General features: G+C 37.4%; 2 protein-coding genes across 2 annotated transcripts; one reads left to right on the plus strand and one right to left on the minus strand.

The window, feature by feature from the left end:
* The first annotated feature begins 24,922 nt into the window (after positions 1 to 24,922).
* On the plus strand, positions 24,923 to 87,441 carry LOC149833045 (COP9 signalosome complex subunit 1-like). Its single transcript, XM_090014864.1, has 6 exons — positions 24,923 to 25,413; positions 28,027 to 28,347; positions 43,726 to 43,842; positions 44,010 to 44,095; positions 85,897 to 86,131; positions 86,835 to 87,441. Exons 1-6 carry the CDS (start codon positions 25,021 to 25,023, stop codon positions 87,009 to 87,011), a joined length of 1,329 nt encoding a protein of 442 aa, XP_089870990.1. The 5' UTR covers positions 24,923 to 25,020; the 3' UTR covers positions 87,012 to 87,441.
* A 16,562-nt stretch (positions 87,442 to 104,003) lies between these two features.
* On the minus strand, positions 104,004 to 106,357 carry LOC149833046 (protein IQ-DOMAIN 22-like). Its single transcript, XM_090013360.1, has 4 exons — positions 105,974 to 106,357; positions 105,182 to 105,388; positions 105,011 to 105,088; positions 104,004 to 104,921 (listed from the first exon to the last, which is right to left on the minus strand). The coding sequence occupies exons 1-4, from the start codon at positions 106,355 to 106,357 to the stop codon at positions 104,130 to 104,132; spliced, it is 1,461 nt and encodes a 486-aa protein (XP_089869486.1). The 3' UTR covers positions 104,004 to 104,129.
* Between the last annotated feature and the right edge of the window lie 37,822 nt (positions 106,358 to 144,179).

Here is a 144,179-nt window from a genome sequence, read left to right on the forward strand (position 1 = left end):
AAATCAAACTTTAAAATATTGTATATGTGTGTGTGAAGCAAGCTTGTAAGATAACTATTTTGAATATTATAATTAATTTATCCTATCTATGTGAAGCATATTTTTGGGATAACTATTTTGAATATAGGCATGTATTCATTAAATTATCATATATGTATGTGTACAAAGCGTGTTTGTAAGACAAGTAGTTTGATTTTTGTAATTTAATTTTTAATTTGTTATATATATATATATATATGAATTAAATTTGAGTATTATATTCAAGAATTAAATTATGATATTTGACTGATTTCATAAAAATTTTATTATAAAATACAGGATCCACAACCTAAAAAGGCAGATGGTTTAACAAGCCTTATGCATCGATTCTACTGATTTCAAGCACATGACTGGTTCTTAACACTATTAGAGAAAGCGAAGGATTGTTTGGATCGAATGCATTTTAAAAAATTCTTAAAACTCACACCATGAAAAAATTAGTCATAGTCACCTAGATTCTATAATGCAATTATGGAATTTAGCAACCAACATGCTTAAGTTCGTTGATTTTGAGAATACCATCACCTTAGAGGACATCACACGTATCACTAGGCTGAAGTGTCATCGAGAGCTAGTGAATGCACCTCAGTTTTGATGGTTCAAATGCCTATGTCAAATTTATTTGAGAGAAACTAAGGCTTTATTCGAATGTAAAAGGTTGAAGTTATCATGGTTAAGGAACAATTATGACAGTAGCAAGACAAGAAGAATGAAGGAAAAGTTAGCTTGTTTTTAGAGGGAAGGCCAGTCATAGGGTAGATAAGGAGTTTAAAGCATTCTTGCTCTACTTTTTTTACATATGTGTATTCATCAACACTGATAAGAAGTCGATCCATGTATCATATGTGCAACTTGAACAAGACCTGGATCACGTCGATGAATATGAATAGGGAGTAACTTAATTTGCATATTTTTATTCAAGTTTGAGTCAAGTGAGGTATAGAAACTGGCATGGTGTTGTTGTTAGAGGTACGAATATTGATTTTATTTTATTGATATAAAAATATGATTTTGTTATATTTATTTATTAATTTATGATTAATTTATGTATTGATCATTGTAGGTTTAGATATGAGAACATATATCCATTGAAAGGCTCCTTGGACATGTTCTAGTCTCTCAATTTTCATGTATTGATACATGGAATTGGTTATATGCTAAAAAAAACCTAGACGTAGAGGAAAATAAGGTGGAGAATGATGGAAGAAGGATGGATCCTCAATTGGGAAGGGCACTTTGCACTGCAAAGTTTGTGTGACCAAAGCACATGTAAGTATATATGAAAGAAGTATTTTTAAAAATAACACAATATATGACTCTAACCATGAATGAAACTTCATTTTATAGGTAACGTGGTGCCCCTAAAAAGAATATGTAGTGGAGGAGAATGTGGTTGTTCAAACTATAGTCCTTGTGAGGAGGAATATTTGGTTGTATGAATGAAGTTGAATGCCAAATGGTAAATTGAGTGGCCCAACAGTTTGGGTATACTCAACAACAGCCTCTTATAGTTAGCAGAAGCATGTTAGTTTGTATAAAGGATCAGTTGAATTATTACCCCCCATTGTTTTCCTCCAAACTTAAAAATTGGCACGACGATGATAACATCATCTTGGATTCCATGGCACGCCATCGCCAAGAGAACTACAAGAAAATCATCTTTTGTTGGTGCAAAAATAAACTGCGCCACCGAAAATGTTTTCTCTGACGTGGAAATTAAAAGGCCAGTGAAGACTTTTTTTTTGCTGGCGCAATATAACACTGTGCCAGCAAAAACGTGGAAAACCCTTTTTAGATTGCTCCAACAAAAACCCTCCTTTTTTTTTTGCGCAAAACATTTTCCCTCCCTTCTTTCTTTTTTATTCCCTCCCTTTTCAAGAACCTTCTTTCTCCTTCTCTCTCTGTCAGCTGGAAATCTACAAACGCAAAAGAAGAGGGCCCCTCGGCGTCTCTCTGATAACTAAGAGAAGCACAAGGAGAAGAGGGTGTCTCGGCCTCTCTCTCTGATAACCGGAAGAAAAAGCAGCACAAGGAGAAGAGGGTGCCCCGGACTCTCACTCTCTGATAACCGAAAGAAGAAGAAGAAGAGGGCATCTCAGCCTCTCTCTTATAACTGAAAGAAGAAGCACAAGGAGAAGAGGGTGATCGTGAATCTAAACACACACAAAGAAGTAGAGGGTGTCTTGGTGGATCAAATCTCTCTCTCTCTCTCTCTCATATTCTATTAGGGTTTCATTTTCTTTGTTTTTCTTTTTAAATCTTTCGTTGTTGTTCGGCTAATCTTATGTCTTTGGTGCTACAGATTCACAAAAAATTAGGGTAAATGAGAAGAGGGAAGAACAATCGCATGTTGTGTAATACCACAGTTATGGTGGTGGCACTTCTGGATTGAAGGTATTTCTCCTCTTTTTCTTTTATTCCAATTTTTTTGTTTTCTTTCTTTTTGAATTTTTGTATTGAAACTTTTTCATGAAAAATGTTTTTCCTTTTTTTTTTGTTGGGGAAGAGGGTGGGTTTTAAAGGAAGCCGAAGAGTTGTATACACTTCTGCTTTGGTTCTAATATTGGTCTGTTATGTAATCTCTTGATCTGCAGGCAAATGCTGCCGAGCTATGGACCCAAAGTGTGGTCCGCTATATAATCTCGACATAGAGTGTATTCATTGCTTAATTTTCCATGTTTATTTTAGTTGGTATTTTTGGGATCAGAATTACGTGTCTGTCATGTTTTTAGTAGATTTTTTTTTTAAATCAATGTCTTCTTCAGTGAATTAGTCTTGAATCCACGAAGGAGGAAAAAAGGAAGGATGAGGATAATGAAAGAATTTGAAAGTTTTATTCAATCACTAGCAGCTTCAGTTGGTAGAATGTGGTAGCTGATCTATAAAATCACCATCTTAATTGAGAAGTCTTAGGTTCCAATCTTACCTGGGAACATACATTTATGAACTAATTAGAAACGGCAAAGCTTATAATTTTCAACGCTCTCTTAATCAATGAGAAAATGGATACTTTTGATTTTAAATGGCATTATCCATGGATTTTATGGCACGATTCATTGACTATCAATTAGTGAATCAAATTTATGTTAACTAGTTAGAAAAACATTTTATTAATTAACCATGGGTACTGATTTTATAGGGAAAATATTATGGACTCTCTAATGGACAAAAAATGAAGCCCCTGGTGTATTCTGCTCATTAGATGGTGAGTGCTATGCTAACAACCCAAGGTTGGAATCAATGGATTTTTTTTGCTGATATGAAGGAATTGATGGAGATGTAAATCATAGGATAAAGGTTGGGTGGATGAAATGGAAAAGTGCAACTGGAGTGCTGTGCGATCGTAGAATGCCATTGCGTTTGAAGGAAAAGTTTTATAGGACGACTATTAGACCCACTTTACTATATGGTACGAAATGTTGGGCTGCCAAGAGACATCATATTCAAAAAATGAGTGTAGCTGAGATGCGGATGCTTAGATGGATGTGTGGAAATACAATAAAAGATAAGATTCAGAACGAGGAGATACGTAAGAAGGTAGGTGTTGCACCCATTGAAAATAAGATGCGAGAGAATCGTTTACGGTAGTTTGGACATATTCGGCGAAGGCCTAATGATGCTCCAGTTAGAAGGTTGGAGAAATGGGAAAATATATTAGTTAAAAGAGGTCGGGGTAGGCCTAGGAAGACTTGGATGGAGATGATAGGAAAGGATATGAATGCTTTGAACCTCACCGAGGACATGGCATTGGATAGAAATGATTGGAGGAAAAGGATTCATGTGGAAGACCCAAAATGAATTTCTTTTTTGGTTCATATCGCTGACCCCAATTGTTTTGGGATGAAGGCGTAGTTGTTGTTGTTGTTGTATGAAGGAATTTATAGAACTTAAAATCTTGTGAGCAGGGCCAGAAGGAACAAAGTGAACAGACCAAAACAATGTGAACAAAGCAAGGCTTCAGTGTTGTTGTTTTTTGTGGACTTCTCGACTGAACATTGATCATTTCATCGTAGCTTTCTACTCATGCAATTCCATTTTTCTGATATGCTGTCTTAACTTTCACCTTAAGCTAGTATCTATGATTGAGCAATTTTACATGTGATATTTCACTATGTTTTGTTTTTGTTCATTTTTACCTTATTAGATATGCTTACTCAGAGATGATGTTGATGCCAGCTTTATTTGTGAAGTTAGACTATGATCGTCATGGTAGTTACTTAAGTAGGAGCTAATTTCTTCATATTTTAATTATATTATATTTATATATATACATTATGACGACCAAAACATAGAGCCATTTTTTTTAAACACACAACAGAAGAAAACTATTTTTAAATTCTTACGAAAACCATACGTAGAAAATTTCAATCGGCAAGCAGTACCATACTCAGTGATACAAAACAATTATATCTATTGAATTACAAGTTCAATTTACAAAATTGGGTGAATTGCAAATTTTTTTTTATAAAATTTCTAATTTAAATAATATTTATGATAGTCCCAAAACACACAGTATAACACTCCAAATTTTGTATCTCGAAAATTATAGAATTTTTTTTTTTGAAACAATTTTATAAAATTGCAGAAAAAAATTCAAACAAGACAAAAACTTGGTGTGTTACTTAACGATCGCATTCATTTTACCATACATGCATTAAATTTAAAAATTAAACATCCATAATTTAATAATTATCCATTACATCTCAAAAAATAATACTAATAATTCATTTAAAATTTAAATGAATAATCAAAGTCTCGAGCATTTATAAATGCTTGCTGACACCCTCTCTTTGAAGATCACGTATCCCAAAAACATGACCTGCTCCAACTAGAATTCGCACTTAGAGAACTTCACATACAACTAATGTTGTCTAAGTGTTTCGAAGACAATCTTTAAGTACTCTCTATGATCTTCCTCGCTTTCTAAATATATAAATATATCATTGATAAATACTATCACGAACAAATCTAGATAGGACCGAAAGATCCGGTTCACTTGATCCATGAATGTTGTCGGAGCATTGGTTAGCCCAAAAGGCATCACCAAGAACTCGTAGTGACCGTATCGCATCCTAAAAGTTGTCTTCTGCACATATGAGTCCTTGACCCTCAATTGGTGATAACCAAATCGAAGATCTATTTTTGATAAGACCTTAGCATCTCGAAGTTGGTCAAACAAGTCATCGATTCATGAAAGAGGATACTTATTTTTTATATTCACTTGGTTCAACATGTGATAGTCAATGCACAAGAGCATTGACCTATCCTTCTTCTTGACGAACAATACTAAAATACCTCACGGTAAAATGTTCGGCCAAATAAATCCCTTGTTCATCAGTTTTTGCAGCTGCTTTTTTAATTCTTCCAATTCTGCAGGGGCTATGCAATAAGGAGCTCTAAAGATTGGGGTCGTGTCAAGCACCAACTCTATAGTGAAATCAACCTCTCTTATAGCTGGTATGCCTGGAAAGTCATCTGGAAAGATATTCATGAACTCACGAAACATGTTCAGGTCTTTCATAGGGGTCATGTTGGGTTCTATAAGAGAAACACTGACCAAAAAAGACCTCACAACCCTTATCCATGCATCGTTGTGCCTTTATCACTGAGATTATCCTTTGCTTTCCTTCTTGTTCACCTTATACTCAAGTGCAGGCTTATCAGGGCGAATAAACTATATACGTCATGATATATCATACAAGCATAGTGCTCATACATCCAGTCTATGCCAAAGATCACATTGTAACCCACCATGTCCAGTAAGATTAGATTGGTAGAGAGGTTCAATCACTTCTACATCAGATAAATAAGTATGAGTGATAGATCTACCACTCGATGGTGTGATAATCTCCAGAATATATCCCAAGGTGATCGGAGTTATATCAACTAATATTGCAAACTGTGTAGATACAAAAAGTGTGTACCTGTATCAAATAGAACTTTAGCATTAAATCTTGCGATGGAGATAGTACCTTTGATGACGTTCGTATCCTCTAGCAACTCCTCTATAGAAGTCGCACAATCTCGATCGATCGCTCTCCTTTGTCCCTGAGCATGGGACTGCTGTTGGGGTTGCTACTGCTGGCTCAAGGTGCGGTGTTTGCTCCTTCATCTGCTAGTCGCTTGGGACAGTTTCAAACAATGCGTCATATCTCCACAACGCAGACAAGCTCCAGTGAGCCTGTAGCAGACTTCTGCATGTGTCTTCTTGCAGGCAGGGCACACCGTAGTAGGCTGTTGTGGTCGACTGATACCACCCTGTTGTACCTTAGCCTTCTTCACAAGCGTTGCTCTGCTCGACTCAGTTACGGGTCTAGGGGCTTTGTTTTCATTACCCTTTGACTTGTTGAACCTCTTAGATTGAGTCTTCCTAGAAGACTCTCAATCATCTTGTGACACGAGAATCGTTGTTACTATTTGTTTGGGTTTATCTTTTGATCATAAAAATAATTAAATTTTGCTTTTCCCACCCGAAGCACAATGGCCATCTCGATGGCTTGATTGAGGTTATGGGGTTGACTAGTCAATACTCGGGACCTCAACCCATCTCGCAGCCCATGAATATATTTTTCACCCTCGCCTCATCAGTCATGTAGGTATTTAGATAGTACTTCTCAAGGTGTCGGAATCGAGTAGCATACTTTGTCACCTTCATGCTACCCTGTTGGAGATCCAAGAACTCCTGCATCTTGCGATCTCTAACATACTATAAAAAGTAGGTGTCGAGAAATACCTACAAAAATTTCACCCACGTAAGAGCATGTCTCTCCTTTGGTGTGAAGTGCACCTCTCATACAGTCTCCCACCAACTCTTGGTGTTGTTCTGGAGTCGGTAGGTGGCGAAGCGGGAACTTTGAGGATGTCAAAGATTTTGTCGATGACGCGAACCCACTCTTCGGTTGTGTCTAGGTCCTCCTTTCCAGTGAAGGTTGGGAGACTCAGTTTCATAAAGCGTTTGTAGGATGATCCATGGTTCGCAGCAGTCGGTGCCTCATTGCCATTAGGATGATGACTATTCTCGTTGTCACTAACCCCGTTATTATCAAGGTTCTGGCAAGTGGCAGTCAAGGTCACAAGGGCTTCCAGGAGGAAGTCCCTCTGGGCAGTCCATCTAGTGGGCTATTGTGCGGCCATCTACAATAAATTTGATTCGAATTAAACCTCTAAGTTTTGCATAAATAAATATATTTGTTCTTATGTCCCTACTAGGTATCTATGTTTTGAATTTGCAATAATTCATGAAATATAAACAATTAAGAACATTATCTTCATAGCAGTGCATAAAAATATATTAAAATAGAACATACTCACAACGATGTCGGTTAGTTGGACAAGATTTGAGCAAGTCTTTCCCTACTGCTCTAATACCAAGTTATAACACCCCAATTTTTTTATCTCAAAAATTATTATTATTTTTTAAATAGTTTTATAAAATTGCAGCAAAAAATTTAAATAAGACAAAAACTTAGCGTGTTACTTAACAATCACATTCATTTACCATACATACATTAAATTTAAAAAATAATCATCTATAATTTAATAATTGTCCATTATATCTCAAAATTTAATAATAACAGTCCATTTAAAAATTAAATGATTAATCAAAGTCTCGAGCATTTATAAATGCTTGTAATCCAAAACACTCGAAGGGGTTGAAAAATGCTTGGCTCTGTCCCTGTCACAACCTCCCACCATCGCATGTGAGTTCATTCGCTATCTGAAAATAATTTAAATCAATAGGGTGAGACAATTATGTCTTAGTAGGGTAGAGCTATTCAAAACACCTAAATTAAAACAAGCAGGAATTACTTTAATCTTTCATACATTCAAATAAAACTAACTACATCAAAATTTACATGTAGGCATATCTAACAAGTCATTTAAGCATACATTCATGAAATTATTCTCAACCAGTCATTCACTTAAATACGAACAATTAAAGATACATGAACAGTTAAAAATGCATGCTCTTACCATTATAGAAGTAAACTTTATGCATAAGTCATTTATTCTTTTTAATTAGTTTTTTTTTCTTATATGATACATGCCATGCTTATCTAAATATGTAATCAGATTAGGTTACAATTATTATCTTTGTAGGTACAAACATTGTCAATAGTCTTGGGTCAGGGCCATGGTACAGGCGGTGTTTTCAAACAAAGGTATCTTTGGCCTGTCCAAGTATCATTCGTCAGTGTCGGGTTAGGGACGCCAAGAGCAAGAGAAGCTTCCACACTACCATCCTGATGCATCAGACTTTACTCATGAGATTTTGTACCTCCACAATACAGTATAATGTACAGGGTACCCCTATCTTTGTAGTTGGGGAGGAGCAACCTTCTATGCTCAATTTTGTTACCATAAAGCAATACTAGAACCACTTACCTTCTCTTTGTAGGTATCAATGCTTTTAGTGTTACATGTTTAAACTTTTAAGTTGTTTATTTTACATGCAACACTCACCTAACAGTCCCACTTGAGGGATTCAACTACTTCGGGTCTATAGATGCACATTTTAAAACATTGAATTAGGTAACATTGCACACACTCCGTTCATCTCAAATTTAAGCCCATATGCACCAATGAAGCACTGGATTTCTTTTGCAGCTAAATGCATCCAAACATTCACATCTTTATCAGCAAGTACATGTTAGCCTTATATAAAAAAATAGCATGCACAGTCCCTTATTATTCGCATTAATTCGCAAGACGGACACTTTGGTCCATTCAATAGCGGGAGGCCGTGAAGTCATACTTGTGCAATAGCACATCACTGAGTACAATACCTCATAAATGGGCACTTAGTTCCTGCAACAGATTGATTGTTTATAGTCCATATGCAGTCTGATATTCATTCGCAAAGGCACACATGAAAATGCATAAAATTCATAGGTATTCGATAGTCAGGTCTTAAACTGGTTCCAAACTTGCGAAAACTCAATTTTGTTTGACTCTTATAGAGGTTACAATCAATTTTATATTCGTTCAACAGAGCTGAAATTTTCACAGTTTGTATAGAATTTCATTAGCTTTCTGATGCCATAAGCCTTTCATAAAAATTTCTCTAGATGAGTGAGATATGAACAATTTAGTGCATACCTATACTTTTCTGTTTCGACTATCATAGTTCAATGCTCACTCCGTGAATAAAGCTCATTTCTATGAAATTTTGTTAGATTTTTAATATAATAAATTGATAATAAAATACGTTTCTGGATGAGAGAGATACGATCGATTTACTGGTCAGGTGTCAGGTCAAAAATACGTATTAACGAGAAATATGCATTCAGGTAGGCCAAAATAGGCTACCCGAATTCATATTTTCAATTTTTTTATTTCACATGAATATCTTAAATAAATCTTCAAAAACATCACTATATTAACTTTAGCTATTTTAGCATGGACAAATCTCATTTTCGTAGCTGTTAGGCCAGAAAATTGAACTGTCTTTCCTAACCCTATTTCCTTATAAATAGTTTTGGTATTTTTGCAATAAGGTACATCAAAAATTTGTATTTTTCTATGACAAAAATAAAGAAAAGCATGTTAATCACTACAATGCATACACATGAATATTAACTACAATTTTTAACTAAAATTTGCAAGAAAACAAATAACTATTATATGTATTTTCTTAAATTTATAATTTTTATTTCTGACAAAATCAATAGCATGCATCCACAATATATCTTTTTTTTAATTAAGTTTTCTAGCTACTTTAAGGGGTGAATCAGTTTCTTCTAGGGGGAATCGAAATCAACCCCTTATTATTGAGTCCAACATGAATTCTTACATAAATCTTCTTTTTAATAATAGTTCAAATCGTATTCTAAAACCTGCTTTAGGAAAAAAAAGTCAATTTTGAGAGGGGGTTTTCTTTCAAAAACCCACTCTATCATGCATTTTGTTAAACTCTACGCCAAATCCGCATATGGAGGGCATGGTATAGGGTTAGTTGCTATGAAGAATTGGAGAAATTCATGCCTACGAGTTTTGATTTATGTGTAGAGAATAGAACCCCTTAGCTCTTTTATAAAAATGTCTCCTAAGCTTGCAAAATTGAACTTCATACACGAACCAACCGCCCAATACGTATGGTGATTGCACCAACAAACTCCTTACGCTCTACACATACACGTGGAAGCCCTCCTTGTTGGGTCAAGAGGAGAAGCACAAGGGAAACATAGAGAATAGAGAGGAGAAAAAGGAGGAAACAAAGAAGCAAAGGAAGAAAAGGGTGAGCAAAAGGGAAAAAAACTCAAAGGAGCAAATAGAAGGGTGTTAGCCCCTCCCATGGTTTCATAGGCATTAGGAGGGGAGGTCAAAGAGCTAGGTTAATCTCAACCCTTGATCTCTCTTAAGCTCTCTTTCCTTTTCTCAATTTTTTTTCTACTTCCTTTCCTCTCTTTTCTTTCCTTTTCCTTTTTTTGTATTAATATTTTACTTAGATTAGGTTATATGTATATACTATGGGTCATATAATATATGGTATACCATTTGAATTAAAGGGGAACATGGGCCGGTCGATGTAAACACCCCAAATTTTTACTCACCTTCTTGACATCTCCACCAATTATCACATTTCAGTTCTTCGGAAGCAATGAAGGGCAAAATGGTCATTTTCTGAGATTGAACCTTGCAGAAAGTCTTCAATTTTATTCTTGAGCCTCAAAATTTCTATATTTAGGTTCGAAGACATCTTTAAACTGCAAATCTTCAAAATTCTATTCTGGACAAAAAGCTAGAATTTCCAAGTCCTGGCTCAGAGTAGCATTTCTTGAAACATGTCTTTGCATAGCATTGCATGAACATTTCATATCATTTCACTGCATAGCATGTCATTTCGAGGTCCAAAAACTCTCAATTTCAAAATTTTTCAATCCAGATTCGAGTTTAACTCTTTTCAAAATTGATTTCAAAACCCTGGGTTTTCAAAATTGCCAATCTTTTCCATTTTACCCCCAGGACTTTTTAATTACAAAAGTTTTTCTCAAGAAAACAATCTGGATATTTGGATATTGATTTTAAAGATTTTATCTCAAAACTTTTTGCAAAAAGATTTTAAATCTTTTTACAAAATTTTGTATTTTCTTTATCCATATTTTTGCCCTGAAAAAACCAAATTTTTCCAAATTCTTGAAAACAAACAAAATTTTATCTCGTATTACAAAAATTCCAAAAAAAAGAAGTTATTTCTTCTATTTTTATTTTCAAATAAATGGAGCAGGACCCGCCTTTGAACTAGCATCATACTCAGATTCTCGGGTAAGTTTCTTATTTTCAAGCGGGACCCACCCGGAGATCACACCAATTTGCAAATTCTTCTTATTAATGTTATTTATTTATTTATTTTTTAGTTAGTGGGCCCACACACATGTGGCACCCCAATTGAAAATAAAAGATTTGCAAAAACAAAATAAAACTTTTTAAAAGTGGATTGAGGTAGCATTTCCATAAAAGCCTCTCATATTTCACTATTCATTTTATTTCTTTTCATTTATTTGCTTGAATAAAATTTCTTTTTAAAAGAAAGCAACCTTAAATGGCACAACCGAACTTCCCTAAAAAAATAAATTTCATTTTACCTAAAACTTAGGTAAATGAAACAAAATTTTAAAAAAACATAGAATGCACCCTTTTGAAAACGGCAGCATTGAAGTTTCAATTTGAAAAAATTTTCAAAAACCATAACGGAACCTCATGGAAGGGGGCTGCGTTTTTTCTTCAAGGGGCTGAAAGTTTTTTAAAAGGGGAAAAAAGGCTGGCCGATGGGGGGGGGGGGGGGTTCGTTCTTATCGCAGGAGTTTCTCTGCCGTGGAGGAGGGGGACTACATTTCTTCTTTGGTTCTGATTACAGGCAATTTCCTGAAGGGGTGGAGCTTTTCCCTTGTGGGCAGTTGTTTCCTCCATCCAACATTTTCAAAGGTTGTTGCCCCTTCTTTTGCAGCCTACAGATCATTTGATGCAGTAGATCCAGCCATCAGCTCATTCATATTCCTTCCCAGCCACCTTCAGCCCAACTGCAGGAGAGCTAGTTGCTCCCCATCCACCTTCAGCCCAGCCACAGAGGATCCAGCAGTTGCTTCTCATCATCTTCAGCCCACCTGCAGAAAACTCCATCCAGCAAGGCTCGTTCCCCATCTTCCTTCAGCCCTGCAGCAAAGGATCGACTATCATTTGTTGTCTACAGGCCCATTTGGTGCAGGAACTTCCCAAAACAACTGTTGCAAGTGTACCATACAGAAGGAGTGTTCTTCTCCTTTCAGCCTCCACCAAACCAAGGTGTTGATAACAGGAAACATTGAATTTACCAATGATACAATCTCTGTAAAAGTCAATAAATGAGACCCCATTTGAATTTTTATTATTCACGTATGACATTTCTGGTGTCATAACTTTTCTTTGAGCTTATCGTTTTCATGCCTTTTCACCTGTTTTCTACATGATTTCTGTTTGATATCATCATAATTCAACCCTCTTGCATATTTAATATCTGCAATTTACCTACAGCATATCCATCGTTGTTAGTTTATTAATTTTCTGTAGGCCTGGGTATGTTAATCTATATCTTCTTTAGCATATGTATAAATGTATTCTATATCCTGCTACCTATGTATCAAATGGCATGTTTTCCTGTAAATCCTGTTATTTACTATTGATATTTCTCTTTAGCCTTCTTAAAACCAAGGTACTATGCTATCTGTTCAGCATTACAGACATGGAAACCTACGGATCATATTTGTAAACATCATTGTTTATGGGTTGTTATGCCATAATATTCATTGTGGATATGGGTCTGCTGAAGTCAATTACTGCAACATCCACCCTAGCTCTTTTAGTAAGCCAACCACAGCTCGTAAGGAAAGCATTGACAGAGCATATCACGAATCTTACCAATGCCACTTTCATAATGCAGCAAATTTTTTTTTATTACAGCAATAATATCTTTGTAGATAGCGGCAAGGGCAATGCCGATATCAATCGCAGCAGCTTGATTAAGAAATGTAATAACAGACTGCATTTGATTGTTTTCCTACATTTGCAAAACCCATAGTAGGAGCTGTATGTCTTAGATTCTGCATATTATCACCTCATTCTGCATTATCATTTGATTATTTTCATGATAAATTCCACTGATCTACCCACTGTGTGCATCCCATCTTCATCTTTTCATGTACCTTCCAACCCTGCATAACATATTTGTTATTTGAATTCACATTGCATAAAGCATTTTTCAAGTATCCACTATACATGTCATGCACATTTTGTATATCATGCATTTACCCATCTCTTCTTCTGCAGGTATCCAGTCTTGATAATTAGCCATATTCATGAACGGATATATCCATATCCGTTCATGATCTCTATACCATCTTCTGCACGCTTTGTTATTGATATATAGGGAAGCTCTATACCTAATTTTACTGAGAAATATGTTATAATTTAGGAATTACGGCTTTGTGAAATCACCTACAGAAACTGTATATACCCTGTATTTTCTTATTTTACCCATTATATATAGAATTCTAATTACTATATATATTTTCTCATTATATGTATATATATCTATATATATATATCTATGTATGTCTACATATATATATATACACATGTATATACATATATATATGTGTATATATATATGTACTTATATATATATAGTGATATCTTCATGTGCATTTGTTTTCACATACAAATATTTATGTAGATATTTTTCTTTTTCTTTTTTTTTCTTTTTGTAAATACATCTTCATCATTACATGTCATTTAGCACAAATTTTTGCAATTTTGATATATATATATATATCTCTTCGTTGTACATGTTCTATATATATGCCCATTTCCTTCAATATCTTGTATATCCATTTCTTGTACTAATGCTTATTTTGTAGGAAAATCTGGAGGATGCTGATTCTTTTACACTATGTACCTTTTTTTTATTTATTTTGACTTATGTCAGAGATGTAACAATCAAACTTGGAATAATATTTACTTTTACTGCTTAGATTAGGATGCATCTCATGTAGTTTGATTTCTGCAATATCCTGATTCTATGATTCATGTATCTCAATTTTCAAAATTCACTGTGGATGAACACAAATGGCATGTGCACCAACTCTTAGAGAGTTGATGAACTCGGTGAAGTCCATATTTACGGCCCTAGTCGAAATATGAACGAGACCCAGATCCATCATCTTTCTACTAGTCACACTGAGCCTACACTCTTAGGCTATCTAAAAAATGCACATCATATTTCTAATTTTTCAAAATATTGTGAATTAACTCAAATAAACTCTGAACATATTCATGGCCACAGTCAGAATATGTGAAGGATTTACTTTGGCTTAATACACATTTTTCCAACAAATTTCTTAAAAAAATCTTTTCAAAGTGCATTCATTTATTCAAATCATTTGCATCATGGCATCATCTGCTTTTCTCATGATTTTCTCAATAAAATTTCATTCTTTAAAAAAAATTGATTCCTCAAGAAACTATAAAGATTCTCGAAGATTGGATTTCCCAAGTCAAAGTTTTCCCGTGATTTTCCCTGAAAATATTATTTTCTTAAGATTCATTTTCAAAAAGGAATTTTTCATCTTTCTCAAGAATCAAAATTGATTTTCAGATATTTTCAAGACAATATTCTCAAGATTTCAATTTCCTAAGTTTGGAATTTCCATTTCCAAAGAATTTTCCAATGAATTCTAATCATTTTCCTAAGAAAATTTTCAAAGTCAGAGTTTTCCTGATAAATATTTTCTTTTTCAAATATTCATCTTTTCTCAAGAACCTTCTCTATTTTCCCAGGACTTTCATCCATTCACGATTTTCCCAAAACTTCATAAACTTTCTGGTGATTTCCCAATTCTTTCATTTGAGTTTCCTAAGAGATCGATTTCTATTTTTTTTCTGAGAAATGCTTTTCAACTCCAAATGTTTTCTAAGCATACATCATCTTTTTCCAACTTACACTTTACAAAATTTCATGGCACATGCCTGAATTCTCTGTGCATTTAGGATAGAATACAATTTCGATAATTTACCTAAGTCAAGCATATTTTGGTCCTTGGTTCGATTACCCCTATTAAAGGCGACAGGAACGGTCGAACCTCATACCGACAGGTCGAGCCCCCATCCCATGGATTTTCCCACGATTTTAAAAAACGGAGGCGAGTATTTCAAAACAATTTCCAAAATCCGGTCAAGTTTGAATCGCGAAAGCATTTCCCTCTCTCTTCCGCAAGGAAGGGAAGACGGGAAAATTTTTGCGACGATAATAGTCGACCCCTATTGTCCAACCTTTCCATTTGCCACTTTCAAACTTGCTTGCTTGGCAAGCAAGTTTGAATAGTCAAGGAGTTTTTTTCTTTTCTTTCTTTCCTTTTTTCATGCCCCTTCTATTTCTTTTTCTTGTTCCAGCCATCCCCATCCTAGAACCATCTAGGAGGGGATGCCACTCTCCCCTTAGGATGCTTCTATTTGAAAAGGTAAGTTTTGACTTTTTATGCATTGTTTTGGTTTTTGGTAAGTTTCAAAATATCATTGATTTTAAAGCTAAATTTTTATTTTAACTTTTTATATTTGAAAAGGACTGCTACATAGGATGTGATGGTCCCACCTATGGACTCCTACACTTTTATTAAATTTAATTGAATCAAAATTTTTATTTCACTTGGTTATTTAATTAATTAATTAATTTAGTAATTTAGATTTCATATCTCACCAAACTAGAATTTAGAATTAAGTGAAATAACATTAAATTATATTTAAATTATTTTCAAATGTGTGTATGTGTCTCTAAAAAAAATATTTCAACTAATTCAAAAAATTTTTTACACCTTGATTTCTTTCTAACCTAATTTGGATTCTTCAAAAATATTTTTTGAAACACAAGAGTTTCACTAAGGTCGATAGCACCCTTAGACGTGTGAGTGTATTTCATACATTATTTTTTTTTAAAGTCTTACATGCCCTAAAGAATAACACTCAGTACAAATTATCATTTTTAATTTGTAACACATAAAGAAAATTATAAAAAATTTATAAAAAATCCTTAAAAAATTATGAGCATTACACAAAGCCTCAAGACTAGAATAAGTCCACTATATTGCTCCATAGATACTTGAGTCCAATACATCCACTTCCGCCAAAGCACGCCTATCCATGGGTACCTAAAAAAGAAAAAGTAAGAAGGGTTAAAACCAAACACATATCTCAACAGAAAAACTCGGCTATCCATCTCACGATAGCAAACATGGATAGGACGATGAGCCAAACTAGACTCCCACTAAGTTCATAACTCAACACGAGTCCAACACTCAACTCTCTGCGGTATATGACTCGACTCAACCTCTAACTCAAGAGGAAAACAATACATGCACAACCTAGATGCATGCACATATTTTAATTTATTTATCTATTGAAGTTACTTTTTTACTTTCTACATGATGAACATATAATTGTTAATGACATGCATTGTGATGAGATTGTATTTAGACTTGAGTCCTAATTTATTCTATTCATATTGTATGAATGGATATATTGATATTAACATACATGACCCCTTGAATCCTAGAAGTGGTGACTTGTGATAAGGGCTACCTGGTTCGCGGTAGCAACCATCATGGAGAGTAGGCCACCGGTGATTCAATGATATAAAGACCTTACATCGTTGCATGCTTATTATGAGATAAGTGTGAGTCCTGATGTCATCCTAAGATTAAAGAATGAGATCTGACGTGATCATTTCATAATATCACTCATGAGAGAATGAGTGAAAAATGAGTTTGAGAATGTGAAACTATGTATTGAACTTAGCCTATGACTTAAGGTTACATTCACACAGTGGTTGGGGACTCTAGATGACCATAGATGGTTTAGAACGATCATAGTTAGGATGTATCATGAACCATACTGAGATTGAGATTGATCCTAACCTCCCAGCTAGCTATCAATGGGGTTCCTTTTTTGTTTTACTACAGTGCTTAGTGGTCTGGGGACCGCTAAGAGTGTATAGTTCATTGTCTGACCAACATATAGAATTGAGGTATTTTACATGGGTTGCTACGCTCATAGACGGCTATGACCGGTATAGCCGACCTAGGAGTACTGTAGGGTGATAGAGTGTTTAAGAGTGTATTAGGGATAATTAAAAAATACAAACATGTGTGGTGTGTCGAAAACTAAACTCAGACTAGGGGCTTAGAGCCCACTGCAGTTGTAAGTTTAAGTGTTATTTGTTTACAATTATTTTTTATTGGGTTGTAGACTTACTCTAAGTTTAATTATAAATGTAGGTTCCAGGCACACTAGCACAGACAGAACTTGATCGACTACTTCTTTGGCAGAGCACGTGATAGTTTTTACTTTCTTGTCATTGAACATTTATGTAATTGTTATCTTCTTTTGTTATAAATGATGAACAAATATAAGAAAGTGAGTTATTGGAAGATAATGAAAAAAAAAATTTAGCCATATTTTTTTTGGTGTGAACTCTATACACTTTCCTTATGGTAAGTAATACCAACCAAACTTGAACTTCCGAGGTCCTAGATTAGGGTGTTACAAAATGATATCAGAGTCAGGTTTACACAGAGAAGTCCATCATTCGTAACAAGTTTAATGACATAGAATATGATATAAGTTTTCGCTCAATAAAAATATGTCAATAACTAGGTTGTTTTATGATTAGAAAATGTTTAGCGAGCGCAACAATCACGAAGACCCTAGAGCACAAGACCCTTCCGAGCCACCCATGGTAGGAAAAGAGGAGTTTGTCGCTGCAATGATGATGACGACAGGAGTTATGGCAAACATGGCTCAGATTGTTAGAGAGTTGACACCACAACCCCCACTAATTTATATTATAGCTAGGAAAAGAGATGCGTACATACATGACTACCTCGACACTACCTATGAACGACAATTATAGCCCTACAGGCGAGGGACACACCAGTCCCATCATTAGAAAGCTCAATCAGTATGCGAGCGAACGACGAGGGATTGGATGGCGGCTCAAGGAAGAGTTATAAGGAATGCATCCCCTAGTGCAAACTTTGCATTTTAGGGAGGGTCTCGTATAATCAATGCAAGGGGACATCATATGTCCCGAGCCATCTAGGCGGCTACCATCAGGCAGCCAATCGAAGAGTTTTAAATCTGATTGAGGAGTTTCTTACTGAAGAACTAGGAGAGTAGTAATTTAGGCCGTAAAGGTAGTATGACTCGCTGCATAAGCGAATGAAAGCAACCCAGGACTAGTTCAGGGATAAGCAACATCAAAAAATTCATGGGAGAGAGGCAAGGATGAAGATCTCACTATTGATTCTGCCTCACCTACCTACACTCTCACTTCACTCTCATACAATATGAGTATCTTTCCTATGCCTGAGGATCCCACGGTTGATCCTACTTTACCCCTATAAGACTTGAATGCTCCTCTTATGACTCGTCTTTAATAGATGCGAAGAAATTAAGGTAGAGATCGAAGCTTTGGATGGATCAAAAAGTAATATAACATCACATTTAAGAATACTAAACTATTTAGTCTAGTTTGATTATCTTTTTTTTTGCATTGTTTTCTTCTTGCTTGTCGAGTGATATTTTATTTACATATAATAAAATGATTAATGAAATAAATAACTTTTTTACTATATGAGTGTCATAATTGTTTGCAAGTGATGAAATCTCGTGAAGGTATAAATGATACAAATACGGATAAGCCATTTACGTGATAATTTCAATATAGCACATGGGTTGTTTGACTCTGGAGCTATACATAGTTTCACTACCTCAACTTTTGAGAAGCGGTTGCCAGTTGCACCTTCACGATTGAATATTTCTTACTTGATAGAAACACCTATAGGTGAGTCCACCGTAGTAAACACTATGTATAACAATTGTATAGTGAAAAGAGAAAATTATGAGTTGTTTGTGAACTTATTGCAACTCTATTTCATAGATATATATGTTGTTCTTGGCATGGATTGGTTGTCAGACTATCATACCATTATTGATTGCAGCAAGAAGTGTGTCAGTTTTCAAACTCTGCAGAGTCTAACTTTCACATATCAGGGTGTTAGAAAACTATCGAAACTAACAATCACATCTTATCTAAAGGCCAATAAATGCATTCAAGAAGGATGTATGGGATTTCTGGCCTACATGAAGACCGAAGAGAAAAGACCTCACATTATCTGATGTGGACATAGTTCGTAAATATACTGATGTTTTTCTAGAGAAACATTCAGGTTTTCCTCCCGATCGAGAAATTAAATTCCAGATTGACCTTATCTCAAGAACAACTCCTATTTTGAAGGTTCCTTATCAGATGGGACATGCAGAACTTAAGGAACTCAAGGATCAACTGCAAGAATTGTTGGAGAAAGGTTTTTTTCGACCGTCAGTATCTCCTTGGGGTGTTCCAATTATGTTCGTCAAGAAGAAGGATAGATCATTGTGAATGTGTATAGATTATCGACAACTGAATGAGTGACCATCAAGAATAAATATTCATTGTTGCAGATTGATGATTTATTCAACCAACTTCAAGGAGTTGCATGTTTCTCGAAGTTAGATCTGAGATCAAGTTATCATCAACTGAAGATTAAGAAAGAAGATATGGCTAAGACGACATTCAGATCATGATATGACCATTATGAATTCTTGGTCATATCTTTTGGTCTGATTAATGCACCAACAATCTTCATGTATATGATGAATAGGGTTTTGAAACTATATTTAGATAAGTTCATTGTGATATTTGTTGATGACATCTTCATTTATTTCACCACGAGGGAGCAACATGAAAAACACCGGAGGATAGTTCTGCAGATACTCAGAGAACATCAGCTCTACGCCAAATTCTCTAAGTGCGCCTTTTGGTTGGAACAAGTATCATTTCTTGAACATATTTTTTCTAAAGATGAAATTATAGTAGACGCTGAGAAGATTGAAGCAGTCACCAATTGGGCTAGACCCAATAATCCTACCGAGATTCATAGTTTTTGGGGATTGGCTAGGTACTACCGGCGATTTGTGGAAGGGTTTTCTCTATTGGTAACTCTAATGACAAAGCTCACTAAGAAAAACGTAAAGTTTAAGTGGAATGACAAGTGTGAGCAAAGTTTTTAGGAGATAAAGAAGTGTTTTACCACTGCTCCAATGTTGGTCTTATCTTCTCGATCTGAAGGTTTCACTATTTATAGCTATGTCTCTCATAAGAGATTGAGTTACATTCTGATACAGCATGGTAAGGTGATAGCTTATGCATCTCGCCAACTCAAAACACATGAAGTCAACTATCTGATGCATGACTTGAAGCTTACAACTATTGTTTTCGCTTTTAAGATACGGAGACACTACTTATATGGTGAGCAATTTAAAGTTTTTATCGACCATCAAAACTTCAAATATTTGTTTTCGCAAAGAGACTTGAACTTGAGGTAGAGAAGATGGCTAAATTTTTTAAAAGATTATGACTGTGAGTTAAAATATCATATGGGAAAAGCGAATGTAGTCGTTGATGCTCTTAGCAGAAAGTCAGGACCATTAGCTAGACTCGCAGATTGAGATTTATTTTTTTTGGTTGCGCATAAGAAATTATAGGCTCAATGCTTAACAGATCGCTTATTATTTGTGCAAACCACATTGAGGTCAGAATTGTGAGAGCAAATTAAGGAAAAGCAACCCTTAGATTTAGAGTTGGCCCAAGTGAGGCAAAATATTTCAGAAAGTGAAGAGTCAGACTTTAAAGTTGATGATCAAGGACTTCTCAAATTTCGTAATAGAGTGTGCATTCCTAAGGATAACCAGCTCAAGCTTCAGTTACTGGGCGAGGCACACCACTCTAGATATGCCATTCACCTTGGCAGCAATAAAATGTTTTGAGATTTAAAAGATTCATTTTGGTGGAGCGATATGAAGATGGTCATTACTGAGTTTGTAAGAAAATGTTTAATGTGCCAGCAAGTGAAGATTGAATATTAATGACTCGGTGGATTACTACAACCACTCCCCATACCTGAATAAAAATGTACAAATGTCACTATGAATTTTGTCTCAGGTCCCCCAAGGACTAAGAATGAGATGTATTCAGTATAGATGATTGTTGATAGGCTAACTAAGTCAGCTCACTTTTTGGCATGTAAGATAACTCACTTGTGACCATTTGACTCAATTGTTCATTAAAGAGATTTTCAGACTCTATGGAGTACCTGATTCGATTATTTCGGACAGATACATCGCGATTCTGATAAAGTTTTCAAGAAGTTATGAGAACACAATTAAAAATGAGTACGATATTTTATCCTCAGTCAGACAGACAGTCAGAGCAAACCATTCAGACCCTAGAAGACATGTTGCGAGCATATACTTTAGAGTATAGTGACTCGTGAAATGACATCCTACCTCTGATGAAATTTGCATACAATAATAGTTTTCAAGCAAGTATAGGCATAGCTCTGTTTGAGACACTGTACGGTCGACGATGCCAAACACTCTTGTGTTGGGATCAGGTTAGAGAAAGAAGATTGCTAAGGCCTGATTTGGTGCAACGGATGACAACCCAAGTGAGATTTATTCGAGAGCATCTTCTTGCAGCGCAAAATTCATAAAAAGTTATGCAGACCAAAGACATCTTGAATTAGAATTGGAGCAATGTGATCATGTATTTTTGAAGATATCTTATTTTAAGAAAGTGATGTATTTTAGTCGAAGAGAAAAATTAAATCCAAGATATATTGGACATTTCGAGATACTCACGAGAGTTGGTCAGACGACATACAGACTGACTTTGCCACCTTCTTTGTCTCGAATTCACAACGTGTTTCACATATCTATGTTGCGAAAGTATGTGCCTGATCCCTCCCACATATTGGCTACAATTGAGTTAGTGCTGAAAATACAAGATGACTTAAGCATGAATGAGAAACCTATAAAAAGCTTGGATGCGAAACTACATAAACTGAATAACAAGAAAATATCTTTGGTATTAGTTAGATGGAGTCATCACAACAAACATGAGGCTACATGGGGGCGTGAATCAGACATCCATGAATAATTTTCACCATTGTTTTCAAGTAAGATTCAGGATAAATCTTCTTTTAAGGGGGGTAGAATTGTAACCCTCTTCAATGATTTCATTGAAGGGGATGAGTTCGAAAAAAGAATTAAAAGGGAAAAGATGATTCCCTATTTGGGAGAATTGCCTCTCCCATAAAAGAGGGGGGATGAGGATAAACCTCACCCCCCCCCCCTCACGATTGCCGAGGGGTGAGGGTTATCCTCACCCATAGCCCTCACGGTGCGCCGCTTCTCTAAGTCAAGCAAGAGGGAGACTGGCACATAGTGAGGGAGAGAGACACAAAAGAAGGAAAAAAAATTAGAGGGCTTACTGGAATCCGACCGGTGATAATGAGGTAACCTTTTTCTCTATCTCCATCTTTTTCTTTTTCTTCGTTTTCTCCTTTCTATTCCGAGCAAAGGGGGCTGATAGCCATGGCTACCGACGAAGTTGCAGAAAAACAAACAAACAAAGGATTACGAGAGAGAGAGAGAGAGAGAGAGAGAGGAGGAGGAGGAGGAGGAGGGGGCTGGTCGGCCGACACCGGTGGCCGGTCCCTCTGCCACAGAGAAAGACAGAGAGAGCCGACCTTGACGGCCGACTCCTTTGTATTTGAGAAGAAGGAAAAGACGGAAGGGCACCCCCCTTTTGCCTACCCCTTAGGGCTTTTTAAAAAAAAAGAGGGTCAGTCTGGGTCACACCTAGACTGAGCCAGCAATATATATATATATATATTCGGCCTGGGTGCGACCCAGGCCAACCGCACCCAAACCAACTCGGTTTGGTCTGGGTCGCACCTAGACCGAACCACATGGTTCTTATAAAAACAAAAAAAATGTTGGTCGAACTGGTTCAGACCAAACTGGTTCTAGCCGAACCGCTTTTGGTTGAGTTGGTTCAGACCGAACCAGGTTAGAACAAACCGGTTTACTCTGACAGGGTCTCAGATCCATTTTGATTTGATCTAGACTAGACCAAATCTAGATCTAGTCTGATCTAGTCAATCTGGATAGATCCAAATAAAATTGGATCAAAAAAGATATGGGTCTGGATCCTGACTAACTGTTCTAGATTCAGAACAGAACTGGATATGGTTTATATCATTTTTGGATATGAATCTGAACTAGATTTGATTGGATTAGTGTTGGATTCAGATCAGAACTGGGTCTGAATCTAATCAAACAGTTCTGGATCCAGTTAGACAGTTCTAGATTCAAATCAGAAATAGATCTGAATCTGGTTGTGAGTTATTTTTTAATTATAAAAATATTTTTGAAATGACAAAAATGCTAGTATTATTTGCTTATAATTATTTTCTAGTGGGTTGTAGGCTCACTCCCTGTTTAATTAAACTGTAGGTTTCAGGCACACTAGCACATATAAGACTTTATCGATTACTTCTTCGATAGAGCATTTAGTAGTTTTTTTACTTTCTTTTTATTGAACATTTATGTAATTGTTATTTTTTTTATTATGAATGATGAACAAATGTAAGAAAATGAGTTATTGAAAAAAAAAATAATAGCCATGTTTTCTTTGTGTGAACTCTGTACACTTTCACTTTGAAAAGTAATACCAATCGAACTCGGACTCCCGAGGTCCTAGATCGGGGTGTTACAGAAGTTGATCTCGCGCCTCGCCACGGTGGTCTCCAACTGGATGCCCATTGATTAGGGCAAGGGTGCAACAACCAAGCCCTAATGGCGGCCCTCGATTGGCGATGAATCAATCTAAGGTAAAAGAGAGACTTCCTCTCTCATCTTTTTCAAGATTTTACCACTTTATTTTTCTTATGCTACACAATCAAGCAAAAAGTTTTCTTTTGAAAAACTTCTCATATCAACACTTTTCTGTTCTTATAAAAAAAATTCTCACTTTCAAACTTGCCGCAAATAAAAATCGCAGAACACAGAAAATGCCAACTACGGCTGTTAAACTTGGGTTTGCGCTCTTCATCTTCCCTCCGAGCTTGGTTGAGCACAAAAGACGCCAAAAACTCCAGTTTGGATCAGTGAACACTTCTCTTCCAGCCCCCGACCAGAAGATGCATCAAAAGTGCAGAAGACAGCAAAAACTGCTGCTTGGATCCGTGGATACCTCTCGTCTTGCCCAATGCAGAAGACGCCAAAAAAGGCGTCCCATGCAGGGTTGGGTGCGTCCAGCCTTAGTAGTATTGTAGAATATCATACTCAAGAATATTTCTTAGTAAGAGAATATCTTTGGGTTTTTTCAAAAATCTTATTTGTTATTAAAAAAAAAATTCTAAAAATCTTTGCATGTTAAGAAATTATTATTTGTCCAAGGGGGTAGGGGTAGCGCCGTAGGGCCTTGGCTGTTAGAGTAAGGTTAGATTTTCATAGGCATCACCTCTCTGTGCAAGCCAATGCATCCCATAGTTCCTTGGGGCAGGGGTCTTAGCTTTAGAGTTTTACAGTCTGGCTGAGCCAACGCGATCAGATCTTAGATCTTAGTGTTGGGTGCGATTTCTTCAGGTTATAAATTAAAAAATAGTAAGAAATTATTGTATGCTAAAGCTGTACAACGTTTGATTAGGGGTCCAAGATCGGGTTGGCCAGATATTTGATGAAAATCATAGCTCGAACCCGATCCACATATGAATCGGACTAGGTACAGGTCTACCCGAATATTATCCGTGTTGTGTGCTTATGTGATGTTTGGGTTCGGGTCAAATCAGTTACTTGACACAAACCCGACCCATTAATCTCCCTCCTCGGGGGTCCTCATTCACCGACTCAAGCACTGCCTGTATATGTATTTCTCAATTCAAGGGAGCGAGGGAGGGGAAAAGCGGGAACGCAGAGAAATCACCCTCTCTCACCGTTTCAATCCAACCAACCAACCAACCAACAGAGAGAGTGAGAGAGAGAGAGGAAGAGGACGGGCGAGGAGCGGCGATGGTGGAGAAGGAGTCGGTGATGGTGGAGAAGGAGTCGGTGATGGTGGAGAACGGCGACGAGGGGAGCGGGAGCAAGAGCAAGGCGATCGTGAGCAGCGAGCAGATCGACGTGGAGGCGTACGCCGCCCTCTACAGCGGCCGCACGAAGGTGTCTCGCCTCCTCTTTATCGCCGACCGCTGCGGCAACGAGGCCGTGCAGATCGAGGGCCTCAGGATGGCCTACGACGAGATCAAGAAGGGCGAGGACACGCAGCTCCACAGAGAGGTCGCCCGCAGGATCGGCGGCCTCCTCGGCCCGGCCTACGCCCTCGACCATCCCTGGGTCGACGCCATCGAGCACCGCTTCCAGCTCAAGAAAGAGAAGCTCGAGAACGAGCTCACCGGTTACAAGGCATCCCCCCTCACTTTTCTCTCTCTCTCTCTCTCGCACTCACTTTCTCTTCTTCCCTCAATTTTCGTTCGTTTGATTCTTTCGTTGCGAATTCAGAGTCATGAGCGTTTGATTCTTTTAATATCGTTTTGTAATCTCTCTCAGAGTTGTAATTTAGGGGTTTCTAGGTATTTGGGTGGCTCGTTTTTTATGGCATTGTTGTTAGGGTTGGAAATTGGAATCACCGATCTCAAACTCTTCATTAAGGGAATGCTCCAGGAATCACATTCTGATCGTGTGTCTCCGAGTTCGATAGTAGATGATTATTGAGAATTTCGTAGGATTTTCCATTGCCGCAGCATTGCTATCATAACTTGTCGACTCACTGTTTCTCATCTGCAATGCTGTGAATTATACAAGTATATCATTCTGCAGTTTGATTATCTCGTGATTGGTGTGGGCCATGTGTTTGTAGATTGGACGTGCCCTCGTCACGATTACCGTAACTTGTGCTGTCTGATGAAACGCGAGGGATGCTATTTTGGAATACCAAACCTCAGTTCTTAATTGTATCGATGTATATGTATGTATACAGTTGTCTCTTGTATTTTGAGTTTGCTTACAATTGTTTTGAAAAAAAACTTATGAATCTTAATTTCCAAAATCAATTAATCAACATTAAAAGGACCGACACTTGAGTTGTTGTAGCATCATTTCTGCACAACATATCCTGCCAGAATCTGGGTTGCATACAGCGGAGCCAGGATTCTAACTTTGGGTGGGCACAAATGCAAAGTATAAAAATAAAATAAAGTAATTACTAATAAATTATACTAATTCACGATATTTAAAAAAAAACAAATCAAAACTCCAATCCTAAAAGCTTCATAAATTAAAACCATGACCAAATATTTCATTCAAAAAGACCAAATCAAAACCTCAATTCCAATAAACGTAAAAAGTTATGATTTATGTTAATAAAAAAACCTAATATTCTAACCAAAATCAAATCACACAGTATTCATCGATTCTTGCCAAATGGTAATTAAAAAAATGCACGAAAACCCTAGAACCATAAAATATCTGTTTATGTCAATATAAAAACACCAAATCTGAACCCTAAATCCTAACAAACATCATTCATAAATATGCCAATTAAAGAAGCAAAACTCCAAATTAAATATTTATGTCATTTGACAAACCAAAATAAAAAATTTAAATTCTTCAAAAAAAATCAAAGATTTAGGGATTTGATAACAAATTAAGCCTTCATTAATGGAATCATGCTTAATGATAATTGAAAATAAAATTGCACAGAACTACCCTAAAACCCTAATTACATACATATTCAAGTCATTTGGAAAAACCCTAATCAATTACCAAAGTCCAAAAAAAATCATAGATTTAAGCTAATTGCCCCCCCCCCCCTAATATTCTAACCAAAATCAAGCGTTCATTACTCATACCTAATGCTAATTGAAAAATAAAACACAAGAAACCTTAACTAAACATTTATAGTATTTATAAAAAAAAACTACATAAAAAATCTAAACCCTAACAATACATTAGACTAATTGAAAAAAAAAACTTGAAATCAAAACTCTATCAAGCCTTTTGAAAAAAAAATTGGAAAGAAGAAGAAAGAGACAATGTCTCAACCATCAGGGCTATGGTTGTGCACCAGAAAGGCTACCCGATGGCGGACAACCGAACCTAATCCGGAAAAGTTGAGGGAGAGAACCTCAAACGGGAGTTTCAGGTTTCACTGCTGCCGGTGCAGGCGAACGGACGATGGGATGCTGGAGTGGAAGACAAAGCATGAGAGAGAGAGAGAGAGAGTTGGGGATATGGGAGGGGGAGGGCATGGGTTGGATCTAGGTGTGCCCACCCTGACCCGACCATACATAGAGTCAGGGTGGGCACTGTAGCCACCCACCCAAACGAGTCACGGTGGGCACTGCCCACCCTGATCCAAACCCCCTATTGGGGAAAATTTGGGGTGGGCATGTGCCCACCCTGGCCCCAATATGGTTCCGCCCCTGGTTGCATATGGTCTGATAGAATTTCATCCTGTCATTATTTTGATTTTCTATTCTATCTTAAATCAATAGTTCTTGGTTTTCTTTTTGCTCCCAAAGAATGTATCATTCTCCTGATGCTTTCTATTGTGATTGCATATTTCCTATAAACAGTCTTGTACTAGACGTGATGGTGATAAGGATTCTTTTTCTCCAAAATTAGAAAGCTTTATATTCTCTAAATCGCACCCCACAAGCATGCTATAAATGCACCATGGAGAACTGTCTAGTGACATGAAAAACTGTTTGCTTTATAAATTCAATTTATGTTAACATAACTTTTTGAACTTCTCAAACCACTACCATGGTGTGCCTTTCTTCTTTTGTTTCTGTTTGCGAACAAGTGCTGCCTTGAACTTAATTCGGTTTATGTTTTCTTCAGGTAGAACCGTAGAAGTGATGGAAAACTCTGTTTTCCCAATTTTTTTATGGAATTCAAAATTGGATGCATCATCTGTTTTGTTGCCTGTCATCCTTTGTTGACTGCAGCTACTGATCCAAATAACAGAAAATTCCCCTTCTAATCCATCCATCCTTATGTTCATATTTGTTGCAGACAAATTTGATCAAAGAAAGCATAAGGATGGGACTTCATGACTTGGGGGATTTCTACTTTGCTCATGGGAACCTTGGAGAGGCATTTAGGAATTATGTCCGTACACGTGATTATTGTACTTCATCGAAGCATATAATTCAGATGTGTTTGAATGTGATTTTGGTTGGCATCGAGATGGGCCAGTTTATGCACGTCTCAAACTATGTGTGCAAAGCAGAGCAGACTCCAGAAGTGAAGGATCCTGTGACAGTAGCAAAACTTCGGTGTGCCCTAGCATTGGCTCATTTGGAAGCTAAGCATTACAAGCTTGCTGCCCGCAAGGTCTGTCCTGTTGCCTCTTTTTGGTTATCAATTAAATTTTATGATGCACGAAAATATATTCCATGTGTGCTTTTTTTTTCTTACCTCAAAGCTATTAATATTTTATGTGTTCATGTGGTCTGCATCTGGTGCATGCTATGTCACACAGACTCGTCTTAGAGGTCGCCGCACCCGCATCAACGCGGTGCATTCAAACAATTCTGGTTGTGGTCAACTATGTTTGTCCAAAATGATTTCGATAAATTTTGACTGAGTCCATTTTAGTCCAAAATAAAATATAAAATAAAAAGTGTGTGTGGTGGTGGTGGTGGTGGTGGTGGGGGTATTAAGGCACGACTGCACCCCCTGACTTCTCCTCCTCTCCTTCCCCGATCGATTGCTCCTCCTCTTCCCTTCCTCTTCTGACGACGACGACGAAGGCCACCACCACCACGTGTACCTCTCTCTCTCTCTCTCTTCCTTCTCTCTTTTTTCTTCTTCCTCCCCTTGTTGGCGTAAGGCCTGAACCCAGGTCTGCTGGTGGGTTCAACTATGGTGAATCCAGGCCTCGGTTGAGCAGAGCCGAACCCAAGCATGTTGGGTTCGACTTTGGTGAACCCAAAACTAGGTTCACCAGAGGTCCAGAGTGTTAAAATGTAAAACTGTACATATATGTATATATAATAATATTATATTATTATATATATATATAAATACATTTTTCATTTCTTTCTTTTCTGTAATTTTTTTCCTTTATTTTTATTTTTTGTCTTTATGTCATCTAGTTCAGTTTGAACTAGAATGACTGTTGCTAGTCAAGTCCTGTCCAGACTTGACTAGCAATAGAGCTGTTGGACTGACACATTCCAACAGCTTTAAATAGAGCTGTTGGACTGTGCCCAACAGCTCTATTGAGTCCTCTTTCAGCTGTGTATATAAAGGGGTGCAGCCCCTCTTGTATTTTACTCCAATGCTTCTTAAGCAATTGGTTTTTCATATCAATAAAGAATACATTTTTATTTTTATTTTGTTTTCAGTTATACCCTTTTTAAGGGTTATGCTTTAGTGTCATTCTTGACACTTGCTCTTGTTAATCTAAGCTCGTGTTTCGAAGATCCCCATTTCATTTCATGGTATCAAAGCCGTGGAAGTACTAAATCTTGAGGAAAAGCTGCCTCAGTTTCCGTGCCCGTTTGCAAAAGTGTTCGCCACTTGAAGAGAAGTGTTTTATCACTTCATTGAAGAAGATTTCACATCTTGTTGTATTGTTTTTTTTTCTTTCTTTTTCATTTTACTTCTTGTTTCTCTTCTATCCCTATTCTTTCTCTCCTTGTAATCGATGGATGACAATGATAAAGTCACCATCATGCCTATGAAACTAAGCGATACGAACTATGTAACATGGGCTTCAATCATGAAGCACCATATATGGGGAAAATGCTTATGGGGGATTGTGGATGGTTCCGATTCGGAACCTAAGCTATCTCTTACTAAAAAGGAGGGAGATAAAGAGGTCCCTCTATCGGAAGAAGAGAAAATCAAGGCTATTGCCTCATACGAGAAGAAATGGAAAGAATGGAGAATATCTCATGCGAAAATAATGTCATGGCTTATCAATAGCGTTGACATTAAAAAATGCTCAAGTCTTGCCAAATTTGATCATGCCGATAAGGCATGGGAATACCTTAAGAATATGTATTCCCTAAAAGATATTGCACACGTGTGCAACCTCCAAGAAAAAGTTCGAATGATGACACAAGGAGACAAAACTATTCGTGAATATTACAATGGGTTGTCCGAACTTTGGGAAGAACTTTCCCTTTTAGAACCAAAGTGGCATTGTGCCGAAGACATCGAGCTTCGTCAGAAACAACTCGATGCCGAACATTTTTACCAGTTTATCACTGGATTAAGGCCGGAATTTGAAACCACTAAATCGGCCCTACTTCACCGGGGAAAAATTCCTTCTATTGTTGAAACTATTGAAGAGTTAACAATGGAAGAAAATCGTCTCCGGAAAGGTTCTTTAAAAATTGAAGATGATTCTGTTTTAGCCGTGTCTAGACCAGGGAATCATGTTCGATCATATAGGCCTCCTCACTTTAACCGACAAAATGGTGACTATGATAAGAAGAAAGTTATTTGTCATCACTGTCATGAACCGGGACACTATAGGCCACAATGTCCCAAACTTAAGGAGCTGAGAGAAAAAAGAGCTGCAATTGCTGGATCGGAGCCTAAAGATCAGGATGCACCAGTTTCCCTGGCCCAACTAATGGAGATTCTTCAGCCTCTCATCAAAGGTGCCTCTTCCTCATCTGAAGCTTCAACCGGCGCAGCAGCCTCATCTTTTTCTGATCTAGGTAAAATTTCTTGGCTTCTTGACTCTGGTGCATCTTTTCATATGACCCCAAATAATCAAAGTCTATCCAAATGTGTTAAAAATAAAACAAGTGTGTCAAAGGTCTTTACTGCTGATTGGACTTCTCTTGAAATAGAAGGAATAGGAAATTTTGAAAAAATTTATAAAACAATTTTTTTTTTATTCCAGAAATTAGACATGTTCCCAAATTAAATTTAAATCTTTTATCTGTATCTCAAATTTCTGATTATGGGTGTAATATTTTTTTTTCTTCTCATGGTTGTTGGATACAGGATCGCCAGTCAGGCAAGCTGATTGGGGAAGGCCATAGAGAAGGAGGACTCTATTACATGGATTTTTTGGAAATGCCGAAGAAAGCTTTTTGTTATAATATTCAAAAAATAGAGTTGGAACTGTGGCATAAGAGACTTGGTCACCCACATATAGCCAAAATCCAACATTTTCCAAATCTAGGGAAATTTTGTAACTCTGAATCATTTGATTGTAAAGATTGTATTCTCGGCAAAATGAAAAGATTACCATTTCAGAACAAAACCTTTTTCTCTTCAAGACCACTTGAATTAATACACTCGGATGTTTGGGGTCCTGCACCAGTAATTTCTAAAGGAGGATTTGTTTACTATGTTATTTTTGTCGATGATTTCTCCCGACATACGTGGATGTACTTTCTCAAACATAAGTCTGAAGTATTTTCATACTTTCAAACTTTTCATAATATGGTTAAAAACAAGTTTCAAAATGATATTACTATTTTTCGCACAGATTCAGGGGGAGAGTTCTTATCCACAGATTTTCAAAATTATATTAAATTGCATGGCATCACACATCAAAGATCTTGTCCTTATACACCTCAACAAAATGGACTGGCAGAACGAAAAATCACCATATTATAGAAACCACTAGGACTTTATTAATAGCAAATCAAGTCCCGAAAGACTTTTGGGCAGAAGCTGCCTTAACTGCCACATATCTCATTAATAGGATGCCATCTTCTTCGTTACAAAATATCACTCCCATTGAAAAACTTATGAACATTTCTCCAGACTACTCTAGACTAAGAATATTTGGGTGCAAATGTTTCATATTTACTGACAAAAATGATAAACTTTCCCCTCGTGCGATTCCCTGTGCCTTTTTAGGATATGCTGAAAACCAGAAAGGTTATAGATGTTTTGACTTCAAAAATAATAAACTATATGTGTCTAGAAATGTTTCCTTTCTTGAAAAGGAGAGCTTCTTTGATTTTAGAAAATTAAAAGACGTCACTGAGTACTCCTTTTTGCTAGATCTAACATCAACATCTAATGAATATGACCTTGACTGTAACTTTGATGATGATCAAAGAATTATTGATCTTAATGTTGAAAATGAAGAAGTTCATAGAGATACTAGTATTCAATATTCCAGGCGACAAGAGTCTAATCCTCCATGTGCACTTGAGAAATATTCTAACATTCCAACTAGACAATCAACCCGAATCTCGAGGCCTCCTGGAAAGTTTGTATCATACGAGTCTTTCTCACCCACATATAGGGCAGTTATTGCATTAATTCACTCATATGAAGAACCATCCACATATTTTCAAGCAAAAAATGATATCAAATGGATAAAAGCCATGAAAGCTGAATTAGATGCACTTGAAAAGGCTTCTACATGGAATATTCAAGATCTTCCTCCAGGGAAGAAAACTATAGGATGTCGATGGGTTTATAAAATTAAAACCAAGAGTGATGGTACTCTTGAAAGATATAAAGCCCATTTAGTAGCCAAAGGTTATGCCCAAGAATATGGGATTGATTATGAAGAAACCTTTGCTCTGGTGGCTCGTATGACTACTGTCCGAACCTTAATTGCCTTAGCTTCTATCAAAAAATGGTCTATTTTTCAAATGGATGTCAAAAATGCTTTTTTAAATGGAAAGCTAGTTGAAGAAGTATATATGGAACCCCCTCCTGGTCTAAGTATTCCTAAGGGTAAAGTCCTTCGCTTAGAAAAAGCTCTTTATGGACTTAAACAAGCACCAAAAGCTTTGTATGATAGGTTTAGTCGTGTTATGATTGATATTGGTTTTCAATTCTGTTTAACTGACACTGCTTTGTTTATTAAGAATTCTGATGCAGGAATCATTGTGCTTCTTCTCTATGTGGATGATATGATCGTCACCGGAAGCGATAAACAGGGAGTTGAAACAATCAAAACACTTCTTAAATCTCATTTTGAAATGACTGATTTGGTCTTGTTGAGATATTTTTTAGGCATTAAAGTTGCTTATTCTCCTAGAGGATATTTATTATCTCAGACTAAATTTGCTTTTGATATTGTTTTCAGGTCTGGTATTACTGATGATAAGAAAGTCGACACTCCAGAAGTTGTTAATGTTAAAATGAAGATTGATGATGGAGAACTTCTTGCAGACCCTACTCCTTACAGACAGCTTGTCGGGGCACTTTCCTATCTATCCATTACCAGACCAGATATAGCACATGCTGTTCATACAGCAAGTCAATTTCAACATGCTCCTACTTCTGTTCATATGGGAGCAGTCATGCGTATTATCAGATACATCAAGTCCTCTCTTTCACGAGGACTTTTCTTATCTTCCTCCTCTTCTCTTGATTTAATTGCATATACTGATGCTGATTGGGGAGGTGATCCCAATAACAGACACTCAACCACTGGCTTTTGTGTCTTTTTAAGGGAATCATTAATCTCGTGGAGGTGTAAAAAGCAGCATAAGGTATCTCTCTCATCCACCGAAGCTGAATACAGAGCCATGACAACCACGATCATGGAAGTAGTTTGGCTCCGACGACTGCTTGCTGACATGGGAGTTGAAGCAACAAAGGCTTCACAAATGTGTTGTGACAACAAAAGTGCGATCTACATTGCCAGTAACAGAACATTCCACGAACGCACCAAACACATCGAAATGGATTGTCACTACGTCAGAGAGGAATATCTACACGGGATAATTGATCTGCCATATGTCACTTCAGAATATCAGTTAGCAGACTTCTTTACAAAGCCTCTCGCTGCTCCCCGATTTCACTTTCTCTTAGACAAACTTTCGCTCATTGTACCGTAAGTTTGAGGGGGAGTGTTAAAATGTAAAACTGTACATATATGTATATATAATAATATTATATTATTATATATATATATATATATATATACATTTTTCATTTCTTTCTTTTCTGTAATTTTTTTCCTTTATTTTTATTTTTTGTCTTTATGTCATCTAGTTCAGTTTGAACTAGAATGACTGTTGCTAGTCAAGTCCTGTCCAGACTTGACTAGCAATAGAGCTGTTGGACGGACACAGTTCAACAGCTCTTAATAGAGCTGTTGGACTGACACATTCCAACAGCTCTAAATAGAGCTGTTGGACTGTGCCCAACAACTCTATTGAGTCCTCTTTCAACTGTGTATATAAAGGGGTGCAGCCCCTCTTGTATTTTACTCCAATGCTTCTTAAGCAATTGGTTTTTCATATCAATAAAGAATACATTTTTATTTTGTTTCCAGTTATACCCTTTTTAAGGGTTATGCTTTAGTGTCATTCTTGACACTTGCTCTTGTTAATCTAAGCTCGTGTTTCGAAGATCCCAAATTCATTTCACAGAGTTGAACCCATGCTTGGGTTCACCAAAACTAAACACATGCGTATTGGGTTCAACTCTAGTGAACCCAGACTTGGGTTCACCATAATCGAACCCAGGCCTGAGTTCACCAGAACGCTTCCTTCTTATGATGAACTTGATAATAAAGCAGAAAATTATTAGGATCATTACCTTATTGTCATATACGTTGTGTATGATATACTTTTGGTATGCAATTATTGCTTGTTTCTTTTATTAGTACAATTTATTTTTTTTTGCTTGACTTGTTTGATTGTTTGATGTTTTCTTAATTCACTTAGTGTAGCGATAATGTATTTAGGTTGATTTAATCGTGGTGTTATTTTTTTATTGATGAGGAATAACAATTGTAAATTGTTAATTTGATTTATTTCATGAATTGATGATATATGATAATTGCTTTTATTTCATTAGTGTTAACTTAAAACCGTTAAAAATTATAAATATATAGGGTTAATATTGGCTATTAATGAAGGTACAAAACTAATGAGTAAAAATCACTTTTTTTTTTAAATTTTCAATTTTTGTAGATTAAATATTAGGGATGTGATCTACATGGTTAGTTGAGTAGGAAACTTGTTTTGAATCACGTGATTATGACAAGTAATTAGGTTTTTAAAGGGGTTAAAACATTAATGGCCCACAATGTGCCAAAATTTTATAACTCAAAAGATCACATTTTTACATCGGAACATCATGATCCAAGGGCTTGATCCTTAACAAACAAACTATGCTGAACACATCTATGTGGTTAGATTGAGTCATTTCAACTTGCATCTATGATTTCTACCTCATTAGTAGCAAATATATATATATATATATATATATATATATATACACACACACACACACACTCCCCGTACCCCTACACCCAAGTTTTTTTTAAAGTGTCGCTTCTCCGCATCCGCATAGGTTGCTTGTTATTAGCTTGAATTGTGGAAATAATGAATCTATTTTCTGTTTGCAAATTAGAAATAAAAAATTTGAGATGGTGCCATTAAAAAGCCTCTACAAATTTCTCAGTTTATTTGGTCCTTAAAATGCTAGTTATTATATAAGTTTTATATGGTCCTTAGAAAGCCATTGGTTATGTGTAACATCTTGCATTCCAAACTGCATCATTTTAAGGATGACCCTTTGTGCTTGACTTGTCTTGCAGCATTGCCTCATGTGTAGCCCTAATATTTTCTGCGTGTTGTGTTTGTGTGTCCTGATAATGAATCATTTGAACATACATCAATTTAGTATTGTTCCAAGCAGTGTTGTACGTATCGTACGACACAGTACGATACATATCGTTATTTTTTGAAAATATGATATGATACACCCCTATATCATGCCATAACGTATGATACAGGGCATATCGTATAATACGGGTGTGGCACACTTAGAAAAGACCCAAAACTTACTTTTTAAGTTTTGGGTTTTAAAGGCCTCTTGAGGGCTGGCTTCTACATTTGTCTAGAGGTTGTTAGAAGGAAACCCATGCACCCTAGGAGTTGTGAGATTGTTTTGGGAGTCAATTCATGTGTAAGAGAGAGGACTTTTACAATTTTCTCGGATTAGAGTGCATTTTCACCATTTTTCACTCAAGGAAGTGGGTTAAGGTAAAAAATTTCTATTTTTTGCTTCTTATTGAGTTTTTTTGGGGGAAGTTGGTATCTGAGGATTCGGCATAGCAATGGTGCACTTAAGTAATTAATGGAAACAGATTGAAAATCAAGTTCAACTATTGTCAAAATTCTTTTTCAGATGGTATCTCTCGGTTGAAACATCATTTAGCCAGGACACATCATAATGTGCATGTATGCACGTCAATAAAATTATCGGATGCCTTGAAATGGCAATGTCAACAATTATTTGATGATCTAAAAGGAAAAAAATAAGAAAGAAAGATGAATGAGGTGAAAATGAGGTATGCGAGCCTTGGGAGGATGTGTGTTATGAAGATAAGCTCCCTATTTTTACTCCTATAACCCCTAGCATAGAATCAGAAGTAGGATGTCCTGTAGTTAAGGGTAAACATGTGGCTGGTGCCAATTGTAGTGCCACCGTTGGCACAAAAAGAAAAGGAGAAGATAAAAGAAGAGGTAGAGTTAGAGGCTCTATTAAGAGCTTTTTCCCTCATAGGATTGCTCTTGGAGGGCAACCCGACATTTGTACTGCTATGACTCAACATTTAGTCGAGCAGACAAATGTTTCGGTTGGAAGATGGTTATATGATGTCTGCATTCTTTTCAATGCAACAAATTTCTTTCATTTTCAGGTTACGGCGGATGCCATAACCAATATGAGCTTGAATACAAGATTCCTTCATACTATGCTTTAAGAGGAAAAGTTTTATATATTAATATGAAAGAAGTAAAGTCATATTGTGATGAGATGGGTAATCATGGAGAGAAACTGGGTGTAGCATCATGGCAGATGGGTGAACAGGACCTTAATAAAAAATTTTGTCTATTGCCTCAAGGGAAATATGTCTTTGAAGTCAACTGATCTATCTCATATGCCCAAGACAATAGATATATTGTTCAGAGTTTTTGATCAGGTTGTGGAAGAGGTTCAACCTCAAAATATTATATAATTTATTACTGATAATACAATAAATTATAGGGCAGCAAACAGAGAAATGATAGAAAATTTTGGGTCATTCTTTTAGACCCTGTGTGCTGTCCATTGCGTTGACCTCATGCTTGATGACATCAACAACATAGATGATACAAAACAGCCTGTCTGCCAAGAAATTACTAAATTTATTTACAATCATGCATGGGTTTTGAGCCTAATGAGAAAGTACACTGGTGGTGCTAAGTTGATTCATAGTGCAATTACTAGATTTGCTATGATTTTTTGATAGTACAAAGTCTAATAAAGAATAGAGTTGTACTAAAAAAAATATTTTAATTAGTAAGTGAAATGCATATCCCTATGCACAAAAAAGGAAAGCCCTAAGAAATTGTAGATATTGTATTCAGAAGTGGTTTCTAAGATTCATGTGTGATGCTATTGACAATAACTGTACCTTTGGTAAAGGTGTTTCGATTGGTTGACAATGAAGACAAACCAACTATGGGTTATCTCTTTGAGGCCATGAATAAGGTAAAATAGGTCATGGATAAGGCAAAAGAAGCCAATAGAGATAATTTGAAGGAAAAAAAATTATACATATTATGAAATATCATTGATCATAGGTGGATCGGACAATTTCATAAACATCTTCATGCTTCATCATATCATTTAAATCCTGCGTTTAGATACTCTCCTATGTTTAAAATAGACAAGAAAGTCAACAAGGGACTTTTGATTGCATCGAAAGGTTGAACCTTGAGTATATCATTTAAGATCAAATTCATAAGGAAATGAAAACTTATGATAATGCATTGTATGATATGAGGAGACCTGCAGCAGTGCGAAATCATGCCACAATGCGTTCAAGTAATTTATTTTGTCTATTCAATTTTAATTTAATATTGTTATTTAGTTATGATGTTTTGTATATCTGTTATTGTCTTATTGATTTCTCATTTTCTTATTTTTTTGTGTTGGGCAAGGTTTGAAAGTGATGTTTCAAATTTGAGAGCTTTTGTTATTCACATTCTTAGCTAAATATGTAGTCCAAGTGGATGCGAGAAAAACTGAAATGTCTTTGAGCAAATCCATACCAAAAGAAGAAATATTATAACATAAAATGCTCAACGACCTCGTCTATGTTCACTACAATTTACGACTGAGGTAGAGGTATATAAAATTATAAAGTTTATTTGTCATTTTCAAGTGTTTATTTAAAGTTTTTTTTATCATTCAAAACCCAACTAATTTTAATTTTTTCATGTCATCTTTTTAGGAAAATCTAAAAGTTATCATCAAGGAGGCACAAAGAGATTCAATCCCATCGGTTTAAAACATTTTGATGAATTGGATGCATGAATTGAAGAAGCAAAAACTCTTTTAAATGAAGTGGACATTCAATGTATTAATGTGAAAGGAGCACATGAGGCAGATGATGAAGACCCTACGTATCTTGGAGATGATGTGGATGTCGAAGGAGGAGAAAAAGAAGAAAATAATGATGATGAAGAAGATGGTTATGATTATTAAGGTTTTATGTAAGACGTTTTAAATAAAAAATGATTATTTAACACCTAATTGTTCATAAATTTGATTATTTTGTTTTTGTTTATATAATATGAAAGTATGAGTCTTGTGACATGTTCTTAGTTGCAAGATATTTAATATTTTGCATTGTTCTTTTGAGATATGCATGCAATATTATCTATGATTTTATATTAGTTGATGTTTGATGATGTCTCATGCGGCTCATAGAGGCATAAATGCTTCATATGTGATTTTATGGTTTTATTTTGTGCAATTAATCATTGTTTCATGTTATATGATTTTTTTAGAATTTTTGCTTACTTTTTTTTTTTTGAAAAATTTTTATTACAAATTTACGATACATTTATAATATGATATGATACGGTGTTACTTCGGGCCCGACCGATACAGGTAACGATATGATACTTACAACCTTCGTTCCAAGTACAAACCTAGGCGGATGTTGGTGGATTTGTGTTAAGGTTGACCTTGATCAAACTAAGGTCAACTTCATTTGCAACTACTCTTTATGATGATAGGATGACAACTTGAGGATTTTCTATTGTGACTACTTGAATTGTCTTTTGGGATCATCTTCCGGTGACCCTTCATCTCATTCATCCGTCTTTATGCCTTTCTATTGTCATATGCATCCAAACTTTTATAAGGCAAGGACTTTAGTTGGTCTACTTACTCACTGCTCTTGTTACCTGCTAGTCTATGCCACAGGGACACTCCATTTTGCCCTCCAAACCCGTGTCGACACACGTCAGCATATGGACACGCCATTTTACCCTCCGTACATACAAGTTTGTATTTAATTTATAATTTATAATAATATTTTTAGTTTATAACCTATGTCACACGAACTCGGCTAAGGAGGTGCCGCACCCGAGTCGACACGCCCCGACACAGGTGCGGACTCGGGTGCGGCTTCGGACTCGGCCAACGCCAAGTCGGACTCGGTCAACGAGTCTAGGCCGAGTCCGTCCACATTTTGGACTCGGTCAACTTTGACCGAGTCCAAAAATGTCCATTTTTATTTTTAAATTACGTTTTGGATCCGGGTCGGGTCGGGTCCGGACCAGACCCGACCCAGATCCAAATTTCTTTTGCAGTCGAACCCTAAAAGGGGTTTATCGACAGGGGGAGGGGCTTACCCTCTCGATTTTGCCTCTCCCGCCTCTCCCCCTCAGCCCCTGCAGCTTTCTCCTACACCCACACCGGCGATCCAGACTCCGGCGATGGTACACACATGCAACCACTGTCTCCCTCTCCGTCAACACTCAACAGGTATGTCGATCGACCCTCCTGCACCCTCTGCTCGCAGCCTCCCTCCTTGCACCCTCTGCTCGCAGAAGAGGGGCTTGGCCCCCCTCCCTGCACCCTCTGCTCGCAGCCTCCCTCCTTGCACCCTCTGCTCGCAGAAGAGGGGCTTGGCCCCCCTCCCTGCACCCTCTGCTCGCAGAAGAGGGGCTCGGCCCCTCCCTGTGCCTCTGATTCATAGAGGAGGGGCTGAGCCCCTCCTCGTTTCCCTTTTATCATAGGGGTAAGAAGTAGGAGTGGGGGAAGGAGGGGGCTCGGCTGACAGGCCGATCCTTGCCCCACCAAACAACAGGGGAAACGAGGAGAGGCTCGACCCCTCCTCGTTTCCCCTGCTGCCTTTGGCTTTTTGGCAAGGGCGAAGCCCCTGACACAGATAAGGTTCAACAGGGGCTTGCCCTGCCCCTCCTTTTTGCATTAGATAGGGGGTAGGCCCCTTATCTCGAACCTGGTTTGCAGAGGAGGGCCTGGTTTGAACCTGATTTGCACAGGGGGAACGAACCTGTAGCTCTTATTACTATTATTTTGAAGTGTTTATTAACTTTATTTTATTTACTTATTTTCTTTTCAGTTTTCACTTTTCAGATATAATGGCGAGTTCTAGCGGTAGTGTCAATACATTTGGTTCAAGTTCTAACCCTGAATTAGAAGTTTGTCAACCACTTTGGAGGCTTGTGACAAAAGGGGTAAAAGCTAGTAGTGGTGCTGGTGGGAATGTGCAGTTTCATTGTAATCTATGTAAAACTGTTTTCACAGGTTCTTATACGCGTGTGAAAGCACATCTTTTGCATATTCGTGGTCAAGGAATTAGGGCATGTTCTAGGGTTGACAAAGACATGTTAAAGCAATTGAAAAAAGAACAAGAGGAAGCTGAAAAGAAGAAAATTGCAGAGATGAGAAGCGATTCGATTAATTTGTCTTTTCCTACTGCTAGTGATATACAAGAAGAGCTTTTAAAGAAAAGAAAGATGGAAAGCAATAAAACAATACAAGCGTCATTCAAAAACATGGCAAGAGCAAAAATTGATAAAAAGATTGGTCGATTCTTTTAGTCAAGCTCAATCCCTTTTAATGTAGCTAGAAGTTCATACTTGAAAGATATGATTACATCTTTGGCCAATTGCAATTTGAGTGGTTATGTGCCTCCTAGTTCAGAAAAATTAAGAACAGTCATTCTTGCAGAGGAAAAAAATAGAATTGAAGACTTGTTAGAGACCCAAAAATTTGCATGGAAACGACATGGAGTGTCGATTGTTTCTGATGGGTGGACTGATATACAAATACGACCACTGATAAACTTCATTGCTTACTCACTTAATGGGCCAATCTTTTTGAAGATTGTTGATGCATCTGGAGAGTATAAAGATACTGAATATTTAAAGAGATTATTTGTCGAAGTGATAAAAGAAGTGGGTGAAGAAAGTGTGGTGCAAATCATTACTGACAATGCTCTAGTTTGCAGTCGTGCAGGAATGAATTTGGCAAGTGAAGATACATATTCACATATTTTTTGGACTCCTTGTGCAACACTCAGTTTAAATTTGGCACTTAAGAGTATATGCAATCCATCAAAAGATGATGCACATGCACATGAAATGTGCTTATGGATTGAGGAAATAGAACATGATGTTCGAAATATTAGAAATTTTGTTGTAAACCATCATCATGCCCTTTCTATATTTAATAGGCATTCTGATCTCAAGTTACTGAAAGTTGCTGAAACTCGTTTTGCTTCTCTCATTGTTATGATAAAACAAATTAAGCAATTCAAGAATGCATTGATGATGATGGTGGCTGATCAAGATTGGGATTTTTATCATACTGAAGATGATGTCAAGGCTCAAGCTATCAAAAAATGCATCTGTGATGATTTTTGGTGGGATAAAATTACATATTTTGTTGAATTTACAAAGCCTATTTGGGAAATGTTGAGAGAAGTTGACAGAGATGTACCCATGCTTCATTGAATTTATGAAATGTGGAACAATATGATTGAAAAAGTTCAAAATATCATTTTTAAACATGAAAAAAAAGATATTGCACTTGATGATTCAGAATTTTACAATCATATACATTCAGTTTTAGTGAGAAGATGAGATAAAAGCAATACACCTTTGCATTGCATGACACACTCTCTCAATCCAAAATACTATGCAAAAAAATTGTTGACAATAGGTGTTGGTCGTGTTTTTCCAAATGAAGATCCTGAGATATCAAGAAATAGAATGATATATTTGAGAAGACTTTTTAATGATCCTCACATGTTTAAGGTTGTAAATAGTGAGTTTGACAAGTTTTCTACTGGGAGATTTGATTCTTTAGCAGCACTTGTGGCAAGGGACGAGGAAGATCCCCTTAATTGGTGGGCAACATATGGATCAGAGACACCAAATCTGCAATGTCTTGCAATGAAGTTGTTATCCCAACCTGATACATCATCTTGCTGTGAAAGAAATTGGAGTACATATGCTCAAATTCACAACATTAAAAGAAACAAACTCACTAGTAAAAGAGCAGAGGATTTGGTTTATGTTCACTCAAATCTACGATTAATTTCTCGCCGCACCAAAGAAGAGTATAGTTACTTTTTTTTCTTTGTATTCAAAGTTTGTATTTAAATATTTGTATTCAAAGGTTTAAGTTAGATACTAATATAGTCATTTTTTGATGCAGTTGTGGACCATCCAAGAATTGAGATGTAAATCCATAAGATTTTGACTTGAAGGGAGAACATAATTTACATACTCTCAACATGGACTACCTCAATCCTGTTCTTCCCTCTAATTCAGATGATGAGGCAGATCTATGATAAGTTTTGTTATTTATCACACTCACAAGCTTCTTTATGTGTTATATTTTGGTAAGTTTGTGTTGTTAAGAATTGTTTTTTTATTTTTGCTTTAAAATTTACAATCTTTATGTGTTAATTTATTGTTATATATATATATATATATATATATATATATATATATATATATATATATATATATATATTGCGCCGCACCCGCAATATATAGCCGAGTCCCCGTGTCCAAATTTTTTGGAATTGCGCCGCACCCGCACCCATGTGACATAGTTTATAACTTTATATTTTCAGTATATATATATTTATATGTATATATATATATATATAGCCATGTCCCTGTACCCACAGTTTTTGGAATTGCCCTGTCGTACCCTCCGTACCCGTACTCGTACCTGCACCCACACCTGTACCCAAGTGACATAGCTGCTAGTTACTTGAAGATCCGAACATAGATGTCATGATCCATGTGCACACATTGATATTTTTACAGACCAGCAAGAAGAAAGAGTTGGCCCTTCTGTATGAATGTTAACCACTGTTATATGAAGAAAAATGCATAAATGTTGAATGTTTGATTGATATGAAAGCCTGTGATGGGGGTATGCCTTTTAAATCTTCTGTCGCATTCGGTTTTTCTCCTCGGGTAGTTATTTTTTCACTTTTTTGCGGGGTGGGCATGGAGTGGTAGGTGGGTTTAGGGTTGGACCTATGTCACATGGATACGGATGCAGGAGCCGGATACACTTTGGTATGATACAATAATTTTCAAAAGTTAGGACACCGAGACACTGCTCTATACATGGATGTGTGTGTGTAAGAAACAACAATTCTAAGTCTCTATAATTGGGAACATCAAATGATGAAACTAAGTTGAAATTGACATGTAATGTAATTGATGACAAACTTGAAAAGAAAAAGAATTCAAGTGAATACAAAACAGGTAAATAAGATCATACAGATAGAATTAATGACAATGTTGAATGTGTGAAACCGATTGGACTGTGCCCATGAAGTGTTGTGTCATATCCATGAAGTGTCCGATTGTCATGTCTACGGTATACACATGCTAAGTGAAGTGTCCGTGTGACATAGGGTTGGACCGGTGGTTAAAAAGTTGGTTGCGTGATTACTAATTTCCTTTCATATGCTTGCAGTTTCTGGAAACAAATCCTGAACTTGGAAGTAACTACACTGAGGTGATTGCACCACAGGATGTTGCAACTTATGGTGGACTTTGTGCACTTGCATGTTTTGACAGAACAGAGTTGAAGGTAATACTATTACTTTTGCAACCACTAAAATGTGATATTGTTGAAAATACTATATTGGTTTCCTAACATGCACGTTAACACTTGACTCATGCAACTTTATCATCTGTAAAATGTGATATAGGTTATAAATATTACATCAGTTACCTAACCTGCTGTTTTTTTTTCAGAATAAAGTAATAGACAATATCAACTTTCGAAATTTTTTGGAGCTTGTCCCAGAAATAAGGGAGCTCATTCATGATTTTTATTCTAGGTAGGCCAACATTTCATTTGGACTCTCTCTCTCTCTTGCTATATGAGCAGAATATGTTCTCGAGTATGTATATTAAATATTTGTCATGAACAAGGTGGCTGCAGAGGTTTGCATTTTCCTTTGCTGCTAAAGCTATAAGGAAAACATGGTATTAAGATGAGAATCATGATAATCTTGTTCATTCATCATATATTTCTGGCTGATAGCATGAGATATGTTTTATCTTGTATGCCTTCTATAGAAATCCTTGGTGATGGCAACACCAACAAATTCAAATCATCAGAGTAGTAGCTTAAAAAGTTTCTAGGGGTAAATGGACATGAGCTTGGGAAACGTGTTAATCGTCACTAAAAGCCATTGACGCATGCAGCTTCATATCTCTTTTCACCTCCCATCACCATTGCCAGAATGTCCACTACCATCAGCTGTGTGTTAAATTGTACATATATAACTGTATATGTAATAACCTCAATTTTTGGCATTTATTTGTTTAAATTTATCTGAAAATAATAGGTATTTTTCTAAAATGGTTCTAGGATCCGCATTTCGAAATCCAGGATCCATATATAAATACGCGTATACTATCATATATATTATATATCTATTAGAAACATAAATAAGATGATAATATAATAATAATTATATGTATAATATAGCGGGCAACCTGTGGATCCACATCGTAAAGGTGGCGTGGGTCCAAACCTGCAGTTGGATTCCGGGTCTCGGACCCGGGCCACACCCCGTTACTGATAAGTGGTTAAAAAAAAATCCTTTTGGAAGGGGTCGCAGGGAGAGGGTTTTGTTAAGCCTCTCTTCCCATCCCCGCGCCACTCCCTCTTCCTTCCTCTGGGTGAAAAGGGAAACCCCTTTAGAGTTTCCTGATTTGAGCCCCCCCAACCTCTTTAAATTCAGCTAAGAGGGGAGGGGAGGCTCATCGCCTGCACCTCCCCCCTCTTTCCCCCGATTGCGTCCCTCCTCCTCCCCTTCTCTACTGGCATTTCAATCGTCCTCGATGATCATCGTCGTCGACACCCTCGTCTCCCTCTGCGCAAGCCATCGGCGATGCCCTGCAGCCCTGACGCCAGACACCCGATGCCTGCCGGTCCTTGCAGCTCGTCGGAGCCTCGACGCCGCGGTCGACCATCGCTGTCGGCCCTCCTCTGCCTCTCTCGCCGGCACCCTTCCTGCTACCCCTGTTAAATTGTAATCCATAAGACAATCTATTTTATAATATATATTTTATATGTATAAAAGAAGATACTTATACATATATATTTCATATATATGTACATGTATCCATCTACTTATATATATATAATATATATTTCTTTCTTGTATTAATTGTAGGGGTATTTTAGTCATTTTATGCATATTCATGTCGTTGAATATGAATGTAATTTTTCCTTTTAATTTTTCTTATTTTATAACTTTTTCTTTTTATTTTATCCTTTTTTTATGTACTATTTGTGTACACAGTCAGTAGTTGTCTGTGTACAGTGTACAACAGTCAACCACACAGGTAAGAATAAGAGACGTTGGGTTGACTCCCAACGGCTCTGATTAGAGCTGTTGGGAATCAGCCCAACAACTCTTAGGAGTTGCTAAAGCTTATAAATAAGGGTTGTAAGCCCATTGTAAATGAGGCATTTCAGTAAGGAGTTATTGCATTTCTTTTGTGGTGTAAAGCTTATAAACACTGTGCATTTATTTTGTGTCTTGAGTATTTGAATTATCAAGTCATTTGAAAACTTGATCCTTTGCAAGGATTCTTCACATGGTATCAGAGCAAAGTTGGAGAAAGAAAGATTGTGTGGATTCTCAATTTTTGGGTGCCTCGAAAAGCATGCCCTCAATTTTTTGGCGATTGGAGTGGATCCTCTTGTTCATCCAATATTTTAGAAGACTCTTCTATCAAGAATGGTCTAAAAATCCTTTGTAGTACGTATTCTTTTTCATCATCTCTCTTCTCTAATGGGTGAAAAAGACTCATTTTTCTCTTGGCTTCAAACTCAATGGGTCAAACTATCACGTTTGGGCCAGAAATATGGAGGCTTATATTAAAGAAAAAGGGCTTTGGGGATATGTCTAAGGCTCGATTCCCGAACCGGAGCCAAATATAACCTTGATGGAGAAAGGAGAAATAAAAATCCTTGAAGGCGAAGAAAGAGCCAAGGCTCTTGAAGACTACACCAAAAAGCATGAATAATGGGAGATGAGAAATTTTAAAATCCTCTCATGGATTTTCTCATCTGTAGAAACAAGAATTAACGCCAACATTATCAAGTTTAAGAAGGCTTCTCAAGCGTGGGAGTACCTTGAGAAGATGTACACCTCTAGGGACTTGTCCCATAAATATTACCTCCAAAAGAGGGTGCTAACTCTTCATCAAGGAGAAATGACTATAATGGAGTATTTTGCCGAACTCTCTTCTATTTGGGATGAGCTTGCTATGCTTGAACCCAAGTGAAGTGAAGAAGCCATAGAGCTTCGTCATAAACAATTGGAAGAAGATAGATTTTTAATTTTTTGAATGGGCTTAGGCCTGAATTCGATCAAATCCGGTCTTCTCTTTTATCCGCCTTCACTTTCCCCTCTCTTGAAGATGTAATTACTAAACTAAGTGAGGAAGAGACTCGTATGGGTATAAGTAAGAACAACCCAAGTGTTCTAGCTATACCTTCCAATAATGAAGAAAATGAAGGAGTTAATGTCGTCTCAAGACTGAAGAACAACTTAAGGACTTACAAGCCTCCTCACTTCAAGAATCAAAACTCAAGTGGTCAAGGAGGGAAGAAGGATTATAGCAAGCTTTTATGCCATTTTTGTAAGGAACCGGGGCATATCAAGCCTATTTGCCCAAAGTGGAAAAAGTTACTTGCCATGGCTACTACATCCCAACCTCAAAAGGAAGAGTGCTCATCATCTTCAAATGGAGCTCTCTCATTGTAACAAATCGTGGATGCACTTCAACCTCTTCTAAAATGGGCTATTTCCGAAGCCGCCATGTCAACCTCTTCTCCTCCCGGTAAGACTTCTTGGCTTTTAGATTCGGGTGCTTCTTTTCACATGACCTCAAGTTTTAGTTCTTTTTCCGAATACTCAAAAAATCGCTCTCCATCTTTTGTTTCAACCGCGGATGGAACATCTCTTGAAGTAAAAGAAATATAAAATTTTGAAAAACAAGGGTTCTTTATTCCAAAAATTAGATTTATACCCAAATTAAACTTAAATTTGCTTTTTGTTTATCAACTCTCGGATCATGGGTGTGATATAAAGTTTTCATTTAACAAATGTTGGATACAGGATCGCCGGTCTGGGAGATTGATTGGGGAAGGCTCTAGGAAGAGCGATCTATACTATATCGATTCTCTTCAAATTTCAAAGAACCCGTTTTGTAATGTTGTCCAACAAAAAGATATTAATGTGTGGCACAAGAGACTTGGACATCCAAATATTGCAAAAATTTCTCATTTACCTTTTGTTAAAAGTCTATGTAAAAGTGATTTCACTTGTAAAGACTGTATTCTTGGGAAAATGAAAATTTGCCTTTTTGTCAAAGATCTATGTTTACAACAAGACCTTTTGAAATTATCCATTCGGATGTATGGGGACCGGCACCCGTCTTATCAAAAGGAGGCTTTGCATATTATGTCATTTTTGTTGACGACTACACGAGATATTGTTGGATTTATTTTCTTAAACACAAATATGAAGTTTTCTCAATTTTTAAAACCTATCGTATGATGATTAAAAATCAATTTAATGAGAATCTAAAAATTTTTAGAACTGACTCTGGTGGAGAATACCTTTCAAGTGAATTCAAAAAATATCTTGAAAGTCATGGTATTCTTCACCAAAGATCTTGTCCGAAAACCCCTCAACAAAATAGATTAGCCGAAAGGAAGCATAAACATATAATAGAGACAACTCGAATATACTTGTTTCTCAAAACATCCCAAAAGGTTTTTGGGCTGAAGCGGATTTAGCATCTGTCTATCTTATAAATCGGCTACTTTCTAAAAACTTGAACAATATCTCGCCTTTTGAAAAATTGTATACCAAAGAACCCGACTATAGTCGATTGAGAATTTTCGGTTGTAAATGCTTCGTTCTTACTGACAAGAACGACAAGCTTTCACCAAAATCCATTGCCTGCACTTTTCTTGGATATTCCGAAACCCAAAAAGGGTTTCGTTGTTATGATATTAAGAATGAAAAGCTATATGTTTCCAGAAATGTGAGTTTTCTGGAAAATGTTAATGGTTTTGAAAGGAGTGAACCCTTTGAAGAAAACATGGATTACTCTTTTTTATTTAAAATGTTAGAACATGATGATGATAGTGATCATAGTGATGACGATTTCATTCATAATGACGTTAATGACAAAGAAAATGGCTCTTCTCATCCACCTATCTCCCAACATAGAAATGAAGGAGCATTGAGAGATCCTATAACATATACCCATAGAGATAGAAACAGTTTTAGGAGTGCAATTGAAAAATTCAGTGAACCTAGTGGGTCCAATTCAACAAATGATGGAAACCTACGAAGATCTGAGAGAAGTAGAAAGATGCCTTGTAGGTTTATTTCATATGATTCGTTTACTCCTAAACATAGAGCATGCCTTAGCGCCATTCATTCCTATATAGAACTTAGAAACTTTGAAGAAGCCAAAAAGAATGGTGAATGACTGAAAACAATGAAATATGAGCTTTCTGCTTTCAACAGGGCAAAGACTTGGGAGTTCCAAGATCTTCCTAAGGGTAAGAAAACAATAGGGTGTAGATGGGTATTTAAGGTAAAAACTAAGAGCGATGGATCTCTTGAGAGATATAAGGCTCGATTAGTTGCAAAGAGATATAGTCAAGAATATGTGATTGACTATGAAGAAACTTTTGCCCCTGTGGCCCGAATGGTTACTGTCCGATGTCTCATTACTGTTGCCTCAATCAGCAAATGAAACATCTATCAAATGGATGTTAAAAATGTCTTTCTAAATGGTGATCTAAATGAAGAGGTATATATGGATGCTCCACCAGGAATGAAGACTTCCAAAGGGAAAGTGCTCCGCCTTTGAAAAACACTTTATGGTTTAAAACAAGCTCCCAAGGCTTGGTACGATAGATTTAACTCTGTAATGTTAGAAAATGGTTTTTCTTCCTGTTTTATTGACACTGCCTTATTTGTTAGAAAAACCAATGCAGGGATTGTCATTCTGCTTTTATATGTGGATGATATGCTTATAACCGAAAGTGATTCTAAAGGGGTTAAAAGCATAAAATCAATTTTGAAGGATAGGTTTGAAATGTCTTATTTGGGATTTCTAACTTATTTTTTGGGTATTGAAGTAGCATACTCTCATAGAGGGTATTTTTTATCTCAAACTAAGCTTGTCTCTAAGATTATTAACATGTCAAGTATTACGGATGATAAGGTTTGTAAAACTCCTGCTATAGTAGGATCCAAAATGAAGATTGATGATGATATTCATCTCTTCGATCCCACCCCCTACAGACAACTTGTTGGATCTTTAATGTATCTGAGTATTACTAGACCAAATATTTCTCATGCAGTTCATACTGCAAGTCAGTTCCAACATGCACTAACATCAGTTCACATGAGTGTCATCTTGCGGATTATGAGATACATAAAGGGCACACTAAATAAGGGAGTATTCTTATCCTCTTCTTCTGAATAAAAATTAATTGCTTATACTGACTCTGACTAGGGAGGTGACCCAAATAACCGTCACTCCACCACTGGTTTTTGTGTGTTTTTAGGAGACTCGCTGATTTTATGGAGATTTAAGAAGTAACAAAAAGTGTCTCTATCCTCAACAGAAGTTGAATATCGTGCCATGCCGACTACTACCATGGAGATTGTATGGATTCATCAGCTACTAGAAGATATGAGGATTAATGTAGAAGGGCCCACCAAGCTATGCTGTGATAACAAGAGTGCAATTTATATTGCCAAAAACCACACATTTCATGAGCGGACCAAACACATCGAGATAGACTGCCACTATGCCAGAGAAACATATCTGAAAGGAGTCATAGATCTTCCATATGTAACTTCAGAATATCAGCTAACAGATTTCTTCACCAAATCGTTGTGCTCTCCGCGGTTCAACTTCCTTCTTGGCAAACTTTTGGTCATTATGCCCTAAGTTTGAAGGGGGGTATTAAATTGTAATCCATAAGGCAATGTATTTTATAATATATATTTTATATGTATAAAAGAAGATAAATATACAGATATATTTCATATATATGGACATGTATCCATCTACTTATATATATAATATATATTTCTTTCTTGCATTAGTTGTAGGGGTATTTTAGTCATTTTATACATATTCATGTCGTTGAATATGAATGTAATTCTTCCTTTTAATTTTTCTTATTTTTGTAACTTTTTCTTTTTATTTTATCCTTTTTTATGTACTATTTTTGTACAACAGTCAGCCACACGGGTAAGAATAAGAGACGTTGGGCTGACTCCCAATAGCTCTAATTAGAGCTGTTGGGAATCAGCCCAACAACTCTTAGGAGTTGCTAAAGCTTATAAATAAGGGCCGTAAGCCCATTGTAAAGGAGGCATTTCAGTAAGGAATTGTCTCCTTAAGCTTATAAACACTGTGCATTTATTGCACTTCTTTTGTGGTGTAAAACTTATAAACACTGTGCATTTATTGCATTTCTTTTGTGGTGTAAAACTTATAAACACTGTGCATTTATTTTGTGTCTTGAGTATTTGAATTATCAAGTCATTTGAAAACTTGATTGTTTGCAAGGATTCTTCACAACCCCGAGTTCACCTCCTTGTCCCTCTCGACCCGAGCTCGGCAGCGGAACAATCGACGTCGGCCGACCCTCTCGTGGTAGCATCAACCACCATCACGCCGGAAAAGGTAGGTCCTTCTGTTTCTTTTCTTCTGGGTACTTCGTGTGTCGGGTATGGTGTAGTTGCCGAAAATCCTTAGTGAAAGGGGGTTTTCGATTTTCGACCGTGTGGTTATCGGAAATCTTTAGTGAAAAGAGATTTTGGGGTTAAGGTGTCAGAAATCCCAAAATTTGCGATTTGGGGAAAAATGGATTTCCGACCGTGGGGTTTCAGATTTCGGTTCAGTAAAGGGGGGTACTGCGAGGGCTGACGGAAACCCCAAATCGCTCGATTTGGGAATTTCGGCTGCCATGGTCTATAAAAAAATTGTTTAGGGCTGCCGAAAACCCCAAATCGACAGATTTGGGGATTTCAAGCCGGTAAACAAAAAGGGGCTAGCGATGTCTGTGTAATTCAAAGTTCTGTCTACCTTTGATTTCGGCTACTGTGAAAGGAAACCCAAATCGAACAGGAAATTGGGGATTTGAGGCTTAAGCTATCGAAAATTCCACATCTCCGATTTGGGGGATTTTGGATTTTCGATAGTGGGAGTTCCTAGGTTTTTACTGAGTACCTATACCGAGCATGCATTGTGATATTCCACAACCTCCACACGTGAAATCTGCCGAGCCCCAAATTCTCTACACCTATGTTTTTCTGTTGTGTAAATACAATAAGGGCTCAAAAAATTTTCTTGAGTATATTATGCCTGTCGTGGTGGCTGCATTCCTAGTATGCAGTGATAGTAATACTACGAGTCGTTGTAAGACTGAGATGGTGTTATTGCGAAAAAAAAGGGGACTCGTATTTGCATGGTTACTGTGCACAAACTTGTTTTCTCCATAGGGAAATTTGATGTATCTGTGTGACTCGGTGACATAAGCCTGTCGGTAAGTATATTTTGGGGTTTATACCTGGGTCATGTTCAGTAATAGCAAGAGATACATGGATGCTACTCTAGTTCGTGATTCTGGTTCTTTGGGTTTACTATTAGGTTCTGAGAAATATTAAATCTCTGTTATTTTGCGAGTTTAATTTCTGTAATAGGCCCCTGATCTGCCTGTGGATTGTTAGTCTGTCTTTTGAATGGGTGAGCATAAGTTTTGACTATAATATCGCTGTCTCCCTGTCTTTCTCCCTCATTTTCTCGCTCTCCCTCCAAATCACCCCCTAACGGCAGAGGATTGGTGGCCAACAAATCTTCTTCCCGCAGCAGCAGCATCCCCCAAGCGTCGGTTCTAAAGTACGGGTTCTTCTTTTGACATAAGTGAGAAATCGAATACCGATTCGATTCTCATGCTATACCATGATAAAAAAATCATGGTGAAAGAGTGGATCTATGTGATCACTCTATGATATACGAAATAGAATCTATGGATCCCTTTCTATGCACATGTTTTTGACTCTTTTCCTTAAAAAACAAAAATTCTGTGCATATTTATTTCTGTGTTAAAAACAAAATTTTTCAATGATGTATATGTATCCGTTTAATGCCTAGTTGTTGAGGAAATCGATTCCTATGGGTGAATCAGGCCATGGGCTGAATAACTGCATGAAATCATGTTGTGTGTACGTTTCTTTTTCAGAAAAGTGTATGTAATGGAGTCTTGTCTAATACATGTGTAGTTTCTTTTTTATTAGAAAAAGAAGAAATAAAATTTCCTGTTCATGCTAGTTGGCTGGGTCGATTGAATTTTTTTTTATGATTGATGGTCTGTCCAGCCCTGACGGCAAGCACACAGGCCCGGGCTGGGCCTATGCACGGGCTGTCAGGCCCAGCCAATGGCAGTGCAGCCTGTGGCTGATCAGACCGACCCAGCTGACTAAGGTCAGCTGGGCCTGTTTGGGTATGTTCAGGCCTGAGTTCAGTCCAGACAAACCCAGCCGACCAGGGTAGGCTGGGCATGTTGGAACCCCAGCCGGCTTGGTCGGCTGGGTGTAAACCCTCTATAAAAAAAAACTGAAGCAAAGCTTTTTAAAAGAATGCATTTCTTTTTGGTGCTCTGTGGACAGGCGGGTGGCCTATTTGGGTTCAGGTCATGTTTTAGAATCTTAGCCAGCTCGATCATGCTGTGGCTAGGCCATGGCTTGTTTGAAGATTCTGGGACAGCCCATTGCCCACCTCTAGTCGATCTGAATATGAGAAATTTGATTGACAGTATGAGTTAGATGTGCTGGTCTGTACCCCCTCCCAGCATTTCCAAATTACCAGGAAACGCCATCTTCCGACCAAGAGAATATCTTGCTGCATATCAGGTTACTGCATAACCCTAAGGTGCACATATACTATAGGCAAATTCATTTTGTGAGGTTAAGGAGATCTGTATAAGCAATCCAAGCTACTTGCTTATTCTAGAATGCAATATGGAGATGGGCTCCTGTTAGGTCCTGGATGCAGTACTGGACGTACTAGATGTGTAAGGTTGTGATTTGTGAATGATGTCAAACATGATAAAGTTCATGATCTTGAGGTTATTTCTACTTGCAGAAAACAAAAACATGGACAGAATCCTTACAACCTGAAACTGAATCAAGAAATAAAATGTCCTGTGACTTTTGCATACTTTAGAAAGTGCCTTTGTGAGATGTTTAACAAGGCTATCTTTCAACCTTGTTATCTCAACCATTTGCCTAAATTAGTTATTGTCAACGACATTGCAAGGATGTTCGATATTATGAACTCTTGTTTGAAGTCATCTATTTTTGTACTTCCTATAGGAATTTAGGGACACATATGAAAAGTCATTATCAAAAGTTCACGGATCCATAATACCTACAATCATAACATACAGGTCATTTTTAGAGGTATTTAATAATGTTACATTTGTGGAGACTTTTATGTTGTTGTACATTGGATCATAACTCTTTAATATGTGAAGATGGCATCCAACGATTTATTCTGATTGGGTTCAACCGATTCGGAGCTGAACTCTAGCCGACAGGGTCGGCTAGGCTTGGTAAGCCAACTCAGAAAGTATATATATACTTTAACACTCGGTGCTACTTGATTCTGGAGTTAGATAGTTAAATTGCAAGTTATATTTCCAGATTTAGTTATATACTTGAATGATAATCTTAATACATGTTATGAATGGAAGCTTTCACACGTTTTGAACTTATGTGACATGCCTAAACATTATGCTATTGTGAAAGTTGTTCTGGTACATATGCATACATGGAATCGATGTGTGTTTAGCATGTACAATCCCGTATAAATGCTTACATGTACTTATGAATCATGAATGAATGCATGTCTGATAAGTGACTACATGAAAGCACTTGCACATGGATAGTGAACACATGCATATGACTGTGGTAACTCATGTACATTGTTAAATTGGTATGAATGAATGCGCATTTGGAAACAAGTTGGTATCATTGCATATATTGCATATTGTTATGATTTTTGCATATGGTGCATTGATGATCCAAGTGAATCATCGCAGGCCTGGAGAGCCTCGAGCATTGGTTTGCTCTTTTTTTATTTACTTTTAAATGCATCGCAAAAATCACCTTTATTTTTATTACACTATATTGCACTGTTCTATGTGTTTCTACGGTCAGGAGTCTCGTGATGATTCTCGCAGTGGTAGATGCGAGCTTTTGCCTTTACTTTTACATGTTGATTTGCAAAACTCAATAATTGGTTTTTAATAAAAAGATAATGAATAAGAACAATGTAATATACGTTCTGGGATCTCCCATCGGAAGAATGAGAATCTTAGAGATTCGGTTTTGGGGACCACGAGTATACAAAAACTCTGTGTGCTTTACTTTGACCCCTGAACTTGATATTGAGGTTCTTTCTCCTGACCACGGTTTTAGGGAGAGTCCGCCACTTTACCTGGGGGTGGTGTGTTCGACACAGTTGTTGTTTTGGTATATCAAGAAAGTGGTACTTATGGGCGTAGAGTGTCCTTATTATCCTCGACATTAGATGTGAAAGTCTAATGTTCTGAAGATGATTCAGTCGAGGGTTACGTTTAAAACCCAGTAATAAAATACAAATTGTGTGTTAAGCTACTTTGGAAACCTAAATTGACCTCGAGGAAATTCTACCCGTTTGGTGTATCTGCCGGCAACGGTAATTAAAAAGAGAAACTTAAATTGTATGCATTAATAGAGACATGCATATAGAAAATGAAAACTTTAATAAAAGATAATAAAATGTTCATGCATTGCACATAAATCATGCATAATCCTGCTATGCATTAGAACATGCATTTTTTACCTGTTTCCTTAATTATTACATGTTGGATTTTAATGCATGTTAAATGTCATGCTTGCTTAAATTGTGATCCCTGTTATTGATTAATGTTTCTTCATGCTTAATAGATGCTCCCTGTTGCATGAATGTTTAATTGAATTATGTAAATGTCATAATTACATTTCTCTAAACTATTGCATGAAATCGTATCTGTGTTCTTTAGCTCACTTGTTTCATTAGAAGTACTGGTGCTCAGGATTTCGGTTCTGACACCCTACTTCTATGGTTTTTCGCAGTCGCAGATTATCAATGAAGTGACTGACTTCTGGAGGAGTCACGGGTGTCACGCACTTGCTAGACAGATCACAGATGAACAACATGCCTCAATCTACTTTTATTTCTTTTTTGTTTCATTTAGTAGTTATTGCACTCTAAATATTTTATTTATGCAATTGTCTCTAAACTTATTTCTCATTATTTCAATAAATGTTTGGTTTGATATGGATGATAAGTGTAAGCTCTATTGAGATGTGTTTGGTTATCCAATTGGGAGTGAAACGGTAAAGGCCTCTGGTTTTTGGGAAGATTTCCGCAATGATTTAAAAACAAAAAAATTTTCACATTTTCAAGGGGTATGATTTGGGGTCTTTACAGTATATATATTTTTATGTATATAATATAGTATATACGTATATGTACATATATACATATATATATATATATATGTATTTATATATACATATTATATATATTTTATATAATATATATATTTTTTATTTTTCATTGTTTTGGACCAAGTCAACCTTAGTTGACTTGACCCAACGAGAATTTTTGTCGTTGGGAGGGTGTTGTCTCTCTTTTCTTTGCCCTCTCTCGCTCTTTCTTTTAGCCCCTTTTCTCTACCTCTTGTTTATATAAATAGGGTTTATATAAATAGGAGTTCTCCCCTATATTGTGCCTTCTTGTGTGTATTCTTTTTGTGGGATTTGTGAGTGTGTTTCTTAGAGAATACTTGTGTACTTGTCCACTTTTTTGGTGGACTTGGTGTTCGTGATTGAAGGTGCTTTGATTGTTTTACATGATATTAGCTCTTTTTGTGATTTTCATTAAAGTGCTCTTGTGTGAGTCATTGGTGGAGTGTTCTTGAGATCATGATTGTGCAAGTGCTTATGAATTGTGATCGTGCATCTTTGAAGTTTTCAAGTGCTTCCGTGACACATTGGTGGAGTGCTTGTAGTCTCCTTTTTTTTGCTTGTTCCTCTTCTTTCTATCTCTCTCTACCTATCTAATTTTGTAAAATGAACGACAATGAAAATGTCACTATTAAGCCTGTGAAATTCAATGATTTCAATTATGTAACGCGAACTTTCTTTTAAACTCGAACCTCCAAACATCATAAATACCTGACTTACTTCGCATAAAAAAATATATGAGAATCAAGATTCTAGGAGCTTGAAAGATGTGCTGCTATAATAAGAGCGCTATCTACATTGCCAACATCACTTTTCATGAAAAAACAAAGCACATCGAGATGAATTTTCACTAGGTTTGAGAGAAATATCTTCAAGGAATCATTGATCTGCCCTATGCCACATCTGAGTACCAGCTGACAGACTTTTTTACCAAATCTCTCTCTGCCCGTAGGCTTCACTTCTTCTTAGGCAAACTTTTTGTCATCATATTGTAAGTTTGAGGGGGAGTGTTAAATTTTTCATATACAACAACAACAACAACTACGCCTTCATCCCAAAACTAAATTGTTCATATAGAACTATTATATATATGGGTTTATGCTAAATGGGTTTTTATGCTCTTCTAGTATTTTTTTCGCAGTTCCGACCCCATAAATGTGTTTGGCATGGTCGATTTACAAGGAATCCACACCTGGATCATGTGTTTTTGATGAAAAAAATGATATTTGGAGTCTCGAAAATTTACAAGTATTTTGGACCGTTGAATTTTCATACGTTATAAAAACCCACCCATGTGTAGGAATTGAACACTTCAAGAGCTCATTCCTATAAAATCAAGTACTTAGATCACATCTGTACGGTCAGAATTTAAAAATAAAACGAAAAAACCCTGAAAAACTCATTTCATTTAGCATGTACCCATTATTACGTATCTCTCTCTTTTCTTTGTTCTCTCTCTCTTTTTATTTTAACTCCTTTTCTCTCCCTCTTGTGTATATAAATAAGGGTTCTCCCCTTTGTAAAAGCATGCTTCTTGCACTCTTGTGATATTGAATGAAATATTATTTTTTATATTGTGCCTTGTGTGTATTTCCTTTGTGGGATGTGTGAGTATTCATTAGAGAACACTTGTGTACTTATCCACTTTTTTGGTGGACTTGGTGTTTGTGATTGAAGGTGCTTTGATTGTTTCATACTCTGTTCAAGAGCACACTACACTACATTCTTAGCAAGTCATTTATGGCACCATGTATTACGATCTCTTTAGGATCTGCAAGCTTTGAAACAATTCACCCTTAGATGATAAATAGGTACCTTCAAGTCCCAATTTCTCTAACTCGGCCTTTTGGATCTGTTGTTTTTAGTGCTCTTGAGCACTAAACAAGTCACTTATGATGGATTACAGAGCCTCTGAACAAACCCAGCCACAATTGGTTCCTTGTACAACTAACAAAAATACAAACACTTGGCGTTCTTAACAAGCAAATAGAACATACACAGTTTCAGGACCCGACTTTACAACCTTGTATCTCCCCAATTACAATCTCCCAGACAAATTTGGTACAGACATAGACTGTATTACAGACTAACTACACACCAAAATTCAGACCAAGAGCACACACAGATCCCGAGATACACAACTCCGAAGTCTACCAAAAAATCACACTGCACAAGTTCTGCAGAAACAGAGCTAGTCTGCAGGTCACCGTAAAAATGCTGCTCGCGCCTCCAAAACACCAATTCAACTGCAGCACCACCCCGTACTCCGTTCTACACACTTCAATCAATCACCAGACCCAAGTGCTCGCCAAATGCATGTACGGATTGTGCGAATTATGCAAGCAAATTCCAAACAGTAACACAGTTGACAGAAACTGAATGCTGGCCAGAAAACGAGCTCTACCGCCGGATAACAATGAGAACTCTGACTTGTGCCTTAGTCAAACTTCAAGAGCACTCAAATAGCAATCCAACGGATCCTAGCACATCAGGAAACTCGATCTGTACACTCCGGAATCGCTAATTGAAGTTGCCGGAATTTCGGTCACAGCAGAACAGGGAAGCTGTGGAAGTCACTGGATTCCAATGGCTGTACTGGGCTACTCCAACCATAGATCACTGAGCTAATGCTCAGACAGACTCCTCACACACTGAATTTCACCAGGTACACTGGCGCTTGGTCAGATTTTCACTCAGATGGTCAGAATTTTGGCTGGAAAATCAGAACATGTAAGAAAACTTGACTGATTGAATAGGATAGAAAATGTAATTCTACACTCGATCTATTGCTAAATCAAGCAAATTACTGGGAGTTATATCTCGGATGACTAGATCTGAAGGTGATCTAGCTAAATCAAGGGAGATCTGAGCTAATTGGCTGGAGAAATGATAAGAATAGCATATATGAGATATGTGCAACAGGGGCATTTTTGTCCAGATAGTTAAAAGATATGTTTGTACTTCTTTGTATGTATTAGGGGTATTTATGTAATTCAGCATAAAACTCAGGATTATATAACAGTATTGAGGACGTCCCTAGGTATTATTCCCTCGGGGCGTTTCCTTTGGCTGCAGCATCCTTCTTCTTCCTGGTGCTTCTCTCCTTCCAATTGAGCTCAATTCCCAAGGAAAGCCAATTAATATGGTATCCGACCGAGTGGGTATAAGAGGTAAGTCCTTATTAATCCTCTCTTTCTTCTTTATTCCCATTTTTTTCTCTTTAATCTGCCTTTTCAAATCTGTTTCTTCAAAGTTCAAACCCCAATTTCTTCTCTTTCAATCCTTCTCTTGTTTTCAATCTTGTCTCTTTTCCTTTTATATTGTTGTTATCCTTTATCCTGTTCTATTGCTTTTCTTGCTTAACAAGTTATCTCTTTCTCTCTCTAAAAAAAGAGAGAACCAAACATAAGTGGTCCCTCTCTTCCACTGGGATTGATCTTCTTTTCTTCTCATATTCACTTGTGTCCTTTAAAAAAAAATTGCTATCATCAGTGATGTCATCTCCGGCATCATGACACCCCTTTTCTGATCACGTTCTGAACCTGTTATTTCAGAACTGATTTTTTGGTTATCTAATTGCTATCTCAAGAAAAAGGTAAAAAAAAAAGAAAAATTCTGGGGTATGAACATGTTGAAAATGTCCTTGAACAGCATGCGGATCATGCTTCTCATTCAAATCAACATGCCATTGATCACTTTGCTGAATAGCTTGCTGAACATTTTTGATGGTTTTGATGAGCAGCATGCTGTTGAATCATTAAATCAGCTTGTTTTGAATAAGCAGGGCAGGGCAAATCAAGATCACATTACCTCTTTAATAAGATCAACGAGATCCATACATTCTCCTGACAGGTGGGTAAGTTATGAATCCTTCTCTTTAGAATTCAAGACTTTTGCTGCTACCTTAGAAAATGAAAAAGAACAAAGACCTTTAATGAGGCTAAAGGGGATATGCGTTTGATAAATGCGATGAATGAGGAGATTTTTTCCCTGCATGTTTGGTTGTCAAAGGTGGTGCCTAAGCAAACTAGGCGCATCCCCACTGCTTGGGCGACTAGGTTTGGGTGGTGGGGCCCTATTTTAGTGCTTAGGCGCCGCGTAGCTTGCTTAAGCAGCGCCTAGGTTGGGACCGCCTAAGCTTAAGCTTAGATCGGCCCCTTTTTTTTTTGGATTGACCAAACAACCCGTATAAAAGGGGAAAAGGGGCCCTAATCTTTCCCTTTTCGCACTTTCTTCTTCTCTCATCTCTCTTGGATTTTTGCAAGAAGAGGTACGCCTCTCTCACTCTCTCGAGTTCTTGCAAGAAGAAGAGGACCAAGAGATTGCCCTCCTCTCTCTCTCTCTCGTTCTCACTTTGCTCTCTCTCGTTTTCAGTTCTCACTCTCTTTCTCTCTCTTGTTCTTGCACCTCTTCCTTTTCATTTTTTTCTTCTTCCTGTTTTTCCTTCCTTTTCCTTTTTTTCTTCCTGTTAATTATATTGTATTTCAGTTATATTATATATTATATATACTGTATTTCAGCATATTGTATATTATATATACTGCATTTATATATAAATATATGTGTATGTATTGTAAGTTATATATAATCTATTTGTAATTTAATATAATATGTTTATATATATACATATCTGTGTATGTAATTCATATATAATCTATTTGACTGTTTCTGAGTTATATTTTTGGTTGACTGTTTAATGTTTATGAGTCATGTATGCATTGTATGGTTTATGTATTTGTAATTTTATATATATTAACATATTATAACTTATAAAAGTATGTATTTATGTATATGTATATATTGTATAGTTTATGTATTTGTTTTTCACATATATGATATATATGAGCATTGTTGCCTACTTCTTTTAATTTAGTAAATTCACATGTTTCTTTTGTTTAGATTCTTTAGAACAACAATGGAAAGGGATTCTTCTGCAAGTGCTAGCGGGTCCACTCCAAGTTTGACATTTCGAGAATTGGAAGATGTGCATAACTTGAAGCGAAAATCTAATGATCCAGCATGGAATTGAGCCTACTATAAGGATAAAAAAATTTGAATTTTGTGACATGTGGTCAATGTGGATCAACTTATAAAGGAGGCTTATGCATAATAAAACAACGTCTACTTGGGATTGGAAGCATCGTGATGGCCTGTAATAAAACAAATGCAGAAATCAAGCAAGTACTTTATAAGTACATGGAGGATTCGGAGAACAAGAATGATGGAATAAATAAGAAAGAGATAATTAATATAATATATATAAAAGATCTGAATACATGTTCTCAGCTTTTGACTCTGACGAAGGACCTGCTACAGTTTCGCAAATGGATGGGCAGCTGATTAGTATATTCGGCTTGAGACCTACACAAGCAAAAAGACCTATGGATATGTACTTTTGAGGTAATCTAGAGAAAGGAAAGCAAGAAAATAAATAAACTACGTTAGAGAACCGTTTCAAAAAGAAGAAAGGGAAGCAGTGTACGAGTACATTGGTAGGTAGTTTTATGAAGCGGGAAAGGGAATACCTTTTCATACAATGAAGTGACCTTCATTTTAGAGCGTTGAAGATGCACCGAGCCCTAAATCAAGAGAGAAGAGAGAGAGAGAGAGAGAGAGAGAGAGAGAGAGAGAGAGAGAGAGACGGCTGCACAAGAAAAGAGTGAACACTTAACCTTCAATTAGGGCTAATCTCTATATTAAATAGAGATAGTCCAAAGAACAAAATTACACCCAGGTCCCTCATTAAAGAATAAGATTCAAATAACCTCTAGTTTAGAAAAACTTATTTACTAAAAACATCTAAGTCTCAACACTCCCCCTCAAGTTGGAGCATAGATATCAATCATGCTCAGCTTGTCACAACACTTTGAGAAATTTGGTCTCGCCAGGGCTTTGGTAAAAACATCAGCTACTTGATCTTCGGAAGATACATGATCGGTGCAGATATACCCAACCTGAACCAAGTCGCGAACATAGTGACAATCAACTTCAATATGTTTAGTCCTTTCATTAAACACTGGGTTGTTGGCAATATATGTAGCAGCCCTATTGTCACACATCATCAACATAGGTAGGGATACTTTCTCCTGAAGCTCAGTCAAGATTGATTTTACCCACATAATCTCAGCTGCAGTCTGGGTCATTGCTCGGTATTCAGATTCAGCACTTGACCTGGCTACAACAGTTTGTTTCTTACTCCTCCAGGTAACAAGATTTCCTCCCACAAACACACAAAATTCAGATGTTGACTTCCTATCTTCAACAGATCCTGCATAATCTGCGTCAGTGTAAGCAACAACGTCCAAAGATGGATTTCGTTTAAACAACAGACCTTTACCAGGAGATGCTTTTAAGTACCGGAGAACCATCATAGCTGCATCCCAGTGAACTTTTGTAGGTTTGTCCATGAACTGACTGATTTTACTCACAGCTAATGAAATGTCAGGTCTAGTAACAGTCATATATAGCAACTTACTCACCAAGGATCTAAAACTGGCACTGTCCACATACTCAGACTTCTCATCGAACATGTGAGTTTTGGGATCCATTGGAATATTAGCTGGCTTGGATCCTAGCATTCCAGTCTCTTTTAATAAGTCCAACACATACTTTCTTTGAGACAATACTAAGCCCTCTTTGTTTCTTGCAACTTCGATACCCAGAAAATATCGAAGGTGACCAAGATCTTTAGTAACAAAGTGTTTCTGAAGATGATCTTTTGTGGCAGAAATATCTTGGGCACAACTCCCTGTTAATATGATGTCATCGACATATACCACCATAACAACAATTCCAGTACTGGTTTTCTTGATAAACAAGGAGTGATCTGAAGCTGACCTGACAAAGCCAAAACTCGACATTACCTCAAATAATTTGTGAAACCATGCCCTTGGACTCTGCTTCAGGCCATAAATAGCCTTCTTCAACTTGTACACCTTCTTACACTCCCCCTGAACCTTGAAGCCTGGGGGTTGTTGCATGTAGACAGTTTCATGCAAATCCTCATACAAAAAGGCATTCTTGACATCCAACTGAAACAAGGGCCATCCATGGTGCACAACAACAGACAGAACAAGACGAATAGTGCCAAGACGAGCAACTGGGGAGAAAGTTTCAAAAAAGTCAACACCATAAGTCTGAGTATACCCTTTTGCAACCAACCGGGCTTTGTACCGTTCAATTGACCCATCCGAGTTATATTTAATGGTATATACCCATTTGCAGCCAACAATATCTGCATCAGTTGGAGGATCAACCAAATCCCAAGTGCCCCTAGAGCATAGGGCATCCATCTCATCCTGCATAGCCTGCATCCATTTGGAGTCGAATAGAGCCTGACTGTGATGAAGCGGAACAGAGGAGGCAGACAAAGCCGAGATAAAATTCTTCATAGAAGCCCCAAGATTAACTTCAGAAACAAACTGAGAAATGGGATGAAGGGTGCACTGTCTTTTCCCTTTTCGCAGAGCAATAGGAAGATCCTCATCAATAGCAGAAACTTCAGGATGCTCAGAGATACTTGCCTCAGGAGAAGGAGATAATGGGGGCATGGAGGTAGGTGGTAACCTGTGAGTATACACTATAGGAGGGTTTCTGTATCGAGTCTCCCCAGAGGATGGAGCCACAGGCTTTGGAGTGAATGACTCTAAAGGAAAAGGGGGAATTGGCAGAGGAAAAACATCACCCTGACTCTCTTGTAACCTTGGAGTAGTACTTGAAAAATAAGGAATAGACTCAAAGAAGGTAACGTCCGCACTGACATACTCTTTATGAGATATAGGATCATAGCAACGATATCCTTTTTGGTTCTTAGGATACCCAAGGAAAACACATTTAATAGACTGCGCAACAAGTTTATCTCGATCAGGACCCAGTTTATGCACAAAACACACACATCCAAAAACTTTAGGGGGGATAGGAAAGAGAGAAGCCTCTGGATGGAGAATTTGAATTGGGATCTGGTCTTCTACGGAACTTGATGGCATGCGATTTATAAGAAACCCGGCTGTCAAAACCGCATCGCCCCAGTATGTAGCAGGCATATTGGATTGAATCATAAGGCACCGAGCAACATTAAGGATTTGTCTATGTTTCCTCTCAGCCACCCCATTTTGCTGGGAGGTATGAGGACATGTAAATTGAGGTTGAATCCCATTAACAGAGTAGAATTGAAGTAAGTCTTTGGATTTGAACTCAAGAGCATTATCAGTGCGAACAATTTTAACACATATGTCAAATTGAGTTTTTATCTCTGCAATTAAAGATTTAAGAATGACAGGACCTTGAGACCGATCTTTTAACAGGAACACCCACGATAGTCTCGAGGTCATCAACAATAACTAGATAATAACGACACTAAGACCTATTCGGAATCCTACTTGGACCCCACACATCTACATGAAGAAGATCAAACAATCCTTGACTTGATGGACTCTGACTGGAGGGAAAAGAGCTTCGACAATGTTTTCCCAATTGACATGTTTCACACTGAAAAGAAACTGAGGGAGGTATATGAGGAATGACACGACGAAGTTTTGTCACTGGAAGGTGACCCAAACGATGATGCCACAACAGAGGACTTGAGGACGATGTAACAACAGAATAGGCAGAAACCTCTGGTTGGTGTAGGTAATACAGACCACCTTCCTCATAGCCACCACCAATCCTTCTTCCCGTCAGCAAGTCCTGAAAGGTGCATCCCATAGGATCAAAAATCACTCTACAATTCAACTCTTTTGTCATTCGACTGACGGATAATAAATTCTGTGGAAACGAAGGAGCATGAAGAACATGCGACAATTGAAGAGTAGGGGTAATAGACATGTTTCCCTGCCCTACAATTGGAGAAGAACTACCATCAGCAAGACGTACCCCTTTTTGACCTGTCACAGGTTTTAAACTCAAAAAGTTACTCGAGTTTCCGCACAAGTGACCCGAGGCTCCAGAATCAATGATCCACCTACCACCTTGAGCCGATTGGGCATTACCTGCCGAGCACACAACCTCCGCAACAGAAGACTTCGAATTGGATGATTGTAAAGACAGGAGCTCGTCATATTCAGCCCTGCTAAGAGTTACACAATCATTGGAGGAATCTACATCTGATTTAACCATTTGAGCCATAATATAAACTAATGAGCTTGATTCACAAAATGCAGGAGCAACCACACGCGCATACCCACAATCAACTACAAATCCGACTATATCAAATTTTGACTTCACCAATGAAATCTGAGAAACACAACCTTCGACTGTTCAGATCCAAACTTTAAATATAATTTTAAGAAACTTGACCAAAACTTTCACCTCAACCAAGGATGACTATAGGTTGTAAATCACGATCACACATCCACCACTACGACAAACAGTAGCAGCACCCAACACAGAATCTCACTTCAAAAGACAAGGTTCCCACGAACAGAATGTTTTTCACATGCTGTTTTCAACCATCAACTGAGTCAAAATGATCACGACACAGCACCCAGCTGCTTCCTAAATAAAATCTGAGCACAACCAGCGATAACATGGAAAAAAAAAACAAAATAATTTTCCCTGTGCAATTTCATGACAGTTTTTTTTTCGATCAGCAGCAGCCTCAACGTAATACAGGCACAGCACCAGCACACACGACCTGTGCAGAAGGTTCCCTCCTGCTTCACCCTTCACGACTGCATCATCCACGACCTCGACAGGCTGAATACCACGTCTACAATAGGCTGTCTACTACGACTATACATCCACCACTATAGAGATGCATATCACAACTAAGATAGAGATGCATACCTCGACTGCACATCCACCACGAATGTGCCTCTGATTGCTAGAAACTGAAGTCACTCGAACTTGGAGCAGGGCACGAGATCACGCTTCCAAGGACAATGGATCAGATCTCTGTTGTATCTGATTCTTCACAGCCTTTAACAGAACCGACCCCCACTTGATTTGATTTTGCTACTTCTCTGCATCAGATCTTCACTCGATCTGAACTTATAAAGGAGGCTTATGCATAATAAAACAACGTCTACTTGGGATTGGAAGCATCGTGATGGCCTGTAATAAAACAAATGCAGAAATCAAGCAAGTACTTTATAAGTACATGGAGGATTCGGAGAACAAGAACGATGGAATAAATAAGAAAGAGATAATTAATATAATATATATAAAAGATCTGAATACATGTTCTCAGCTTTTGATTCTGACGAAGGACCTGCTACAGTTTCGCAAATGGATGGGCAGCTGATTAGTATATTCGGCTTGAGACCTACACAAGCAAAAAGACCTATGGATATGTACTTTTGAGGTAATCTAGAGAAAGGAAAGCAAGAAAATAAATAAACTACGTTAGAGAACCGTTTCAAAAAGAAGAAAGGGAAGCAGTATACGAGTACATTGGTAGGTAGTTTTATGAAGCGGGAAAGGGAATACCTTTTCATACAATGAAGTGACCTTCATTTTAGAGTATGATTGAAGCCGTAGGCCAATTTTGACTCGGGATGAAGCCTCCATCATACTATGAGTTGTAAGAACGAATTTTGAAGAAAGAAATTGAGAAAACAAAGAAGTTCTTTGACTAATACAAAGTGCATTGGTTAAACTATAGATACAACATAATATGGATGGACTGATACTAAAGGGCGAACACTTATTAATTTTTTTGTTAATTTTCTCTTAGGAATAATGTTTTGAAAATCAGTTGATGCATCTGATAAAGTTAAAGATGCAAATTTGCTTTTTGGAATGTTGAATGAGATTGTTGAAGAAGTAGGAGAAGAGAATGTGGTTTAAATTGTTATCGACAATGCTTCCAATTACGTCAAAGCAGGTAAGTTGTTGATGGAGAAGATACAACATTTGTTTTGGACTCCTTGTGTTGCACATTATGTGAATCTGATGTTGTAAGATAATAAGAGAATTGCAAGATTCAAAAAACTTTTTTAAAAAACCAAAGTGTTGAGTATGATGAGAATATCCACATAGAGGGACTTACATTGGCCAACAGTGACAAGGTTCGCTACTAGGTTTTTGACCCTAGAAAGCATATATAATTTCAAAAAAAGCTTGAGGTCCATGTTTATCTAAGATGATTGGTCAAAATGAAGTTTCTCTGAAACATCATATGGTAAAAGATGTGAAAGCTTGATTTTGTTTTTTTGGAAAGGAGTGAGTCGTGCTCTTGAAACAATGACCCCTTTGATTGATGCACTTCAAACAGTTGATAGCGATGAAAAGCCTGCTATGGGTTACATCTACAAAAAAATGAACCGTGCAAATGAACAAATAAAGGTATGAGTTAATTTTTTGTATTCTACTATTTGTAAATTTTGTTTTTAAAATTTAACTTAGCTTTTAAATTGGTCACTTTCAATTCTTTTACTCAATAGGTAAATTTGCGCTCCGATGAAGTAAGATATGATCCGGTTTGAGAGATAATTGATAAAAGATGGAGCAATGAATTGCACAAACCTTTACAAGCAACATGCTTATATTTAAATCCTTTTATATATTATAAGTATAAAAATATCGAGTCAAATGAGGAGATAAGGAATGACTTGTATGATTACATCAACTGTCTTGTTGGAAGCGAAAAAAGTTAATGTGCACTAGTAGACCAACTAGTGCAATATAGAATTGCTAGTGGGCCTTTTGGGATGAAGTTAACAAAGAAGAGGAAAGTGCAAACGCCAAGTAAGTTGATTTAATTTCATATAACTTTTGCTTTGCATTATTTTTATAATTGATATACTTTAATCACATATAGGGTTCTGGTTGATAAGCCATTTGGAGCATGGAGGCATAAGGCAAGGGCAAAAACACTTGCTACACAAGATTTAAGGAAGAAAAGATCTGACAAAGGAAAAACAGTGGTGAGGGTGGAAGAAGAAGAGGAAGAAGCTAATTCTACAGAAACTGAAGAAGTTGAACAATATATCGATGAAGATGATTCAGATGATGATGGACTTTCAAGTTCATCATCTAAGGATTAAATTCAAGTTGTTATAAACTTATTATAAACTTATTAGGGTTCGTTGGCTATTTTAGACTTAATTCACTTACAATGTCGAATGTCTATATATTTGAATGCGCTACATATTTGTTGCCTTTGACATCTAAGTTGCTTGCTTGATTTTTTTATTTTTTACTTAGTTAAGTTTGTTATGTGTGTAGACTTGTTGAATTTTTGTATGCTTATATTTTTATTTGGTGGTTGATTAATTATGTTTTATTTTAGATTTTTTGATGTTGCCTTCACGAGATAGTCTTGCATGGTAATACTGCAAAAAGCATTGAGAATGTACCATGACCAAAGTCGTAATTGAGATGTGTGTTTTGTGGTTATATTGTTAGAGGTGGACTCCATATGTTTAAACTAGAGTTACCGGAAGCTTTTTAGGTAGGTGGGAAGCTCGCTTCTTGGAAACTCACTTCGAAAGCGCGATACTCCTCGCTTCCGAAACTTCATGGGAAGTTCGATCCCTCCACGTTTTTTCTATGCTTCTCATACACATGGTCTATGCATACTATATACTTTTCTCACATTTCTTTTCATCTTTTTTATGTATTTTCTCTCACACTTTCACTCACTTTCCATCTATGTCACACGGACTCGGCTAAAGGGTTGCCGCACCCGCGTCGACACGCACGGACTTGGGTGCGGACTCGGGTGCGGCTTTGGACTCGGCCCGGACTCGGTCAACTCCGAGTCGGACTCGGTCAACGAGTCCGGGCCGAGTCCGACCACATTTTGGACTCGGTCAACTTTGACCGAGTCCAAAATTGTCCAGTTCGAGTTTTAAATTTTGTTTTGGATCCGGGTCGGGTCGGGTCCAAACCCGACCCAGATCCAATTTTTTTGGCAGCCGAACCCTAAAAGGGGTTTATCGACAGGGAGAGGGGCTTACCCTCTCGATTTTGCCTCTCCCCCTCAGCCCCTGCAGCTTTCTCCTGCAACCACGCCGGCGATCCGAACTCCGGCGACAGGCAGCCACCGTCTCCCCCTCCGTTAGGTATGTCGACCCTGCTCGTAGCCTCCCTCCCTGCACCCTCTGCTCGCAGAGGAGGGGCTCGGCCCCCCTCCCTGCACCCTCTGCTCGTAGGGGAGGGGCTCGGCCCCTCCCTGCACCCTCTGCTCGCAGGGGAGGGGCTCGGCCCCCCTCCCTGCACCCTCTGCTCGCAGGGGAGGGGCTCGTCCCCTCCCTGCACCCTCTGCTCGCAGGGGAGGGGCTCGGCCCCTCCCTGCACCCTCTGCTGGCAGAGGAGGGGCTCGGCCCCCCTCCCTGCACCCTTTGCACGCAGAAGAGGGGCTCGGCCCCCCTTCCTGCACCCTCTGCTCGCAGGGGAGGGGCTCGGCCCCTCCCTGCACCCTCTGCTGGCAGAGGAGGGGCTCGGCCCCCCTCCCTGCACCCTTTGCACGCAGAAGAGGGGCTCGGCCCCCCTTCCTGCACCCTCTGCTCGCAGGGGAGGGGCTCGGTCCGTCCCTGCACCCTCTGCTTGCAGAGGAGGGGCTCGGCCCCCCTCCTTGCACCCTCGGTTCGCAGGGGAGGGGCTCGGCTTCCCTCCCTGCACCCTCTGCTCGCAGGGGAGGGGCTCGGCCCTCCTCCCTGCACCCTCTGCTCGCAGGGGAGGGGCTCGGCCCCCCTCCCTGCACCCTCTGCTCACAGGGGAGGGGCTCGGCCCCTATCCCTGCACCCTCTGCTCGCAAGGGAGGGGCTCGGCCCCTACCTGCACCCTATGCTCGCAGAGGAGGGGCTCGGCCCCCCTCCCTGCACCCTTTGCATGCAGAAGAGGGGCTCGGCCCCCCTCCCTGCACCCTCTGCTCGCAGAAGAGGGGCTTGGCCCCTCCAATATTCCCTGTTTTATTAACTTTATTTTATTTACTTATTTAATTATTTTCTTTTCAGTTTTCACTTTTCAGATATAATGGCGAGTTCTAGCGGTAGTGTCAATACATTTGGTTCAAGTTCTAACCCTGAATTAGATGTTTCTCAACCACTTTGGAGGCTTGTGACAAAAGGGATAAAAGCTAGTAGTGGTGGTGGTGGGAATGTGCAGTTTCATTGTAATCTATGTAAGACTGTTTTTACAGGTTCTTATACGCGTGTGAAAGCATATCTTTTGCATATTCGTGGTCAAGGAATTAGGGCATGTTCTGGGGTTGACAAAGACATGTTAAAGCAATTAAAAAAAGAACAAGAGGAAGCTGAAAAGAAGAAAATTGCAGAGATGAAAAGCGATTCGATTAATTTGTCTTTTCCTACTGCTAGTGATACACAAGAAGAGCTTTTAAAGAAAAGAAAGATGGAAAGCAATAAAACAATACAAGCGTCATTCAAAAACATGGCAAGAGCAGAAATTGATAAAAAGATTGGTCGATTCTTTTACTCAAGCTCAATTCCTTTTAATGTAGCTAGAAGTCCATACTGGAAAGATATGATTACATCTTTGGCTAATTGCAATTTGAGTGGTTATGTGCCTCCTAGTTCAGAAAAACTAAGAACAGTCATTCTTGCAGAGGAAAAAAATAGAATTGAAGACTTGCTAGAGACCCAAAAATTTGCATGGAAACGACATGGAGTGTCGATTGTTTCTGATGGGTGGACTGATATACAAAGGCGACCACTGATAAACTTCATTGCTTACTCACTAAATGGGCCAATCTTTTTTAAGACTGTTGATGCATCTGGAGAGTATAAAGATGTTGAATATTTAAAGAGATTATTTGTTGAAGTGATAAAAGAAGTGGGTGAAGAAAGTGTGGTGCAAATCATTACTGACAATGCTCCAGTTTGCAGTCGTGCAGGAATGAATTTGGCAAGTGAAGATACATATTCACATATTTTTTGGACTCCTTGTGCAGCACACAGTTTAAATTTGGCACTTAAGAGTATATGCAATCCATCAAAAGATGATGCACATGCACATGAAATGTGCTTATGGATTGAGGAAATAGAGCATGATGTTCGAAATATTAGAAATTTTGTTGTAAACCATCATCATGCCCTTTCTATATTTAATAGGCATTCTGATCTCAAGTTACTGAAAGTTGCTGAAACTCGTTTTGCTTCTCTAATTGTTATGATAAAAAGAATTAAGCAACTCAAGAATGCATTGATGATGATGGTGGCTGATCAAGATTGGGATTTTTATCGTACTGAAGATGATGTCAAGGCTCAAGCTATCAAAAAATGCATCTGTGATGATTTTTGGTGGGATAAAATTTACATATTTTGTTGAATTTACAGAGCCTATTTGGGAAATGCTGAGAGAAGTTGACAGAGATGTACCCATGCTTCATAGAATTTATGAAATGTGGGACAATATGATTGAAAAAGTTCAAAGTATCATTTTTAAACATGAGAAGAAAGATATTGCACTTGATGATTCAGAATTTTACAATCATGTACATTCAGTTTTAGTGAGAAGATGGGATAAAAGCAATACACCTTTGCATTGCATGGCACACTCTCTCAATCCAAAATACTATGCAAAAAAATGGTTGACAGCAGGTGTTGGTCGTGTTTCTCCAAATGAAGATCCTGAGATATCAAGAAATAGAATGATATATTTGGGAAGAGTTTTTAATGATCCTCACATGTTTAAGGTTGTAAATAGTGAGTTTGGCAAGTTTTCTACTGGAAGATTTGATTCTTTAGCAGCACTTGTGGCAAGGGACGAGAAAGATCCTCTTAATTGGTGGGCAACATATGGATCAGAGACACCAAATCTGCAACGTCTTGCAATGAAGTTGTTATCTCAACCTGCTACATCATCTTGTTGTGAAAGAAATTGGAGTACATATGCTCAAATTCACAACATTAAAAGAAACAAACTCACTAGTAAAAGAGCAGAGGATTTGGTATATGTTCACTCAAATCTACGATTAATTTCTCGCCGCACCAAAGAAGAGTATAGGTACTTTTTTTTCTTTGTATTCAAAGTTTGTATTTAAATATTTCATATTTGTATTCAAAGTTTTAAGTTAGATACTAATATAGTGATTTTTTGATGCAGTTGTGGACCATCCAAGAATTGGGATGTAAATCCAGAAGATTTTGACTTGGAGGGAGAACATAATTTACATACTCTCAACATGGACTACATCGATCCTGTTCTTCCTTCTAATTCAGACGATGAGGCAGATTTATGATAAGTTTTGTTGTTTATCACACTCACAAGCTTCTTTATGTTTTATATTTTGGTAAGTTTGTGTTGTTAAGAATTGCTTTTTTTTTTTGCTTTAAAATTTACAATCTTTATGTGTTAATTTATTGTTATATATATATAATTATAATATTTAAAATATATATATTTATAATATATATTTTTTAATATATATATATAGCCGAGTCCCCGTGTCCAAATTTTTTGGAATTGCGCCGCACCCGTGTCGCACCCGCACCCGCACCCGCACCCGCACCCATGTGACATAGCTTTCCATGTACTTTCTTTAAATTGGTAACCATCATTGTTAGATTTTAACAAAAAATTTAAATCTTTTACAGAAAAATCATGAAATATAAGAATGATCAATTTTATTTTAGTTTTTATTTGTTTCTTGTTTGATTTCATATTGCTTCATTTTTTATTCATATTTTGCTTTTAAATTGAAACTTTGTTTCCCGCTTCATATAAATTTTAAAATGCCTCGCTTTTCGCTTCCGCTTCCCGTATCGTTTCCCCCTTCCGCTTCCTAGTTTGGCAACCTTGGTTTAAACAACATATTTCAAGTCTTTCTCAAAATGTATGTCTATTTCCTTATCCATCTATTCCTGCCATCTTTTGTGGTGTTGTTATTGTTGAACTAGAGGGAATTAAAAGAAAAAGAAGGCTGCAAAATTGCAAAGAAGACATTCCAACCATTGTTCCAAATTTTGAAAATGATGATGATGACCCACATCAAACTCGGTTAACTTCACTTGCTTAAAAAAAGTTCTCATGTTAGTTCAAATCATGCTATGAGTCACATTAAGCGACTCAATAAGGAGTTCTCATTAGAGGATCTTACTGATCTACACAATTTTCTAGAATACTGGCTATCAAAACTAGTGAAGGACTGGTTTTGTCGCAAAAAAAATGTCTTTGATCTACTCGAAAGAGCTGATTTGGTTGGGGCTACACCTGTAAATACACCACTGTCCACGTCAATGGTTTTGAATAAAGATTCAGGAGCTAAATTTCATGACCCAACGTTATACAAAAGTATCGTAGGAGCTCTACAATACCTAATACTGACAAGGATAGATCTGTCTTTTGTAGTTAACAGACTTTGTTAATTCATGCAATCACCTTGGGTTGATAGTGAAACATATTCTGTGCTATGTTAAACATATCATTCATTAGGGTCTTGTGATTCGGCGTGTAAATCAGTTTGTGTTGACTGCATATACAGACGCATATTGGGCTGGATGCCGGATCGTAACTCCACCGGAGGTTATGCAGTGTACCTTTGGTCCAATCTATTAACGAGGAGCTCTAAGAACCAAAATACTATTTGCTAGATCCAATTCAGAAGCTGAATATCAGACTTGCTAATGGTGCTGTAGAATGCTATGGATCTGATATCTTCTAAAAGAACTGGGTGTCTTATTCTATTCCCCCATACTTTGGTGCAATAATGTCACTGCTGGAAGAATATGAGCAACTTCAATGATGTTCACTAGATCACCAACAATGAACACTCAAAGAGTTCCACTAAAAGTACCGAAATGAACACTCAAAAGAACCAAGTAAGGTTCATACACAAATACCCACTAAATGGGTATTCAAGAACAAGAGAAAAAAATAGTAATATTATTGATTGTAATCCACACAAAAACATGCACATTGTGAGGGAGAAAGCCCCATATTTATACACAAAAAGAGAATGAGATGAGAGAGTCGTTGGGCTCCCAACGACTCTATTTAGAGTCAAGAAAGAGCCGTTGGGAGTCCAACTCCCTTGTATTGACTAGTCAAAGGTTTGACTAGTTCAATACAAACTAAACTAAAAAAACAAAAAGATAAATAAACCTATACAAACTAGACTAAAAAATAAAAGGGTAAAAAATCCGAGATCCATTATTTTTAACACTCCCCCTCAAACTTACTGTTGGATAACTGGAAGTTTGTCCAAGAGAAAGTGAAGTCTAGGAGTTGCAAGAGGTTTGTTGAAGAAATATGTCAATTGATATTATGAAGAAAGGTAGGAAAGATCAATAATGTCGTGTAGGAATTCCTCTCATACATAATGATAAACCATCTCAATGTGTTTGATTTGTTCGTAGAATGTTTGGTTGTTGGCAATATAAATAAAATTTTTGTTGTCACAACATAGTCGTGAAACTCTTTTACTTTGAACACCCATGTCATTCAACAATCTCCTTAGCCCGACCACTTTCATAGTGGCTATACTCTGCTTCAGTTGATGAGAGAAAGACTTTCTACTGCTTCTTGCACCTTAAAGAAATCAATGATTCACCTAAAAATACACAAAAACCAGTAGTTGAGTGTCAGTTATTTGGATCTCCTCCTCAGTTTGCATCAATGTAAGCAATTAAATCTGAGGAAGAAACAGACAAGAAAAGTCCTCGAAAAATAGAAGTTTTAATATATCTAATAGTGCGTAAAACAAGTCCCATATGAATAGTGGTAGGAGCATGCTGAATTTGACTTGCTGTGTGGACTGCATGCGCAATGTCAGGTCTCGTAATTGAGATATATGAAAGTGCCTTGACAAGCTGTTTGTAAGATGTTGAATTTTCAAGTAGTTCTTTATCATCAATCTTTATTTTGACATTTACAACTTAAGAATGTCAACCTTCTTATCTGAGATACCAGACCTGTCAACAATATCTAGAGCAAACTTAGATTGAGTCAGCAAATAGCCTCTAGAAGAATAAGCAACTTCTATACCAAGATTTTTTTTTTAAAAATCCAAATCACTCATTTCAAAATGTATTTTGAGATTTTTTTTAATGTTTTCAACTCTTTATCAATTCCAGTGATCATCATGTTCTTCACGTAGAGGAGAAGGATAATAATACTTGCATCAGAAATCTTAACAAACAAAGTTGTCTCAGTGAGATAATATTGAAAATCAAAATTAAGCATAACTTGACTAAACCTGTCATAGCAAGCCTTTACTACTTGTTTAAGACCATATAAAGCCTTATTTAAATGAAGAACTTTTCTTTTAGGAATAACAATGCCAGGTGATAGTTTCGTATAAACTTTTTCAGCCAAGCTTTCATTAAGAAACACATTTTTGATATCCATTTGATATATAGACAATTTCTTTACAAAGGCAAGAGCTACTAAGGTCCTAATTGTAGTCATTCTAGCAACTGGAGTAAAGGTTTCCTCATAGTCTATTCCATACTCTTGGGAATATCCTTTGGCAACTAATCTGACTTTATATCTTTCAAAAGTTCCATCATTCTTGGCTTTAACTTTATACACCCATTGACAACCTATACACTTTTTGCCTGGTGGAATATCTTGAATAGTCCAAGTATTTGCCTTTTATAAGGCATTTAATTTCATTGTCATTGCTTCTACCCACTCAGGATGTTCCTTTGTTGCATCATAGTTGGAAGGTTTTATGTAGGAATGTATTAATGCAATGTAGGCTTGATACTTAGGTGAAAAAGACTCATAGGACAAAATTTTCAGGGATTTTTGACACTCTAGATGACCTTCTTGTTTGTATCTCTTTATGTTTTTCATTACTTATATATTTTTCGAGAGCACGTGGATGTTCTAAATTACCACGCCTAGAGTATTAAATATAATTTTGATCATTATGGGATGATTCTTCACTTATTATATCATTTTTAACTTCTTGGTTTTCATGAATATCACACTCATCAATCGTTGGAATTAAATCCAACAAAAAAGAATACTCATTTATTTTCTTAGTTTTCACACTTTAAAAAAAAACTTTTTCCAAAAAAGATACATTTCTCGACGCATATAACTTTTTAGTTTTAAAGTAAAAACATCTATTACCTTTTTGATAATTGGTATATCCTAGAAAAACACAAGAATAACATGAGGAAAGAGTTTGTCATTTTTGTTAGAAAAAAATGAAACATTTGCATCCAAAAACCCTTAATTTGAAATTTGTTTGAAAAACTTTTCAATAGGCGATATTTTTTAAGGAAGATGATGGCATTATGTTAATAAGATAAATTGTAGTTAGAGTGGCTTCAGCCTAAAAAACTTTAGGTACTTGATTTGCAATAAGTAAAGTTCTTGTTGTTTCTATAATATGCTTATGCTTCCATTCAGCTAAACCATTTTGTTGAGGGGTATAGGGACATGATCTTTGATGTGTGATACCGTATAGATTTAGATAATCTTTAAATTCTTTTAATAAAAACTCTCTCAGTGTGAAAGATGAAAATATCATTTTTAAATTGATTTTTTATTAGATTATGAAATATCTGAAAGTGTGAGAAAACTTCAGACTTATGTTTAAGAAAATAAATCCTAGTGTGTCTTGTCAAGTGGTCGAGAAGAAACAAATGTTCTTTCTTGAAAAGGTAATCTCTTCATTTTACCAAGAATACAATTTTCACATGTAAAATTTTAAAAATTACAAAAAAATTTCATCTTTGGATAGAACTCGATCTTGGATACACTAGGAAGACAAAGTGTCTTATGCCATAGATCCAAATTCACTTTTTGAACATTACAACACAATGTATTCTTGGGTATTTCCAAAAAATCCATGTAGTATAAGCCTCCTTCTCTATGGCCTTCCCCAATCAGCTTCCCTGACTGTCGATCCTACACTCGACAACCACGAGAGGAAAAGAAAACATTACATCTATGGTCAGATAATTGAGAAACAAATAAAAGATTTAAGTTTAGAAATATATCTAACTTGTAGAATACAAAATCTTTTTGAGTTTTGAGAGATATTTTCAAAATTTTCTATTCCTTTTATCTCAAGAGATGTTCCATTGGTGATGAAAACATTTGACTCACTTGAATTATGAGATTCAGACAACATATCATTATTTGGTGTCATATGAAAAGAGATTTACCGGGATTGGAGACGCCAAAGGAAGAGACTGTGATTCCAGTGGATGAAAATGCTCCTTTGAGTAGAGGTTGAAGCACTTTCACTAATTGCGTTAAGGACATGTTTCCAATGGATGGTTCACTTGATTCTTGTGGAGGTCTAACAGAAGCAACCTTCTTTTCATAGGGCTTCTTCAATTTTGGACAATATGTTTTTACATGTCCCGGTTTACGATAATAGTAACAAATAACTTTCTTTCTTTCAAACTCATTTTCTTGTTTCTCATCATTTGTTCTTTTATAGTGTGGGGGTTTGTAGGTACGAACATAGTTTCCCGGTCTAAATACGGCTAAGACAGAGTCATCATCATATTTTGAGATTGTTTTTTTAAGCCTATTTTCCTCCATACTTAATTCTTCTATCGTATCTTCTACCGAAGAAACTTTTTCTCGATGAAGAAGAGCGGATTTGGTGGATTCAAATTTCGATCTCAATCCATTAATTGTTAGAATGGCCCACTCGATCTTGCTGGAACGTGAGAATGAGGCGTGAGAGAGAGAGAGAGAGTTGCGGCAGCAAAAGGGGACTTCAATAATGAAGTCGTGCCCTACTTTATGTTTATATATACATATACAAAACAGTAACTGGGTTGGACCAAGTATTTGGATTCATACCCAGACATAAACTTACAAGTTACATTGGAGAACCCGACCCATACTGGAAAACCCGATCCAGTTTATGATACAGTCTTAATACCCTCCCTCAAGTTGTGCATGGTCCTGTACCATGGACAACTTGCCTTTGAGATACCAAAACCGCGCACTCGTAAGTCCTTTGGTAAGTAGATCAACAACTTGATCTTCTGTTGGTACATAGACTGGAATAACTTCTTTGTCCTCTACCTTCTGTCGGATAAAGTGTTGATCGATCTCTATGTGTTTCGTTCGACCATGATGGATAGGATTGAAAGCAATTTGAATGGCACTTTGATTATCGCAAAACAGATTCGCAACCTTCACTTTTTCTCCTATCTCTGTTAATAAATGTCTTAACCATGTAACTTCGGCAGTGGCAGAGGCCATGGATCGGTACTCAGCTTCTGTACTTGAACGCGCAACAGCACGCTGCTTCCGACTACTCCATGCTATTAAGTTTTCATCAACATACACACAATACCCAGAGACTGACTTTCTATCGTCTGGATCTCCTGCCCAATCTGCATCTGCATACACTTCTAGTGGTCTATGTTCTCCTTTTGCCTTTGATTGACGATAAACAAGCCCATCTCCAAGAGTACCCTTCAAGTACCGAAGAATTCTTTTAACTGCATTCATGTGTTCTGTACGTGGATCGTGCATGAACTGAGAGACTTGATTCACTGCATATACAATATCCGGCCTCGTAAAAGTAAGATATTGAAGCATCCCAACTAAGCGACGATAATATTTCGGGTCCTCATAGATCTCCCCATCTTGAGCACTGAGTTTATGGTTTAACACGCTAGGAGTATTCAATGGCTTGCAGTTCTTCATTCTTGACTTCTCCAGAAGATCCAGAGCGTACTTGTGTTGGGTCAACAAGAGGCTAGTATTTTGTCGATCCACTTCAACCCCCAAGAAATATCGTAGGACACCCAGGTCCTTCATCTTGAACTTCTGATTCAATAGGATCTTTGTAGCCTCTATATGCTTGCAAGAACTTCCTGTAATAATAATATCATCTACATATATGAGAAGTAAGGTGTTGACCTGATGTTCTCGAAAAATGAACAATGAATGATCAAGTTGAGAATGGACAAATCCAAATCGCTGTACAAACCATGACCGAGATGCTTGTTTTAGTCCATAAATGGCTCGTCGCAATCTGCAAACATGTGTCTCAGGATTGTTTTCTGCATAACCAAGAGGCTGCTCCATGTAAACTTCCTCCTTCAGATCGCCATGTAAGAATGCATTTTTAACATCAAGTTGACTTAGAGACCATCCTTGCTGAACCGCCAAGGATAACACAAGTCGAATGGTTCCCATTTTTACAACTGGACTAAAGGTCTCGTCATAGTCTTCTCCATATGCTTGTGTGAAGCCTTTAGCGACTAGTCTTGCCTTATATCTTTCAATGGATCCGTCAGGTTTGTACTTAATTTTATATACCCACTTAGACCCTACAACATTCTTATCCGGAGGCCTAGGAACTATTTCCCAGGTCCTGCATTCATGCAAGGCTCCCATTTCTTCATTCATAGCATCTGCCCATTTTGATGACAAGGAGGCTTGGGAGAAATCGATGGGTTCTTCTTGTTTTTCAACCTGTGCAACGAATAACTGCATTTCTGTGGAAAAAATCTCATAGCTTACCCATCTTTCAATAGGGTGTCTGATCCTTTCCGAACGTCTGACATGCTCAGTTATGTGGGGTGTGTCCCTTCTTCTGACATACACTGCCCCTTTGAATCTTCTGCCATCTGGACGAGCAGTACCTGATGTCAAGGTTTCTTCTGCGATGGGAGACACAGTAGATCCCTGAGCAACTGTCAACACGTTCCCACTAGGTTCTGCATTGGTTTCCATGGGCTCACACTCATCTATTACTGTGTGACATGGAGCAGAGTTATCCATTTCTAGCTGATCAAATAATTCATTCGCTAGCCACGGCTGATAGCTTTCTTCCTCCTTAGTAACCCTTGCTTCTTTGTTCGAGATCTGAACATTGTTCTCATCAAAGACAACGTTTCGTGAGATTTTAATGTGTCGAGTGTCTGGATCATAGCATCGATATCCTTTATACTCTTCAGCGTACCCAACAAACCTGCATCTACAAGCTTTATCCTGAAATTTATTACGTTGGGAACTGTCAATGTGAACATAGCATACACATCCAAACACTCGTAGTTGACTGTATTGAGGTTGGGTACCAAACAACACGAAATAAGGAGTCAAATTATTCAACATTTTCATCGGTAAACGATTTATTACATAAACCGCAGAGTGGAAAGCTTCTGTCCAAAGACTTAAAGGAATATGAGTGTCATGCAGCATACTTAGGGCACTTTCAACAATATGACGATGTTTTCTTTCCGCGACCCCATTTTGTTGTGGTGTGTGTGGGCAAGATATTCTACGCCTTATCCCGTTGTTTTGAAGAAATTCAGTAAATTCCTTTGATAGATACTCTCCCCCTCCGTCACACTGGAATTGTTGAATACTTGTCGAGAATTGATTGACAACAAGAGCATGAAATAAACGAAAGAATTTGAATACCTCAGACTTGTATTTCATAAAATAAATCCAAGTATATCTGGAAAAACTATCAATGAATGTGACATAGTAGCGACTACCAGACAAAGAGGGTTGTGGAGCAGGTCCCCAAACATCAGAATGAATAAGTTCAAAAGGAAAGGAAGCTCTTTCATTTATTGAATTGAAGGGAAGTACATGACTCTTACACAACTGACAACTAGAACAAAGAAAACCATCAACCTTATTATGCGGACTTGATCTTGAAATAAGACCACTTGACACAAGTTTCTCAAGAGAAGAATTATTACAATGACCCAAACGACAATGCCAAATATTTGGCTTATTGTACGAAGACAAACTCAAACAATCCTTAGATGAATCTAATTTAAATGGTTGACCAATTGACGATTTCGATCCAGCTCTGCGAACAAGTGAAGAAGTCTCTTTGAGGATATACATATTTCCCTTTCGCTCTCCCTCAACGAGCGTCTTCTTCGTGAGTGGATCCTTGACACAGACAGAAGGAGTAAATTCGACGCAAGAATGAATGTCATCAACCAATTTAGAAACAGAAATGATATTTTTGACAATATTAGGGGAATGAAAAACATTGGACAATTTTAGGGAACCATCGGAAAGAGGAATATTCACGTTTCCAGTGTAAGTTATTGGATGGAGAGCTCCATCTCCAGTTTTAATACTTGCATTTCCATGATAAGGGATAGGTTTCAAAATCTTACCAATATCACCTGTCACGTGGGCTGCAGCTCCAAAATCAATATACCAAGTTCCCTGATCACCCTGTTTGAAATTCAATCCTGACAAAGCTGATATTAAAAGACTCTTGACATTGTCTTCATCCCATTGAGTTCCTCCAGCTTTTCCCTTGCTTGACGATCCTGTGACATTCATTTTCCCTTTGTTTTGCGGGTTGTGCCAACAATTTGCCTTGATATGTCCCTTTTTGTTGCACAAATAGCAAGTTGGAACATTTTTGAAATTGTGATTTCTCAAAAAACTACCTGACAACATGCTAGGCGTGGGCAACAATCCACGCCCCCTTGATTATTTCTTATCTGTCCATGTCCTCCTCGAAAGTCGCCATGTCCTCTTCCTGAATTTGTCCCTGTAAACAATACTTCTTGGCTTCCTGAATTGTTGCCTACATCTTCTCCTTTAATGGAAATTTCATATTGTAGTAATTTTGCCCGAAGATCCTCAAAGTTAGGAAGTGAAGGAAGACACAAGAGAGATGTTACCAACATATGATAATCTGATCCAAGCCCGTTTAGCGCTTGTTGAACTTTGTCCTTATCAGAAATCACACAGCCCACCATAGCCAATTGATCTGTGATGATCTTCACCTTGTTCATATACTCTGTAACAGTCATGCTTTCTTTCTTTAGGAGTTGAAACTCCCTCTTCAAATGCATAATTCTTGCCTCTGAGATTTGAGAATAGGTCTTCGCAAGTTGTTCCCACAGCTCCATTGCTGAGCACTCATCTGGAATACCTACAAGAACCTCTCGCGAAAGAGTAGAGGTAATGTAGGCTACAACAGCTTGATCTCGTTTTCTCCTAGTGGTGAATTCAAGATTTCGAATCAACTTGTTAGAAGTCTCTCCCTTATCGTCCACAATTTCCTGCACAATAAATTCTGATGGTGCAGAGATCGTTCCATCTAGGTGTCCATAGAGATCGAGGCTCTTAATGAAAGGCAGTATTTGCCTCTTCCAGGTTAAATAGTTATTGTTATTCAGTTTGTCTGAGATAAGTTGTCCTAGAAAACTAGATGGCAGGGTAACAGAATCCATGAAAACTGAACTATAAAGTTGCTGACTGCTGACAAACACTTAAGGAATGACTTTAGATCTGAAATAAATTCAGACCAGATTAAATCAAGAATAAATAATAAATGAATATGTATTTTAGACCTTGAAGAAATAACCAGAAATCAAGAATAAAGGAGTGAAATTGGATCGAGAAGAAATAAAAATCAGATTCGCTTCAGATCTGGAGTGAACTCATATCTAACCGTGACAGATGAAGGAACAACAACAACTAAGAAAACAGATCTGATCTTTGGATTAGATCTGATCTTGATTTCAGACTGGAATGAAACAGATGCAACAATCAAAGCACAATATATGAACCTAAACAGTTGATGGCTGTTTTCAACTTAATACCAAATCTGATATCAGAACCCACGTTTGGGCAGATTCGGATTTCAGATAGCCTTTGGGTTCGACAGTCTGATCCAAATCAGACGTGATAAACAAAAGGAAGAAAAGATAGATAAAGGAGGACAGCAGTCACGCAGGGTCCAATCTATCGACAGATTGGAAGAAAACAAACAAAAAGAGGAACGACGACTAAACAGAGGGGGAAAAGCTGGATGCAGACAGAAAGAGGATGCAGACAGAAATAGAAAATAGAAAAGGAAAAGGAGGTAGATTGAAGAACCTGGAAGAAGAAACACCTGGGACGTTGATCTCGCTGGATAGCCCTAGACGGAACAACACCTACACTGTCGATCTTGCTAGACACGCCCTTCGGAGTCGATTCACTGTGCAGAAGCCTGCTCTGATACCATGTTAGAATGGCCCACTCGATCTTGCTGGAACGTGAGAATGAGGCGTGAGAGAGAGAGAGAGAGAGCTGCGGCAGCAAAAGGGGACTTCAATAATGAAGTCGTGCCCTACTTTATGTTTATATATACATATACAAAACAGTAACTGGGTTGGACCAAGTATTTGGATCCATACCCAGACATAAACTTACAAGTTACATTGGAGAACCCGACCCATACTGGAAAACCCGATCCAGTTTATGATACAATCTTAATATTAATAAATTGAAAAAAGTGCTCCATATCTATTTGATGTTGACAGAGTTTTATGTCTTCCGGATAATGCTATTTTGGTTCAAGAAGAGCCAACTCCTCCCATAATTCAGACAAACTATTATAGTATTCTCTAATGCTTTTGTTCCCTTGAACCATATTTCGTACCTTATCTTGTAAATTGCACACATATGCAATATCTTTAAGAGAGTACATTCTTTTGAGATAATCCCATACATTATTTTCGTGTTCAAATTTTGCAAGACTTGAACACTTCTTGATGTCGATGCTACTAATGAGCCAAGATATAATCTTGGCATGTCCAATTCTTCATTTTCTTTACTTTTTCTTGTAAGTTGTTATGACCTTATTTTTCTCAACCTCCATATGAGATATCTCCTTCTCACCTTCTACTTTAATAAGGATTAATTTGGGTTCTAGATTGGTCCCATCTACTAATCTCCATAACCCTTTTTCCCATATAAGGTGCTTTATAATTGAAGCCCATGTTACATAGCTTGAGTCGTTGAGCTTGATGGGTTTTATGGTAACATTATCCTTGTTATCCATTTTACAAGGTTTGAGAAAGAAAGAAAAAAAAAAGAATAGAGAAGGAGAAAAGACAAGAGTCACGGTGGAAGTCACAAGCACTTTACCGCCATGCAAATGCCATCAATCACAAACACTTTGAATGAAAAATATAAGAGAGCTCCAACACTTTCAAATTTGGAGTGACACGCTTCCCAATGTTCCGAACACAATTTTTAGCTTGATCATTGAGCTCTGATACCATGTAAGAATATGAGCTCCTTCAAGGATGTTCACCTATGTCACAGGGATTCGGCCAACAGGGTGACACACCCGTGTCGATGCGACTAGACTCAGGTGCGGATGCGAGTGCGGCACCCGTGCGGTCAAGTCGACCCGGGGTCATAACTGTTCATTTTGGACCCAAAAAAAATACAAAAGTGCTGCACCCAGGGTTGGCTTTTTATTTCATTAGTGTTACTGTTACCGGTTACAAATTATATATATACCCTCCCGCACCCCACACCCAAGTTTTTTTAAAGTGCCTCATCACAGCACCCGCACCCGCACCTATGTGACATAGATGTTCACTAGATCACCAACAATGGACACTCAAAGAGTTCCACTAAAAGTACCTAAATGAACACTCAAAAGAACCAAGAAAAGTTCATACACAAATACCCACTAAATGGGTATTCAAGAACAAGAGGGAAAAATAGTAAATATTATTTATTGTAATCCACACAAAAACATACACATTGTGAGGGGGGAAAGCCCCATATTTACACACAAAAAGAGGATAGAAGAGAGTCGTTGGGCTCCCAACGCCTCTATTTAGAGGCGTTGGGAGTCCAACGACTCCCTTGTATTGACTAGTCAAAGGTTTGACTAGTACAATACAAACTAAACTAAAAAATAAAAAGGTAAAAAATCCTATACAAACTAGACTAAAAAATAAAAAGGTAAAAACTCATGGATACATTATTCCTAGATACATTATTTTTAACTACTTCCACCTATATGGTAGCTCATCCTGTTCTACTAGATCAATGGAGCAAACAAGTAGAAATTGTCATTTACTTTGTGTGGGATCGTTTTGCAAATAATCAGTTGATCGTTTAACATTTGACCTCTCAAGATCAACTTACGAATATTCTCACCAAGTCCTTGCCGGTCCATTGCTTCATTTTCCTCATATCCAAACTCAACGTACACTCAGGACCGTTGAGTTTGAGGGGGGATGTTAAAGAGTCATCAAGGTCAAGTACAGGTCCAGATCCATCAAGAAGTCCAGATTCATCAGGAAGTCTTGATCTGATGAAAACTCTAGAAGTAGCTTAATGTCCAAGGCATCCAAAGATATGAAAATAGATGTGAAGGAAAGTCAAGGAGAGGAGTTAATTCAAGAATAGATAGAATCATTCAAGAAGGATTCTATCAATAAGGGACGTGTATCTATTCTTCCTCTGGTTATGGTTGAGAGAGGAAGAGAGAACTTGATGTCGTGGATGTAGGCACCCATTGCTGAACCACATTAAATATTGTGTTTGTGTGTTTGTGCTTTTTTGTTATTTTGAAGATCCGTTGGCATGCTTTAGAACATAGAAGTGCCAATCTTTTGTTAACACTCAAAGACTGAATCAACTTTGACTATCTCCAGTCAATGCTCCCATCAATTATCGCCCTTGCCTCCATAAAATCAATCTTTTGCTTCTTTTTCATGCTTTCAGCTATCAATCACTATTGCAATGGGGATCAAATAAGATAGCTGGACAATAAGGTCGCATTATCATAACCATAATTGGCAGAGCAGAAATCAGAATCAGGAAGCGATACAGGAATCGGAATTGGGAAATGCTTGTTTCAAATTTCAAAGCATTTGCGAAGTAGGAAGCAAGAGTAGATTGTTTATGAAACAATGTGTAAAATTTTATGAGCATAAGAATCAAGATTCCTGAAGGAATTGAGATTCTTGAAGGAATTGCACGGAATCTTGATTTTTTGAACATAGAAATTGGGATTCTCAATCATGGGAATCGGGATTTCCATGTAAAAGGAGTTGAGGTTCCTGTTTCATGAGAATTGGGATTTCCATGTCATGGGGATTGTGATTCTCATTACTGGGAATGAGAATCCTGAACGTTCTAATTCTGCTTCTTGGGAATTGCAATGCCCATGTAGCATAATCTATTCCAGTAACTATGGTAATAACTTTGGGCCTTCAGTTCAAATCCTATGGGGCCCATCTTGGCCATCAGAAAAAATGTATATCACTATTGGGACTAAATATATATCTTGATCATGCTCTCTGAGTCAAGTTTCTACTTCCCCTTCTGTTTTAAGCTATTTCCACTTGAGATTTATTATGGTTAGCTGGATTTTCTGAGTCCGGTGTATTTTTTCTCAGTCGCTATGCTTCATGCCTTGAGTATCTGGATAATCTGAAGCCAAATCTGTTACTTGACATTCATTTGTATGATCATGTTGAAGCACTATATAACCAGATCCGTCAAAAAGCAATAATACAGTATACACATCCATTTATTTCTGTGGATCTGCATACAATGGCTAGTGCCTTCAAGACTACAGTTGCTGGACTTGATAAAGAACTTGAAGCTCTGATAGCAGACAACCAAATCCAGGTATACTTTTTGAAGAACCAGCAGTCGTCTGTTTGTTAGTTTAGTGTTGTACTCAGCACACCAGCATAGGTCTCTCTCTCTCTCTCTCTCTCACACACACACACACACACACATTAGTTGATGGAATGTGCAGTAGTGATCAACACGTCTTTGTAGATGGAAGTGTCATTATCTTTTTTCAGGCCCTAGCTCATCAAAGCTTAAGTGACCACGTATCAAATGTTAAGGAAGGGCATGTGGTTGCAATGCATGTTCCAGCAAACATCTTTTACGTGTATGTGTAAATGATAGATGCACTATGCACAGCCACATACACAAATGAGGCTTTTCTGGGATTTTAAGATTAGAATGCACCCCAAGTTTTGTGTATGTATATGGCTGGAGGCCATGCACCTAAGGGATCTATGTTGACTGATACCTGTGTTTACACAAATGAGGCTTCTTTTCTGCAATTTTGAGATCAGAAATCCCCTAGTTTTGTGCATGTATATTATCTCCATAATTGGTGGCCATGCACCTAGGGAATGTATGCAGACATGCACATGCAGCCTTCACTCATGTATATGGTTTACAGTGTCATGAATGTTCTACATGCACATGAAAAACATCTGATGTTTGTTTTGCACATCTTGCCATTTCATGGGGTTATATGTTTCAATCAGATAGGCTCTATAAATAATTTCAAATCTGTGCACTTTCACAGGCTCGCATTGATTCACATAATAAAATTCTCTATGCTCGACATGCTGATCAAAGGAACACAACATTTCAACGGGTCCTACAGAACGGAGTTGAGTTTGAGAGGGAAGTCCATGCAATGCTCCTGAGGGCCAATCTGATAAAGCATGAATACACCAACAGAGGAACAAGGAGATTATGAGATTCGTAAGCCTTGGTGTATGTTTGCTGCATCAACTTTAGGAATTATCAAGGAATATATACACACAATTTCCTGTTTTTGGCTTGGAGAGTGGTTCACTGAGGAACATCTGATCTACTTACATGAAGATCTTCCTCTTGTGAAAGAATTGCTACGGAATTATCAAGGTTTGTAAATTGAGAAAACTTATGTAAGTTCCTGGTTATCTGGATTGAGCGACTGATCAAAGTTTAGAATTACAGAGTACCTTTCTTTCCATAATTTTGTCTTTAGTCTTCTGTTTGCTTGCAATCCAACATGCTTGGCTGCATTAGGAGTTACTGCACTTTTGCCACACGGTGTCGTACCAATTGGATTTAAGGTTCAAATGTGACTCCAAATCTTTTGTGATAGTTATGATACTAGCTATCAACACCATTCTTGCTTGGACATTTTAGTGTGTAAATTGGCTTTTGTGCATGTGTGCTTTTAAATTGACGTGTCTAAATTGGCTTTTGATTTTTTTTTTCTTAATGTCGAAAGATATCTCTTCACAATTGTTGTGGCTGTAGATGTCAGCACCATTCTTGTTTGGACATTTTAGACTTCTACTGTCCAAATTGGCTTGTGTGTGTGTGTGTTCGGGAGAACACATTACTTGAAACTGAATTTCTTGTAGAAATATAATTTTTGATTCAATGCCTTATCTTGACTCATGGTACTCTTTCCATTCCAGTTCTTAATTGACTTTCTCTTTCTGGGTTATCGCTTATGACTTATGAGAAGATTTGCAACCTCATGTATTCGCTGTGAGACGAGTCCAGATTAACGTGTTTATAGTTCTTTGGATCAACTCTGGGAGACACACAAACCACGAGTTTGTCCCCCTTTTGTATGTAGGAGCATGTTAGGCCTTTTGAGTAGGTTGTAATAACTATTCCCTGGTAGTTAAGGAAAAGCTATCTAGAAGCTGAAATTTTTGGTTATCTGCATATTTCCAATGCCTTCTTCCTTGTATGGTGTGGGAGTGCTGACGGTGGTCAAATTGAATCTCTTCTGACCCAGTCAATTTGGTTTTATTACCACCTCATTTGGACCTAGCAAAACTAGTCTAAGTCAAATAATCTAGTTTTAGTTTGTTTCATTTAACAAGCTGAGCTCTAAACATGTCCTATTTGGCTCAATTCAAAAAATTCCTGAATCTAACCCTAAGAATGTGTTGTGTACTTTGTTTTGTAGGGATTATACCTTGGATCATATTTTTTCAAAACATCATGCTCTGTTCAGTCTCTTGATTTCTGACAGCCTTGAAAATCTTTCTTACGCATCAAATGATCCAAGGGGTTTCTAGTAAACCAAACATGGAAATCACATCTGAAGGGTCGGATGTGCAACAAGAAAAATAAAAAATGTAAACATTTAAAAAAACTAGCTCATTTTACTAAGGGGTTTTGGTGCACACACCCACCCACCCACATAGATAGAGAAAGTAACGAGTAGCTGTTCAATCCTTAACAACTCAAGATCCAACGGCAGCATCGGTAACATTTAAAAAACCTAACCCAAAATGTGCTCTCTCTCTCTCTCTCTCTCTCTCTCTCTTGTTTCCCACGACCCATATACATGTGAACAATTGATCTCGGATCTCATAGTTGTAAGGTTGCAAGTTGTTCTAATTTAATTTGATATTGAAGCTGTCTTCAACATGATTGATTTGCTAGGGATCGACCCTTTATTTGTAGTGTTTCTTTTTTACAAAAAATATATTTTTTAAAGTTGGCAAAAATTTATGTGTACGACCAACTGCATTGCTAGAAAAACCTAAACATACATTGGACACTGTCCATCCAAATGTTGATCTCCACTGAATGCTGCATTTAGATTATATCTTTAAGGTTCGATACCACTGCAGTCGTGACCCATGACAAATGTGGTCAGCAGGGTCTTGTTTTGTGTCATGCTGAAGGCACATGATCGAATCCCGCTGGTGCATGTGGACTGCCATTGCTTTATCATGGTTGGGGCAAGGAAGGCTGGGTGATCGTGTTCTCGACGTTTTATCTTGTAGAGAGGTAGACTCATTAAATGACCCAGTTCTTAATAAAGTTTTCTTTCATCATAAAAAACAAGACAATCATCTATATGGTTAAATTTGTAAAAAAAAAAAAGGTTTGCTAAGTCGATTGTGTATATAATTGACTGTAATGAATACCTTATCTGCCTTTCTATCTCTCTCTCTCTATATGCACACGAATATGAGAACTACTGTATAAACTAGCCATTTTCAACAATTTTTTTTTCTAAATCCAGCCATGTAGATGCGTTGGGCATGATGAATTTATCAGAAACAACTGTTGGTTAGTGTATTTTTGAAAAAAATACAAATTTTGGATGATTGAACACAATATCGACAAAAAAATACATATCATGTTTATTCATCATAATCTGATGATTCAAGAGCTGATCTTTATAAAAGGAAGTATGTGGATCACATTCGTATGGTTAGATTTAAAAAAAATAAAAAAATCATGAAATTTGCAGATCACATGGTAGTTCTCATATATATATATATATATATATATATATATATATATGCCCACCTTCTCGTTCTGCCCCTTAAAAATCATCGTTTTTGACATTTTTTCTCACATCTAACACCATAGATGTAATCTGTAGGTTTTGTTTAGTGGAAACCAGCTTTTGGATCACCAGAATCTGACCTGTATACAGGTTTTTCCGGCAATGGCTACAAGGATACCAGTTTTTTCCAGCTCATAAAAATATTTTTTTTCTTTGAAAAAACATGATTTAAGAGTCGATTCCCACTAAATCGAGTATGCTAAACACATCTAATGGTTCAGATCTATCATAAAACACTTCAAAACTATGGGGAAGAATGAGAAATGAAACCTATGCTCAGTTCTCATATATATATATATATATATATATATATATATATATATATATATATAGAGAGAGAGAGAGAGAGAGAGAGAGAGAGAGATTCTCCAAGTTATAGTGTGCCTCCATTTGGTGGAAAAAACATCTCTTTCACTCAATTTAACATGGATGTCAGGGATAGTATTTTACTGGGAATCACACCTTGGATTATATTTTTGAAACAAAAATATGTTTTTTAAAGTCGTGATATTTTGGTATATTATGTGCCGTTGAGTTTAACCGACCTTGGGAATCCTTCTTTCACATCCCAATTATATGATCAGAAACTTGTTTTTTATTAAACAAATTATGTAGATCACATTTTTACACTGGTACCATCCAAAACTTGTTTTTTATTACAAATTATGTAAAACACACTTTTTTGCAAACAAAAGTTCTGTATTGCAAACTATGTAAATCACATCAGCAGGGCACCAACGAAGGCAGGTAAACGAGCCAAACGAACCAAACAGGGCATGTTTGGTCTTGGCTCGTTTACCAGTGGACTGAGCTCGTGACTCAGCTTGTCTTCGTGTTTAGCTTAGCCGAGCTCAGGCTCGTCTAGTCCTTGAATGAGGCAAGCCGAACACAAGTTGGTTCATGTAAAAAATTTTCATGTTATTTATACAAGCATGTGTATTTTTCACGTATCTCTCTCTCTCTATATATATATATATTGCATTATTTTCTTTATATATTACACTTGAAATACATATCACTTAAAAATATAGCTCACCTGAGCCGAGCCGAGTACCCTGTGTTCAGGCTCAACTCGTTTAAGGTAAACGGGCTGCGTGTGGCTCGACCCACTGGCTGTGTGAGCGGACCATGCACGAGACAAACTGAGCCAAGTCGCGAACTGTTTGGTTCATTTACCAGCCCTAGTACCAAGCAACAAGGAGATGCCTCAAACTCAAAACAACGGAGACACGACACAGCCTGCAGTAGTATAGATACACAGTTAAATAACTCGAGTTAATGAACCGGACCTAAGGGTAAGCCTCTTGTCTATTTTTTCAACATTTAGGTCTTAAGAGTTTTATTTTTTTCAAAAAAAGAGAGGCATGTGAGCTTATTGCATCAGCAGTAGAAAGATCCAAAGGAATGCCTTTTGGATTTATAACCCGAAGAAACTGCACCCGGCATGAGAGCTGACCACGCTGGCTCAGCCTGCCATACCTACGGTCGTCATGCCGGCAGTGTAAAACTCCAAGGCTAGGACCCCTGCTAATATGCTAATCGGCTGGAAGATCGATCCACTTCAGGCTGATCTGGTGGAAATTTTTTTAGATTAGTTAGACTAGTATTTTCTGCACTATCTGTACTTGGATCCGGATCAATGTGGTGTATTTGCACGACATACATGTAAAACACATGTTTTCTACCTATTTCTACTGGATCGCTTGGTAGCATGTAAAAATTGAATTCAGATTCTACTCCGCTTCATGTGATCCATTTCAGATGCGGACCTACCGGTTAAAATTCAGATAAATCATGATCCAGCTTGTATCCAATCAATTTGTTTCCTACTAAAACTGAGAGTTTCTTTGGTCTAAAGATGGATTTGGTGTACATCAACTTGACCCCTATCTGTCTGATAACTAAACTCTGAACCTTTTAGTGTATGAAATAGGGCCAGGAAGCAAGACAAGCCACTCATAGTCCGGCTGATGTTTGGCTTACAAAAGAGCTTGTTCGAACTCGTAAAATAAGTACAGCAAAATGAACATGAACAACAGGGGTTCACCTCAGCTCGGCTCATACAAGTTCATTAACATTTTATGTCACATAATGTAGTATAAATTAAACAGTCTACGTATGAGTTAGGGTAGGCAAGTGCCTACCCTGACCCGGAAATCACCAGGTTAGGGTCAGGGTGGGCAGTACCCACCCCAACCCAAATGGTGTGCCCCCCTCTAACACCACCTCCCTCCACCTCTCTCTCTCTCTCTCTTTGCCAGCCCGTACATTGTCACAAATACACCTAGGGGTGTCAAAGGGTCGGGTTTGGTTCAGACTCAGGTTGAACCAGACCTGGTCCTGATTTTCGGGTATGGACTAGGGTCTAATCGGACCACCATTAGAGAAACCATACCTGGACCTGATAAGAACTACATGAACCAGACCCAAGCCATACCCGGTAAACCAATATGTTTTCGCATTTTTACATTGAAAATTTGGGGGTCTTAATCGGAACTAGTGTCGGGCCCGGGTCTGGTATAAATTTCACAAACTATACCCAGGTCCATGTATTAATCAGACCTTCAGGTCCAGACTCTATGTGGTTTCGTATGAGTCGGTTTGGGTAAACAAGACCGGTTTACACATACACATACACACCCACACAGCCATCTTTTTTCTTCTTTTTTTTGTTTTTAATATTTTGACCATATATTGATCACCCACAGGCCGGAAAATAGCCAGCTCTGTTTTTAGAGACCCAAAACCTGAAAATCAGATTTTTGGTCATCCAAACAGCTTGGTTTTGTTTTGTTTTGTTTTGAAGCAAAAGCAGGTTTTTTACAAACCTGGTTTTGCCCCCTGTCATCCAAACAGGGCCTTAATTGTCAAATACTATTACTTTCATCTTTAGTAAAATGTATTCTTTGTTTTTTCAAACAAGTCAGCTCGGACTTGGCTGGTTTAGCTCGAGCTCGTCATGAGCGTGAGCTCGGGTTGACATGTCATAAAAATGAGCCGTGCTTGAATACCTCGTGACTAATTTATCAGCCATATGTTGTGTCCAGACCTGACCATCTGACACCAACAAGGTCAGATCTAGCTCCGACCATATGCGACCAAACCGAAACCAGAAGTGGTCCCAACTAAGGACCAAGTGCAGACGGATCCGGACCCTGACCCGATGCTTTTTGCAGGGCTGGTTCAGTAAAGAGTCTGAAGTTGACGCCCTAGTCAACTTCTCATGTGCATAAATGATGTGAGGTATGTGTCACCAGATCGAAATAGACAGAACCGACCATATTTCTCATCGGGAACCGTTGACTCTTTGACCGATTATTTGGGTTTCCCCTCTCCGAGTACATGGCTTCGCCATTATCTAATATTAACTATACAAAAACAAAATCGATAAAAGCAGAAGAAAGGAAAAAAGATAGCCATGGAGGTGGTAGGCACGGCAGGGTTTGGTGGTTCGGTTAGTTAAAAACTATAGGGCCCATGGTCAGTCATGGGGCCCAGGTGGCTTCGGTTGGTTACAAAAGGTGGGGTCCATGGTTAGCCATGGGCCCAGCTGGGGTCTGACTAGAGTTATCAACGGGTCGGGTTTGGTTCAGACCTAGGTAGAAGAGACTTGGACCATATTTTTGGGTATGGTATTAGGTCCGGACCCAGGTCTTGGGTCTATTATAAGAGAAACTATACCCAGACCCGATAAGAACTATATGAACCAGACTTGAACCATACCTTGTAAAAAATATATTTTTTTTATCATTTTTACATTAAAAAACGCGGGTCTTAATCGAAACTCGAGTCGAGCCTGGGTCTGGTATAAAATTTCACAAACTATACCCAGGTCCATGTATTAATCGGACCTTCAGGTCTGGTATACAATTTCACAATCTATACCCAGGTCCTTGCATTAATCGAACCTTCGGGTCCAGACAGATCTGCCGAGCCGCAAGACAGAGCAGAATAACAGAATAGATGAGAAATACCACACCCCCAATCGCCAATCTAGAAAAAATCCAAACCAGGCCACTTCAAGCACATGATCCTTTCTCTGAGTGTTCCTGATTGATGATATTGTACACAACCTCAATGGAAGCAGACAAAACATAGAAGAACGCTGAGGGATCTGCAATTCACCCTCTGATGCAAGCAGTGGACAAGAAGATAGGGAGACAACATGAGCTATTTTAAACTTAGCTTGAACATAGCAGAGTACAACCATTCGTAAATCTGTCCCAGCCAAAATAGGAATCCCAAGCTTCTGAAGCTCGACAGAGCGGCAATGATAGATATGCAAGTTTTGCCCAATGCATAAGGGAAGCTGAATTGAAGCCAAGGCCCGAGGAGAGTGGGTCATGCACGGAGCAAAGATGAGCAGAGCCTTGGTGAATGTCCATGCATGCACACCAACACATCCACAAACACCCATACACACACATGATAAGCCTCTATTGCTGAATCAAAACATTGTCCTGCGACTGTTAATCCAGTCCAACGGCTGACCTTAGATCACCTTAGTAACTCCAAAATCACAATAGAGTTTGAGGCCCCTGAAAATATGATTATTTCTTTTGCACCAGATTAACTTCCATATAGAGAGAATCCAAACTCTCCAAACAAATTTCCAACAATGACTTCAGGAATTGAAGAAGTTTGCAATCAGTACATCTCTAGAAAAAATAAAATTATCCCAATATAGATTTAGGTCCCCTCATGCATGAGCAAGCTGACACAGTCACATTTCTAAAAAAGATGAGGCTAAGATTCCTCCTCTCACAGACAAAGAGAACAACAACTTGCCAAGCCTAATTGATGTAATCTCAACTTTGTATTAACCTTACCAACCATAATTTTTCACCCAAGAAGAGAGCTCCTTGGAGGTAAGTCCCCTCCCCATAACACTTTCTTCGAAAAATATTGCATCAAAGGACCCTCCGACGCAATGAAGTCTTGAAGTCACCATTACTAGCTAGAATGCAAGAAATTTCATCATTTTTCTACAACAAAGACTTCTCTGTTAACTTAGATATATATAATAGTGAACCATTGCTAGAACATAATGGCCATTGGATCCCTATAAAGCATGATGTCTCAAGCACCTTCATTACTTGACCATAGGTGTTGCACCTATAAAAACTTACCCCTCGAAGCTTCATATAACTTAGGATAGGGATCATGAAGCCTACCATTGGCCCACCAACAGTCCTGCCAAAACAAGGCACATCAGTCATCGGCAACCTCCACTCTGATGACACTACAAAAGTCATCCAAGACCGTCACCTACCCCTTCCAAACACTCAAATCCGTTCTCCAACTCTGATTCTCTGACCAGTTTCAAGGCCAACCAATCAAATCATATTTTTGCGAGAAAATAGTTTTCAACAAACCTTTGTTTTGCAGATTTTTCATAACCATTTAACTAAGAGTGCCTTATTAAATAGATTCAAATTTGGAACCCCCAAGCTCCCATAATCAAGTGGCCGAGCAATAAAAGATTAATTAGCCAAGGAGTTGGACCTGCCCTCTGCCTTCCTTGAGTAGATAAAATGCTGAAGAATGACAATCAAGCGCTTCTCAACCTTCTTAGGTAACTTGAAAATTTGCAAAAAGTGGAGCATGACAGGGATAATATTAAATTTAACTAGACAGATATGGCCAGACCTCAATAACAAGCCAGCCGCAAAAGCTTGTACCTTATCCCAAACATGATTCTCGATCCCACCCCAATGCAATTCTCTCGAGACTCCCACGTGCAACGGAAGGCCCAGCTACTTCATTGGAAGGAACCTGTCTTAACAATTAAAAAATTTAGAAGCCAACAATTGCAATTCCTTGGAGGCATCATTCATCGCCAACACTTGGCTTTGCCCCTCGTTCATATGCAACACCAATGTCTCATCACCATGTGGACCTTTCATGGTTCTATTGGGTATTAATTAAACCGTAGTTAAATTTCATCTCCCTTCTCATCTTCGGCTCCCAAGCAGAGAGACTGTCACAGGAGTCAGCCGGTGGCCCACATCCCGACCCCTTAGTCGTAGTCATCTTTACTCTCAGTAACGTATATGAGAGACAGTATTTCAGTTCTACTCATCCCTTATGTCATCCCTTCTCTTAAATCTTAAGATACAAGTTGTTTTGATCAAATCTGACCCTAGATGGATTCAGCATGGTCTATTTAGTAAAATCAACACTTGTGCATTTTCAATGAAAAAGTATGATATTTTACATCATAAATTTTTATATTTTGTCTACTGTTGATTTTTGAACTTACACATAAGTGGGATTTAGATTATTTGAATGTTGATCTTCATTAAATGAATAATGTAGATCACATCTGTAGAGTCTCATTTGATTAAAAAAACTTACACCAATGAAATCTAAAAAATCAGTACAAAGACACGTATGACAGGTGATGAGTGAAACTGATATGGAAGGAGTAAATTTTCACCAACGGTGGGCTGGTAGGAGCAGCTAGTGTTGGGACGTTGCAAGTTCAAATCTCAATGGTAGGGGTCTGCCTAACCCCAGCTTGCCTTAAAAAAAAAAAAGACAGTAAATTTTAAGATGCAAGATACATCTAGGGACTGTTTGGAATCCGGTAGCTGGGATGGGCGTTTATTCATTTGGTAGCTTAGACGGTAGAGCTGAGATGACCGTACAAAATAAAATAAGATATGGACCATATGAATGAATGCAAAAGGAACAAATCAATTAATGCCTACATTGTAGACAGTAAGGGCGTGCCCAAACAGGCAATGTGGAGAGGGAGTGAGCCTCTTTGACAAACTTCATTGTCCAGCTTCACGATAAATAAATTAAAAAAATCATTGTCTGCCACCGACTCTTCATCACATACTTCAGTGTGAAACGGTTGACACCACTGTACCGCACCGTGTCCACACGTGAGTTAACAAGGACTTAGGGTTTGGTAGAGGACCGCGTTAGGTGGAAAGGACTATAAACGAAATGGATACTAGAAGCGATGTGTGAAGCGCTAGCCTAAAAGTGGATGTTAAAAAATGGTATGAATCAAGAATAGGGATGGCAGTGGAACGGGGTGAAATGGGTCCTGCCTCGCCCCACCCCACCTCATTTCGTTTGGACCGGAGATGGAGGACATGAAACGGGAATAGAGGCGGGAATGAAGATTAAAATCAAAACCCGTGCAGGGATGGAAGCGGGGATTGACTTATGCTTTCCCTCACCCTGTCTCATCTCCAATCCTTCTTTAGGGATGACAGTGGATCGAGGAGAAACGAGACCCTGCCCTGCTTCACCCCGTTTGGACCAGGGATGGAGGACATGAAACAAAGATGGAGGCGATAATGGAGGTTAAAATCAAAACTCGTGCAGGGATGGAGGCAAAGATGGAGGGTAGGATTTTGAGAGGGGACGGGGGTGGAGACCTTGTCCCCCGCCCCCGACCACTGCCATCTCTAATCAGGAATCAGAATATGATTATGAAGCAATTATGCAAGTGCATGAAAACTAAAAGAAAACACTGAAAATTTTGCGGTGTTTATAGGACGCTAACAATAGTAATAACGAGAGCGACTGAAGGAGTGATAGGGATGCAGAAAGGCAAAAGTATCCTGAAGTCATTCACACGGACCAAATGGTCATCATTTGGCTTTTCATGACAGTCATTATGGATATGACAAGGGCAATTGGGAGTATGATACATCCCACTTCTCCCCAGGCTCCAGTCGTGGTTATAATCAACGACCAAGGGCAAGGATCTGAAGCGAAAGAGGTAGCACCACCCCAACCACCACCCTTTGGGGGATCGCCAGCGTCACAGGGACATCCTCCCTATGGGCATGTCAGGAGATGAACAATGAGAAGACGTGGAGGTAGGGGTGCAGCGGCCTGTTGTACAGGTTGTGGTAGGCCCCGCTCGAATCCAAACCAATTGTCTCTGAGTCAGTTAATTTTAATCGACCCTAATTCCTTGAGTCTAACTTGAGCTCACTAGGAGTTTAAGTAGTCCAGTTTCAGTTTAAATTTGTTTCTCATACTGTTAGAGTCAACTTTAGTCCATTTCAGCTGAAATTTAGCTAAGTTCAGTTAGCCTAGCTAGTGTCTAAGCTCCAGATTTAGTTCATCTCAGTATAACTGACCTTTATTTAAGCTTAAACCCAGTATATTTTCATGATCTACTTCACTCTGGTGTTTATTTCTCACCATTTTTCTAAGAATAATGTCATTTCTCGGTCATCCAGTCTAGGAGTTTAGTTGCGTGAGTATTTTTTTAGTTCATCTGAGTTTAGAAACCCTAGAATCTAGTTCAATTCAGTTTAAACCAGTTTAAACCTCATTTTTCAGTGTCTCCAGTATCACTCTTTGCCTTGCAGGAGCAAAATCATTTCTTAGGTCATTTTATTCAGAACATCAATTCTATCATCAATTCTCAAATCCTGAGGTTGTTGGACTAGAAACTTCATATGAAGTTTGAAAAACTTTGAGAGATGCATATGATGCACATTCATGTGCCTGAGTTATGCAGTTAAAGGGGCAAATTCAATGCCTAAAGAAAGGAAACAAGAGTAGAGATAATTATTTTCAAAGAGCTAAGTTAATAGCTCACCAACTTGCCATGGTCGGCAAGCCCATTCAAGATGATGATCTGGTGCTCTATATGCTTAGAGGTCTTCCTGTTGAATATGACTCATTCCGAGTCTCAAATTTTACTCAAGATCGACCTGTTACTTTGAAAAAATTGTATAGCCTGTGACAATAAATCTGACCATGTTCATGAAGCTAATGTTGCCCAAAGGAGTAATCAGGGATTCAATAGTGGCAGTTATGGTGGTAATCATAGTGGACAGCAAGGCCATTTTAGAGGCCGTGGACGGGGTTGGTTTGGTGGTCGGTCTAACAACGGTTTTGGCAACTCAGGACAACAAGTGGTGTGTCAGTATTTTGACAATGCTGGTCATATTGCTAAGACTTGTCTTGTTCAAGGTGACAGTCAGCCGATCCCCCCCCCTCATACATATATGGCTGCACCATCTATTCTTAGTGAAAATACTGTACCCAGATTCAAAAGCCCCTCATCATATTTCTCTTAATTTCAATGTTTTTTTTATGCAATTTGATTATCAGGGTAGTGATTCAATGAAGACTGGCAATGCTACAAGTTCGAAAATAACTTGTCTGTTATTTATTCTTGCGATTCTGAGTATAATGAATGATATTTTACATGTTCCTAACATGACTAAGAAGTTGCTTTAGGTACAAAGATTTGTCCAAGACAACCAAGTAGTGTTTGAGTGAAAAGTACCTATGTGAGAAAAGGCTAAAGATGCACTTTATTTTATTGACTCATTAAGTAAATTTAAGAATACGTCTACTTTTATTGGTGAAAGAACTAGTATTAATGGTTGGCATGATAGACTTGGTCATGCTAGTTTAAAGATAGTTCAGAAAACTATTCAATGTTTTGGTTTTCCATATGATAATAGTGATTTGCTTATTTGTCATGCTTGTCAGATTGTAAAACAACATAAATGGACATAATCTAGAATAGATTATGATAAAATTGAGCACCTTAAAATTGTGTTTTCTGATGTTTGGGTCCTGCCCCAATTTTAGGTAACAATGAGTCATGATATTATGTTGTTTTTGTTGATATTCATTCTAGATATTCCTGGTTTTATTTGATGACTAACAAATCAGAAGTTTTAAATAATTTTTAAAAGTTTAAAGGTCTTGTTGCAGATCTCATTGGGATGAAGATTGAATATTTACATATGGATGATGGTGGTGAGTATAGAACTTTAGACCCATTCTTAATATTGTGGCATAGGCCACCATATCTTGCTATGGATTCCCAAATTTTGAAAACCAAAATGAGGGTATTCCAAAAATATTTGGATTTGAAAAATGAATCCAAATTTGAGACAAGTGAAAGATGTAGAGTCCACTCTTCAAGTTGTGTGTCTTTCTTCCTTCACTGAGCAAGGACCAACTATATCAAGAACTTCAAAATATTTAATGGTTGAGATTTAACTTGCAAGTGACTCATACTTCATATGCAAATCCTAAAAAGAAGGTAAGGTTGATGGTGCAAGGCACTACCAATGCTCGAAAAAACACAAAATAACATAAATAAAGGAAACTTAAAGACAAACACACTCTAAATTAATTAAATGAAGAAGCGAGAGAAGTGAACTCAAAATGGGCTTAGCTAGCTCTCTTAGGATGACTCTGACGAGTGATGAATTTGACAGCACCTCCATAGAGCACGGGATCAAGGAGGTTCAAATCTAGTAGAATGGATACTAGGATCACTTACAAGGATGAGGGTCAATAGCGATGACTCTTTATGACATCAACAAAAGGCACATCTATTGATCAAGCAATAACGATGCATTTTTTGTCCCTGTTACTTACTAGGTACTAGCGGCAATATAAATTTTGTGCCATTGTTACTCTACTATGGTCATGAATCTTGTCATTATTGCTTCATCAATTAGGGCGAGATGGACAACTTCATGAATGCCTTTCCCCTGAACACATGTCATTGTTAATAACATATCTATAGTGATTACTTTATGTATCATCGTTAAAGATATGTCTTTAATGGAGACATTATCTGACCATTAAATATTGCCGTTAAAACACTTTAACGATAATATTTAATGGTCTATAATCTCGCCATTAAAGATCAATAACGAGTCATTATAGGGTCGACTTTATAACGGCAGTTTGTCAAGCTCTAATTATATACTATATTTGTCATTATAGAGTCTATAATTAGGGTCCGACAAACCCTTTTTAAATTTTTTTCTTTTTCTCTCTCCCTCTCTCTCTGCAGATCTGTCAAACTGCCTTTCTCCTCTCTCGAAGCCTCCTTCTTGCTTGGGCCCATGTGACGCCGCCAGACCCCTGACCTCCCTCCTCTCTGCTCGAGTGATGCCTTTAGACCCTCCTCCTTCCTCCTCTTCTCTCTCTCTGTAGTATTTGTCGAACCATTGGCCTCTCTCCTTCTTGCTTGGGTGACGCCACTAGACCACCAGCCTCATCCTCCCTCATCTCTCTGCGATTTTTGTCAGACCGTGGGAGGCTTCCTCCCTGGTCAGGTAATGACACCAAACCATTGGCCTCCCTCTTCCCTGCCCAGGTAACGTTGTCGGACCCTCAACCTCCCACCTCTCTCTCTCTCTCTCTCTCTCTCTCTCTCTCTCTCTCTCTCTCTCTCTCTCTCTCTCTCTTTGTGATTTATGTCAGATCGTGAGAGGCTTCCTCCCTGCTTGGGTGACATTGCCAGACCACCTCTCTCTCTGTCTCTTTGTGTTCTTTGTCGAACAGTGGGTGGCCTCCTCCCTGCTCGGGTGATGTTGCCAAACCCTCATCCTTCCTACTTAGGTGATGCCACCAGACCAAGGATCCTCTCTCTATGTGTCGCATTTGTGTTGCAAGCTATATTTGAAGTGCATCTCATTTTGAAATTTGGCATTTGGTGGAAGTTGGGGGTTATATATGGAGTACATGTACTGTAAGTAATCATTTTGGAATTAACATTGTTAATTATCATCGGTTATAGATTTTAGACCTTCTTTTAGTTGGACAACCCTCTCTTTCTATCTATCTATCTATCTATCTCTCTCTCTCTCTCTCTCTCTCTCTCTCTCTCTCTCTCTCTCTATATATATATATATATATATATATATATATATATATATATATATATATATATATATATGTGTGTGTGTGTGTGTGTGTGTGTGTGTGTGTATGTATGTATGTGTGTATATATATTGTCAGAATCGATCACTTAAAAGAGTTGATCCCCATAAAATTAAGTATATAGATCACATCTATATGGTCAAAATTTAAAAATAAAACAAAAACCCTAAAAAACTATTGATCAAACTACACTTGATTTTAGGAGCATTTTTTAGGGTCATTTTTTTAAAATTTTAGGGGCATTTTTAAAAAATTTAAATATTTGTGTTTTTATTTGTAAATGCCACTGATCAAAGATTTTCTTGTTGAATATAGTGGGGTCACTGTCTATGAATATAGATCAATCATGGATACACATTAACAATATAAGTTTTGAATCTTATACAAAAAGCATTATTGAGCCTTTAATCGTAATGTGATTGAAATATCTGTAATTATCAAACTAAATTCTCATACTGCTATCATCATCACTAACATTGTCATAATTTTTTTATATTTTTATTTTATTTGTTAGATTGTGCTTATTCTTAAATTGTATTTGTTGTAGGTTTGAAGATGATATATGTTTGTTTTTTGAAGTGTATGTTTATATTTGAATGCATGTTTGAAGTTGAATATTTGAGAGGGTTAGAGAGGTTGAATGTTTGAGGAGGTTGCAGACATGTATGTTTATATTTGAATGTATGTTTTAGGATGTATAAACACTAGTGTACATTTATATTTGAATTGATATTTGAAGTATATGTTTATATTTGAATGAATACATGCTTGAGGGGGTTGGAGATGATGAATGTTTGAGGAGACTGTAGACGTGTATATTTATATTTGAATATATGTTGCAGGATATATAAGTACTAGTGTATATTTATATATATACATCAATTCAAATATATATATATATATATTGATGTTTGAAGTGCATGTTTATATTTGAATGGATGTATGTTTAAGAATTTTTGAAGTATATATTTGAATTGTATTTGCCACTTTGTTTAATGTAATGTAAAAAAAAATTAAAACTAATATAAAAAATTTATTTTTGCAAGTTTAAGGCCTATAACGGCGATATTTCCGTGTTGTTGTTATTGGTCTTAACCTTATACCGCCATTACAACCTATAACAATGACTTAATTATTGCCTTCATAACCTATAACGCTGACTTACTTTTCATTGTTATCGACTATAACAATAAGTTAATCTCCCCAATGCAGGCTATAAAGGCGACAAGTTAATTCTCTCAATTACATGCTATAACGACAAGTTAATTCTATCCCAAACCTTTAGTGGAGACTTTTGTTAACGCCAAAAGTATTATTTGATGCAAGCTCGTGCAAAGCATTCATCACATGCGCGATGGACACTCCACGTGAGTTCATTCTGGTCATGTTCGAAAGTGATCCTTTACCTCCACATTTTGTATATATATATATATATATATATATATATATATATATATAAGAACTAAACATATTAGGCCCCATAGTTTGAAGTGTTTTATGATAGATTTGAACCGTTAGATGTGTTTAGCATGCTCAATTTAGTGGGAATCGACTCTTGAATCATGTTTTTTCGGCAAAAGAATGTGATTTTATGAGCCAAAAAAAATGATGCCTTTATAGCCATTGATTTTGGATCATCGAAAAACCCTATATACAAGTCAGATTTTGGTGATCGCCGGTTCCCACTAAACCAAACCTATAGATCACCTCTATGGTGTTAGATGTAAGAAAAATTGCAAAAAAATACTATTTTTAAAGAGGCCTAGCGGGGCAAAACGAGAAAAGGGGCAGCACCATCGCAACTCCAACATGGTCTTCTAATGAAATCTCCTATGGTAGATGCAAAGCCTATGATTAGGCAACTCCAAATATTATGTTATCAAAATTCAATGATATGGTTATAAAAGATGTCACAAATTATCCAAGTATAGTTGAAAGACTCCAATGTTGCTTTTGTGTATTTTCAAGGAAGGAGTAAAAACTGTAGAGCTGTGGACTCCAGGTACCAAGAAACCCAAAATAAAAGAAGGAGAAAGAAAAAACTTAACACGTTCATCTTTTTCCCAACCACGCCTAAACTCCAATACATGAGTAATTAACCGGGGCCACCAAGCCTGCCCAATTGGCCACAAATAAGCTTCAGTTTAATGCATATCACTTCTCGTACCCTGATAAATATGATCCGACTTAAGAGGCAGACATTATGCAACCTGAACCCCGAGAAGTGACAGGCTTCACCCTGCTCGACTGGTAAATTTGTTGAGCTCAGCGCGACTTTTATTTTCTTGACTTGAGCGTGTCATTACAGGGTGAAAGGTATCATGTTGGCTGTAGACTAAGCTCAGTATTCCAGTGTAGTAAAACTGCCCATTAAGGGACCCGAGCCTGAGTCGGTTGAGTGGTCACGGACTTGGGGAGATGGTGCCGACCCTTCGTCGGACGTTCGACTCCCACTGGGTGTGTAGACAAACATTAGTTGGTTTTTATTCTCTCTCTCTCTCTGTGTGTGTGCATGCGTGCTACAACAAAAAATGAAGAAAAAGCCTGATTCTGATAAGTATGTGTGAGTGGCTTTTACTCTTTAACATGTTTCCAAAGCAACATTTCAAACCGCATCAAATCTAAACAACTAGACATGCTTTTCCAGAATACGAGGGAGTCGGCCCCCGTATTAAGAGGCCCTGAAAACAAAGTGACTTAAATAAAACCGAAGCAGAAGATACAATCACCTACGCTCATCTTCCTTCATAATTTAAGATACAATTACGTCCATACAGAAGATCTCACACAACCATAAACAAAAGAGAAAGAAAATTACTAATTCCTATAACCAACTTCACCCCCGCTGCGAAGCGGCATTCCCAGTCTATCGAGCCGTCCCGAACCCGGATAAGCCTTGGAAGTGAACTTCTTATGCAAGGAAGACGATCTCTGCGACTGCGCGGTGCTCGAACTCGACCGGACGTCAGCGAAACCGCACGCCGAAAGCCGCTTCACCGAGCCGGATTTCTCGAATTCCGGCCTCTGTTTCGGTGCGCTCTGAGACCGCTCTTTGGCTCTCCATGATTCGGTGTTGGACATGTAATTAGGGTAGTCTGCGTATCCATTGAAGAAACTCTGCGTGTGCTCTCTCTTCAATGGCGTGAAGGGCCCGCGCTTTCCGTTCCCCGGCAGCGACGAAGCCGTGAAGAACTGCGGGCTGCTCTCCGCAGTGGCGAACACACAGTCTCCGTCCTCGCGAGGGAGACGAAGCGGGTTCAGCGACTGCACCCGCATGTCCATCGAGGACGGGGAAGGGGTCGAGAATTGAGCAACAGTCGAATCCTTGGATGGAGAATCTGGCATCATCGCGAAGCTCTGGCTGCGGCTGTTGCGATCGGAGGTAGCATGAAGGAAGTGGGATGAATGCACAGTGGTCTTCCGCCTGGAATTAAACAAGGGTTTCCCGGGATCTACTTCCAGAATTTTCGCGTTCTCGTCGTCGCATGCATTTGTATTTGTAGGTGCAGCAATTCCACCACGGCCATCCATCCATCGGTCTAACCAGGACCGACCCGTGTGTGTCCGATCAAGTTCAGCTTCCACGACGTTGGATTTCACAGTGTTCTTCTGCATATACCAATGTCAACAAGCGTTTCAGGCTACAAAACTATTCTCAGGTATAGTTTTGGCTGCACTGCAAGTATATCTCTGTATACCTTAGCAGAGGGAGAGCGGTCCTTTTTGGGTCTGTTGGCTCGCACCCTTGGGTCGTATTTCTCAGGCGTAGGAGGTCCCTGCAAGAAAACAAAAAAGAGTGGGTCGGGTGCCGAACTTTGCCGTTTCTTAAGAAGATGAAGAAGCAAAAGAAGAGCATGTGTTTTGCTTACAGCAACAGGCTTGGGGTGAGGGAGGCGAGCTAGGTGGGGGTTGTTCTCCGCACCCTGATGCAAGCGGTGGGCGCGGGCACGATCCTGCACTCTGACCAACGCTTGCATGCAGCGAAGGGTTTTGGCGGCCTGCTTCCTCACTATGTGCCCTCTCACCAGCGCTTGAAGTTTCACCAGCCCCTTGAGTGCACGCAGTGCCCTTCTTGCCTGCACACACACACACACAGAAAATGGGATGCAACTCGCAGTTTCTTTCTTTTATAAGGGTATAATAGGAAAATGAAGCAACCCGGGAGAATGGTAGGGCTGTCGTCTGAAGGACAAACCATCAGGCAAGCCGACTCGGGAAGCCCCTTAGGGTCACCATACACCGAGTCGCGAGTCGGTAGATTCCCCACCCCCACGTTTCGTTTTCAACAACCAGTGGATACGAGAGAGGGACTCGGATTACGAAATGACGAAACCGAATCTCACAACCACCAGGTCGTATAGATCAGAATCCGAGTCGGAACTAAAAGGTTCAGAACCACCCAGAAACCGAGTTTCTGATAAGACATTAAATCAGGGACGGCCGACGCTGTTTGGAACATAATGAGGGGTAATTTCGACCTAGAAAATTGTTACCCATCTCAAGCAAAGGCTTCCCATTTCTCGCTGCCGGCAACATTCGAGCAAAAGCGAGATGCCGAAAATGCCCTTGTATTAAGACCAAGGCGTCTCGGATTTCGGTGGCTCGGGTACCTCGTTGCCCGTAACGGGAAGCTTCTATATGAGAGAGAGAGAGAGACTAACCAAGTAGGCCCTGAAGGCAGTCTGAATCCGGATCGCCGCCCACTCCTCCCTCCTCCCACCTCCCACCGCGCACCGACCACCGTTGGTCAGCCGGACCACCGCCTTAGCTGCCTGAGCGGCTGCCGCCGCAGCCTCCGCCACGGCAACCGCTATCGCGCGCTTGTTGGGGTCCGCGGCGGCTGATCCAAGGGAGTCGGAGTGACCACTACCGGACTTCCTGTGCGACCCGCGCCGCTCCTCCACGGCCTCCCGCTCGCGGTCACGGCCTGACCAGCCAAAGCCCCACCTCTTTCTCTCCCTCGTCGCCCTCTCCTCCGTCGTGCCGGCCGTCGGTTTCTTCCCACCACCCAGCAAGCTCTTCAGCCACCTTCCGGCCCTCCCCATCTCCTCCTCCCTACCGAAGAGCGCTGGATTCCGATCACCCGACAGTCACCATCAAACAAAACGGAGAGAGAGAGAGAGAGAGAGAGATGTGATTCTGACCCCTGAGGTTTGATGGAGTCACGTACGCTATGAAGTCTGAGCCCCGTTCTCTGCCGGCATCGAGATAAATGCAATTAGTATTTTTACAATACCGAAAATATCCATCAAATTTTAGATATTGACCAAATCGCCTGATTGCGAAGTACTTTATTGGTCATGGTAAAGCGATATACGGATATGCCATTTTCTGTTTTTGTGTAAAACCTGCAACGTCCCTTCCTTATATTTCTCTTTTCTCTGTTATAGGTTTCCCCCTTTGTATTTTTTTTTGACAGGCTACTTATGCCAATGATGCAGATTTTGATCATAGTCATTGGGATTTTTTTTTTGACAAAGTAAACTTTTTTGGGATAAATTAAAAAAATATATTTTCTCTGAAAAATCTCAAAAAATATTGGTATATTTAATTTGAAAAATATATAACAAAATGGAAACATAAAAAACAAAAAAGATATAAATATCACACTAGTGATAATATTGGGATAAAAACACGATACTTTCAAAATAGGTTATGTTTTGGAAATATTGCATTCTTCTTGAGATTATATCATTCTTTAAAAATCTCATTATAAAATTGAGTGAATTTCAAAGAATAGCCACTATTTGTGATTATGGTTTTCAGTTCACACTAACAAGTAAATATCTTAAAAGAAAAATAAAAAATCTGACCTACGACATGACCGCGTACCATTGAGTTTTTAATATTATTTTAATAGTTTTTAACGTGTGTTACATTATGATTGACATGAAATAAAATCAGTATCATTGAGATTCAGGGCCGATACCGATACTGACAACATTGTCTATATATGATAAAGCAATGGCAGCCCCCATGGGCCAACAGGATTGGACCCATCTTAGGCCTTCAGATTGGCATACGACCCCACTGACTCATACCCCCTCTTAATCCTCATGATGCAGTTTTGATCAAATCTGATCCTATAGATGGATTCAGCATAGCTCATTTAATAACAAAAAATTTATGATTTTTAAATCACAAAATTTTGTATTTTGTCAACAATTAATTTTTTAATCACCAAAAAATCCTGCACACAAGTTGGAAATATGATATCCAAGAATTTTTACGTTTGTGATATCATATTTCTGGCTTAATTTTATCACCAAAAGTGCAAGGAATTATAGACTTGGTGACACCCTGATGTATGTTTTGATGTTAGTATGGATTTGGACATTTTTACTATTTCTGTGATCTGGACATCCAAATAACTATTTTTCAATTCGTTGGATCTTGCTTATCATCCAAATAACCCATAAGTATTCCAGTGAGAGGAACACTGTGCAGGTCACAAAAATCCCTCTTCAACTGCACCCACATTTACAAAGACTACCATAACAATAAATATTGCATCGCCTACCTAGCCCCCGTGTCTGGTAGGAGCAGTTACTGCACGTCACCTTGTGTTGGGACATTGCAGGTTCAAAACCCAATGGTATAGTTGTATAACTGATAGGAGTATGTATGTTGCCTTTCAAAAAAAAAAAAATATTGCACCAACTTGTTTGGTAGGAGGTGTTAGTGTAGTCACCTTGTGTTGGGAATTAGTTGCAAGTTCAAAACCCAATGGTACCTTTCATAACCGGTGGGGGTCTGCCCTATAAAAAAATAAATGGGCCTACCCATTACCAAGTAAAACCCCGGGTGAGTCAACCGGCCTCTCAGCCTTATAGGGACCCACCTTAATAATGCAATGCGGGGTGCTCTCCTGCTAATGGGGGAACTTGATTCCGACTCCTTTTACATGGGCAGCTTAATTTCGCAAGACCCTGGGTGTGACATTTAAATCTCGCAAAAAACATTGCTTTAGTAAAAGTTAAAAACACATAAATGTCACAAAATGACAGGAATAAATTTGCTTTTATCAGCAAAATTTAATGAAAACATTCAGTTTATTTCTTCTGCATATATATAGTTCTTTATTTCAAATTTTAAATTTGTTTGTTCATGCTTAGACTTTCCTCAAAAAACAAGAAAATTGGAAATTTTGAAAGCCTTGCGAGAATTTGATGACCAATAAATAGCCGTTTGGAATTTTTGTCACTGTGAATAACCTTTCTATTGGGGCCATCAGTGCCAAATATATGCAATGATCATACATCCCAAAACAAAGGAAAAGAGAAAAAAAAAATTGAGCTTGAAAACAAATGTTGTATGATTTGTGAACAAGAAGTTAAACATGAAATAGTAATTGGGCCACACACAATCATGGAGTTGGTGACTCGACCGACATCATATTATGAGAGACAGCCAAAACTTTGGGGAAACAAATTATGTTTATAAACTTTAAGCTGGCATATGATGACATTATTTTGTTCACTATAGTGAATTTTGGCCACATTAAGAACCTGTGGGAAAGCAGTGCTGGTTTTGTCTGTTGACACAACAATGTTAAGGTCATGCCAAAATTAGATTAGGTTACTTTTGGGAGAGTTGCATGGGAAGTGAGTGGAGAATTTTTCTGTTTGCCACGTATCCTGTTTTTCTGTTGTCAATTTCTTCCTGGTAGATAATAAGATTTAACTAAGTTCTCACACCTGAATAGGTGGGCCAACCTAAGGAATTTAAGCTAAATGATGTCAGGAGCATAGTTACCCGAAGCGCTTGCTTCCCTAGGGGGAAGCTTGCTTCCAAAGCAGGCAGCACACACTTCCTCAAAAAGGAGGAGTGCGGGAAACTTGCTTCTCAAATTACTTTCCTCTCGCATCCTTTCGTTTTTCATTCGTTTCTCTTGGGTTTCCTTTCGTTTCTCTTTTAATTTTTTGCTTTTCATGTTAATATTTATATTTTTCGTTTTTCCTTATTTTCCTTGGCTTTTCACTTAAACAGAAGAATCTCTCTTTCCGTTTCATACTACTTTTTAACACTCACTGCCCCTCCTTTCACTTCATGCATAGCTTCCGTATCCATTTTGCATCTTGGTGGCTATGGTCAGGAGTTTGACACCCACAGTCTACATCTCATGCTGCATTGTCGAAGCAACAGACTCTCAGGTGTGTTGGGTTTCTCTCCTTATGGGACCCATCTATCTTGGAAAATGGATCGTCTGATAACTGATCATTTATGACATCATCAGTAGTTCGATGCATATTCATTATCGTGACAAAATTTTCTAGCACGATACTTGATCTTCTCGAGGACGATTTGGAGTATTTGCTGAATAACGATTTGTAGAAGTCCTCACAACTAAATAATGATTCAACTGTTCAGAGTTTTGAGAATCAGCAATTTATCGATGACGATTTGTTTCAGTACTCACTGGATAACGATTTGCAGTATTCGCTGAATAGCTATTTATTTCAGTACTCGCTGAATAACGATTTGTAGTATTCACTGGATAGCGATTTGTAGTATTCGCTGGATAGCGATTTGTTTCAGTATTCGTTGGATAGCGATTTGTAGTACTCGCTAGATAGCGATTTGTGATAAGGCTATTCAGGCATATTGTAAGTTGTGCAAGATGTTTAGTCTTTCGCATTAAATGCGGGTCTCATCCTCTATTTAAGGGATGTATGAGAGAGAGAAAGTGAGAGCTGAAAAAAAGCAGGAAGAAAGTGTGAAAAACACTTTTAGGGCACCGAAAGTGTGTGAAGAGAACAAAGCAAGAAGTGTTGCTACATTTCTTTCAGAACAACTTTGTGAGGTTGGATCTTCAGAACATTCATTCTTTGTTCTTCAGTGAGGTATATACTCTTTGTTTATTTTTCGTTACACCGTGTGTGTTGGTAAAGCTTATGCTTTTTTATCACTTTGTAATCTCTGTTTGAAAATAGTGGAAAGTGCTGACCTATTGGTCATCGTGGACGTACTTCAGTTTGAGAGGAAACCACATAAATTTGTGTGTTATTTTTTTTTTTTGTTGGTTTATCTTTCTTCCACTGTCATCGATGTATTGCTAGATTCTCATTTGTGGGAAAGTCGGTTTTTTTTTCCAACAAGATGGGCAAGTGGAGGAAAGAGGGAACTTTGAGGTTTTATATTGCAGCCTAGCTTGGCAGGACTTTTCGATGTGCATTGGTTTCATCTGTAATATATGAAAAAAAAAATAAAGTAATTCTACCACTTTAAAGGCTTCATTTTACCCTTTTAAAACCAGAATTCCAGTACAATTCCCCTCATAATGATGAATGGTTGCCCGCTACTCCCCTATGTTTGTGGAACTTTTTGAGAAAAAAGCAAGATCAGAAGGATGAAAATGATAGGATGGAGATGTGACGTCACCTTTTCCAATAAAGTGAAATGATTCGGTTACGGTGGGTACTTTTCAGTAGCTATAAGCAGCTAGAATCAGATTCTCTGAAGTCTTTTACATATGAAGAAATTATAAAGAGGGTAACAGAGAAATGAAAACCTTTTGGAAGGAAACTGCTATCTCCTGTTCTTTGCCAAATGTAATTAATATGGAACAGAGGTCGTTTTCAACATCATCATCATATGGTACCAGAATTTATGTCTCTGTGATTTCAAATGGTTAAGGGTGCATTCCTTCGTTATCTGGATTGTGAAAATATTCATGAGTTTGCTACCCTTCAACAACTGCTTCCTCATGAAACGTGACCAAGATCATGAACTTCTCTGTTTCATTTTAGAAGCTTTAGTTCATGACTAGGCATAGTCACAGATATCTGCGATATTTACAAATCCAGGGGGTTTAACTATCGATATTCTACTGGTTTACAAGCTAACTTGACGGTAGAAGGGATCCAGGAGACTCTTCCTTTATGTGCTCTCAGCCAATGGCACGCCCCACAGCAACATAATGCTGGCCCCACTCAAAATGCAGTCATGTGATTGACCATGGCGCATAAAAGATGACTTAGTAGATCCCTGAATCCCAAGTAAACTTGACACATGGTCAGTGACTCAGTGCCACCCTGCTGCTCTCCTACCTGGAAATTGGTCCGTTAGCAGACCATCTCATCATTACCTTTGAATCTTTTCTGATAGCACGGTTTTGTAGTATGTGCTGCACATGCACACTTATTTTCGGGCAGGTTATATGTTCTCCCCATGAACACGCACTTTAGCTACAAAAACCACTGAGCCTGTGTGGCACTCAGTGGGGTGCACTGCCGTTGATGTACGACAGTGTACAGCTCTCTCGTACACCACACTAAGCGCTACATGGCGCTCAGTGGAGACCCCGAAAGGTGCACACGCAACACCCTCTACTTATTTTTCATACTTAAATGGTGATTAAGAATTGCCATCAGTCAAATATGAGAGAGCGAATGAATATATATAAAGACAGAGATAGGGAAGGGTGACTGTCCAACCAAAGGAAGTTCCAAAATATACAACCAATGGTGATTGGTGTGGTGTTCTTTCTCTAACAATCGAGTTTTTCATCAATCGGATTTTAGATATTGTTTTTTTATCATTCATTTAGTGAGCAACATGTTTTGGATTATGATTTTCCATGTTTAGATGTGTTTTTGAACAAATACCCACAATACTTATAAAAAACAAATATATGATGTTCAATTGATGAGATGCTCAAGCATTTGTGAAGGAGAACCGTCCGATCGTTGCTGGTTGTAGATTTTAAACTTTTTTTTGTTGGACACAGTCCCTCTTGCTTATATATATATATATATATATACATATATATATATATATATATATATAGAGAGAGAGAGAGAGAGTCGGGTTTAGTCCCCACACTTCACATGGGAGTGCCATGGACAGGACATTGTGCATGTTTATTTTATTTGCAGAATAATTGTCCTTTTTATTTTTTTTATTTTTGTGGCCTAGATAACTTACAGTTCCATCCAAAAGATACAATAATTATTGAAGGACTAATTCGGTGTCCCATACCCATATTCTTAAATGACCAGGTAGTATTCATGAGAGGGGCCCTTAATCCATACTGACTGAGTTTGAGCCGGCTAATTTCCGAAATGTACATTATTTCAAAGCTGAAAGTTGTAAGATTTGAACTATTGACCTATTCAGCTAAGCTCTAGTTGGCTTGCTTACAGAGAAAATATATTTGTTTTAAAGCTGGAAGCAATGAGATTTATACTCTAAACTTATTGCTTGCAAGCTAAACGCTTCAATTATTATAATACACTATATTACATGATACAAAATTTATTTAAACTTATTGCTATTCAATGAGCCTACATGAGTTGAGCCAAAATACCTGTTGCTCATATTCAGCTGGAATAGCTTATTTTATGAGTTCAAATAGGCTCATTAGGAGCCAAGCACAATCCAAACCATGGGCCGCTTGTCTCATTTCTCATCAGCACTAATCATAGACCGAACACTGCTTTAAGTATTCTAACCCTCTTTGTTTCACTGCTAAATGCTAATGCTTAAGATTAACCTCATCTTCGAGACGCCAAAAACCCATAAATGTCATGGACAGTGGCAATGCATGTTTATGCTTATTTTATAATTACTTGATCTGACTCTAAATGCATAATTAAAGACAAGGAGCATCTGGTGACCAAGGCTTAGTGTTATCGTTCTACCTACCATTGTCCACATTATATATAGGTTGCTTTCAATATTAACACATTAAATACTATTATTTCACTTGTTTATGCATGATATGCTATAGCCACAACCTTAATTTGTCTTGTGGACATGTTTGTAACCCACAATGAATTGGGGAGGGAGCAATTTGCTTTTGTGATATACATCAAATTGCGAAGATGTCCTAGGGCTGGCACTCCTTAAAGATAGGGGTGGCAAACAGGTCGGGTTGGCGGGTCAGCATACCTCAACACGAACCTGACCCATTTATTAAACAGGTCGACTGTGGCAAACACGAACCCGACCCATTTATTAAACGGGTAACCCGACACAACACGATTAACCCGTTTAATAAACAAGTCAGGTCGGGTAAACGGGTTGGCGGGTGGGGTTTGTGTTAGCGGGCGGGTTGGCGGGTTGGTGGGCGAGTTGACAGATCGGGTTCGAGTAAATGGGTTGACCCGCCCGCCTAACCCGTTTATTAAATGGGTCAGCCGGGTTGGCATACCCCCAACATGAACCCGACCCATTTAATAAACGGGTTAGGCGGGTCGACCCGTTTACGACACAAACCCGTTTAAGCCAAACCCAAACCCGGCTAAAAAGTGGGTTGGCGGGTCGTGTCAGATTTTGCCACCCCTACTTAAAGATGAGTATTGAGCTCAACGTTAGATTCTCCACAATGCTGATACAACTAGGGTTCAAATGTTGAATTGCTATGTCTAATAAACACCCCTCCAAACAAGGGCTGATTAATGCGTTGATGTTGAAGATTTCTTGTTTAGGCTCAGCTGAGCTTTTTTTTCTTTTTGTGTGTGTGTGTGTGTGTGTGTGTGTTAAACCTGACAATGCAGATGTGTTCGGCATAGTCCATTTCTTAGGAATCCACTGTTGTATTATGTTTTTTCTATTAAAAAAACATGACTTTTAAATGATTGTATATTTAAAAAAACTCTAAGTCATCGATTTTCATGACTTAAAAAGTCCTTATGCATCGCAATCGGATGATTTAAAACCAAGCATGTAGATCATTGTTAAAGAGGATCTAGATCCACATGATCCAGATCCACATGAGTCACATGATAATGATAAAGATCCATGTGAGGTCGACTCCAAGAGGGACTCAAGAGTCTAAAGGATTGTAAACTCGAGTCATATTTCCCACTGTAATCAAATGATTCTATAATATAAACCTCTCCCTCTATCTGAAAATAGTTAAGAGAGAGAGAGTTCATGGTCGTAGGCTTAGATCAGCCCAACCACGTAAATATGTGTTTATGTTTGTGTTTTGTTCTTGATCGGATCTGATTTGCTTTCATGGTATCAAAGCCATGATCGTTTGATGATGAAGGAATGTATTTTCAGTGTTCTGTTATTGTTTTTCTGTTATGGATCGTATCCCTGGATCGGTTCTTCTGCTGATTCAAGATCAGCGTGTTTGCTGTTGGTGTTGTTCTCAGCGTGTTTGAGATCACGTTGTTTGGATCGTGGTGATGATAAAGTTGTATCGGGTTTGCAGGAACCGTGCATCAGAATGGGCCACCCTTGTTGGGTCAGCGTGAAATCATGAAGACGTGCAGTTTTTTTCATTTGTTGGGTCAGCGTTTTCGGTGGCTGGTGCTGAGACCAGCGTGAATCAAGTCTCTTGGATCGATCAAAGTGATCGACATCATTTTTTGTTTTATTGTGCTGTGATCCGTGTGGATCTATTTCCTGCATGTGAATGGTGCTGCAATCAACATGTTTAGGTAAAACCTAGCTCTTTATTTTCTATAACAAGTGCGTGTTCGATGCATCATCATCTTATAGTTGCCTTGTTTGGGTTAAGATGGCATCAAGCTTTAGTGCCTCTTTGATTCCTAACCCAGCGATCCAATGGAATGCCTTTTCCAGCCTGGTCTCTATTAAGCTTGATCATAATAACTACTTGGCGGTCACAAATTGAATCTGTTATGACAAGCCATGATTTGATAAAATTTGTTGATGGGTCGTGTCCTACTCCTGACCAATATTTAAGTATGTCTAAGGTGAAACATGTTTCATAAATCTTGATTTTTCTTTCTGAACAAGATTTGATCAATTAGCCCTAAGCTGGATCTAAGTCACCGTGACTGAGGATGTGCTTAGTCAAATCATTAGGATTCTCAATGCTAGAGAAGCATGGATTGCCCTAAAAAAGGCTTATGCCTCTCAATCGAGCCTTAGAATTATGCAAATGAAAAACGATCTTTAGAATGTTAGGAAAGGAAATAAAACCATCACAGAGTACTTAAATCATGTTAAATATTTGTTTGATTCCCTAAGTGTTGTTAATGAATAAGTTTTGGAGGTTGATTTAGGGAATTATACATTAAATGGTCTCTTCCATGAATATGAAGGCTTTATTGCCATTTAGACTACTCTTGCTCTTGAGAAGTTTTCTTTGTTTTATGGGTTATATGATATGTTGTTAAATCAAGAAAAATGATCTAGCTATTACATCAACGATCCTCTCAAGATACCTCTGCCACTGTCTTCTTTGCTCAATAAGGAAGAGGTCGTGGTCAAGGGTATTTTGGGTAGTTCAGAGGAGGAAGAGGCAGTAATAGAGGTCGGGGCAGAAATTTTGAAAATTTTAGTGGTTGTGGTTTCCATGCAGGAAATAATCAAGGTAGAAGTAGTAGTGATCAAGATAAGGAAAACTCTAGTGAGCATGGGATTATTTGTCAAATTTGTGGTCGGAGGAACCACTCTACTCAAAATTATTGAGATATTCCCAAAGCCTTTGTTACAATCTTGGACATGTCATCTGTAGGAAATTCAAATTGGTTTCCAGATACAAGAACAACCCATGATATGACAGCCAAAGGAGAAGCCATGGCAGAAAAAAGAGAGTTTCAAGGTCTAGAAACAATTATGGCAGGTAATGGTGCAAATCTTTCCATATCCACCTCAAGTATGATTGAACTTCCTTCTAAGGATAAATCCTTTATTTTAAAGAATGTTCTTCTCTTGTTCCTCAAATCAAGAAAAATCTTTTTTCGGTAACTCATTTCACTCATGATAATAATTACATTTTTGAGTTTCATCTGACATGTTTTCATGTTAAGAATCCGAAGAACAAACCAAACCTCTTAAAAGGACAAAGTGAGGGAGGTCTATGTGTGGAGCAAAGGAGAGAAGGAGAAAAAAAGAGTAGAGACATAATTTGTCCAGAAATATACCTCTCCATAAACGTGGGTTTGCCTAAGACTATTGCTTCTTATCCTCTTGAGATTGTGCATGCTGACTTGTGGGGTCCTGCTCATGTGGGCTCTAGAGAAAGGCATATTTTTTTTATTACTTGTGGATGATTATTCACGTTTCTCTTGGTTATTTTCTTTGATGAGAAAATCAGATACTTTGAGTTGTTTTGAAATATTTAAAAATATTATAGAAAAGCGAATTAATTTCTAAATCAAAAAATTTCTTAGTGATGGTGGTGGTGAGTTTATAAGTCTCACTTTTACAAATTTTTTAAATTTCCATGGCATTAGGCGATGGGTTTCATGCCTTCACACTCCTCAATAAAATAGGGCCGTTGAAAGGAACCACAAACACATTATAGAGACAGGGTTGAATATGATGTCTCATGCCTCTATGAGCACCAAGTTTTTCATAGATGCCTTTAGAATAATTGTTTATCTCATAAATCGACTTTTTAGTCTCAATCTAGGTAACAAATCACCCTATGAGTTCCCGTTAAAACAAATCCCAAATTATTGTTTTTTAAAAGTTTTTGGATGTACCTGCTACCCTTATCTTGTTACCTAAAAATACTTCTAAACTAGCTCCTATAACCAAAGCCTCTATTTTTCTAGGTTATGGAAGTAATTACAAAGGTTACTTATGTTTTGATCCAGTCTTGAATAAAGTTTATATATCCAGGCATGTGACTTTTAATGAGTCAAGTTTCTTTATGCTTGTTCCAATGCTCCTATCTCTTTCAAGAAAGTCTTCAGTTGGCGTAAGTAATACAAGACAAGAATCTGCTAAAATTGAGTACAATGTTATACTACCAAATAGCTCACATGCCATAAATATTGGTCTCTACAGACTCAAATCCTCCTTTACCAACACCTAGTCTTCATGCCCTGTTTGAATTTGAGTCCACCAGTCCAAGTCTTGGTCATGCAACCATAGTAGTCAATAAGCCTATTAGTTCAGAATTCAGACACTCTTTAGGGATAAATCTAGTTGTGGATATTACACCCATAGAAGAGATCCTGAACTCATGTCATGGTTACAAGATCCCAAGATGGAACCCCAAAACCAAAATCGTTCTTGTCCACAAAATGTCCCTTGAGCATTATCATGATCAGTGTCATGTCCCAAGAGTTTGAACTAGAAACCTTTACTAAAGCCAAATCAAATAAAAAATGGAAAGCTGCTATGTAGGAAGAATTTGATGCCCTGGCTAGAAATGAAACTTGAACTTTACTTTCCCAATCACCTACTCAGAACCTGGTTGGGTGTAGATGGATTTACAAAATTAGGAGGAATACTGATGGGTCCATTGTCAGTTACAAAGCTAGGCATATTGCTAAAGGCTATATCAACATGGAGTAGATTATTTTGAGATTTTCAGTCTTGTGGTTAAACCTACCATTGTTTGTACCATTATGTCCCTAGCTGTGAGTCTTGGTTGGCCCATATACCAATTAGATATGAATAGTGCTTTTCTTTATGGGTTTTCACAAAAGAAATTATATATGGTACAATTATAAGGGTTTGAGAGTAGTAAGTATCCAAATTTTGTATGCAAGTTTGATAGAGCCTTGTACGGATTAAAGCAAGCTCTAAGAGAATGGTTTGAGCAGTTACACAATTATCTGATCCAAATGGGTTTTATTGAGTCAAAAGTTGATATGTCTCTTTTCATTAAAAGATATGAAAATATTACTTTGCTTGTGCTTGTATATGTGGATGATATGCTTGAAGCCAAACCAATATCCAAATGTTAAAACAAGCTTATATGCTTGAAGCCAAACCAATGTCCAGATCCAGAACCAATTATGTCACACTATCATCCCTCAAGTTATATATGGTTTTTTTACCATGGATAACTTGTTTGTGAGATACCAAAATCTTTGCATTGTAAGGCATTTTATGAATAAATCAGTTATTGTTAAAATGTAACATATAAATATATAAAATAATAATAATATTATAGTTATTATTATATATATTTATTTTTTCTTTTTTCTTTTATTTATATTTTTTGTATCTAGTTCAATAATAACTAGATATCCTTTTTCAGTCAAGTTCTAGTTGGAACTTGACTGAGGTATAGTTTTTGGACTCTAGTCCAACAACTATAATAAGAGCCGTTGGACTAGAGTCCAATGTCTCTTTCTTGGGAGAGCTCAAAATGAGCTCTCCCCACTTGTTCTTCTTTGTATAAATAGGGGTGAACCCCTTCCATGTAAATCATCCAAAATGCTTCTTAAACATTCTTGTTATTAATAAAGATATTTTTATTTCATTATTGTGTTTTCCTTTTATACCCTTTTATGGGTTTTACTTGAAGTGTCTTTTTAGACATTCTTGTGGTGGATTCAAGTGCTTGTGTGGAAGGCCACCATTTCATTACATGATATCAGAGCCATAGAGATCTTAGATCGTAAAAAGCTTTCGCCTCATTTCCCATGCCTTACTTGCAAAAGGTGTTTCATCACCTTGTTCTTGACTCAAGAAGGTTCGTTTGAAGAAAGAGGCTATTGAAGTAACACTTGCTACAAAAGTTTGTATTATTCATCACTCTTTGCCTCTTATCTCTTCTTCTCTCTTTCTATTATTTCACTCTTGTAAAAGATGGATGATAATAATAAAATCATCATCATACCCATAAAGCTAAATGATATAAATTATGTAATGTGGGATTCAATTATGAAGCACCACATTTGGGAAAAAGGGTTATGGGGTATAGTGGATGGTTCCGATTCGGAACCTAAACTATCTCTCACTAAAAAAGAGGGTGATAAAGAAGTTTCTCTAACAGAAGGGGAGAAGCGCAAGGCTTTAGAAATTTATGAAAAGAAATGGAAAGAGTGGAGGATAGGTCATGCAAGAATTATGTCATGCCTAATTAATAGCGTAGACATTAAGAAATACTCTAGTTTTGCTAAGTTCGAGCATGCCGATAAGGCTTGGGAATACCTCAAAAATATGTATTCCCTTAAAGATATTGCACGTGTGCAATTCACAAGACAAAGTTCAAACAATGACTCAAAAAGATAAAACCATTCGAGAATATTACAATGAGTTGTCCGAACTTTGGGAAGAATTGACTCTTTTAGAGTAGAAATGACATTGTCCTGAAGACATTAAGCTTCGTCAAAAACAACTTGATATGGAGCATTTTTATCAATTTATAAATGGTTTGAGGCCAGAATTCGAGTCGACTAAATCGACTCTTCTTCATCAAGGAAAAGTTTTTTCTATTATTGATACTATAGAGAAAAACATAATTAGAAAGAATACTTCAAAAACCGAAGATGATTCTGTTCTAGCTGTGTCAAGACCAGGTAATCATATACGCTCTTACAGGCCTCCTCATTTCAACAAATAGAATGGTGATTATGACAGGAAAAAAGTCATTTGCCACCATTGTCATGAACCAGGGCACTATAGGCCTCAATATCCTAAACTAAAAGAGCTCAGAGAAAAGAGAGTTGTGACTGTTGGATCAAGACTCAAAGATCAAGATGCACCAGTTTCTATGGCTCAATTAATGGAGATTCTTCAAGCTCTTATCAAAGGAGCTTCCTTCTCATCAGAAATCTCAACGGGAGCAGCGGTTTGATCCTTCTTCGATCCAGGTAACTTTCTTTGGCTTCTTGACTCTGGTGCTCCTTTTTATATGACCCCAAATGACAATAGTCTATCCAAATATTTTAAAAATAAATCAAGTGCATCAAAAGTTTTTACAGTTGATGGAACCTCTCTTGAAATAAAAGGAATAGGAAATTTTGAAAGAGTCCATAAAACTAAGAATTTTTTTATTCCAGAAGTTAGATTTATTCCTAAGCTAAATTTAAATCTTTTATTTGTTTCTCAAATATCTGATTATGGATGTAATGTCTCATTTTCTTCTCAAGGTTGTTGGATACAGGATCGCCAGTCAGGTAAGTTGATTGGGGAAGGCCATAGAGAAGGACTCTATTACATGATTTTTTTGGAATTGCCTAAGAATGTTTTTTGTTATAATATTCAAAAAATTGTGTTGGATTTATGACATAAAAGACTTGGTCATCCTCATATAGCCAAGATCCAATATTTTCCAAGTCTAAGAAAATGTTGTAATTCTGAGAATTTTATTTGTAAAGATTGTATTCTTAGCAAAATGAAAAAGACCTTTATTTCTTTCAGACCACTTGAACTTGTATATTCGAATGTTTGGGGTCTTGCACCAGTTATTTCAAAAGAAATATTTGCATACTATGTCATCTTTGTTGACATTTTTTCTAGACATACTTGGAATTATTTTCTTAAATATAAATCTAAAGTCTTTTCATACTTTCAAACATTTCATAATATGGTTAAAAACAAGTTTCAAAATGATATTTCTATTTTTTGCATGAATTAAGGTAGAGAATTTATGTCCAAAGAATTCAAGGATTATCTCAATTTAAATGGCATTACACACCAACGGTTATGTCCATATACACTACAAAAAAATGGACTAGCTAAATGTAAACATTGACACATTATGGAAACAACTAGGACATTATTAATAGCAAATCAAGTTTCAAAGGTTTTTTTGGCAGAAGTTGTCCTAACTGTTACCTATCTAATTAATCGAATGCCATCTTCCTCCTTGAAAAATATAACTTCTATTGAAAAACTTGTGAATATTTTCTCAGACTACTCTAGATTGAGAGTATTTGGATGCTAGTGATTTGTTTTCACTGACAAAAATGCTAAACTCTCCCCCCGTGTGATTCTCTATGCCTTTTTAGGATATGCTGATAATAAAAAAGGCCATAGGTGTTTTGACTTTCAAAATGACAAATTATATGTATCAAGAAATGTCTCTTTTCTAGAAAAGAAAAGTTTCTTTGATTTTGAAAAACCTAAGGAAGTCATGGAATACTCTTTTCTGATAAATCTAACATCAAAACCTAATCTTGAATATGACTTTGACAGTGATCAAAGTACTATTGATGTTGAACACAATGATGACAATGAAGAGCAAATCTATAGGGTTGTTAGATTACAATATTCAAGACGAAGTGAGTCAAATCTTCCATGTGCACTTGAAAAATATTTTGAAGTACTAACCAGAAGGTCATCCCGAGTCTCAAGACCTCCTGAAAAATTTGTGCCATACGAATCTTTCTCACCCACCTATAGGGAAGTTATTGCATTAATACACTCATATGAGGAACCATCATCATAGTCTCAAGCCAAAAATCATGTAAAATGGATAGAAGCCATGAGAACTGAGTTAGATGCACTTAAAAAGGCTTCTACTTGGACTATTCAAGATCTTGTTTTAGGTAAGAAACCTATAAGGTGTCAATGAGTTTACAAAGTTAAAACCAAGAGTGATGGAACTCTTGAAAGATATAAAACCCGATTAGCGGCCAAAAGCTATGCCCAAGAATACGACATTGATTATGAAGAAACCTTTGCCTCAGTTGCTTGTATGACCACTGTTAGAACATTAATTGCCTATTAGAAAATGACCCATATTTCATATGGATGTCAAAAATGCTTCTTAAATGGTAAATTAGTTGAAGAAGTATATATGGAAGCTCCACCTGGTATTAGTATTCTCAATGGTAAAGTTTCTCGTTTAGAAAAGGCTCTTTATGGTCTTAAACAAGCACCAAAAGCTTGGTATGACAGGTTTAGTCAGGTTATGCTTAATACTGGTTTTCAATACTGTTTGACTGACACTGCTTTGTTTATTAAGAGTTCTGATGCAGGGATTATAGTACTTCTTCTCTATGTGGATGACATGATCATCATCGAAGGCGATAAACAAGAAGTTGAAAATATAAAAAAACTTCTTAAAACTCATTTTGAAATGACTGATCTAGGTTTATTAAGATATTTCTTAGGAATTGAGGTTGCTTATTTCCCTCGAGGGCATTTAATGTCTCAATCTAAGTTTGCTTTTGATATTGTTTTCAGGTTTAAAATTACAGATAATAAGAAAGTGGACACTCCAGAAGTTGTCAATGTTAAGATGAAAATTGATGATGGAGAACCTCTCAAAAAACTTACTCTTTACAGACAGCTTATCAGAGCACTTTCTTATCTTTCTATTACTAGACCAGACATAGCACATGCTATACACACAACCAATCAGTTTCAACATGCTCCTACCATAGTCCACATGGGAGTCGTTCTACGTATTGCTAGATATATTAAGTCCTCTCCTTCACGAGGACTTTTCTTGTCTTCTACCTCATCATTAGATCTAATTGCATATACTAATGCTGATTGGGGAGGTGATCCTAATAACAGACACTCAACTACTATTTTTTTTTGTTTTTCTAAATGAATCATAAATTTTGCGGAGATGCAAAAAACAACATAAGGTCTCTTTCTCATCCATAGAAGCTGAATACCGCGCCATGGCAACCACGCCTATGGAAGTAGTTTATCTCAAATGTCTGCTCGCCGACATGGGAGTTGAAGTAACATAAGCTTTACGTATGTGTTGTGACAACAAGAGTGCAATCTATATTGCAAGCAACCGAACATTTCATGAACACACCAAACATATTGAAATGGACTGTCACTACGTCAGAGAGGAATATTTATATGGAACCACTGATCTACCATATGTTATATTAGAATACCAATTAGCAAATTTCTTTACCAAGTCTCTCGCTGCTCCTAGATTTTATTTTCTCTTAGACAAACTTTCGCTTATTGTACCATAAGTTTGAGGGAGAGTGTTAAAATGTAACATATAAATATATAAAATAATAATAATATTATATTTATTATTATATATTTTTTATTTTTTACTTTTTCTTTTATTTATATTGTTTGTATCTAGTTCAATAGGAAATCGATACCCTTTTTCAGTCAAGTTCTAGTTGGAACTTGACTCTAGTCCAACAGCTATAATAAGAACCATTGGACTAGAGTCCAACGTCTTTTTTTTAGGAGAGCTTCAAATGAGCTCTCCCCACTTGTTCTTCTTTGTATAAATAGGGATGAACCCCTTCCATGTAAATTATCCAAAATGCTTCTTAAGCATTCTTGTTATTAATAAAGATATTTTTATTTCATTATTGTGTTTTCTTTTTACACCCTTTTATTGGTTTTACTTGAAGTGTCTTTTTAGATATTCTTGTGGTGGATTCAAGTGCTTGTGTGGAAGGCCACCATTTCATTACAGTTATTTGATTCTCCATTTCCATAAAATTTTCTTATAATTTTGCATCTTCAATTTTTTGCTTGATGAAGTGTTGATCAATTCCAATATGCTTGGTTCTACTATTATGAATTGGATTTAATGATATTCGAATAACACTTTGTGACAATAGTATTGACCTTGGTATTCTCTCTGAGCTTAGTCAAATGATATTTTATCCAACTCAATTCTGATGTAGTTGTTGTTATAGCCCTATATTCTGCTTCAATACTCGACCTAGCAACAACTCGTTATTTTTTACTACTCCAAGATATCAAAATTTCACTGAGGTGAACACAATAGCTGGAAATAGATCTTCTCTTATTTGGATCTCCTTCTCAATCAACATCATAATATGCCATTAACATTAAGATATCTTGTCTTTGTGATCTCCTCTTATACACCAACTCCTCTCATATAGTGCCCTTCAAGTACATTAATATCTTTTTTGTTGCTTCCATATGACTGACCCTTGGTTCATGCATAAATTGAGATAATTGGTTCATATTATATATTATATAGCCTAATAAAGGTGAAGTATTAAAGCATACCTATTATACTTTTGTATTCAATTGGATCACCATATAACTCTCATTATGTACCACTTAATCTTTGGTGTATCAGACTTAGTGTAGAGACATACTTACAATCATTCATACCAATTTTAGCAAGCATATCCATAGTATACTTATATGCGAACAAGGTCACCATTTTGAAACTTGTCTACTTTCACTCCCAGGAAATACTTTAATTTTTCAAAATCTTTTATTTGAAACTTCATGGCAAGAACAATCTTGATTTCTTTAATATGCTCTTTTGAATTTTCTATCACAATGATGCTATCAACATAAATAAGCAATAATGTCATCTTTCCTTTCTCCTTATAAATGAAAAGTGAGTAATCAAGTGGTGATTGTTGAAAACCATGATTCTAGATTTTTGAAAAAAAAAACTCTCAAACCAAGATTTGGATGCTTTCTTCAAACCATGCATTACCCTCTTCAGTCTGCAAACATGTGTCATCAAGTCTTCAATATTATACCCTGCAAGTTGTTCCATATATACTTCTTTCAAGCTCTCGTATAGAAATGCATTTTTCATATCCAATTGATTTAAAGACCAACCATAGTCCATAACAAGGGATAAAATCAATCATATGGTACACATGTTAACAACATGGTTGAATGTCTCATCGTAATCTAATCCATACTCATGGGTGTAACTTTTTTCCATAAACCTGACCTTGTAACTCTCTATTGAGCCATCCAGTTTATATTATATCTTATAAACCCACTTTGAACCAACTACATTCTTTCCATTAGGCCTTGGTACGACTTTTCATATTTGACACTCATGAAGGGCATTCATTTCTTCATTCATAGCCTCCACTTATCTCCTATTTTTGGCAGCTTGATTATAAAACTTGGGTTCATCATGATTAATTATCTCAATTAAGATAGTTGATGATCTATAGAAAAGCTATCATAACTTACCCATTTCTCTATCGAATATCGAATCCTCTCTGACCTTCTTGGTTCAATATTGTTTTCTTCTTGATGTTGAATCTCTTGGTTTACTGATCTTTTTTTATAGCCTTGGATCTGCTATTGTACATTGAGCCTTCTTTGTACCTGTGAAATTCAAGTGAGGGTTGATCAACAACTTCTTGTTGTATATTGTCTTGCTCAACATTCTCTATATGTGGCTCCATCTATTCTGTATTTATTTTAGGTGGCTTCTCATTACCTTTTTGTAATAACTCTTCAAAATCAAGACACAAAAATAATATTGCATTGAACCATGGGTGATATGATTTTGTTTATAAAAATTTGAGGTTGGAAAGATGGGGCTTATCCGGATTATGGAAAATCCTTTTTAAAAGTGTGAGAACGTTGTTTGCAAGCTTCGACTGTCCTTCACCTAATGGGAAGGTAAAGATGGGACATGTTTTTTGATCTTCATAGCTCAAGTTGCACCACCGTTGATTCAGGTGTGCAAACAAAGATAAAAACATGTATAAGCACCCAATCAAAATATTATAAAAATTTGAAATGAGTAGATTAGGGATCTGGAAAGTACCTTTTTCAGACTCAGGGGTCTGTTTAGCTTTTAGGCTCCTTTTGGTCTGTCATCTCCTTTGTGTAGAGATAAGTGTTCTTCAATGGCGCCAGGACAGAGTTTAGATAGGAACATACAATGTCGTCTGCAAACCCTCGTGTCTTCGGGTTCTATCATCTGACAGACAACATGACTGACAGCGTCATCCACAACAATGTCATCATCAGACCCTCATGTTTGTAGGTTCTACCATCTGACAGACAACGTCGTCTGCAACAATGTTGTTCGTAGACCCTCATATCTACAGGTTTTGTCGTTTGACAGACACTGTCATCCACAATAGTGTTGTCTGCAAATCCTCGTGTCTGCGGGTTCTGCCATTTGACAGACAGTGTTGTCTGCAACAGTGCCATCCGTGAAGCCTCATGTATGCAGGTTTTGTCGTCTGATAGACACTGTTGTATGCAACAATGCCTTTTGCAGACCCTCGTGTCTACCGGTTTTGTCGTCTGACAAGCATCATCATATGCAGACACTGTCGTCTGCAAACATTATCATTTGTGGTAATTGTGTTTGTTATTTCTACAGTCTTAACAAGTTATGCCGCATGTTAGATCCTGTCATCTCATAGATTGGTCATTCGACAACCTCCACCATTTGGATGACTCCACCATCCATACTGGTGCAGTGTAGATCACTGTTGTTTTGTTTTGCTTATTTTTTATATATCTCATATTTAATTTTTAACCAATTTATCTCATGAATAGGTTGCTTTGAATTATATTCATGTATCAATATTAGATTTAGGCTTATTACATATTAGAAACCCTTGTTGGAGATTTGCATGTCACATAGAAAATAAAAAAATACAACTTCCAGCAAGTTAGGGTTTGTTTAAGACATTGCTTGATTTCATTGTGTGATTTTTTTATCTTCCTCTTTTTTAGAAAAATAACCTTTTTTTTATTGCAAAATTTTTAAAAATCTTTTGTCCTATCATTCATATCTTTGAATCCCCTACTAGTACCCTTAAGTTGTTAGCTTGGGTATATTTGTGGTGGTACCATTGGAGCTGGAGCATCCCTACTAGTACCCTTAAGTTGTTAGCTTGGGTATATCAGTGGTGGTACTATTGGAGCCAGATCATCCTCACTAGTACCCTTAAGTTATTAGCTTGAGTATATTAGTGGTGGTACCATTGGAGTCAAATCATCCATACTAGTACCCTTAAGTTATTAACTTGGGTATATCGGTGTGGACTCGAAAGGTAACCTTGAAACCTTAAAATCCAAAGAAACCTCATAGATTAGTGGATACAACTTTCTAGGGTACCCATTATTTTGAAAATCTCTTATTGCTTGTTGTGAGCCTATGTGAACCAATTGCTTAGGGTATAATGAATACCTGATTCAAAGATTAAAAACTCCAAATATAATCCATCACAGAGGAACCACATCTAAAGAATCCTATGTATGGGATGTCACCCCATATGATGCCAAACATCATATTTGATGAGGATCTGGAAGAAATGACTCATACTAACATTCCTAATGAGTCTATGGATGATCAAAAAAGGAGAAAAATCCTGATGTTCCCTGAGTCCAGCTCGCATCGATACCCTCATCAGTCTCATAAAGTCTCTCATGCAGGTTACGAGATAGGTAGTTCTAGCACGGATGAGTCTATCAAAAGAAGAATTTTTAAGACCTCGCATTTTAAAGCTTGGTCTGAAGAACGACACCTTCACTAGTCTTGAAAAGTCTCTCACGTGGGTTATAAAACAGACAGTTCCAGCATAAGTGAATCTACGAATGGGGCGAACCCCTGGGATCTCTCATTTTCAAGCTCGGTTCAAAAAAATGGATGTGTTAGCACAAGCCAGATAAAACATGAAAATGATGGAGGAAAAATAAAAGAGATATAAGAGCAGTTGGGGCAAGAACAAGCACAAGCTGAAAGAATGGCCAGAAGAGCCCATAAATAAGAATATGAAAAGGCTCAGGCCGACAAAGAGACCATAAGAAGAACTAGACACTTCATAGCCACAAGTAGACACAGAGTATAGTCAGTAGGAATTGAGTCCCATGTGTTTGCTGTGGAGAGGAGAGTCCAAAGATCCAGGCAGTCCAACTCATCCAGTCTGAACCATGTTGTCTGAATCAGACAAAAAAATCTAATCACTGGAAGACATGGTTCAGAGCCTAACCTTGAGAATGATATACATGGACATAGATCAGACATAATACTCTAAGGATGACTTTCTGCTGGAGAGATATGATGATGAAGATGATGGGACCCCTCTAAAATTTATAAAGTTTAGCAAAAAGGGAGACACAATGACTCACTTGTCTTTATTAATGGGAAGTATGATCAAATATCAAAACAATTACAAGAGGCTAATTAATTGGTTTCCTAGAAGCCTGAAGGGAGAAGCATTGAAATAGTTTATCACCTTGAACCTCAAAAATATAATAGAATTTAAGCAAGCCATCAATGTTCATGGAGAAGTTCAGATTTAATATTGAGACCCTCCCTACCATAAGCCAACTTTATGGCATAAAACAAAAGAAGGATTAAAGCTCCCATAAATTCATCATTCGGTAGTGATCCATGGCCAGTAGAATGAAGGAGCTAATCTTAGACTCTCATACATTGGTCATCCTAATGGATAACTTCTCTCAACCTCTAGGAGGTCTGAATTTAGTCACGATAGCCTAATATTTTAAGCCTTGAGTGTCTACTTCTTTATCATAAATCGAATCACATTCAATTAATAACAAAGAAGGGCATTTGTAGACACCAAAATTTTATAATTCCCAATTGCTAATATCTTTTAGAGATAAGCGTTTGTAGGTACCCAACAAGAATTGAATACCCCTCACACTCAGATGGCAGAATGGATCGTCGTCCATTACTGAACGACAGAACAAAACACCATTCATTACGGGATGGCAAAACAGAATGCCATCCGCTATGGGAAAGCACAAAAGCTTTATTGTCCACTGTATTGAATGCATAGATAAGCTGAATGGCTTATCCCTATCTCTTTTCAATGCCCGACACGTCTTTCAGTGTGAGATGACTCCTCTTGGAAGAGCTTTCTTCTGAGAGGACTCTCTTAGATAGGCCTTATCCTCACATAGGATAGACCTAGATCCATTTAGGGTTGGATTCAAACCCATAAAATCTAGTAATTCATATCATGTTCTGAACTCTATAAATAGGGGCTCACTCCTATAGACTCATCATCTAAAAATCACGTACCCAAGTGCTAGGCCTGCAAGAACAAGCCTACTCAAGCCTTGTTGACGCTTTATCCCAATGCCATAAAAGAACACTCATACCTATGTGGAGGTACTAATGGACAAAAAAGGAGCCTAAAAGCTAAGCAGACCTCCGAGTCCAAAAAAAAGTATTTTTCAGATCTCTAATCTAATTATTTCAATAATCTTTTAATTTGGTGCTTATACTCATTTTATATTAATTTGTTTGTATACTTGAATCAATGGTGATGTGATTTGAGCTACGAAGATCGAAAAACTTTTCATGTCTCTACCTTTTCCTGAGGCAAAGAATGGTCAGAGCTTGCAAACAACATCTCCCACACTTCTAAAAAGGATTTTGCGTAATTCGAGTAAGTCCCACCATTCCCAAACATTCAAATTTTAATCTACATATTTTATTTGGACAACTTCTTTACTCGCAGCTTGCTGATTTTTATCATTGGCAACACTTTTAGAAAGTATCTCATCAAACACAACATTCCTTGATATTCAAACACTTTCCCAAAGGATCATGGAAACGATAATCTTTATAATCATCCCCATATCCAATGAATATGCACACATGAGCCCTTTGGTCAAATTTATTTATCAATGATTTATTTATATGAACAAAATGTGTGCAACCCCATGCTTTCAACTCTTTATAATCTAGGTGTTTTCCATATAACATAAAAAATGATGACATGTGAGCCCTTTGGTCAAATTTAGTTCTCAACGATTTATTTATATGATCATAACACATGTAGCTATATGTTTTCAACTCTTTGTAATTTGGATGTTTCCCATATAACATAAAGAATGACAACCTGTTTTGCAGTCAAATCACTCTATATAATATGGTCGTGCTTTCTTTTTGTAACACCATTTTGTTGAGTTGTATATAGGTAAGATATCTTGTAATTAATCCTACTATCATGCAAAAACTCAATGAATTCCTTAAAAAAAAACTCTCCAACCTCATCACATTGAAAACTAACAATAGAAAGTGAAAAATGGATTCATAACAAAGTCATGAAATCGGCAAAAGATAGCAAAAACTTCATACTTGTGTTTCATAAAATAAATCCATGAATAACAAGTAAAATTATCAACAAAGATAACATAGTACTTGCTTTTAGACAATGAATTCTTGGGCACTGAATCCCAAACATTAGAATGAATAATTTCAAATGGTCTTGAAGTGCCATTGTCACGTAAAGAAAAAGACAATACATGACTCTTGCACACTTGACAACTAAAACATAAAGAACATTTACTTATCCTTCTAGACTAGTCTCAAGAATCAAACGACTAGAAATAAGTTTCTCAATGAAAGACCTACTAAAATAGGATAAACAACTATGTTATATTTTAGGCGTATTAGGCTCATGAACACTGAAAACATAAACAAAAGACAATGATGATAATGACAGCAACTTCAACTTTAATGGCACATTCAATTTTGGCTTAACAGACTTCACATGACTCTCCTTGAGGACATTCATATTCTCGCATCTTTCATCTTCTGTGAACATCTTCTTCATAAAAAGATCATTTACATAAACAAAATTAAGGGTAAATACAATACTAGAATTAATATCATCCACAAGTTTGGAAACAAAAATGAAGTCTTTTTTTTTTTTAAGAATATAAAAGACATTAGACAAGGAAAGAGACTTAGAATTGAATATAGGAATGAAAATTTGACCAATATGGCATGTCGAGTTTCATCACCGGTTATAATGTTGTTTTCACTATGATAAAAAATCAATTTAGAAAACTTACCCACATCACAATTGATATGATTTGTTCCACCAGAATTAATATACCATATCTATTGCTTGTATTGTTTTAGATTCAGCCTGGTAAGTGCTACCAACAACATGTTCTTGTCCAAGGTAATGTTAGTGGAACTACTAGTCCCACTTGATTGAGCCTTTTGTTGTCCTTGATTTTATTTATTATGAAACATGTTCCCATCTAAGTTGTACTTGAGATCATCTTTGTACCAACAATTCATCTTTATGTAGTTATGTTTCTTACATAAATAGTAAGTAGGAACACCACGTCCTCTTTGATTATTCATCAAGAAAGGCATATTGCGCATGAAAAATAATTCACATCCACCTTCAGTGTTCCTTCCTCGACCTCTACCTTCACAAAAACCATGGCTTCTTCTACGATAAGATCCTGTGAAGAGGACATCATGTGCATCTCCTTGACCTTGTTTAGCATTATCAGGCAGCCTCTTAAATGACATTTCATAATCAAGTAACTTGTGTCTTAGATTCTCAAGGGATGATATGGTGGTAGCAAAGACATGATACTCCAAACACCCATTAAGAGCTTGCGGCACTTTGTCCTTATCTGAGACTTTACACCCAATAAGAGCAAGTAGATCCGTTATACTCTTAATCTTGTTCAAATAATCCAGGATGCTGGTATTACTATTCTTCAAATTCTTGAATTCTCTCTTTAAACACATAACTTTAGACTCATATTTGAGAATATGTCTGAGCTAAGTGTATCTACAATTGCATAGCAGTGCAATCATTTGGTATCTCAAACCTCTTGAGAAAGAGTGAAAGTGATGTAAGCAATGAATGTTTGATCATTCTTCTAATTGATAAACTCTGGATTTCTAATATGCCGAGATTCAACAATTAGTCAGTTCTCATCTTTGTCTTCTTACAAAACAAACTCTAGCGGGACCAAGGCAGAGTCATCCGGGTGTCAAATTTTGAATTGTTGATTTTTTTTTTAGACCAACTGAGGAAGAAAGTTAGATAACATATTTGGATAATATTTAAAAGTAGGAATTCATGACTTGATATAAAGTTGAAAATAAAGAAGAGTAATGCAGGGATAATCCAAAAATGAAAAAAGGAGAAAGTTGAGAAATGATAACCTACTCTGCTTAAACAATCATTACACGAGCAATAAATGAGATCATAAATACTGTAAATTTTTTTTTTTGCAGTACCAGAAATTCAGATCCGTTGTATTGACAACGTTATTTTGATCAATATGATTGCAATAACAAATTTTTTTACGCAGGTGAGTGTACCAAGAAAGATTATAAGGTCTCAAACCAAGGTTCATGCAATTCATGAAAAAGATTCAAACAGTGAACAGATCACAAAAGAGATGTGAATATATCAGAACTGATATACAATACTCAAAATCAGATCTGATACACAAGCTTTGATATATCAAATCCGATCTTGAATAGAAGGAGAAAAAGAACCTTAACTTGAACGACAAGATACTGATATAATATGATAAACCAGCAAGAAAGAAGAGCGATTGGGAAAAAAGTGTGACAAAAAGAAAGATTAGAGAAAATAACACAAGAAAGAAACGTGGGAAAGAAGATAGATAGATCTGAAAACAGAATAGAGGAAGAAAGATCTAGAAATAGGTTAGAAGAAGAGATCTGAAAAAGAAACATGATCTAAAAGAACTTAACTTAGATAACTCCCATCAATGGAACCCTGCTTTGATACCATATTAGATTTGGTACCTTACTGTTGATTCAGAGATGCTGCAAAGAAGGGGAAGACGAGAATAGAGGCTGGACAGATTTTCTGAATACACGTTTTCCCAATGTGGGTACGTGTAACTTTTCCTTTTATGATTACAACATTAAACATATAAGAATAATTAAATACATGTGGATATACAAATCGACCCAGAGTAAAAATATATTGGATCTGAATCTAATCAAGATCCAGATCCAATCACATCAGAACATCATGTCACTATAAAAGGGAAGGTTGTCATCGATGCCTTCCGCCTGATCAATCCTCAAACTATATTTGATGCTAGGTCAAGATCCATGCCAAACTACTTCCAACCTTGGCATCTTAACAAGCCATCCATTCAGGTAATTCCAGTACCGCATGCCTATTAAAGTTTCTCTTCAGCAAATGCCTCTTGTGTTCATTCATTTTAAAAGCCATTTGCTTCTGATGCAGGCATTAACTAGAACCAACGGGCGGATTCGCTTGTCTGGCAGGAGCAGTTAGTGCATGTCACCTTGCGTTGGGACGTTGCAAGTTCGAATCCCAATGGTATAGTTGTATAACTGGTAGGGGTCTGCCTCACCCCCAGCTTTCTTGGTAAAAAAAAAAAGACATTAACTATAGAAAGAATGAGCTTGAGAAAAAGGTGTGGACCTGCCGAGATGGGTGCAGTCAGTGGTCCGGGAGGAATGGACTTCAGAGGTGTTCGATCTTGAGCTACCAGTTAGTGGCCCATTTTTTTGTTATGTCAAAGTGAAGAGAAACCTTTGTTGGGATTGTGGTTCACAAGCTATGAGTGTCTACTGAATTCCCAATCCATATTGTATCTATTAAAAAAATGGAATGTGCTTTGTAATATATTTTTTAAAAAATAAATTACAAACCCATTACCAACGAAATTTCTGCCGGTAATGAGAATGGTGATTACCAGCAGTTTTGTCTGCAGGTACAGGTTCATTGCCTGTGGTTTCAGTTTCGCTTCATCTCTTTCTGTTGCTTTGATGTTTGTTTTTGGCACGTGATCTGAAATGCTCTATAAAATGGAAAGTTTCGATCGGTCTTTTTTTTTTTGCCACTGAAAGAGGACATTCCAGCACTTTTGACATATGAGAGAGAGAGAGAGAGAGAGATCTGTTGAGGAAACCTATCCAAGTTGATCGCGTTTCTTATGTCAATAGCAATCTGGTTTCCAAAAGAACCCATGCTTCACATGTAAAGAGGAAACAGGTTTCCAAATGAACTCATCGAGAAGAGTAATTTTCCAAGTTGGGTCACGTTTGACGCCCCTCCTTAAGGCCTGGATCGCACTAGATTCCAGATGAGAAGGTGTTTGGATGGTTAACTTTAGGGTTCATTCCCATCTGAAGACCCATGATTAAACCATTAAAATAGGAAGGAAAAAAAGGCTCCTTCTCATGGGAAGGAGCGCGAAGGAGCGAGCGGACGTCGCTCAGGTACTCTGTCTATCTCTGCCCCAGACCTGCCATCATCTTGCCTTCTCTTCATCATCTTCCTCTAATCGTTTGAGCTCATACCAACTTTATGATCAAGCCCTTGATTTTGCATTCTATAATTGAATGATTTGTGGCAAGGTGTATGCAGATGTTTGTGCTTTCAAGAAGAGTAGGAAGATCTATGGTGGTTTCATGAATTTGGGTTTTGCTTCCTATGCATTTGTGGGCAATAGTGTGATAGTCTTATATGAGTTGTTGATGTTGGTAAGATGCCCAATGATGTGGATCTGGCAAGGAGCCAATCCATAATTCATGATCCAAGATCGAAATGTTCTGATGCGCAAAAGCTAAACTGGGTGGCTTGAAAACTGATAGTTTTCAATGCAGGTGTGTTTGAACCATGTTGTGCTCCAAACTGAAGGACAATGCCAAAGCATATTATCTCTTTTTTTAATGAATCCAAAAACTCACAAATCCGACCACTGATGGTCAAGATACGGACCGAACACTCGACCAATAGATCGATGTTCACAGGTGGGTCTGTTGTAACTGTCCAGTTTGGATAGGTCAAAACATGATTGTTTCCTATGGATTCAGTCAATGACCCAAAAAAATAAAAGTTATAGGAAATTTAGTTTTGAAACCAAAAAAACTAAAATCACTCAAATTGGACGTCGTATGGCTCTGATATAACCCGATCAAGATAGTAGACTAGTACAGTCTTGTACGAGACTATTTCATCTATTCCAAGACACTTTTGACCGTGAAGACAATTGATTTAGCAAATTTGTTTATGAAAATTATAGATAATTTAATTATCAAATCAGAACAATAAAAAATTACTTGAATCGGAGTTTAGATGACTCCACTATGAACCAAAAAAGGGTCAGACTGTTCTAGTCTTGACAGTCACCCTAATGATTATTTTCTCAGTTCTAGACCAATTCTGGCAGCCAAAACGAATGAATCAGAAAATTTTTTAAACATATAAGTTATAGCCACAAATGTTAGCTTTCTAAAAAACTATCGCTAATTTTTATGGAGTAGATTAAGAGTTATGCTTCGATTAGTATGATTGTGTCTGATACATAGATAGTCACATAACTGAATAGTGTTACATGATTCAACAACATATTTAGTTTAATCCAAATTTTAATGTTAGGGGTTTATTGTTCAACTTGCACACACAAACACTTTTAAACTATATTTTTCAATGCTAAATCCCTTTCACCTTATCCCAACTCCAGTTAGATCATGCAAGGATTAAAAATAAGTCACAAATATCAAATAAGCTAACAAAAAATTTTCTATTCAAAATCTAATGCATAGAAGATAACCTCTTAGATCAAACAAGATATATAACTAGTTCAAACTAAGGCAAGTTTAATCAAACCCATTTTAGAAGTCACGAGATAAGGTTTCAGCAACAATATTAAGAGTCACTCAAACATGAATAATGACAATGCTACTTCCTTCCAATTCGGCAAGAACACCACTACCAAGGAATTAGTGATAACAGTTGGTACATATTTTTTATAGCAACTACGAACGCACGAACTGTTCACATGCAGCTCCGATTCACACCCAGCTGGAGCTATGGTTTGCACCACGGTCTGGCTGTAGCAAGCTTAAAAAATGTCCCATGGTAGGAGACGACTAGGAGAGATCCACTATAAAAAAAAAATTCAAAGTTTTTTTTTTCAGCAGAGAGAAAAGCCCTCCTCCTTTCTTTTGGACTCTTTTAAGGGAGGAAGAAAGGTAGCATAGCCTCTGATTAGCCATGTTGGAGGCCATCTTTTTAGTAGTTAATGAGAAGGCCAAATTTGAAATATTTTTTTTTGGATGGTCAAAAAGGAGGTGTCCGCTTATTGGCCACCTTGAAAGTGACTTGGGCTTAGAGAAACTTTAAGTCCACCTTCATCTGCACCAATAGGAAGTCAAGCTACACTCCTCTTGACTTTGGTCAAAAAAGTTTAAATGGGGTCCATATTGGTCCAGCCATGGGCGGCCAATATGAATCTATTTAAGACGAATTGAATCTAGTCCAAGATCCAATTTGTGCAAATAGATCTTGAATCATTTTAGAGTAAAATAAAATTACTAAAAAATAAAAATCTACCATGATACCCTATACACCCTCTAATGCCCTAAAATAATCCTACCAGATCTGTAAGATCCAACACCTAAAAAAATAAAATAAATAAACAAATTAAAAAAAAGAAAATACAAAATTGATTCCAATATTCGCAAAAAGGAAATCGCCACATAAGGTAAGCTAAAAAACAAAATTATTAGAAGTTAAAATGTGCCAAAATAAAGGAGTTACCCCAGAGATCCATTTGGACCCGAATGGGACTGAAGGAAATTGGATCTTCTAGGGTATTATATCCCAAATTGGGCCTGGAAAGTTAGATTCGCATCTAACTCGTCTTCAATGCTTTAATCATTCTGATGCTTTGCATCATTCTCCCCATATTGAAAAGGCTTCATCCACAAAGTTGGATCCTCGTCAAGCGTACCGCCATGGTACCTATCCAAATGCTTGACGTTAAACACATCAGAAGTCTTGAAATGTGCTGGCAACTTCACCCTATAAGCATTGTCATTTATAACGTTAGTAATTTCACAGGGACCAATGTGTTTAGGCGTTAACTTACCATGTATATCAATCAACAATCTTTCTTTTATTAAAGTAACCCACACAAGATATCTAGTTTTAAAAATTACCTATTGGCACTTTTTATCATAGCTAGATTTGTACTTATCGATGCTCTCTTATAGCTTTTGTTGTACCTATTCATGAATATCTTGTAAAAAAGAAATATGGTCTTTTACACAATTTAAAACATGTCCAATCACAGAAATAGGAGCTAAATCTACAATAGAAAATGGGTTAGAACCATATAAAACAGAAATGAACTAAAACTAGTTGATCGATTCACAGATTTATTAAATACAAATTTAGCTTATGCAAGGATGTGTGGCCAAGACTTAGGTTGGTCATTTATTAAAGCTTGCAATAAATTTTCTAATGATCTATTAACAACTTCAGTCTAACCATCCGTTTGAGGGTGATGCACAATACTAAAATGCAAAGTGTCTAACTTTTTCCATAGTTGTTTCCAAAAATGATCTATGAATTTAACATCCCTATCTGATGTGATAGTTTTAAGAATCCCATGCAACTTATATATTTCTTTAAAAACAAGTCTGTTGTATGATAATCATCCATGGTTTTCTTACAGGGTATGAATCTAGCCTGAAAATTGTGCATGTTGGTGTTTTTTTTTTCTTCTTGTTTTTCATGGGTTTGTTTTTGGTTGATAATGCTTTTTTTTGTCTTTCTTTCATGGTTTTTTTGTGTGGAATTTTCATCTTTTGTGATGAAAAAATTTGTTGTTATGAGCACCCAGAAATGTTATCTATCTTTTTTTCTTTGGGTGGCATGTTTTTTAGAGTGGAATTTTTGTGGTGTTAGAGTTGGGATTTGATCTATCAGATGTTTGATTGGTTTTCTCTTTCTTTCTTTGTTGTTCACAGTTAACTGATGCATTTTACATAAAGTATTGGTCTTGAAAGATTTTTCTTTCTGATATTGGATAGATATGTGTTTTAGAATGCCTTCTTAACTAGTGTGTTAAACACACCATTCATGTTTAAAAGTCCTTTAAAGTTACCATTTTCAAACAATTTCTTTATTGTGTAGATGAACTTCTAAACTGTGTCATCCCTAAAACTGACTTCTATAGAAGTTCATCTACAATATGAGGCACCAAACGTGGCCTTAACATTTTTTATGGCTTAGATTTAGGAGCTAATTAGAAAACTCTTACAACTCTTCATTGTATAAATATATGTATTCAGCTTCTTGAATCAATGAAAAAAGAGAAGAGAGGTGTGAGTTTGAAGTCATGGTCGTAGGTTCTTCAAGAAACTGAACCATGCTAAATTTGTGTGCCTTGTGTGTTGTGATTCTATTATGTTATCAGAGCCATAATAGATCAATCATGCCGATTATGTTTAAGAGGTGCTCATGAGTGTTGCTAACATGTCCTAGCCAATCATGTCCTAGACCAGCATGTCCAGGTGATTTTGTGTGCATGAAGGAGTGCAGTAGCATGTGTGCAACAGGCACTACCCAATCAGCATGCTCATGCTCATGCTCATGCTCATGTGAGCTGGTGTGCAACAGTCGTGTCTCAAGTGTCATACACGTATGAAGCAGTCGTGTCCCAAGTTGTGTATAAGTGTTCTTGATGTGTTTAGATTCAAGAACTAATGGCTTCGCAATTAGGCTCAACGAGTTCTATGTTTTTTTCAAAATTGGTGACTGAGTGGAACAATTTCTCTAGCTTAGTTTCAATTAAAGAGGATTGAAATAACTATTGTTATGGAGGACTCAAATCGAGTTAGTTATGAACCATTGAGATTTGTTTAAGTTAGTAGATAGATCATATTCTTCTCCATCTAAGTATGTAACATCCAAAAAAGATGACTATGTTTTCATAAACCCTAAATACCAAGCTTGGTACAAGGCTAACCGACTTGCTTTGAGTTGGATCAAAGCAATTGTCTGAATATGTTTTGAGCCAAATCATTAGAATTATTTTGGCTCATGATGCATGGCTTATTCTTGAGAAGTCCTATGCTTCTCAATTCTCTATATGATTCCTTTAGCTCAAGGATCAGATAAGAACCATTAAGAAATGTAAACATGATAGAGTTGAATACCTGAATAAGGTGAAGTTGTTGTCCTGATTCTTTAATGGTTGCATGGGAGGAAGTTAGTGACGATCTTGTCTAGTTGACCCTTAATGGTTTACTAGCTGAGTATGAAAGCTTCATAACCATGATCATTGTTGTTGCGTCTAAGTATTTACCTACTTTCCTTGATATTTTAATATGTTGTTAAATCAAGAACGTAGGCTTGCCTTGCTTCAACCCAAAAAAAAAGTCAGCCAATTGAAAATAATGCCACAGTTACAACCTTTTTTTATGAAAGACGATGAAATCGAAATCAATTTAGAGGCTGCATCTAGTAGTTATCATGATGGTCAAGGTCATGGATTCAATAATGGTGGCACCAACTATAATCCTTTAAGTTCTAGTGACACATTAGGTGGATTGGTCATATGCCAATATTGTGGATGTTGTAATCATAAAAATTGACAATGTTTTGATATCACTAAAGCCTTCTCTGGTTTTGCCTTGAACTCTGTATCCAATAATTCATGGTATCCTGATAGATGATCAATGCATGACACAAATGATCGATTTTAGTACTCTTGAATCTGTGATGGTTGACAATGGTTCTCATTTCTCTGTAACCAATATTGGTAACATTACTCTCTACTTTATAATGTTTTTCATGTTCCTATCATAAAGAAAAATCTTTTATCAGTTGAAAATTTTATAAAAAATAATGACTATGTGTTTACTTTCTCTAACATGGGTTTTGTGATTAAGGATCGGTTAACAGAGAATGAACTGCTAAGAGGGTCAATTGAGCATGACTTGTACCTGATCAAATTTAGAGAGTTGAATAAGGGTAGATTGGCAGCCCAGGCATTTATCACCATTGGTGTGTGTGTTGTAGGATACATAGCACAATAGACTGGGTTACCCCAATTCTAGAGTTTTACAATTATTAAAGTCTGCTAATTTTTTATAGTTTTCTGATAATAAACATTTTAATCAGTGGTGTGAACATTGTCTTATTGTTAAGTGATATTGATATAGACATGCATAATTATCTAAGACTCATGTTTCTAGGCCTTTAAATTGTTCATGTGATTTTGTAGGGCCCATCCCTGGTGGATTTTATATTTGGATATAGATACTATTTTTTGTTGATTGATGAATTATCTCATTTTTCTTAGACTTTTTCATTAAAGCAAAAAGTTGATGCATTGCTATGCTTTAAAAAATTTAAACTTATTGTGGAAAAATGATTGGGTGTTTCTCTTCAATGTTTTCAGTGTGACAGTGGGGGAGAGTTTACTAGTAGAAGTTTTCAAGAGTTTTTATAGTCATATGGCATTATCCATCATATATTTTGCCCCTATATGTAGCATCAAAATGGTCTTGCTGAATGCAAGCAAAGACCTATTATTGAGACATGGTTAAGTTTATTGCCATGCTTAATTTTGACGATGCCTTTTTGGGTTGATGCTTTCCGCACTGCTATTTATCTTATTAACTGATTACCTTCTTTTAACCGAAACAAAAAATCACTCTTTCAAGTTTTTTTAATAGAAAACCTAACTACTCATTTCTTCATGTTTTTTGCTGCACCTGTTACCCTCACCTTGCTTCAATCCAAGACTAAAGCTTATATCTTTGTTGGTTATAGTCCAAACCATAAGGGATGCCTTTGCTTTGACCCCATTCAGTATCGAACCCATATATCTTGTAATGGTATTTTTTATGAAACCAAGTTTGTTTATGCTAACTCTCATCCCCCTCTCACGGCCTCTGATATATTATCTTGGCTTTACTCTACCCCTTCTCCTACAAATTCGGTTTCCCTGTCTATGCCCACTTTTGTTGCCTTAGTTATTCTTCCTGTCCTATTCTCCTTCCTACCCAAACCCACCATTGTGGTATCCTTGCAGTGTCTCCTCCTTACCTTAATCCTAATGATGCATCCCCTCCCATTGATATCATTGGTTTCTCTGTTGTCCACTCCCCAAACCTTCTCTGAGTTCCCCTCCCAGTGTAGTCTTTGCATTTGTCCCTTTCCTCCTCCTTATTTGTATCCACCATATGATGACATAGTTCTAAGATGACACCCTTAAACCAAAAACCTTTCTTAGTACCCACTATCCTATTCCCTTGGCCTTATTAGCTAAATATACCCAAGACCAAGAACCTACTTATTTCACTGAAGCCAATAAACACTTCTATTAGTGTTTGACTATGGAAGATGAATTTAATGTTGTCATTCCAAATGATATTTGGCAATTGGTTCCTCTTCATTCATCTTATAATGTAATTGGTATCAAATGGATATATGAAATTAAGAAGAAAGATGATGGCACATTGAAACAGTATAAAGCTCATCATGTGGTTAAGGGGTACACCCCTTGATTATTTTGATATGTTTAGTCCTGTGGTAAAACGGACTGCAATGTTTAGTCCTGTGGTAAAACACACTACGGTCCGTATGACTCTTGCTTTTGATATTAGTCAGATATGGCAAATTCACAGCTTGATGTCAAAAATGTCTTTCTCCATGGTTATTTACCCGAAGAGATATATCTTAAGCAACCTCAAGGCTTTAAGGATCCATGCACGTGGTATCCTAATTATGTGTGTCATCTTCATAAAGCCCTCTATGGGTTTAAACAACCCTTGCAAGCATAGTACTAACGGTTGAGTGATTTTTTTATCTTTGGGATTTTAAGCCTCAAAAACAGATACCTCACTATTTAGATTTTGATCATATCCTTTGTTGTTTTTCTATTGATTTATGTTGATGATATTATTGTCATGGACAATTCCAACAACTATATTAATCATTTGTTATCATGTTTTGTTAGTACCTTTGCTATCAAAGATCTAGGCCCATGGCATTTTTTTCTTAGGCATTGAAGCTTCCTATCCCTAAAGAAGTATATTGTTGATCTATTTCACAAAATAGTCATGGAAAATTGCAAACCGATCTCCCCTTCTATGCCAGTGAATACCAAATTGTTCTATGGTGACAACCCTCAATTCTTTGACCTCACTTTATATTTGAGTGTTGTGAGTGCTCTAAAGTATGTCACTATGATGAGACCTAATGTTGCATATTCGGTGAATATGGTTTGTCAATTCATACATGCTCCTATGAAAAATCTTTGATCCAGTGTTAAGCACAGTCTTCGTTATTTGAAGCACACATTACATTTTGGTCTTAATTTATATAAGTTCATGTCTTTAGTTCTAGCGAGATACACCAATGTTGCAGGATCACTTGATCAAAAAATCACTTAGAGGTTATGCTATGTATCTTGGTAAAAATCCCATCTCATAGAGCTTGAGAAACAACAGATTGATGTCTTTGGTTGAAATAGTGTGCGCTTGTTAATGGTGTTGTTAAGGTTCTTTGGTTGAAATACCTCCTTGCAGAGATAGGCATCCAGTTACAATCTCTTCATGTTTTGTGGTGTGATAATGTTCGTATCAGCTACCTTGCTACTCACCCGGTCTTTCATAGTCAAAGTAAACATATTGAAGTTGATATTTATTTTGTTCAAGATCAAATTGATAAGGGTCAGTTGTTGGTCCGATATGTTTCATCTCCCAAACAAGTTGTTGATATTCTTATCAAGTCGTTCACTTTAACTCGTTATGATCTTCTGCGTGCCAAGCTCAACATACAACCCAACTTGTTGAGCTTGATGGGGCCTATTAAGGGAACCAATCCAAGTGGGTCACATCTCACATGTCAAGAGCAATCTTGTTTCCAAAAGATCCTAAGTTTCACATATAAATAAGAAACTAGTTTTCAAAAGGACTCTCATCAAGAGAAGAGTCATTTTCCAAGTTAACATTTTTTATGGCTTAGATTTAAGAGTTTATTAGAAAACTCTACAACTCCTTCTTGTTTAAATACATGTATTTGTATTCAGCTTCTTGAATCAATTAAAAAAGTGAAGACATGTGTGAGTTTGAGGTTGTAAACGTAGGTTATTCAAGGAACCATACCATCTTAAATTTGTGTGCCTTGTGTGTCGTGATCATATTAAGATCAGTGTGAGGCATCAACAGGGAGGGAAAACTTTGGTCATTTACTTGACTAGATAATCATGGTCAGCATTAAACCACGGTTAAACTACCAGTCCTTTGATAGAAGGACCACTTTGCAATAACAACAAACAAGTGAGGGATGGATCTATAAATGTGTATGAGGTAAGAACTATTTTGCAAATCGATCATAAGGTAGGGACTAATTTGCAAAAACCCTTATGATTTTATTGCAACCATAGTACATTAGCACTACATCTTGCATTTATTATGGCCTAGTTTGAACCTAATCCTTCCAATTACTCTAGGATTATTAAAACTTCCAATAAGTTCCATGTTGGTCCTTTTTGCTTGTTACTTTTTTTTGGCAAGCTTGGAGGCCTTGTAGAATTCAATTATGAAATCGCTAGACTCTAGTAAGAGTGTGCAATTATCAGAAATAGAATATGCAAAAACACAAATTTGATGGACTAAAGCGTGCATTGTTACGCTTGAAATTGCCAGAAAGGTCCTCACTATTCAACACAATTTCCTTGCAGTGATTCTTTTTCTTTTGTTGAAAATCGCACACTTGAATCACTTGTATTCTTTCATACAACACACTGCACTTATAATAGGTTCAAGCGTGAGACACATTCCTGGGAGAAATCCCTTCAACCCTTAGAGATACATATCTTGATGTTTCATACTTGTAATTGTATTTTAAGCATGCTTTATTATATAATTATTTATATGTAATATGTTTATTCTTTAATTTTCACATGTATGAACGGTTGTGACTGTTGGGATGGCCTCCTAGTAGTCATCTTATGACTACATGACCTTACATCTCTCACTTGGTCATAAGGGATATCTTGTGTTTTTATGCTTGTTCTCAACCAGAACCTTGCATACACACTTTCTGAGTGATATTTGTTCACTCACCATTTAGATATATTTGAGTCTCATCTGACTCACATGTCTAGTGAAAACATCCTTAGTGATTGCCTTGGTTAGCAGATCTGCTACCATGTCACTTAAAGTAATATAATTCACTATCATTTCATTTTTTATAAGCATATCATGAATATATTGATATTTAACTTCAATATGCTTACTTTTAGAGCTATCAGGTCTTGTTTGTATCAGTCTTATAGTAGCTTTATTGTCACAATAAAGTTGAACTGGATCTTTTTGAATGTTCATTTTTAACTCATTTAGGAAGTGATTATCCATACACCAAAAAGTGACTGACATGTTACAGGCAATATACTCAGCTTCCTGGGTATGTTGTGCCACACACACTTATTTTTTGCATGACCATGCAATTGCCCTACCTCCTAATATGAATACATAACCAGAGGTGGACTTTGTTTCATCTTTATTTTCAGCAAAGTCAGCATCTGAATAACCCAGAAGATTTAAACTATCTAACTGATAGCATAGCTTGAGTTCCTTAATTCTCTTTAGATATCAAAAAATCATTTTTACTGCTTCCCAATGAGAGAGCCCAAGATTACTTTGGTATCTACTCACTAGGATTCTAATTGCTTAAGCATAGGGAACATTCAGTTTTTCTTCTCCATCTTTTGGACAGTCATTCTTACTTAATTTTAGACCTTTTACTACATGAGTACCCTTTGCCTTGGTATTGTATATTCTAAATTTCTTTAGAATGTGGTTAAGATATTTTTCTTAACTTAAACATAGCAATCTTGATTTTCTATTTCTTTGTATTTTAATTCTAAGGATAAATAAAGTTTTACCCATATTCTTCATTTTAAAACTATACCTTAATCATGATTTAGTTATATTTA

This window comes from Nuphar pumila, chromosome 7 (genome assembly GCF_984573655.1).
Source record: "Nuphar pumila chromosome 7, dmNupPumi1.hap1.1, whole genome shotgun sequence".
Classification (NCBI taxonomy): domain Eukaryota; kingdom Viridiplantae; phylum Streptophyta; class Magnoliopsida; order Nymphaeales; family Nymphaeaceae; genus Nuphar; species Nuphar pumila.

What these genes read in the sequence shown, in the direction of transcription:
- LOC149833045 (XM_090014864.1), top strand. Translation starts at nt 25,021, where the DNA reads ATGGTGGAGAAGGAGTCGGTGATGGTGGAGAAGGAGTCGGTGATGGTG. An exon ending in TTGACAGAACAGAGTTGAAG is followed by an intron (nt 43,843 to 44,009) that starts GTAATACTATTA and finishes TTTTTTTTTCAG; the next exon opens with AATAAAGTAATAGACAATAT. An exon ending in TAGCAGACAACCAAATCCAG is followed by an intron (nt 86,132 to 86,834) that starts GTATACTTTTTG and finishes GCACTTTCACAG; the next exon opens with GCTCGCATTGATTCACATAA.
- LOC149833046 (XM_090013360.1), bottom strand. Translation starts at nt 106,357, where the DNA reads ATGGGGAGGGCCGGAAGGTGGCTGAAGAGCTTGCTGGGTGGTGGGAAG. An exon ending in CTCACCCCAAGCCTGTTGCT is followed by an intron (nt 105,089 to 105,181) that starts GTAAGCAAAACA and finishes GTTTTCTTGCAG; the next exon opens with GGACCTCCTACGCCTGAGAA. An exon ending in ACCGCTCTCCCTCTGCTAAG is followed by an intron (nt 104,922 to 105,010) that starts GTATACAGAGAT and finishes TGGTATATGCAG; the next exon opens with AAGAACACTGTGAAATCCAA.